This window comes from Phasianus colchicus, chromosome 1 (genome assembly GCF_987193195.1).
Source record: "Phasianus colchicus chromosome 1, bPhaCol1.hap1.1, whole genome shotgun sequence".
NCBI lineage: Eukaryota > Metazoa > Chordata > Aves > Galliformes > Phasianidae > Phasianus > Phasianus colchicus.
Genome location: NC_143436.1, coordinates 114,446,673 through 114,590,851, shown reverse-complemented (window position 1 = coordinate 114,590,851; position 144,179 = coordinate 114,446,673). Strand labels below are relative to the sequence as shown.

Sequence of the window (144,179 nt, the reverse complement as noted above, 5' to 3'; positions counted from 1 at the left end):
TCCTCATAAGGCCTGTGCTCCAGACCCCTCACCAGCTTTGTTGCCCTTCTTTGAACCCTCCTCGATGTCTTTCTTGCAGTGAGGGGCCCAAAACTGGACACAGTACTTGAGGTGCGGCCTCATCAGAGCTGAGTACAGGGGCACAATCACTTCCCTGTTCCTGCTGGCAATACCGTTTCTGATGCAAGCCAGGATGCCATTGGCCTTCTTGGCCACTGGGCACACTGCTGGCTCATGTTCAGCTGAGCATCAGTCAATACCCCCAGGTCCATTTCCTCTACGCAGTCTTCCAGCCACTCTGCCCCAAGCCTGTAGCGTTGCCTGGGGTTGTTGTGGCCCAAGTGCAGGACCCAGCATTTGGCCTTGTTGAACCTCATCCCATTGGCTTCAGCCCAGCTATTTAGTCCCCTACTTGCTTATGAACAGCAGGGTTTACATGGCCACCCCTGACCACGGATATCTGAAAGGGAAAGAAATCCACTTGCAGAGTTTGAGTTTGATCTCCATGAGGTTAAGGTGAAACAGTTTTTACTTTTGTCACATCTGTCTTTGGCTCTCACTACCTTGTACCCATCTCTTTCATTACTGATTTTTTTATAATGTGACCAAATGAATACTTTTACTGTGAATATTTGACAGAGGTACTCACCGGATTTCATTTGCATACTGATAAAAGTTATAAACCATGAAATAAGCTAGTCTTATATCATCCATATTTTCACCTTCCTGCAGGGCTTTGAATATGTCTCCCGCAAAGATATCTGAGGCAGTCTACCCACCTCTAGGCAAGGGCAAAGCATCCCTTCTTGTTCTCCAACCTACATGTGGACCACCAACAGAGAGCATTTCACTCACTGAAGCATCTAAGAGACCAAAAAACGAAAAAGTCAAGGCTGTGAAAAAAGTCCCTGGAACAGAAAAAGAAAAAAGATCATAAATTAAAAACATGAAAAACAATTGCAGTGGATTAAAAGGGCACTTTCCTAGGATACTGCAGAATAGAGCTGTTGTGGCGCTTTCTAGATGGGGTATAGTGTAGTTATCTCAGGCCATACCATACACTGTGCTCCTCCAGACCTGTTCCTGTGATTTGCTGTCTGTCTCATGACTGCACCAAAAGTAGGAGCAGCCAGGAACCAAATATCTCATCCTCGAGAAGCTGCATATCTTCAAAATTTAGTTTCATTCTGACTTATGAATAAGAGCAATTATGACACAATTTTTCAAGGAGAGAAATACAAATGTTGAGGAGAAGATGTTTCCTTTGGACTGACTCATTTAGGTTTCATTTTGTATTTATGTAAAACAGCAGTGTAACGTAAATGCTCTTGTAAAAAGGTAAGAACAGAACATTCAGCATCTTCTGCAAATATTTTAATGAGAGCCATATGTACCAATAGAAAACTTCAGTTTTGTCAAACAAGCATTTTCTGATGGAAAAAAAGAACTGCTCTAAAAAAAACCCTACTCTGCTCTCTCAATACATTCACCTAGTAGTTAAGATTGGGTATTAACCAGTCAACAATACATATTTGTCTTGCTACTTCTTTGATTTCCTTTCTGGCAGAAGGAAGGTCATCTAATGATTTATGGAGGCTTGTGGAGACCAATAAGTTTTTTTTTTCCAGTGGAGACAAGCCTGAAGATTTTTCATATCTGTCTCGTATAGGGCTTAGCCTTGAGGAACAAAGAGGAATGCTGGTAGGAGAGAGAACAGAGAGGAACCACAGAACAGCCATGCGAGTTTGCTGCAGAGCAGCGAAGGCTGAATTCCCTGTTTAAAACCAGGCAAAGCTGAACTTCATGTGTGTGGGCGACATCACTATTTGTCATTATTTCCTGATTAGTGTATTGTGGTACAGGCCTCTATTGCATTCGCATATGAAAGAAGCAATGTCACACACAGCAGCGAGTAAAATAATTCAGAAAAATGAATATTCATCTGTCCCCCTATGGATCAGTCATGCTCTCCTCAGCGGTCTCTTTAGCAATAGGTTAATATAGTAAAATAATGCATAGAGCTCAGTAATTACAAAACTCTAATAACTTGTTCGGGTCAGAAAATGAGCTTGTGTGCTCTTTGACAATATAGCAATTACTAACCATCATGCTAGATTCCTGTGGGAAGAAATAGTGATTACAGAAATACACATTGCATTAACAAAGCATTCAAAATGCTTTTAAGAAGTAGATAATATTGTACACATAGTTCGGGGAAGGAGATTCAAATCAAGACTTAATTTAGGGAACACCTCTTTTGATTAAAAGAGTGTGTTCCCAAGAACAGCTGGAGTCATTTGCTGAGATAAATCAGATGATACTCTCAACTTTTATGGGTTGCTAAACCCATGAATTATATGGTATGTCTAGGATTTGTTGGCTGCATTCTTGTGCTATGAACACCGATATTGTAGTTTGCTAACAAAGAAGAACGTCAGACCCAGCAGGCAGTGGCAAAGCTATGTCTTCTTTTTTTCATTTTTTACTGATTTGAGCTGAGAGAAATCTGCTCTTGCAAACACCCTTGAGCCTTCTGATTTTTCCCATATTAGGTATAGAATGAAAACAACAAGTATTTCCTATTGCCTCCTGCACCTCTCAAAAGGAAAGCGGAGGAAGTATCATTGAGCTCTTTTAAGATAGAACAGAAGACTCCCTAGGTGTCATAAAGGTTTTTAAAGGTGCTGCCTCAAGACATAGTCTTGGGGACCTCTAATCCCCCCATGTCTCTAGCATCTCTGAATTTATAATAAATACACTCTTTTTTTTTTTTTTTTTAATCTACACTAAATTATGTAAGAGGAAAATATAACAACTTATTCTAAAGATGAAAAAAGCTGCAAAAGCAACAAAAGATGAATTGTATTTCATTTTATCTTCTGCTTCCTCCCATCCCATGCAGAATAGACATCTGCAAAAAAAAAAAAAAAAAAAAGATTACTGCAGAAAATTGTGTCTGAAGACTTGGCCAGGGAACCATGGAGACATGATTTGAATCATGCAACAGTGAATTTATTTTGGGTTCTGGAGATAGGGATGATCAAAGATGAGGATGAGGTAAGCCATAAATACAGGTGTAAATGAACAAATACAAAAGGCAGGTCTCAACATACAAGAGGTACAACAAAATATGCGATGAAGCACCACAAAAGACTGAAAAGATGCTTAGTTCCTTTATTGCTGCCTTTTGCAGTGTAAGTTCAGAGCTCACACCTTTTCTAGCAATGCTAGGAAGTAAATGATCTGCCCAGTCCAGATCTTGTTTTACTTTCTTGAACTGCTGTGATTCTTGGGTGTGGTGGCTACAAAGGTAACCAACAGACTGTTGTACTTTAGGGGCTGAGCTGTTTGCCAGTGAGATGCACAATGTTTTCTTATAGATATTTTGCATCTTCTCCTTCTGTTGTTTTTCTTACTCTTTGTTACTATTTATGTTTTGGTGGTACTTCTGTTAATCTGTAAGCTGCTTTGAAATGGAAGCTGAATTCAAACTGTTGCTTTTGTTTGCAGTTAGGAGGGAAATCACAACACTGCATTACAAAAAAGCCTTCAGCTTTCTGTTCCCACTCTTTTCCTTTTTTTTTTTCTTCCTTTTCTTTGGCCTGGATAGGAGGCAATGACAAATATGTTATTAACTTATGAGGACAATATTTCTATTGCAAAGTCTCCAGGAGATATTCTATTCAATTTGTGATTTCAATTCTGAACTTTCAGAATAATTCTTCTAGTCAGAAATTCCTGTAATGTAGTCTCAGGAGGAAGGGAATTTTTTCTGAAAAGCTTTTCAAAAGCCATTTTAGGTGATTGAATTATCATGTGTGTTTGGGGGAGAAGAAAGGGGGGAGAAAGGTATTTCTACCTTTTATCTTTTTATTTTCCATATTTTTTTTCTGTAGTTTCAGCCTTTCGCCAGGCAGAAATATGTAATTTTTGAGTAACTGAGGCAATAGAAAGTACCCCAGGTGAGCTACGACACTCTTGCAGGGAGAACATGCCTTTCTCCCTCTCTGTGCCAAACACAAAAAGTTCCCACTCTAAAGTAATGATGTTTTGAAAACAAATACTATTGGTAAGCTAATTATAATTGATATTAGAAATGGTTTTAAAAATAGCATGGATCAACTCAAAAAAAAAAATAAAAAATGACCCATTTGCAGAGATGAGTTATCCATCTGGTAGCTTGAGTTGAAGCCATTAGTGTAATGAATGTTTCTGGAGACCCTAGCAGTGCAGATGGCACAGTGTAGGGTAAGCGGGTACCCTTGTGGAACTGCGTGTACTACAAAAAGGATAATGAAGCCTAATAAAGACAAATACATACATGTATATTCATGTGATTTTTTTCTCTCATCCACTTGATCCTGCTTTCATAAACCAACATGCACATACATTTTCCTGCTGCTCTTTATGCATTGCACACTGACTTATGCTGATAGCTAAGAAAAGCCAGTGGTTCGAAAGGTCACAGAAGTGGTGTATGCTTTTCCACCAATGGAATGAGGAGGAAACTTGAGAAACACTATAAAATCTAACAATACCAACACACTAACAATAGCAATGAGCACTAAGAATAGGCTGTATTCTCTAAATAAGTCGGGGAAAGGGGTGTATGTGTAGGAAGGAAGAAGAAGAAGATTTTGTAAGCCAGATGATTTCTGTGTATCATTACAGAAGAGATGTTTTTCAGAACTCTCAGAGAGCAAAAAAGGGGAGAGCTCCATACCTTTCCTACAGTTTCTCTTTCTAGACTGGAAAGAAAGCAACATTCAACAAGTTTCTGAGGACGAGCTGTGTGCAGTTGTTCTGACATGGGTACAGCTACGGCATCAAAAAGCCCAGAGCAGATGGCAGGCATGTGGGTGGAGAGCGGATTGCTGAGATTCCAGGAGGAACAAAAGGAGAATCGGTGGTTATTGAGAGAACTGCAAATGTGCATGGGCATGGCTTTGTGCATTTTTAGCCACCATTCCCTGCACAAGCATATGGGGCATGAACATGCTGGAGGGGTATCGGCTAGTGGGAGGAGTGTGGTGGGACAATAATACTCTGAGATGATTAATCAGAGTATGGGGAGAGTTGCTGTTTATATCTAGATATTCTCTCCTGTGTTTTGAATCATCTGATACTCTCAAGACTGAGAACAGATTGCAGTGGAGTATGCAATACTCACGGCTGGGTACTTCCAAGGTGGAAGAGTTAGAAGAGCAGGCAAAGTGTGTCCCTGCTCTTCTCCAGCTGGCTCATCTGGGTTTTGGGAATATGGGATGAGGAGGCAGAAGGCTAGTGCATTTCCAAGTTGTGACTCAACTCTGGGTCTGGAAGTAGGCAGAAGGCTCACACAGATACAGAAGCTGGGAAATACCTCCCAGTAAAGACATGAAACTTCAGTTAGTATTGGATAAATGAACCGGTGATTCAGGCAGTTTTTTGAAAGACTTTGTCAGTGACACCAGTAGTAAATGTTTCCACCAGTACCTTCATCAGAAACAATGCAGTTTGGCATGCTGTACAGACCTTGCTGGTGAAAGATGCATTTGGGGCAAAAATCACCCAGTTCAGCATGAGGGAAAAAAGTCATGTCACTGTTAGTATTTACATCCCTGATTTCAAGAAGTTAGTGCAAGTGTGTAAGTCATAAACATTAGAAAGAGAGCAGAGGGAACTGTAATGTCCCAGTGAGACAACTTAAAAGGAAAAAGGACGGAGGGCTTAATCCTATTTTATACCTTCTGTTCTTTCATCAACACCTAATATACCCTTAGCGGAGCGCCAGCCAGTGTCAGCATTGTTCTGCCACCAGGGACAGCAGGAGGCACTTACACACAACAAAGCAAAGTCTGTGATCACAACTTCACATACAACATGCATTATTGTAGCCGCTCAGAAATCCAGCCCTGAAAATAACACTCAAAGTGAAGTCATTGTGAAAATGATTCATCTGAACATGTGCCAGATGGCAGTGATGGAGGTGAGGGCTGCACACTGTCACAAAGCATGGTAACATCTGCATTGCTGGGCACCAGCCCCACCAGAGCAATGGCCTCAGGGTGGACTCTCCTTATCCTGGAAACCACCATTACATTCTGCAACACGAAACATCCTTTTTTTTCACTTATATTTTTGCTAGAGGAACTCTCACTCCATTCTGTAAATCCATAACACCAGACACCCATCTGTCAGCAGGTATTTGAGAAAGGCATGATAGAGTCCCTGGGGGCACACTGTTGCTGATTATGCTATTTCAGAAGATCCAGGGATACGTACCATATGCAGAATATTATTTCTGGAATGTCAACAGCACTAGGGTCATGAGGTCTCCCAGAGGCACTTAGAATAAAAAAAAAAGCACTTATTTTCTGTTAATAATCATACCTAGTTCATGTAACCTGTTGTGGTCCCTCTTCTTTTTGTCTTTCCTTCCTATTCTCCTACCAGATGGGTCATATTATGTTAATTTGTTTTCTAAGATTTCTAGGCTGGTGAATGCATCTTGCTGTGCTTGCAGTGTATACATCTGGCATTCTCTAACTTCCAAGTGCTTATCTATGCAACCTAAGTAAATATCATTTTGGTATGGCTTTATTTGTATTGCCACATCATATTTATATTAATAATGTATCGTTAAATATTGACAGAAAGTAATTTGTGATGCAAAATGAAGTGAGAGGTGGATATGAAAAAATCATAGTACTATAAACTCTGGAAAAATGCAATATATTCACAAGATGACTGAATTAGGAATTGTAGGGCTGGCTGTAAATACGGCACATTCAATTCTCAAGCATTTGGCTTTGCAACTTGAATCTTGTTTCTTAAAATGAAGCTTTAACTATTTTAATTCTATTACCCATTTTTGTCCATCTCGTGATCAAGAAGAAATTACAGCAAGTTGCTGTGATTGTGAGAAGGACTTTAACCCCAGGCACAAATTATATTGGATGGGCTTCAACTCTGGACCCAGACCTATAAATGTTGTTAGAATAGTTGTGAGCCATTTGATTATCCTCCTATTGTTGTCAGTGGGATCTAGAGAGCTAAAATGGGCACAGCTGCAGAAAACCAATGCTGGCAAAGAAGCAAGTTTTTTCTGAAGCTGAAAACTAAGCAGGATATTTTTTTGCACAATATACTTTTTCACAATTGATCAGCCAAAACCTAACAAGAATTCTACTTTTCCAACCAAGAGGCTTTGCTCCTCCTGAAAACTCAATTTGCACAAAGACTGAATATATGAAATTTTCTCATGAAACGTCACAATCATCTTTTGTAATGGAAAACACTAAGCAATATAAACTGACAGGGCCCTTATCCACTCCTCCAGAAATAATCAGTAGGTGGCATAGGCTTTTAAGAGAGGATAATGAGGATCGAGGTGCTTATCACACATACGATGCCATTATTTAAATGGCCTGAATGGGTGCCTGACAGGCAAATCATCTTGGAAGTTGCTTGTACCATTGTGCCAAGCCCTCATCTTGGCTTGTGTGATGCTCACTGAGTCTAGAATGCAAAATCAGTTGCTCTGACTGAAACTGCAACTCTCTGAGCTATTGTTGGAAGGCATTAATGAAATTTTGCTTTGGGATTATCTGTTCAAAATGGAAGACCCAAAGAAGACAGAAGGCACAATAGGCACAGGCAGGCTGTGTTTGAGAAAACAGGTTCTGCAGTTGCAATAGACTTGTGTTTCTGCTGCAGCAGCCTGGGATATTGGGCACTTTCTCCAAGCTCCTTCAGCATGTCAGTTACACATAGCTTTAGTTTTCTTCATCCATAGCCTCTGCTGGAAAACAATTCAGAGGTATCTGAGAGATGCACTGAACAGCACAGTAGGAATGATCCACTGGTCCCTCTCTGTGCGATGCTGAATTGGAGATGTGGCTGAGGCTGACTAATGAATGAGCCCATGTGGGTTCTGGGACAAGAACAGGTATCTGTGCTTGCACTAGCTGCTCCTGGGAGTTCTTTCTCCAGGCCTAGCCAATGTGTGAATGCACTAATTTAGCCTTTTAAATGCTCTCACCTGATATCTCATCAACTATCCTAATGGACGTCTATCTGTTTCATATCCTGAAGCAATAGTCACTACACATTTCTACTTGTGCTGTAATTAATTCATGTCTGGCTCCTCAGGAACCCTCTGGGAAGGTCCCTGATGTTCTGTTCATTTCTGCTTCACAGTTGCCAAGCTGCAAACTTCAGAAACCAAAGCCCAATTTTAATGGAGCAACTTAACTATACTGCCTATGAGCAAAGATTGTCGTGACCCCTAAAGAAAGATTATTGAAGCGCTACAAGAAATTCAATAGTCTTAGTCATGAAATATGTGTGGGATAAAAATCTGCAGTTCTTTGTTTACATATTGAGTCTTGGGCAGAGCGCAGAGCTGCCCGTAATGTGCTGTTAAAATACAGTTATGCAGAATATTATATACTAGTGGAAAGCCGTAAAAGTGATGGCAGAAGAGCTGCGGTACAGAACCAAAACAAATAGTGCATTTTGTAACAATTCAAATGCATCCTGGCTCTAACTGATTACTAAATTACTGCTGTAGCTGATGCACGGACATGCTGGGAATACAGAGTCTTTCTGACTGCTGCTCAAACCCTTTCTTCTGTGGAATGACAAGTGAACCCATTACTCAGTTCACTCTGTTCAGATGTGTTCAATTTTACAGATACGTTTAATTATTTGTATTACTGGAGCAAAATTCATGCACCAAGATTCAAGAGTACAACTGTCATACCAAGGAAAAAAAAAAAGATGAATGGGTTCTCTTTTCCTTTCCCAGTAGAAAACACTTTTGCTTGATCTCATCCTCCCAGCAAGAAGTAAGCTTTGCTTTCTCAGAAAGTATTGTTTCTGTTCTGTACCTTTCTCTAGTTGGCCCCTGTCCTTTACATGGATTTCTCCTTGCAAGCACAAAGCCGCGCTGTCTGCCATCAGTTTTCCATGTTCATACTCTACCACTCTACCACTATACATCTACCACTATACATCCAATATGAGGACTCCACCCTTCTCATCCAATTATGATATTGGGAATATGCAGTATTCTACTAACAGTTTCCCATTTTCACTCTCCCATTCTCGGCTACCTCAATAATTTCTAAACCTCACCTCTCCTCCTGTGCAGGGCTGCCCCTTTCTGCAGCTGACTCCTCTTTCCTACATGACATCCTGTCCTGAAGCTCTGAGCAAATATAGCCTGCATAGTGGCTTCTCTCCATATACCAAGATTGCCCAGGAGCCCTGGATTTTTAGCTTCCCAAGTCCTGGCCTCCCCATTCTCAGGGATTTTCTCTTACAAGCAAAGACAAGCTTAGGCAAACCTGAGATGAAGCTTCAAAAGTGCATTTGCCTACTGCTGTGAGTCAAGATGGGAACTTTCAACAGCTTCCTCTATTTGCTGCTCATGCCCACTGCTGCTCTGAGGGGCACAGAAACAAGAAACAGGCTCACTGTGTCCTGCTTTTTGGGAACACTTCTGCCTTCTAAAAATCGAAGAGAATCATAGCATCATATTTACTGAGAGCTGGGCACTTCCTGATTTTAACAGAGATCTCTTTACCTGGTGATGTCACACATGGGATGTCTCAAGCTAAATGCTGAGCTTCTCCATTTCTGCTATCACAGAGGAAGAGGTGTAATAGCGACCATCTTCAAATACAGTTTCCTTGCTGATGGTTCCCACAGCACAGACACTGCTTCTTGTTACTGTTCCTGGGGAGGGAGGTCAGCACAGAAAGGATTAAGTGCTATTTTCTCCCTGTTTCCACTATCATGACCACGCATGCATCTCCACACACCGTGCCATGAATTGGCACAGGCAACCACAGACTGAGTAACATCTGTTCAGCTGAGTGGAGAACACAGCCTTAAGAATCACAGGCATTAAGTCTAATATTGCTGCAGTAACCAGCTTTAAGACTTGTATATCTTTTGCCATGAACACATTCTTTTGCAGACTGAAAGAAATAGGTGTTATTTCTGTATGGACAAACCCAAAGCTAAAGGTAGTATATAGAATCAAGTAATTCTACATTTTCAATAATTAAATTAAATACCACTTAGGACTTGCATTAATTTCCAGAGGATCGCTTGAACAATAATTAATAGCCCTCGTAAAAGCAAGAAGAGTATATAAATATTGCATTTTTTTTTAATATGTGAGAAAAAGGAGTGGGAGAATAATAAAATACCCATGGCTACTGAGAAGTTGATAGGAGGAACATGATGAGAAAATGTATCAGTGAACCTGATTTCTCTACGGGTCAGCAAAATGGGTTGCTGCTCCCACCACTGGGAAGCGAGCACGGACTATCAACATTGGAAAAGGAGGAAGTGTTAAGCATACTGCTGCTTGTTTTAAATGGCTGCACACGTTGTTGCCAATTAAAAGTCACGTTTTTCTCCTCCCTGTCCCAAGTTCAGATAATAACATCCCTGAACATCACTTTCGACAAAGGAAGTATGGTTCAGTTACCAGAAACACAGGGCAGACTGGAGGTAATCAACTCTTAGTTAAAGCCTGGAAAAAAAAATCCATGTTAAATATTAATACTGAGATTTAACTATTACACAACAACAGAACATATTATGGAAGGACTTTATACACATGGGCGAGTTTGTGTGCATACAGTAAAATCCATGCCCCACTGAATTCAGCAGGATCCAGACTTTACATGCTTGGCTTTACTGAACTTAGATACTTGTTTGCAGGTTTTCAGTATGAAGATAGTGAGGGGCACCATACAGTTGACAGCTCTCATCGTTAAAAGTCACAGAGGACAAAGAGAAGGGTGGAAGACTTTCATTGGCTAGACCAGGTTAGTAATAATAAAATATTTCCAACATCCTGCAAAGATGTGACGTGAGTGATTCACCAACCATTCCTGCTAATCCACACCATTCTTCAAACTGTTATTACAATATTTATGCTGCTCCAGCATCTCTCTCCTAAAACAAAAAGCGGTTACACAAGCAGAGAACATCAGCAAGATGCAACCGTGATCTCCTCCTCCTCACGTGTCCTCCTAATATTTTGTTTGCTGGAGCTGGCTGCTAAGCATCTCTGGCAGAGTCCTGTTCTCATGTGAACATGCTGCCAGCTCCAATCACAAAGCTGAGAGTCCTGCACTCACACCCTACTGCTAATTGGTCTCTCTAATTTCACAGCCGTGCTAAATTACTATTGGTGCAATTCTGGAGTGCACTGAATTTGATACCAGAGGTAAAAATGCACCCATAGATTCTGCCCGCGTGACCCTGTTTAAATTTGAGCACCACAGAAAAGGCAAAAAATTGTGATTGCTTTTAATCCAGTCTCTACTACAGATATTTTCCAGCCTGGTGTGTTGATAGGAGGGAGAAAAATAATCATTCCTGGCCATCTTAGCTGTATCAGCAGAAGCCTCTGGTGCAGATCCAGCTGTACTGGCAAGAGTTCATGTTTGCTGGGATAGTTTGGTTTGCTCATAAAATACAGCTTAGCTTTCTTTAGCAGTGCAAAGAGCAGAAATGATGACACAGCTACACCTCTGTGCACAAAGTGTTGCCTTCAGGTTAGTGTGCCTTGGTCACTATGCAAGTAAATTACTCATAGGGCTGGCACAGCTTATGACTTCCACACAGGATCTTTGAGAAACTCATGGCTACTGCTTTAATACGTGAGCAGCTCCAGCTGTCGCTCACTTCCAGTTGCAAAGGTTATCCCCTCTTAGCAATGTGAAGAGATGGAAATATCACCTGTTTCTTGGTTGCTCCAAATTATGGTTGGTGGTGTTAGCTGAAGTCATCAGTGTGCTGGAATTGTGAATGGGAGCAGATGTAGCTGGGTGCTGTCCCCTACTACTGACTCCTACAAGGTCATAACTTTGAATGGGGTGGCTGGAGGCAATAACATCTTAAACTGCTACAGCAAAGGTTGCCATCTGGCAAAGCCCTTTGTAATGAAATGGTATGAATTGAATTGAGAAAAATAAATTTTAATATCAGCTACTAAAGCCCCAAGAAATAGGGGAAATATGTGGGAAATTTCCTGTGTGTGTCAGTAGTGCTCCAGGATTCCTGTGTCGTCAGAAACCAGGATCTGACCCTGCTGCTTTCCCTTTTGACTGGGTCTTCAGTGAGAAAGTGGAAATACTTTTCAAACTCCCATGTGCTTGCTAATAAGGAAACCTGCAGACTGGGTCTTTTCTTGTGCCCACACAGGTAGGCAGAGTACAATATATCTCAGGGACCTGTTCTGGTAGACAACTAAACACTTGAAGAGCCTCTCTGCCTACCCTAAAGCCCTGGTTGGAAGGTGAGAGTCACTGAGTAAGAAATAGAAGAGGCAAGAGGAAAATGACTCTATCTGGCCTTCAAGAAGGGGCAGTTGATGTCTTTTCCCCAAAAACACTGGATTCTTCCCAGTGACCATTATTGTTATTACTCATAAACTGCAAGAAGCAGAACCTTCTGCTACTTTCCAGATTCTCTCTTGTCAGTTTTCCTAAACCTCTTCCCTGACTACAGAGATGTCTACTGTCAACAGTACCTCTGGTGGAACAAGTCACCTGTCATTTTCTCACTCATTTCTTAAATAATCAACAGAGAGAGAGGATTCTCAATCTAAGATGCTGAATCAGTATCTGGAAGTTTCTAGGGACTCCTCTTTCCCTTTCTTAACTGTTCAGAGAATTTACTTTGGGGAGGTTGGATTAAACATTTTTATACTGTGTAGCAGAGAGCTAAAATGTAAGCAGGTGATGACCTAAATTGAGTGTTTGTCTGCTTTTGGACAGCAGTAAATCAGGACACACACCTTAGGAGCACATCTGCAGCGCTACAGCCCCTGACTGGAGCTCACCCAAGGGCCAAGACCTGAATCTGAGACTGAAGTAAACCCTATTAACATTTGTGCAGTGATGCTGATGGATGCTTAGCACCAGAGGGCCACTCTCAGTCTCCAAGATCTGCCTCTGCTGCTTCTCCTGACTGACTCATGTGAGCACAGCCTAGCTCAGTAATGCTGCTACACCCTTCCTTTCCAGCCCATCTTATTGCTTGTACCATCACTTTCCTGCTCCCCCTTTTCTCTCAGCAAGCTGTTTGTCTTCCAAAGATAGCTTTGCTCTCCAGGTCACAGAAGCTGATAGAAATGGCTTTCTTTCTTATTAATGTTTGAGAAGTTCCCTCCCTGCCTAGGTCTTCTGCTATGTGTTAAAGACATCTATAACATCCACGCAACTCAAATCTAGTGACACAAACTAGATTTCAAGTGTATTGAACTAACAGCGTATCATAGCAACAAATATATATTTTTAATAACAGCGTTTCTATCCATGTTAAACAAACAACTACTGTAATAGTCAGAATGCCCTTTATCCTGTCCCACGGCCCATTTTCTGTTGACTCATTCTCACTAAAAAGAGTTCTAAAATTAATGCCAGGGTCCCAGAGAGATCATTTTCGATGTCCTCACAACATTTTAGACTGCTATCAGAAATGAAGCAGAGCACTCTGCTCTTACTAGCTACCCACACAGGCTTGCTGTAGGAGTTTCCTCTGACCACCTGCTAGATATTTCTGGTTGTTGTTTATGGTGATCTGCTCTGAGGAGAGATGTTGAACTGCTTTCTTGCACTGCTGTGTAGTGCACATTCAGAGACTGCAACAAGCCAGACACTTCCCTAGCAATGAGAGCCAGGCTGATGCCCGCTGTTTTCAGCCAGACCTTGGTTGGCATCCTCACCGTGAAGCTGTCAGGAAGCAGCATCTCTGCTATCCTGCTTGTTCAGGCTCATTCACTGCACTGGCCCAAATTATCATGAGGCTCTCCATGCATCTCCTTAGAATTTGGGAAGGATTTTTCTTTTAAAAAAATGTTTCTTTTGAAAATTATGTGGAGTGGAAACATTCAAACACTGGGATAATTGCTACCATAACCAGCCCTCTTTGCTGTTCGATTGCCATTGTACATTTTGCAATTAACTTTTTTTCTCCACTGTTAGCAAACCATGAGAATTCCTGTGACATCAAACCATAATTTGCATGGTCACAGGTATAAATATGTGAAAGCAAATAATAGTTTGTCCTATGGAATAAAATAACACAGCATGAAATCATAGTAGCTTATCTTCATATTCCTTGATGTTCTCTGGTTGAAAGTTCTTCCTTTCGATAAAGCCCACTAGCCTTTGAATATTTCTAGTGAGATATTTTAGTAAAAGAAATATCCAGAGACATTCTTCTTAGCATATCTTTACGTGGGATAAATCCAGTCTTTCTCATCCCCTGCACTCATTGGAATTCAGCTTTATTTTGAGAAGGGAATACTATAGTCATCAGAAGGTGCAGCCTCTCCTCTTGGGTATTTTCATGAGTGAGCACTGCATTCTCCATTCCCTCTCTAAGGAAAATCCAGCAGGGCAGATTGTTTCCCATATTGCCTCCTATTTATTTGTGTCACCAGCAGTGAACCAAGAGGAGTCCCGGGGAGTCCAAGCCAGGCCAGACCAGGCCAGTAGTTCTCAGCTGGCTCCCACTGAATAACTCTTTTTCCAAGCTTACTTCAGTCCAATAATTTTCTCTCTTCCTCTCACCACCCTCCTTTCCTGGTACAAATAAGTATTTGTTTATAGCCAAGAGAAAAACGTCCTTCACAGTTTAAAAAAAGTCAGTCTGACACTGTGTTAGTTCTTACAAGGTGGGAAGCTGTTCAAAAGCTGCTGTCATGCATTATTTTGCAAATCTTCCTGCCGTAATCAGGTAGATCTCTTGTCCTACAAAGAGTGTGCCTGGGCAGGAGAGTTGGTAATGACACTACACACCCTGAGACAGCCACAAGACCTGAAGAAATGCTATGGCAAGAGTTATTTGCAACCTATGTTGATAGAGGAGTACTGCTCACCTTTGCCATTCTTGCTTGTTAAGAGTCTTGGCCAAAGTGAAGTCTGTGGTGCAACCCATGTGCCTCCTGAGCCAAAGGAGTGTTCTGGGTGGGACGCCAACATGTCTTGGTCTGAAGGCAAACAACCCTTACTCTGATTCTCACAGCACAACTTCGTTGGCAACAAGGACACTGAGAGACAGCCTCGTCATGGGGTTTGATTGCTTAATTTAATTGTTAATTTGGTACAGAAGCACTTTAAAGGTTTTGATCTATCGATTCATTCTTACATGAGAACACAGTTTGATCACCGTATGTACTGGATTTTTCAAGTGTTGTAAATTATCTAAGTAGCATCTTTGCTTCAAGTTATATTTCATCTATATTGCATTTTGATAAATCCTAGAAGAAAAGGCCACTGAGATGATTTACTCTTTTAGACCACACCACGGGAAGCCTGCTTTGTATGTATGGCAAAGGCAAGCTGAGCTGTGTAAGGCTTCTTCCACACCACCTATATATCACATAAGCAAGCTGTATTCAGTGCCCAGCAGCAGCATTCACTCCCTTAACATACCCTATTGAGAAAGTGAAGCTGACTATGCCAAATGCATCAGAGACCATTATTCTGATTTATGAGTCACGTTTTTTCCAGTTGCATTAACCAACTTCTGCCAGTATCTCTCTAAGCCAAGAACAGCACCCAAATCCACTAGCATCTTTCTCAGTGGAACACTTCTTTCTGTTCACCCAGAGTAACTGAGCATATGTAGGTACATGCACATATACATCCATATCAACTAGGGCAACCTGAATTCATAAAAGCAGACAGGCTGTTGGTGTTCTTGTCTGTTTTCAGTGCTGTTTTACAACTGAAGCAGGAAAAATGATGCAGAATAGCCATTTAGCTTCCTGCTCTCCAAGCTCAAAGCAGATTTCACTACTGCTGAGATGTTCATCTAGCCTCTGATTATAAAGCAATCTGACATCAGCTGTAGGGCTCTTGGGATAAATGAGATTTTGGGGACTCTCAAAAGAGAAAATACCATATAAACATGTGAGTGTTGAGTGCTGCTTTATAAACTAACCTAAATCTACTTGCAGCTAGCACAGGAATGCATTTCAAAGCACTGGTCAGACTATACTAAGGAAATGAAAGATGAAAGATCTGACCTTTAAAAATGTGACTTCCTTGTGTATTGCAAGTACAGCCACCTCCTCTTTCTCCCATCTCTGAAGGCCATTATTCACGCTCAAGGCGTCACCTTCAGTTTAGTCCAAGATACTGAAGCAGAATATCAGAATGTTTCCATCGTAGACGCTGCTACTGGGTGATCAGTTAGGTAAGAAGGTAAGCATACAGCTGGAACATAGCTGAAAAAATGATGGGGAAATGTAGCCTAAAATAGTTGTGCCTAATTAGCCAGATAATCCAGCTCAGCCAGTCTTGCATCTCTCTCCTTTGTTTTTCAGCAAACATTTGAGCTGCACTGTTTGTTTGCAGACATATTTGGAGAGGAGCTCTAGTTCATCAAGGCCTGTATACAGACAAACACACAGTGCAGGAATTGGCATCATCCAGGCTTAACTCTCACTGTGTGAGGAAGCACAGGGAGGAGACCAGGAAACCCAAGCAGCCAACACCCCAACAACTGACCACAGACAGTGGTGGGGAGGAGAAGGAATCCTTGAGGTGTGGCGAAGTCCTTGATCAGAGATGAGGTGTTTGTGGTCCAGCCTTGAGCATGCAGCATCGTCTGTGAGCAGAAGCTGAGTAAAGGGAGTTACAGGACAGTCTGCAACTGAGGACAAAATCCCTGTCTGCACAGTCCCTCTTCAGCTCTGACCTTAAAGATAACTGAAATGGGCTCGTTTGGGTGGAAAAGTGAGAAACTGTCAACTATTTAGTATATGTTCCAAATCTGACTGCACACTTGAATGAAAAGGACAGCCACCAGCTCTGCTGTTAAGGAGTAAGTGTGAAAAGGGAAGTGAGCATCTTGGCAAGATTTCTGCTGGAGGTGAATTCAAGCTGCAAACTGATGCATTGTTCAGCAATGCATCAGTTACTCTCCAGCAACCCGTTACTCTCTTTGCTATATTGAATCAATTTCCTTGTCTTCCTGAAGCTCAGTTTTTCTATTAACTGAGACATTTTATCTGAAGATCAGCTCTCCATTTTAGGGGCAGGCAAGAAATTAACAGAAATATTGGTATAAATCGTCACTTGTAATTTGGAATAGCCGTACAATTATTTTTGCCTGAAAAGCTCAGCTAATATTTCAAATGCTATGAGATTTAATTTACCCTGTACAAGGCCATTTAGTAATCTTAACACAGATATAGAAACATAGATACAGAAACTAATACCTATTAAACCACAATGTTCAGATCCAACTGAGTGGATTTGTCCATGGCTAGATATTGTGGCAACTCCATACTGATGACTTTGGATGACTCTATTTAATTACATGTTTGCTGTTCTCTTACTGTATTTGTTTTCCACTGAGCTACGTGCACCGTAGGCTCCCACGTGTTTTCCAGTTACAAGTAACTAACTAACACTAAGTGTTTTTTTTAGTCATTTTATTGTCATTTCATTGTCTGGACATACTGCCACATCAACGACTGGCCTTATTTTCCATCAATTTGTACTGACTGCTCATCAGTCCAAGAGCTTATGACTGATGCATAAGAAAAGATACCATGAAGATCACTAAAATAATAGTAGGATGTACTCAAAATTATCCTGTATTCAGTTACTTTAATTAAATTGTCCATGATACTACCAACATAACTCCAAGTAGTGTCTTATGTTTATGTGCGTTAGAAATGATGCTGCGCTTTTTTTAAGTTAAGAGTAGCTAGCTGTGTTTTAGGCAGTTTTATCTCTCCAGTAATCTCTTCATTTTATCCTCAGCAGTGGCCATGTTGAACCTGACTTAACTGCAATTCTCTTTTGGTCACACAGCCTTTGATTACAAAACCAGTTAAAACTGCCTTGAGCCAAAAGTAACTTGCCATAAAAAAAATACAAAATACAAAAAAACAAACAAACAAACAAAAAAAACCAACCAATCCTGTCAGTCAAAAAGCAATGAGAAAGCACCCACTGGTTAAAGAGAAGAATATAAATGGAACTGAAGAGCAAAAGTTAGGAGGGGAGGGCACTCAGCCAAGATCTGACATCTTCTGTACCAGATCTCAGTTTTATTTTGCTGTCTTTCTCCAGATAGGAAAAACTGATACACTTCTTGCTCTCACTTGTCTGTTGCAGAAGGAGATAAGATTCTTCAATAAAAGATGAAATGCAAAGCTGTAGGCTTTCATAACTAAGCTTCATTACTTAAACGTAAACTCCTCTCATATTTGGGAAAAATAGCATGCAGTATTTCACCTTCGGACTTATTATTCTTGTGCTTCAAAATAATATTAAGCATGAAAAAAGTGCTACTGGAAGAGAGGAGTAAACACCAGTGTTGAAGAGCCAAACCCTAGATATGTATAGATTCTAGGATGGCTATCAACATTTTGCTCCCCTGTTTCACAGTGCCTAAATAGAGGAAACTCCCAAATGTTCAGATAAGCTCTAGAATTGCCTAGTTATCTATCTTCCAGATTTAATTCTTCTTTGCTCCCCCCTTCCCCCTCACTGCATTTTAGATGAAACCAGGCTAAATAAGTTCTTTTCAATGAGTTAATTACAAAATGTCCTGGTCCCATCCTGCTTTGGTTGGTGAACAGCCCTCTGCTAGACTGTTTTGAACTTGATCCCCATTCTGCATTCAAATTCAATGATACAGCAATTCATCAGCTTGATTTTGGCAGTGTTATACATGCCCTCTGAAACGTTATTTTTGGCAGGCTCCCAAATCCCAAATGACTTTCAGCATACACATCTCTCTGACTTGCTGCATAGTTCTCCTTTATGTTCCTTGATCAGCAATCAGCTGAAGACCTCAGCTGGCCAGCATAAACCCAAAAATAGTTCATTAGGCAACTCAAGTCCAAATAACAATGAATACAGAAGCTTAGTGATAACAGTCACTCAGGAGGTTCATCAGGTGCTCTGTGGATGCCTTGTTCAAGCCCAGTTTGGATGAGCTAGTCACCCAGGGAGAAGGTGCCTAACAGGAGCGTGCAGCTGGTCCTTAAATGAAGCTGGGAGCTCTCCTGTCATGGCCTTCTTGGTTAGAGTAGTATGACTGTATATTTCTGTATGCTTTGGAACATTGTGGAAAACTTTCTGGCTTTTTTAACTGCCGGTGGTTGAGTGTTAGTTGGCCATGATATACCAAAAGGAAAATGGTTGATCTGCAGATCTCATCTCTTTAATCCACAAAGCTTCCACAGAAAAGTACAAGATGTCCCAGGATTTTCATATGCAATCTGTGAACGTCCAAAGAACTGCAAAAGCAGCAGGAAATATTCTACAGTTACAGTTACAGTGCTATAATCTAGCAACTAAATGTCTCTATGAGAAGACATCTTGCTCATCTATACCTGAGGTGTGGTGGGGCTCTGCTCAAGTCCAGCTGGGCATAAACACCACACTCCAAACACAACCTTCAGAAACCCCATGGAGGAGCTGCCTGCACCCTCTGCTCCCTCAGAAGGAGCCTGGAAGTGACTCAGCAGAAGAGGATGCGGTTCTGGATTTGATTTGCATGGCAGCCACCCTGCTTATTGCAATCTGGCTGGCACCGTTGTGCAACACTGCTTTCACTGACAACAAATAAAGTTGAAGCTCTTCCACAAAAGGGAGATACGAAACTTGCTTCAGTTTAGCTTCATTTCCTGAGGACAGCATCCTCATCTAGCAGATAGGACTCGCTCTCCATTGCAGTAATCCTCATGCCCTCTCTTGCAGCCTCCCTGCCCAGGTCTCTGTGTTTCTCACTGCCCAGGAGTTGAGCCCAGCTCTTCCCACAAAGGGCCTTCGTGCCTCAGGGAGACAGAGAAGGCATGTGGGCTGCAAGCCTGATTTTTCAGTCACTGTGTGTATTTCATATCAATAAACAACAGCAGTGAAATCTGTGTTGTTAGTGCCAGTAACAGCTACTTTGTGGTGATGAGGAATCAGGCTCTGTAAAACATAACCAGAAATTAAACAAGTAAAACTGGGGCAGAGCAAACTGCTCTGGCACATCAAGGTAATTTATATCCTGTTAACCAGAGAAGCAGGCACAAGAGACATCTGGAAGTGAAAATTAACTAAAAGCAGACTAATGACATAAACAAGACAGAAATACAACCTCCACATCTGTGTTGCTGAGCCTGACGGGTGTCACAAGTTGACTGATAGGGGGTTTTATTTTTAAAAGAACACAACAAGTGAAGGAGGGAATTTTCCATATACGGCCATAACTATTCAATGCAGAGATTTGTGGGGACATAAAATGCATAAGCACAGAGGAAAAAAAAATCAGTTGTCAGTGAGTTTAGATGCTTGTTGGAACCAGAATTAACTGAATAACAAAACGTTATTAGAGAAACACTTTTGTTGCCAATATTCACAACTATTATTATTCACAAACTGCTGCATGACCACCTGCAGATCTGACTGAATTAAAAAAAAATACGTGCTCAGATATGCATGCAGAAATGGTCATGAATAACTCAAAAAAAAAAAAAAAAGAGAGAAAGAAAGAGAGAAAGAGAGAAAGAGAGAAAGAGAGAAAGAGAGAAAGAGAGAAAGAGAGAAAGAGAGAAAGGAAGGAAGGAAGGAAGGAAGGAAGGAAGGAAGGAAGGAAGGAAGGAAGGAAGGAAGGAAGGAAGGAAGGAAGGAAGGAAGGAAGGAAGGAAGGAAGGAAGGAAGGAAGGAAGAAAAAGATTGAAGAATATGCATTTAAAATGCCATTTAAACAAGCACAGTTTCCTCCTGATGCAACAGTCCTTCCACTGAGAGCATTTGTTAATGATGGTAGAGGTATTTTCTGGGTTTGGTGCACTTCTGTGCTTGGAAGCCTACGTATCCTGCTAGCTGCTGCCTACAGAGTACTTCATTGCCTTTAAATGCATGAAGAAGGCTGTGCATGCAACAATTTTCACCTCATCTGTGACCTTGTAACCAGTTACTATTTTCTTGCATATCTAGCTATGAGGTCTTCTAAACTGCATTAGGATCTGCCACCTGTTTGATTCCCCTATAGGTCCGGGCAGAGCAGTTGTACGATCTGCATTCATGTCTGTAACAGGTGGTGTCTTTATAAAGGCGACAAACACTACCACTTAAACAGAGTCAAGGGGAGTGTTGGTTATTTGCTAACATAATGGTAAACAAAAAAGAATATAGGGAATTGGATTTTGGGCTATATACCATGATATATCTTATCAACAATACTGCTTGCTAAAGTCAGAATCCACATCATTTCTAAACACAAAAGTAGTTTTTAAATCTCAGGCTAAAAGTAAGTTTGTAGTGCTGACATAAAATACTCTCTCCTAACTCAGAAATGGACCCAAACTGATATAAAAATCTCCAAAAGAACATAGACATAAAAGTCTGTATTTTATTTTACCAACTTTACCAATTATAGCAATTCACTGAAGTTTAGTGGTGTTCCCCATGGCTAAAAAACGTCCTGCATCAAAACACGTCCCTGGAAAGCATATCTGCTTTACTCACTTCTTCACAGAAATGGCACCACCCCCACTGTGCATCCCTTTTGTCTTCCTCCTGCACAGTAATGCATTGTAATGCTCAGATTTACACGTTCCCTTTTTTATCATGAGATTCGGTACTGAATCTAAATGACTTTTCAATCATTAAGAATTCTTTCAAAAGAGTCAAAAACCCCTTGATCTCCAAAGAGGTATATTTCTCTTGGTTACCAGTAAAAAAAGAAACTAACAAATATACACCATTCAGGATAAACGTGGAAAAGAACCATATATTCCAAGGGCAATCAATAGTTACAAAGCATTACCAGTTTTGACTATCCTTAGAAAAGGAAAGCTATAGCTGATCCTATGTTAATTAAAAGTCTGAGTATGTACAGTCATAAGACTTGTTTTCATCCGTGTGAATGGCCAGTGATGCAGGTAACTTTTGTGCCTTAAGTGTCAGTGACAGTGGCACCCAGTTTGTATGATGTTCCCTGTGCTGGTGACTGGCACACACAAGAACTCATCTCCTTATCCTGAAGCTTGCTGCTGATACCGCTATCCACCTATTGCCTCATAAGGGGGGACAGGGAAACATGAAGCATCATGTCCTGGTATCTTTCCTGTGCAGCTCCTTGCCCTTCTGCTGTCTACTCACTTTGCCTTGAGCTCATTCTTTCACTCCTGCTGCTTGAGCATATGGTGCTTCGTTTTCAGAGCCAGGACTTTCAGAATAGACTGTGTATGCCTCCTTCATTTTCTGACAGGAGTCCATCAACAGTTGAGGACTAGCATGGAGCAACGGCACTGGTGTGGACATGGCTGCAATTTAGACGGAATGGAGCTCCAGCAGAGTGCACAGGTGCAGTACTCTTCTTAAAAGAATCTCCTGAGGAGTGCAGCCATTGCTACCAAGGCTTCTTGCAGTTTTCTGAAACACCTCTGATTCAAGATGTGACACCTGGAACCAGTATCTCAGCTGGCTTGGAGCCCAAGCAGTCAGGACTCTAGGAAGGGTAGGAGAGTGTGCTAAAGAGCCTGACAGGTTGCTAACACTGCAAACTCACATGGATTGAGTGCCCAGAGTATGCTGCTTCTCTAATTAGAGGATTGGAGCTCTATACACAATGGCTTAGAAAATTGCCATGTGGCTGTGGAAGAAATGAGGCTGCTCCCTGAAGGATTCTGAGAAGGATAAGCAAAGGATGTCTCTGAGATTGATCTTCTGGAAGGAAGGGATGTAAGTGCAGAGTGAAAAATCTTTTGCAAGGGGAGAAGAGTTGCTTTCATCCACCTCTTGGTTCTTATAAGAGACCAGCAGTGTCACACTGAGTGAGGAATGTGCCATTCCCCAGTACCACCATGAAGGAGCATGTTCTAGAAACAACAGCCAGGCCTCTAACATGGAGCTGTGTCTTCTGTCTGTTCAAGTAACAGATACCTGTATGTAACAAGCAACATCCTGTCCTTAAAAATCGAGATCTCCACCCACACTGGCACTGAGGTGGGCACAAAGCATGCTCTTAACGTCACTCTTGTTTTAAGATCTGTTGTCAGTATACTTTATCTGTAATGAATTGTTTTTTAAATGTTATTGCTTTATTTAGTTTAGCTTTATCTGCCAAAACATACTGGCTATATAACTGTGGTAATATTTTCTCTTTTTATTATTTTATGCTGTTGTAAAATAAATGGCTACTTTAAAAATCAATCTTTTTTTGTTTTCTGAATGCATGAAGAAGAAACATTGATTGGAAGAGAAGAAAACCTGGGCCCCACATGAAAACCACTGGCTTAAAATTCATGCAATTGTCTTGGGTTTATATGGCAAGGTTTGGTAGCAGGAGACTGTGAGGATGGCCTCTGTGATCAGATCAGAGCCAGTTCCAGCTGCTTCAAAAGGGACCCACCACTGGCCAAATCAGAACTATGAGAGGCTTCACAGTCTGTGAGCTCTCCTATATAACAAATCCAAACAGTTGTAACTGGTTGGAGTGGTCACTGGCAAGAGGTTTCTGACACAAATATGGTTTACACAAGTATTCTGGTGTCCATGGCTAGGTCAGCTGGCTAGGAGCAGTCTACTGATCTGCCTGCCTCCTGCCCTGCCTACCTGCTGGTGGCTGCTCGGACAGTGCTGGGCAGGTCTTGCAGGTGGCTAGGCCTTTTATCATAGAGAAGTCAGAACAAACTGAGAGAAAACAACTGACAGCTCAGCCAAGGAGGGAGAAGGAAGAAAATGCTAACAATTTTGAATATTGTGGTGTTAAAATTTTAAGGCTTGACAGAAGCTAAATAACAGAACAACCAGGATAAGGGGACCTTAGAGATGCTTCTTAATTCCTCACACTGATATTTCCAGAAGAAACTGTGTAATTCCTTCCATGGTAATTGTACATTACCTACTAAATTTAAGGATATTTCCAGGTATTTGAACGATACTAGAGCAGAATTCATTGCTGGCATTTGGAAGTACAAGAAAGAAAGTAAATTAAAAAAAAAAAGAGAAAATGCAGTGTGTGATAAACCGATCTGAGTAACTTGGCAAGTGTGTGGGGTTAATTGTCACTTTATTGCCAAAGATGGAGATTATAAAACTGAATGGCTCCATTTTTCTTGCTTTGTGTCAAAACTCATGTCATTTGGAGATGTAATAATGCTCCTCCTGAAGTTTCATAGATATGTTCTTTGTGTATTCTTCTGCTTTCTGACCTCTTATCTTTTTCAAGGACCCAAAGTCCTGCATAATTTCTCTCTAAATGCTGGTGATCTTCACTCATCTCATTATGGCATTTATGCTCAGTCAAAAATGTATTTTTGGTCTGCTTGCTTCAGACAGGACATTTTGCATATCTTTGGGGTAATCAGGAAAGCCATCACAAATTGTTAGGAGAGCCTGCCTACAAAAAAGCTAGAATCTTCCCTTTTTAAATCAAGGTACTTGCTGAGCTAGGAAAAGCTGTGAAAAGCATATCTGAACCAACATTACATTTAAATAGCTAGACATTAGATGTCTGCTCTGAAGGGAGAAAAGGTGAAGGACACCCCTCCCACCAAACACTCCATTCTGTGTCGACAAGTGTGTGTGCACAATGGTAGCAATTTGCCCCCCAAAATTGTGTAGCACAGCACTCCTACGAACAAAGGGCATGGCAACATGCAGAGAAAATAAGCAGGGGAAGAATAGGCCACAGTTTCAGCACAGAAAAACATATGTGGCCTTTACAGAATGGACAACCTGGGCAAAACTAATCTAGTGCCTGATTTAATGGTTGGTAATACTGCAGAAAGGAATGGAGGTTAGAAGTATATGATCTTTGACATCCCTTCCAACCCAAGCCATTCTATGATTCTATAATTTTATGACATAAGCACTGAGGGCTGACATCTGAAAAACTTGCTTTAGAGAAACTATTCATACCAAAGGACTCCAAAGGACTTAAAATTTTCCTAAGACTTCACAGTCACAGAACAAAGGGGGAGGGAGGGAAAGAAAATAATATGGTATAAATCAGAAAATTGAATTACACCAAAATTAACAGAAAGACAAGGCTACTTACTACAAAACATGCGTCAGTTCATAGGCATTATATAGCAGCAACTGGTTGCCTTTGGAGACAAACCTGCTTCAGCTTCATAAGCAGAGCTTCTGAGTTTAACCTTTAATACAGATTTGCTAATCTCTGTAACAATTTTGAATTTATAACTGGTTACTCTGTGTTGTGAGAGATGTAAAGTTCACTCCTTTTAGTGCTTTTCTCTCCTAAAACTGCTTCTCTTGATTCTTATTCCCCCAAGATATCTTTTAGGTGCAACATAATGCTTTATTTACAAAGCATCATTCATACATGATGACGTATATTTCTGCAAAGCAACTTTCTTAAAAAGTCCAGGAAAGTTTCAACTTTCTCCATAAGTATATACCACTCACTCAGTTATTTTAGGTGGCATTGTGTCTTGCAGTCACACAATGCCATCCCACAAGCCCCTTTTCCAAAATTGTTGCTCAGTATGTGTTTCATCCTAATTCATACCTGTTGCCAAGCTACTGAAGCGGATGTCTGTATTTGCTCCCTTATCTTTATGCTGCAGGAGGCTGCATCTTCATTTGTTGTTTTTCAAGTGAGGCACCTCAACTGGTTTCATCAACACCACATTTGCTGATTCACAGGGTCTCTTCCAACAGATCTTTCTGAGATTGGCTGCATACCCTTCATGGATTGCTTTGTAACACACAGAGCCTGAGGCTTTCTTATAAGAGACGTTTTGAAGATCAGGCCTGACAGCTTGATCCCACTGATGCACTTGCCAGAATCATGCAGCTACAAGCCATAGAAAGCTACAGCTGCTGTGCAGGAGCTCTGCTTTTTAGAGTCCAAAGTATGGCCCAGAGGTTTCTGTGGGGCCTTCACGGTGCTACCTGAAGTTACTGGAGACGAATGAGCACAACAGCATTATCAGACTTGTGTTTTCTTCCTCTGCTTTCTGCATTCTTCCCAAAAGCTGCTCCTTAATCAGCAGTGGACTGACCTAGGATGTGGGTATGGTTGGCTGAGGGCAACCACAAGTGGGAATGAGAGAAAGAGAAATAACAGAACAAATCGCTGGCATCAGGGGAGGCATAATCAGGTTTGGATTATGAACTCAACTGCCCACTAACAAATGGCAGAGACTGCAGGCAAAGGTTGCAGTCTTTATCTTAAACAGTGCCACAGGGAACCTAGGGAAGGCCAGAGTGGGCAGAGGAGAAAAAACAGAGGTTTCCTGATACCTTTGAGGCTCTAGGCCTTACTACACTTGACAAAATGGCCGCTTACATCTTTGCATCAGTTCCTCCAGTAACCTTCTACTTAACCATCAAATAAACAATGTTAGCCTTGGGTGAGGATGAAAGCATTCATCTTCTCTGTCTATAGCATGATGCTTCCCTGTTGTGGGATGAAGGGGCTCTTTCTGGACAGATGCACTGCAGAAAGACTTATGAAGAAAGAGTATATTCCCTGTGCATTATGAAGAAAAAGGAGCTCACAGGCACCGACTTGTCAGATGAATCCCCTGCAAACCACCGGTGTTTTAAAGAAATATTTTTCAAATGACACAGTTAGACAAAAATGTCCTTTTTAAAATAAATACAAGAATGCTCTCTCTCTACAGGGAGACGTAAGGAGCAATTACATTCCTAACTTTGCAAACACAGACTTCAGTACTGAAAACCTACCTCGCTTTAGAAAGTGTTGCTTGACTTTGTTTAAGAAATGCTTAGCACTCCCAAGTCTGAAAAAATAGGAGAAAATAATTTTAAAAGGTAAACTTGTTTTGAGGGCCAGCACTTGCTCAGTAATTCCATTTAAGCCTAAAATATTTTTGATGGTTTGGTACTTCTGTCACATTTTAATGGTATTTACTGTAACTAGACAGATTTATGCCCAGTTCTGTTCAGATCTTCTCATTTTTAATCCAAAATTTGCATCTACATCCAATAAAGTTTATGCTGTTTCACTGTATATCAAAAAGCAATTCAGTGTTTTTCCAGTCTGAGCAAGAGACTGTAGTTTGGGGTGGAGGGAGCACAGAGCCTCTGCTCCTCACTGCTCAGGACATCTTCACGCCAAGGACAATTCATGAATGAAGGAACAACATTTCCTGAGATGGACTTCTTGCACCTATGCTTTCTTTCTGCTTCCCTGGTGCAAGGGTTTGAATCCTCTGTAGGTTTTAACAAATTGGGAGAGCGAAGTGCTGCAAGCAGCAGAATCCCTGACATATCCTTCTGAGAAAACTCAAGGGCTGATGTTTCTTCTAAAAGCAGCTTGCCCTGCCCCCATTAGACATCAGTGGGAAATCCTTTCCCCAGAGGGCGGTGAGGCACTGGCACAGCTGCCCAGAGAAGCTGTGGTGCCCCATCCCTGGAGGTGCTCAAGGCCAGGTTGGATGGGGCCCTGGGCAGCCTGAGCTGGTGGGGGGAAGGGGTTGGGGGTGGGTGGGCTTTGAGCTCCCTTACAACCTGAACCACTATGTGATTCTATGAAAATGGTGAGCCTATGAAATAATCCACTTCCACTAAGATGACCACATGTGCCTTCTGTTGGCTGGATATTTAAATTCTGGTTGATACTGTGCTTTCTTTGTGCTTTATTAGAAGTACCTCAAGGGGAGGGGAGATACAACCACAGTTGCTGAAATAAACAGTGACTGTCCCTCAGCCTGGAACAGCAGCATTTATCATTTCCAAAGCCCATGTGTGAGTGGCAGGAAGATAAGTTTCTTTTGCTCTTGTTTGGCTATTTTCTGTCAAAAATCTTACAGTAGTTTTTGTACAGTGAATATTTATAACTGTTGTTAGTGTCAATGTAATTTTTTGCAGTTACTGCACTTATTTACATTTTAATGGCCAAGTCAATAAAGATTTATGCATCTGTCATATGAATTTTCCACAAAAGTGGTGAATGCCTCACAAAACAGTAGCTCCCGCAGTATGCTCCCCCTCCGAGCATCCTTTAAACGCTTTCATTGTTTCTGGAAACAGTGGGCTATCCATTAAAATAAGCAACCCTTAAAGTCATAAGTCAAACCCAGCAGAATGTGTTGTGGCATTCTTCCTCACAAAGCTCCTGCATATTGCAAAAGCGCTTGCTCAGGGATCTTTTTTTTTTTTTTTTTTTTTTCTCTTCTGCTTCTAAACATTGTCCCTTGAACGGCAAAGCTTGGTTTATCACCTTGGTACATCAGCTGCATGAACTACATTGATTTTGTAGCCCGAGGACATGCTGCTCAGGTTGCCCTTGATTCGATTTTAGTGCAGTAAAAGGTATAGTTTGGAGCACCACCCTAGCAGGGAGTTCCATTCTTCTCCTCAGCTAACATGGTTGTTTCTCAGCCACCCACTCTTGTTGGGTACTGCAGTGTGCTGATCGCTGCTGTGACAATAACTAGAGGCAGGCTCTCTCCTGAGAGCTCTGCTCTCTCTCTCTGAGATGGAGATGGGCTGTGGATCTCAGAGGCATGCAGAGGGAAATGGCTTCTGGTCAGCTTCAATTGGGGTTCAGTGTCAAGATGAGTTCTTGGATAGAGTTCAGATTTGATGATATGGCAAAGACAAGGTTAGGAATCAGTCTCCAGCAGCATCCCAGAGTCATGACCTGCGCTCCCAAGGTGAAATTCATACATACAACTCATAGAATCACAAAATCATTAAGGTTAGAAAAGGCCACTAAGATGACCTAGCCTAACCAGCAGCCCATCACACCATGCCCACTGCCCGTGTCCCTCAGTGCCACATCCACAGGGATCTTCAACACCTCCAGGGACGGTGACTGCCCCACCTCCCTGGGCAGCCTGTGCCACTGCCTCACTGCTCTTTCTGAGGAAAAATTGTTCCCAGTATCCAACCTGAATCTCCCTAGAACGTGAGGCCATTACTTCACGTTCTATCACTAGTCACCTGGGAGAAAAGGCCGACCCCCCCTCGCCCCAATCTCCGAACGCTACTCGGGACAGCCTCCCTTCAGGCACAGCCGGCACGGGAGTGCCGCCCCCCGCCCGCTCAGTCTCTCCACCGCCGAGCGGGGCCGTGGCGGCCTCCCCGACTCCCCGCGCCCCCTGGCGGCCGCAGTGTGCCGCCGGCGGTCCGGGGGCGGCAGCAGGCGGCGCGGTGAGCCGCGCGGCGGGGCGAGCCGAGCGCTGAGCTCACCTCCCGCTCCCTCCGCCTCCCGCCCGCCTCCCCGCCTCCAGCCCGCCTCCCTCCCGCGCCCAGCCTGCAGCCGGGAGCTCAGTATTATGGCATCGAGGAGAATGGAGACCAAACCCGTGATAACGTGTCTGAAAACCCTTCTCATCATCTACTCCTTCGTCTTCTGGGTGAGTCAGCCGCCCTCCGCGGGTCACCCCCGCGACCCCCACCTGCCCTACAGCGCGGCCGGTGCCGGGAGCCCGGGGCGGGCTGTGCGCGGGGCTCCGCGGGGCTGACATCGCCGTGCGTGGCGGGGGGGCGCGGGTGGGCGTACGTTCGTGTATACAGATGTATACGTGTGTATGCACAGATATATACACACGTATTCTGTATGTATATACACACACACATACATATATATATACATACGCACCGCGCGTATACATACACACATATACGTATACACATGGGCACACGTATATATGCACATATAGATATATATGTATGTGTGTGTGTATTTTTTGGCTCTCCACCGCGGGGGAAAGTTGCCGGCACAGCCCCGGAGCGGGCGGAGGAGGGATGGAGCCGCGCCTGCCGCAGCCCCACCGCCCCCCGGGGAGCCGCGTGCCCCCCCGGCCCGGTGCTGCGGGCACCGCTGAGCGATGCTCGCCCGCTCGCAGGCAGTGGGGGGGTTTCCTGGGCTCTGCTGTCCGCCGGTGTGAAGGGAGCGTTTCGTAACGCGGCTCCCGCAAACCGTTTTTCTGACCCAGATACATTAATTGAGTGGCAGCGATTGAGTGCCGGGGAGCCTGGATTTGCAGGCGGCCCCAGAGGCTGGAGATAGCCGCGTTGTCCTGGCCTGTTACTCAGCAGATCACTGACATCAGCAGCATATTGTGGCAGCAATCTGGAGATTAAAGACCTTTTAATGGTGCGCGGTGACAACACAGGATAATGGCCCCACTGTGTACTATTAAAGACCGTACGCTGGAGCAAATTTGTCACCGGCTACTGAGGAAAGCTGATTGTGTTTGATCGTTGTAATGGCCTTATGCTGGGAGAAGTGTCTGCGAAATAAGAGTAACTGATCTTCATTTTTCTGCTTAAAAATGTATTCTAAACAAAGACTTGCTTATTCATCGCAGTCATACTTTATATCTTTATCATGAACGTGTGACTCTTCCTGTTTGACTTCGTAGGCTTTTTCAAGTGAAAACTTGAAAACAGAACTAAAAGCCATTCTGCTCCCAGCAGGATCATGGCTGTGACCTACACGCATTAAACATGCCCGCCCTCCTTATTTTAACAACAGTGGTTGCACCCACAGCAGGTCTATTTGAGACAGATAAGGAGTCGGTGTCCTCTACTTGTTGACAAGTAACTCCTTAGTGCCAGTCTTGAAGAGGTAGGTTGTGAAGTTCATGCACTTAACTCAGTGGAAGGATTTTCTCCTCCCCGTGCTCTGTTCTCAGCAGATCCATGAGAAACCCTTGCAGGAACTCCGCTGAATTCACGGTGTCTTTTCACACGAGGTCTTTGTGAAAGCGACCGCAGTTATCTGTTCATCCTGACCAAAGAGCTTCCAGAGGGCTTCCATCAGCATGCCCGTTGAGCTAGCACATTTCATGAGTGCTGATCTCATTAAAAAAGAGAGAACTGTGCACCAAGCCAAGCAGCTGGCTGAGGGCTTTGTGCTTCAGGCTGTGCCGATGGCAGGCCAGGTTGGCAGCTGGGACCTCTCAGGGCAAGCAGGACAGCTGAGCTTTGGCCTGAGCCCTTGCAATGGTGGGATGCTCGGATACAAACCCTTTTCCTCCAAACAAGCTGTTCCTGCGTGACCCAGTCTTCTCCAAGGGCACAGCTCCTCTGGGCACCTAAAGCCTAGCAGCTGTTGGTGTTTGTCTGTGTGTCCCCTTCCTTGAGCCTGAAGGAGGAATATAAACAGCTGGAGAGAAGTGATTTTATTTTTCCATAATGCTCTATGTTGCATCTGTTCTCCCAGGGCACCAATCTAGGGAAACCCAGGCTGATCTTAGTGGGGGGAAGTCAGCAGAGGGCTTGGTAAAGGGGCAGGGTGGCTGACAGCAGGCTCTAAATCTTTGTCATTTGTTCCTCCTTTCAGGGTACAAGAACAAAAACTAATTTATGTATTCTGGCCTTTTTCTGGGTTTGAATCAACCCTTTAGTATAAATTGGAGCAAGCTGCAGCTATTGCCATACAGGACGAGGCGAGAAGGGGCTTCTGTGCATCCACTGAGCTGTTTCAGAGCATGGAAAAGGAGCTCTCCCTGTTTACACTGATTATAAAAGAAGAAAACCTGTGTATGCAGATTGTTCCTATAATGAGTGACAGTTTATCGAGGTTACATCTGAATTGTGTTTTCTATCAGTGGGTGAGATGTATGTGGCTGAAGGCTTTTAGTAGAACTATTAAACAAGGCTCCACTGACTACAAAGGAGCGTCAGTGTGGTAATGAAGAGACATGGCTTATTCGCATTTTGTATTGCACAGCTTATTCCTTTCCAGATAGGTTTTATTTAACAGTATTTGTTACTTTGATAGCTTTCTCTTCTCCCCTGCACCCTACTTCTATCCATAAATGTATCAACATGGTAGAAAAATTCCATAAACAGAGATAACAAGCTTTTTATGTGCTCGTATGTATCGTTATTCATGGTGCACATTAATGCCTGGGGTTACCGCTTTTAGTCCTTAAGGGACATAGTAATAAAAATTCAACAGCCGTTTTTTTTTCTAATCAGAATGCTGCACTGAATGCATCTGGTTTGGAACCAGTAGATTAAAAGAGGCAGTAAAAATGCTGCTGGGTTGTTAGCTTTTTTTTTTTTTCTTTTTTTTTTTTTCTTTCCCTTTTGGGTATCATAAATTGCTTACCTGACAATCTGAGATATCACCTGCCTTATTTTTAAGAGAAGGCAAACTTTGGATTAGAATTCAAAGTGCATTTTCTATACGGGGGTGAAATGTTTCAAGCTTTTATTTATCCAGATCTTTTGATATCTTAAGATGTATGTATTCTTAGTTTTTATCACTGTAAGGGCTTTGAAATGTATTCTGTTACCAAGTTAACTGCCTGCCTTGGAGTGTTTTCAGGCAGAGTTTCAGAGGCAAGTCCACTGGTCCTGCAGTCAGAGGGCTGCAGAAAGTGGCTTTCATCTTCTATGCAGATGTTACTGTTGTCCCAAACAGACCCCAGAGCAAAGTTGTTAGCTCTGATTTTAGGTCCTGTGAGACACTTGGCACTAGAATGAGTGCTTTGGTCATACAGTTCTGCTAGTATGGGGGATTCTTGAGGTTAAATAACACAATAACTGCATATTAGTAGAGTTTTGGGTATTTTGCAAGGCATATCACTGACCAAGATTGATGTTTGAGATACTGAATGAGGTTTTTAGAACTTGGTTTGTCCTTTGAAATGTCATAAATTGAGACTTGAGATATTTATAATAGCAGTTGTTTTCCAAGTCTTCACTGATTGGGAAATGACCCTATGCATCCTTGTACATTCCTCTGGAGCTTGGTAGGTAACAGGATTGCTGCAGTGTGTGACAGGAGGGGTAACCAGTGCTGTAATTTTAAAATTACCCATTGGAATCACCTCTTTTTAAATCATCAGCCTTCCTTGCAGGCATTTCCTCTGGTTGCCACAGGGATGCTCGGTCAGAACATGGCCCTGTGACATAAAGCATAGAATCATAGAATCACAAGGTTGGAAACGACCTATAAGATCATCTAGTCCAACTGTCTTCTTATTACCATTGCTACCACAAGCACTAAACCATATCTCACAGCTCCTCATCCAGACACCTCTTAACACTGCCAGGAACGGCAACTGCACCACCTCTCTGGGCAGGCCATTCCAGTGCCTGACCACTCTCTGAGAGAAAAAGTTCTTCCTTATGTCTAACCTAAACCTCCTCTGGCACAACTTGCAGCCATTTCCCCGTGTCCTGTTTGTTGCCTGGGAGAAGAGGCCAAACCCCTCTTCACCACAACCTCCCTTCAGGAAGTTGTAGAGAGCAATAAGGTCTCCCCTGAGCCTCCTCTTCTCCAGACTAAACAATCCCAGCTCCCTCAGCAACTCCTCATAAGATTTGTGCTCCAGACCCCTCACCAATTTTGTTGCTCTTCTCTGAACACGCTCCAGGGCCTCAATGTCTTTCCTGTAGTGAGGGGCCCAAAACTGAACACAATACTCGAGGTAAACATGCTCATCATGAGGACTGGGGTGTGTGGGCTTCTCTTTGGAAGAACAGTCCTGCTTTTCCATCTTCTCACAAGCTTCCAGAAAAGGAGGGCAGCAGCTGGGGGCTGGCAGCAGCAGGGGTCCATACTGCCTACCCCATGTCAGCTTCTGGGGCTTCACTTGGTGTTGCTGTGATGACCTTGGTATGGAGGAGGTGGCATTCGCATCTGGTTTTGGGAGCTTACCATAGCATTTTCTGGGAAATGCCTGAGACAAAGATCAAGTGAGATGGCCTGCCCTGTAATGTGAATTTATGGCTGAATTGCTGGCCCATCTTCAAATACAGCAGTTCAAACTCCTTGTTATAATTTGAGATAAACTTTGTGCGTCTCTTTAAGTTACCAATGGCATTAGTAATCTTCACTATGGATGTCCAACTGGTTTATTGGAATTACTTTTTTTTCTCCCCCGAACTTCTTTTCAGTGCTTCTGAATTGGTTTCTACATACATCTGTTTTTTTAAATCTCCCTCTCCATGCTTGTGGTTTTTTTATGTTTGTTTATTTATTTTTTAATAGCTGTTTCATAGCAGTTAGCAATTGTGAAGGAACTATTCTGGGAAATTTTTTAGCTTTCCCACGTGGTTTGGACTCTTGTGTCATTTGGTGGTTCTGTTGACTGCAAAGTCATAAATGCTGTACTTTTGGAGAGAAATTTCATTGTTCGCACTCGGTTATTTGAAATCCAGAAAGATTTCACTTTCAAAAGTGCACATTATCCCCAGCGTGGTGGATTTGAAGTGCTCCATTGTTTGGGCACAAACCTCAAGCCTTTCCTCCTTAGGTCAGTTGTTTCCCCTTCTGTTCTCATAATGACATACGTGAAAGATAAAAGATAATGGTGATGTGAGCACTGCCTAACGTGCTTTCTGTTGGCTAAATAAATAACTGGATATAAAAAAAGAGGATAGATGGTGTTCAGAAACATAGCTTCAGATTCGGCTTTCTAAATTTCCTGCTGAGGTACTCGCCCAACTGGTCTTCGCTTTGGAAGTGGGATTTTTTTTGTTTTCATTGAAGCTATGATATAAAAAAAACTTAACTGTCTGCAGGCTTCAGATATCGTGCAGACCTAATGCCTTTCTCCTTGGCAGTGAATTGCTTTTCCAGCTTTAGTTGACTTGTATATTTTGGAGCAGACTTGTTGGCAAAACTGTATAGCTTTTGCATTCCTATGTCCATTAATACAATCATACAATAATTAAGGTTGGAAGGACCACTGAGGTCACCTAGCCCAACCAGCAGCCCATCACACCATGCCCACTGCCCACGTCCCTCAGTGCCACATCCACATGGTTCTTGAACACCTCCAGGGATGTGACTCCACCACCTCCCTGGACAGCCTGTGCCACTGCCTCCCTGCTCTTTCTGAGAAGAAAATTTTTCTAATACCCAACTTAAGGCATTTCCCTCTTATCCTACTGCTGTTACCTCAGAGAAGAGGCTGACTTCCACTTCGCCACAGCCTCATTTCAAGCAGTTGTAGAAAAAGATAAGGCCTCCCTTGAGCCTTTTTCAGAGGAGTTATGTTCCATTCCATTCATGTTTTGTTACAATTAGCATTGTAGAAAAGCCTCGTTTAGGGATGTAATTGATTTTACTGTTGACCAAATGCTTCTTCTTACCTTGCTATCCATGTCACTCAGATGATGTTTCAATGATGTCCTTGCTACATCTTGATCTCAGAGTTTGTATCAAGGACACTTCTCTAGCTTGGGGATGGTAATTTTTTGCATAATAAATCACTTTGGACTGATGGAGAGAGACAGTGCTCAGCTTGAAGTGCTTCAATTATATTTGGGATAGTATGGGCTGGATTTGTAAACAAGCCGTGGTAGAAGACCTTGATCTTTCAGAGGTGGTGTGTGGTAACACTGTGTAGTGATCACTGCTGCTTAGTGTTCACTTCTGCTCTAAGCAAACTGCGGCATGGTCTAAATAATGCCAACAAAAATTCTAGGAAGAGTTCTCAGGAGGTCTTGTTAGTACTTTTTGTTCAAGAAAGCAGTCAAATCCTTTTTCTTGGATGCTGGCTCCTGGTAGCCTCTCTTATCAAGGAAATGGAGACAATTACTGTAGATAAACCTAGGGAATTTAAATGCATCCAAGAATCTGATTTGATCTCTCATTATGTGACTATTTGTCAATTCCTTGTGCTGCCAGGAAGGTAAATTAGATTACATGGTACCATTAGTTGTCTATATCTCTGGATTTTTATCATTTCTTCTAGTGTTGCAACTATCCTACAAATTTATGTGCAAATGAGTTAATAGATGAATATCTGGGAAGCTTGTTTGTGCATGCGTATCCTACAAGCTTACACACTTGTAGAAGTATCTCCTTCAATCTTTCACATGCTTTTAAGTCCAATGCAATTTGTAACAGTGATGCTAGCTTAAGCATAATGCTGAATGCGTTCAGCATTCACCACGCCTGCAGGTGAAAATCCTGTTAGCTTCTCTCCAGTGCAGACATCGAATGTTTAGAAGGACGACTACAGAGGTGATGATTATGAATAGGTAACAGTTACAGTAAAACCATTTTTATTTGCATGGCTCCATTTCTTAAGGCTCATCACTATTAATTAGCATGTAATAGTCTCCTAGAGAATAGATCCTTCCTATCTATGGAGGAGCCCTCTTTTCCATTTCAGCTTTCTCTCACTTGAGTGGGCAGATGGCTTGCATGTTCTGCACCGTGCCTTTGTAGCAGTTCTGGGTTACAAGAGGGAAGCATTTATATGTCTTACGTTCTGAAGGGCCTCTGAAGCACACTATGAAGCATGGCATGCTTGTGTCTTGCTGGATTACTGTTATTTCATAGTGTTGAGCTGAGGGAGTAGGCCATGGGACTTTCAGGAACTGTGATAAAGGAATGCAGGTGATGCTGTTAATATGCTGTTAATATTAATTTTGCCATAATTTCCATGTTGCATTTTGCAAGATGTTTTCCAGATGTTCTTTTTTTTTTTTTTTTTTTTTTTTTTAATACATATTGTTTTGGGGAGAGTGCTAGAAACCTTAAAAGGAACAAGTGCACCACAAGAAGCCTGGGCTGGGCAGAAGGCTGCAATTGTGTCTTGTTGTCTTTTGCTTCTGGGAGTTACTCTCTGGGAGCTTTCAGCAAAGCAAGAGTTGGGTTTGAATATGGGTGGATCAGGGTGAATTTTTTGTTTGTTTGATTTTTTATTTGCTAATGAAAAGTGGTGGCATGAATGATGAGGTGGTGGCCTTTATCTACAAAAGCCTGTGCATCTTGGGAGTGGGCCTAAAGCATGAGTGTATGGTGCAGCAGAGGGAGATGAGAGGGGTGGATGGGTTGAAATCCTGTGAACATTAGTGTAAGAGGAATGCTTACATTTCCCTAAAACTTGGAAGTGCAGAGAGCCTCCTGATAACCACCAGGGGCTTGAATATAATTTGGACAGTTTCTTGTGGATTGCTTTGAGTGGCAGTGACTTTGAAGTGTCCAGAAGATCTTTTTCAGCATTTTTTGCAATAGAATGTGATGAAGCAGTCATCTTTGTGTGGCTGTAAAAAAAAGTTAGTAGGAGCTGTATCAAAACTGAAAACTTTGGTGGAGGTCGTCCTCTTAGGGATGGAAACAGTTTGAGGGAAAAAAAAGACCTAAAAACTGCAAAACTTTTTAGAAACAAGAAGTTCTGGAATATGCCAGATAATGTTGATGTTCTGCTTTGGACCTTGATGTTAAACTTAAGCCAGTTTATAGCATCACCTGTTGTCACGGGATGTGTTGAGTCAGTCCAACCAGGCGGAACCAAGGCCCTCCCTTCTGGTGATGTATGGAGTGTGTTGGCTTCAAGTCATGGCTGGGGCTGGGGCCTGAACCAGCACTGAAAGTTGTTGGTTGTGGAGAAACTGAATCCTCTGGACACTTTCTAGACAAGCAGTGACAAAAGAAGATATAGGAACTCAATCCTCTTGTATGCTCTTCACTTCAATAGTACTTAAAATCTAAATTGCTCTAATTAGGCTTGGAATGATAACATAATTAACTATGTGTCATTTCTGTTTTCCTTTGAAAACAAACAAGTAACCAAAATACCAGTAAGTTAGCCTCCATATGTTGTAGCTGGGTTTGATTTCTGCATCTCAGTGCAGTGGTCATTTCTGCTGCTGCAGCTGCTCCAAACTGGTTGAGGTGCCTTCTGCTCTGTGATATGCATTGATTGCAGTGTGGTTACATTTACCCATACCATTTATGATATTATTTTATGTTTAGATTTTTTTTTTAACCTCCTCTCAGTTTACAGTTCATTGATACTCAGGAGTTGGACCCTGATCTTTTATGGGTCCCTTCCAACTTAGGACATTCTGTGATACTATGTTTGGATTTCATCAGAGCATTTTTCTGTTGCTGTGTTTTTAAGTCAGTTGTCATATTCACAATTTGCAGTTGCTAGCTAATGTTGAGATTGCATATTATTTGGGACTAATTTTCTTTTTCAGGTATACTTAAGGGAAAGTTGCTGAGTTTAATTATATGAGCAAAACAACTTAGAAGCTTAAATCCATCTCCCTCATCCCGGAAAAGCTTACAGGCTATCTATGCTTCACCTTCAAACCTCAGTTTTTATTTACAGACAAGTGCAGTTTAAAGACTCTCAAAGAAGGAATCAAGATACTGGGGCATTGGGAGCTGGTTACCAGAGTGGTTTGATATTGTTTCCTGTAACAGAGAGGCCAAGCCCAAGTTTATTCCTTGCTGCCTGTTCTCATAAAGCAGGGAGCAATAGAGAGCGGTTGGATCAGAAAGTACTGGTCACACCTTTCAAGAAGAAAAAATACATGTTTTGCAGGGATGGCATTGTTAGTTTATTTTTGTCGTGGCTGGTGAGATCAAGGCAGCTCATGGCCTCTCTAGGAAGCAGCGAGAGGTGAATGCTTGCTGGGTGTGTGTGGGATCATGGAATCGTGTGAATGGCTTAGATTGGAAGGGACCTTGAAGATCATCCAGGTCCAACCCCAGCCATGGGCAGGGCTGCCCCCCACCAGCTCAGGCTGCCCAGGGCCCCATCCAACCTGGCCTTGAGCGTTTCCAGGGATGGGGCACCACAGCTTCTCTGGGCAGCTGTGCCAGCACCTCACCACCTTCTGGGGAAAGAATTTCCCCCTAACAGCTAACCTAACCTCAGTTAGTTAAAGCCATTCCCCTGTGTTTTATCACTATCAGATAGTGTAAAAAGTATTTGTGCAGCTCAGTGTTTGGGCAGGATGGTACAACTGGCTCCTTTGCCTGCAGGCTTCTATATAAACACATTTTCTTTATGGAAAAATATTCTTGCTTTAATTCTTTTCTCATTGTTCTCTCTGCTTCAAAGCAATGCTTTTGTTGCATGTCTTTCCAGTGTGGAATCACAGAATCACAGAATGGCTTGGGTTGGAAGGGACCTCAAGGATGATGAATCTCCAACCCCACTCTTACATGCTGGGCCCCCAACCTCCTCATTTAATACTAGACCAGGCTGCCCATCCAACCTGGCCTTGAACACTTCCAGGGACGGGGCATCCACAACCTCTCTGGGCAGCTGTGCCAGCACCTCACCACTCTCTGTAAAGAACTTCCCCCTGACATCCAACCTAAATCTTCCCTCCCTGAACTTCAAACCATTTCCCCTTGTCCTGCCATTATCTACCCTTGTAAAGCCGTGTAAAGAGTTGATTCCCCTCCTGTTTGTAGGCTCCCTTCAGGTACTGGAAGGCTGCAATGAAATCACCCCACAACCTTCTCTTCTCCAGGCTGAACAAGCCCAGCTCCCTCATCCTGTCTTCATAAGGGAGGTGCTCCAGCTCTCTAATCATCTTTATGGCCTTCCTCTGGACCCTCTCCAACAGCTCCCTGTCTTTCTTGTACTGGGGGCTCCAGATCTGGTCGCAGTATTCCAGATGGGGCCTCACAAGAGCAGAGTAGAGGGGGACAATCACCTCCCTGTCCCCGCTGGCCACCCCTCTTCTGATGAAATCATCAGCTCTGTGCTTCGGATCCCCATGCATGTGTTCGGCAGTGGGATAAGGGAGTCCATGTCATAGCCCAGGTGCTTGCTGTCCAGAGGAGTGTTGTGATGGAACATGGTCATAAACAGAGTGCTGCATTCCACAGTTGGGGTTTGTTGTTTTTTCTGTTTTTTTTTCCAACTGAAACTAGCAACAAAAATAAAACCTCCCACCTCCAGGAGTTTTGTGTTTTGTAGACAACAGCTCCTTGCTTTCTTCTGTGAAACATAGTTGTCCTTAAAATAGATACATCTGTGGGAGAGAGAATTTCCAGCTGGTGAAATTGTCCAAAAGGGTAGAGAAAAATTGCCTTAGTCTCTGTGAGCTGGCACTATATACCTGCAGTACTTAGAGAGACGTATGCTCTTGAGCTTAAAACAAACTCGGTCCCTGTTTTATCGAAACCTGAGCATGCTGCTCCATAGCTATTTTTTAACAGAAGTATCAGATTTAAAGTATTCCCTCCTCCCTCAGTCACTGACCTCAGATTGCCAGGACCAGAAGGGTTTCACCCCTGAAGGATATTCAGTGTTACAGTAAGGAGCCGGGCTGCTTGCTAGAGCAGTGCAATCCCCAAATGAACAAGGACATAACTGAGCCACAACCGCTGAGCTGATTTATCCTTTTAATTTCATGAAATGCTGAGCTTTGCAGTTTCACACTAGGTGTTAGACCAAAATGTCTTCCTATTTTTCCCAGCACTCTTAAATATTTTGAAGACCTAAGATGGCAGACCTCTCCATCTGAAGGATATCAAGAAGAATTTTAAAATTATATCCTGAATCTTTGCTTTTAGTTACATTCAAGCTAGTAATGCTATTAAAAAAAAAACAAAAACAAACAAAAACAAACCCCAACCATCTCATCGATGAGAAAAAGTTAAACAGTTTTTCTTCTAGCACCATTCCCTGCCAAATCAGTTGTACATTCAAACCAGATTTCACATGGCAGTAATGTTTGCCTTCTGACAGTTTATTTGCTCTATATACTCACGCAGTACTGGTAAGCAAAAGCATATGATGTGAAATGACATTTTAAGTCAGCTGAGGTTGATGACTGCATGTTGGTACACTGAGTCTTGTCCATATGAAATGTATAAAATATCTTGCAGAGTCATCTTTCTTTGCTTAAAACTAGTGAGCGGATTGTCCTATGAAGTTAGTTGATTGTTTTTTAAAACTCTTTCATTCTTAATATTCACGTATGTTAAAACAGAATGTTTCCCTGACTTGTATACTGGAGTTCCCATAGCTCATTCTTGTTCCTTTTTTTTTTCTGCCTCAAAATAAACCTGGTAAATGTCATCTTAAAAATGCAGCGCCATTGGTACCTGGTCTTTTCCTAGCTCAAACTGTTTTGCTGTATCTATGTAGTTTCTGGGGAGTATAGGACTACTTTGTCCTGCTCTTCTGTCCTCTTGAGTATGACTTGGAGGTGACAAAGCCATTGTATACAGGGGAAAACATCCCTCATTTAAAAAAAAGCAGGATAGAAGTAGCAGACAAAAGCGTGCAGTTATTTATCCTTGACCATACTGAGTGGTTTTTCAATTTGCTGGAGCTTGTGATATTAAGGCCCATCTGCCCAATACTGATAAATTGTAGTGGAGAGCCTGTGGCTTGCCATAGTTTTGCTCAAATGTTAATGGCAGAATTAAGATTGAGGTTGGGAGGGTTTATCACTTGTTCTTGTGATGGATGTCACAGCAGGATAAACCGTTTTTTTTTTTTTTTCTTCCTTTAATTGATAAGATGGAAGACTTGTAAAATTCTACCTTGTGTCTTTGGACTTGCCCTTTGATTCTGCAGTGCAGTGTCATTCTGCAAGATGTGAGCTTCTCCAGGGGCTTGAATGGACACCAAAGAAGGTAGAACTGTGTGTAAAATATTGCAGCTTCTATAAGAATAAAGCCTAAACTAAAGAATGCAAGAGCAAAATACTTGATCTGTATATAAGAGATAGTGTGCTGTGAGATCACACACAAGTCAGCCGGTAAACGAATAAATGCTGAGTATTCTGACCAAAATCAGAGGGCATGGCAAAGTGAATGTTCTTTGTATTAAAATTTGGGGAAGAAATGGAACCTGTCTGTTCCTGATGGATTAATAAGGTGGGGACTTTTTTACAGCATTGATGTTATGTCTTACTTTTTTTTTTTTTTTTTTCCTGTTCATAAGAAGCATTGGTTAATTACTAATGGGGAAATAAAATCTTCAGATTTATTTACCAGTGGTAGTATGTAAAAAATAATAATTGTTACACCCATATTTAAGAGGGAGAAAACGATGCAAGTCAAGCAAGATATCTAAGGAACAGTTTGACAGTCAAAGTGGGCACAATTTTGAATCAGTTATTTTAAGCCTCTGACTGTAATCATTACTAAACAGTAGCACTCCCTTTGACATCTTATTTCAATTGCAGGAATAGCAAGTTGAAATAAAAATTGAATTTTCCCTGCTGTTAAGGTAGTTTGTAGACTACAGGAAATATTTCTGGGAAGTCTAATGAATACTACTTGTGGGAAGAAATTGGATGGAGCAGTTGGCTGTTTCTGAACTAGAAATTAGCAGGGTGTAATGCTACTTTATTCTAAAGCTGCAGACACGATGTGCTGCAAAGAGCATATCAAGTTGCTTAGTATCTTGTGAGAGGGAAGAGAGCTGCCAGTGAATGGCACTAGACCCTCAACTCAGTGGGCATCCACTGCTGGGAACAACCTAGGCACCTTTCCTGTCCTCACAGATGTGGCAAGCCCTGTTGTGGGTAACAAAATTGATTTCCCCTCATGTAGAAAATAAGAATGGTTTCCTTTGAGGAATGAAGTGCACAGTTCTGTAAATGGATATCCACCGCTATTTTGAAAGGTGACTTGACTAGTGACTAAGAAGGGTTTGTTGACATGCTTACCTCAAAGGAAGGAAATGGTGTGCTAACTTAAGAATGTCCTTATCCTCTTCGTACCAAATGTCTGTGATCTGTTATCTACATGGTATGTACCAACTGTGGCAAGTGAGATCAAGTTTAAATGTTGACCTCAGAACAAGCTAGTTTGCGTATTTTATCTTCCTGTGGGCATCCGTGGAGAAGGATTTTGTTAAAATGAAGCTGTGCTTAAAGACCAATGTACAAAATTTTGTGATTTGTGTACTCTATCATGGATTTTCTGAGTGAGATTGCCAAGTGCTCCTAGGAATTGGACTGCCTTCTTAACTAATTTGTCTCTAATTTACGTGTGAAATGGATGCTGTGACAGCTGTGAAGACTTCTTGGCAGTTTTCATAGATGAATTTTAATTGGACAGCAACAACGTACAGTCTTCGTGAGGACGGCAGTTCTCTGGAGTCTGCCTTAATGCAGGAAAAGTGCATTAGTTGATATTAATACACAACTTGGGCTCAGGCTGAGTTCTGCTGAAATGGACAGAGTCCCCAGCTGCCGCTGAAAACCAGAGCAGGTTGTGAGATTAAGGCTTTCAGACATTATTGCTCATGGGAAGCATTTAATTTGGGGACTTCTTTAAGAAGAACAGAGTTTGTTTGCACGGAGAGCATATTCTGTAGCCTATGTGATAGATCTTTGCATTTCCCTGCACCCACAGTGAGACCTGTTGGGAAGAAATTAATGCTCGGTGCATTTGATTTTATGTCAGAGTTAAATTAAGGTCTCTCACTATCTACAGTGTAATGTGTATTTTGTTGTTTTGTGCTAGTGGGTGTCAGAGTGACAACTCAGGAAAGAAGAGGTCGTTCATCCTAGTATTCATGTTGAAGCTGAGTGGATTTAGGAGTGTAGCAGGCTATTTCTGTTCTGAAGGCCCCTTCCTCCATCAGTGCAGCTTTATCCTAATGTCGCTTGTGATTACTGTTGCTAAGTTGTTGGACTAAGAGCAAGGCATGATAGTTTAGAGCAGTCACTGTTTTGTTCTTATCTTTATGTACAGGCTGGTGAACAAGAATTCCCCTAAATTACAGGGATTCAGTATTTTGCAAAAGGTCATTAATTCCCATGGCGTTTTTGGATATTACTATATAAACCACAGAACTATTAGGTAAGCCCCAGCGTGATTTCTGTTTCCCACTTCTTCTCCATGAGTGTTACCATATAGAGAGTGAAACTATCCTGTGGCTTAGTTCCTGCTTTGGTATCCTTTATCACTTTATTTGGCATAGTTAAAATTATACTTTTCAAGTATGTAAATTACGAGCAACTCTTATGGTAATTTAGGCAAGGCTTCATAATGGCGTTTTTGTTGGCAGTTTATTTCATTCTTTTCACATAAATGTTACCAATCTACTGTTTAGTAGGACTGTCTACTAAGTAGTAACAGATGGCCCATGTAAGCTAGGACAGAGAGGATCATAATGGTAGGAGCCAGTGATTCCTATGTATGTGTTTTGGGTCTCAGCATGCATGTTTTGCAGGAGGGAACACAGCTAGCACTGGAATTGTGGCAATCTGATTTTTGGTGTTATTTCTTCCAGCACTTGGCATGCTTGAAAATTAATGTTTGTGGTTCGTGTTGGACTATATCAATAATATCGAAATTACATCCCTGCTTGGGTAAAACTGCTGTGCTTGCTGTTTTTACCCTTTCTTGACTTATCCTGTAATCAAAAGTACTTAGTGACAAAGTAAGTATACAGAAGAGAGCAGTCAGTTCCATTATGTAATCTCACTTCCATTTGTGCTGTGCCACACGATAGCCTAAAATGTAGTAACTGACGAAAAGCTGCAGGGGGAAAAACAGAATTAGTCATAGCTGTTTTGGACCAGCTTTCCCCTACTAGCCTCTCTCCTTCACTAAAATGCTTAAATACCATGGTGGGCACAGGGTGAAAGAGGAAATGGAGTGTGTTAAGGGCCAGCTGCCTTAAAGTGTTGTTGTGGGACCTTATCTTCACTGTGGTAGAGGCAGCATTGTCCATGCTCTGACTTGGTTTTCTTGTGTAACAGTAAGTGTATCTGAGGCAGGGAGAAAAGAGTGATCTTAAATACAGTCTGCTGAGGTAAATCTTTGATTTTGCTGAGGTAACTGAGGCTTACCTTGGCCAAATCCACTAGCCTTACGGATAGGTTTGAATATACATGATGATGCTTGCTTATGAAGGAGTGGCATTAGCAGGCAAAGGCTGAGATCCCAGATAACAGAGTTACAGATTTGTAGGTGTTGGAAGAGACTCTGGGAACAAGTCCAACCCCTGCCGAAGCAGGTTCCCTTCTGTAGGTTGCACAGGAAAGCATCCAGGTGGGTCCTGAATATCTCCAAAGAGGGGACTCTGAAGGAGATGTGGCCTTGTGATTATGATTTGGTAGATCAGGCCTTTCTGAGGCCTTGTACAGTATTTTTTCTTCACTGGCATCTGTCTCCTCTTGACATTAAAACAAATCTCTGTGAGGAAAGAGACTGCTTTTTCAAATGAGTAAAACAGACCTTCTTTGGTATGGTGTCAGTCCTCTTAACAATGCTGTCACAAAAATGACATTTTGAATAGTATTTTCCCTATCCTTTTGCTTTAACCTGGTTGGTCTCAGACCAGAAAGGGTGTGAGAAAGGTCATTTCAAGGCTCATTCTGCCTGAGGAAGAATGGCCTTTGTTAAGAACTTTTTCATCCTGGGCATATGCAAGACAAGTGTGTGATCTTTGTGCAGAACATCTACAAAGCACTACTTCTGAGGGTGGTTCTGTGCTGGCCTGTTAGTTTGGCAGAAGCTAACTCTAATATAAAAAAAAGATCCAAATTTGCAAAGAAACCCTTGTTCTTTGTAAAAACAGTTGAGCAACATCTGAGCTAGCCTGTCCTCCTAGCACAGTGTAATATTGTTCGGAGGTACCTAGATCTTGGAAGAAGCACTGTCAGGATTAAAGATGTATTCTTCCTTGCTTCTTCAGAGGATTTGGTTGTATTGTGTGCAGTTGTACAGCTGCTCCACAGTGCTGCATAGTGTACTGTAGATATAAATCTAGATGTGCTCATTCAAACTCTCCAAAATATTTGAACTTCTGGTTTCTGTGCAGTTGCCTCATAGATGATTTGGAATCAGGCTCTGGGGTGTTGAAGTGATACTCAGCTATTTGGAGGGATGTGTTATTCTTATATATATTTATATTCATATACACACTTCTTCTGATGAGCAAATCATTCTATAATTTATCTAATCAGTGTGAGGATTTTTATTTATATATTTATCTGTTTTCAATTTATTCAGAATCCCTCAATGAACATTTGACACGGGAAAGGTGAATTGCTGTTCTCAGTGGGAATTTATTTTTGCTTGCAGATTGAGAACTCAAGTAAGTTTCCCTCTCCTGTGAGACTCTTAAACTCCTGTGCCCTGCATTTTCATCACTGGTCTCATTTGTGCAGATAGAACCGGAATTACATGATTGGTCTTTTAGGGCAAGAAAAGAATAGATTATCCTCACATGCTCCAGGAGCCACTGAATACATGACTGTGCAATATGGTCAGATGCACTTACCCTTGGTGGAGGTTACAGCTGAGCCTTTTCTGGCTCTTTTATTCTCTATTAGCTAGGATAGATATATAGTATACCTTCTGGAGAACAGCAAAGAAGAGAACATCAGCTTTTGTACCTAAGCTCCTGAAGGGATAAAAATATTTAATGATGACTCTCCCTTGCGCTTCCCTTCTTAAGCTCTGCTCTTGAGAAATTGCTCACTAATTTGCTAGTGGCCTTCCAACCCTTCCTTCCAGATGAGAAAGGAGGGAGTGCAAGGCCGTTCACAAATGAATTTGGGCCATATTGGGTGTCTCCTGAGCAGTCAGGAGTGAGTTCTTTCTCTCCTTGCTCCACTGGAGAGATCTGGAGCTGGATGGGGTGGAAAGTGCTTTCTTTTGTGCCACATACTAGCTTGCACACTGTGTGTAAAATCTTTTCTTGATGGACATGAGAAGTTGCCTAAGAAATGATGATAAAGGCTGTATGCTTTACATAAAATTCTAACTTATTCATCACCTTCTTCCCAAAGTTTAACTCCAGAGACTAAATGTAGTACCTTTCCTTTCCTTTTCAACAACCTGTATGTATATTAAGAGTTGACTGTCAGAAAGATCTTTAGAATAATACTCTGACCTCATGTGTCACCTTTTTGGTAGATGGAGTTGGCAAGTTTCTTTTGTGTGGTCTGTCTAACAAGCACTGCTAGAGTAAAATACAGGTCATTACCTGTTTAGGAAAGAGAATATTGGTGTCCTAACACTGCCCACTGGTAAGTGCTAACACTGCTCTCTGCTAAGCGTATTACAATGAAAGCGAGCTCTCTGCTTGACTTTGAAGCTGGCATGAAAACCACAGGAAAACTGTTAAGTGTAAATATTTGCACTTGTTTCCTATTGTGGGAAGATGCTGTGGATTTTGAAATTATTAATGCATTCAAGTTGAAATTAGATGTAATTTTGGGCAGAGGAAGTGCCTGTAAAGAAAGATTTACCGTGCTTTGTATTCCAGCAAACAATACGTGAAAGATGAATTATCTTGAAAAATGAAAAGTATTTTGGTAACTTGATCTATGATGAGATAGAAAGATATTTGTTGGAGGAAAAGCCCCAGCATTGCTTATTTTGAAGTTCTCTTTACAAAGTGCCATAGTTCCTCAGAAGAGTTGTGCTGCTGGAGTTTTAGATATGTTTGTTCCTGATGGACCTTCTCATGTTTCTAAAACACACCTGGGTTGCACCTTTTGAGGCTACTCTTTTCAGGAACACAGGACAAATGGCAAACAGTTTGTGCTGGATAACTTGACAAGAAAATGTTATTCTTATGTACATCTAACCTAAATAATAATAATGAAATCAATAACAATATTGGCAATCCTGAAGGTGATTTTGAAATTGAAAAATCACTCTGAATCTGTGGACGCCTCTAGCTGATGACATGAGAATAAAAATAGAAGAATAGAGAAGAGACTGACCCCCACCTTGCCACAGCCTCCTTTCAGGTAGCTGTAGAGAGCAGTAAGGTCTCCCCTGACCTCCTTTTTTCCAGTCTGAACAATCCCAATTTCCTCAGCTGCTCCCCATGAGACTTGTGCACCAGACCCCTCACCATCTTCATTGCCCTATAGACACACTGTAGGGCCTCAAGATCTTAAATGCTGTGTGTTTGTGCACTTCCTAGTTATCTGGGGGCAAAAAATTCCTTGTAAAATAATCTCTTTTTCTTTTTTTCCCCACTCAGTTTAATGGGTAATCATCTGGTGGTGGGTTGATTTGAATGAGCCTGGTTCCCCTCCCATTGCTCTCCCAGAGTCCCAGCTTTGCTGTGGCTTTCGGGCTGCACGATAGCCCAGGTGTCAGTGCACTCACCGGAGTCTCATTTTGCAGTCTAAGGTTTAAGGAGAGGTACTGGTATGTGTGGTGGTGACCAGCCTTTTGGATACTGCTGCTGGTGGGCTGTGTGCACGGCTGTGCTCAGCTTTGCCAGGCAGTGCGACCGTTAGCAGTGGAGGCTTAGCCACGAGGGAAAAGAGATTTATACAGACACTGAATAGGACAACCACGCTAAATCCATCCTGTGCCAGCTGCATCTTGGATCTGTAATGCTCCCCTAATGAGGCCACAGTTATTTACTGTGCAGACTAAGCACAGCAGCCGATCCTCCTACGCACCTGCAGCAGGGTGCAGAGCTGAGATGCTCTGCAGTGCCAGGCGCCCTGCTCCAGCCTGCATTTTGCCCTTGGGATGCGTAGCCCGCATTTTGCCCTTGGGATGCATAATTTGTCTTTTTTTTTTTTTATTTCCTTCAGCGTTTCATAAAGAAAAAAAAAAAAAAGCTGAAAAGCTGCAGTGCACTAGTAAGATGGAGCTAGAAGGAATGAGATGTGAAACAAATGGAGAATGGTAGCACAAAGGGGAGTTCAAAAGTGTAAACTTTGGAGCGGTGTGTGCGGACACAGGTGGCAATGGCATTAGATGAAGCCACAGCATCCACAGGGATGCTAGGAGTGCAAACTGGACTGCAAGACCCTAAAAGCTTTCGTGTCACCTTATTTACAACGAGCTCCCTAAACAATGTTACCTCTTCACTGTCCTGCACCATGTGATATCAACAGCCTGCTCTGGGGAAGGGACCCTGCCTCCTGCCCTCAATTTCTGGAAGCAAAGGCAGAACAACTCAGGCTATGCCTCCTCCACTCTGGGAGAAGACATGAAGTCCTTGTGGGAGCGTTGCTACAGGTCTTGGAAAAGTGGGTAAACTCCCTCAGCCCTTTTTCCAAATGGCTTTGTCACATAGTGGCTCTCTGTGGTATGGTGGTCCATGGTGCCTCCTCCAAAAAAGAAAGATTTGAGAAGAAGAGGCTCAGGGGAGACCATATCACTCTCTACAACCATGTGAAAGGAGGCTGTGGCAAGGTTGAGGTCAGCCTCTTCTCCCTGATAACAAGGACAGGACAAGAGGTAATGGCCTTCAGTTGTGCCAGAGAAGGTTCAGGTTGAATATTGGGGACAATTTCTTCTCAGAAGGAGTGTTGAGACATTGGCTCAGGCTGCCCAGGGAGTTGATGGAGTCACTGTCCCTGGAGGTGTTCAAGAGCCATGGAGATATGGCACTGACAGCATGGTCAGTGGGCATGGTGGTTGGACTAGGTGATCTTAGCAGTCTTTTCCAGTTGAAACAATTCTATGATTCTAAGTGACATCAGCCATTTGCAGTGTAAATGTGAAGGCTGAATCCTGTGCCAGGCACCTGTGCTGTAAATCAATCCCCATGCCTTTTGGTATGCCCTTGCCACAGCATTTTAAACCTGCATTTTATATCCTGGCTGCACAGGGAAAAGGGGTGCCTATCAAGATACTTAGCAAACATCTCTGTCTGCAAGTACTTGTGTCACCTTCAGAATGACATGTCACAGAGCCACTTACAGCAACATCTTCAGCTGTCAGTCTTGGGACAGTGGGTCATGTTGCCATTAGTGAGTGTGAGCACACAAGCCCAACATGCCAAGCCATTTGCTGGCAGCATGGCATGTGCCTGTTTGATCCATTGCTTCTAAATGTGTTCGTGCTGTGGAAATGGGGCCTTTAATCCAATCCTACAGTCCAAGGATCCCTGGTTTCCAATTAGCTCTACAGGTGTGTAGGCTCCCAGTGTCTTGCTATCTGCTGCACTCTTGTAATAAGTGCTATTTTCCCATACTTCTCAGCCAAGATCAGTAGTAATCTTGTTATTTTTAACTATAAATTTCAGAAATGCATGAGCTGCCTGGGGGTGATGGAGCATTCCTTTTGTTTACAGAGCAAACTGTGAGATTTGTGCCAGAACGTGCTTGATGCAGAGTGGCTGTAAGAGGCTTTTCTGATGACAGCAAGGGACAGAATATGTTAAGACAGCCGCAGCTTCACCATTACTCATGCTTATTGCTTATGGGCGGTGAGTCTGTGCCGACAGCCGAATACTGCTTCAGATCATTTGTGCTAATAAACTTTCTTTGTGCTCCGCTTGTTTATCTGCTTTGTCCCCTGAAATGATGGTGCATTTGTGGATAATTTCCTCCTCTGATGAGCTACCCCCATCCAGTTGAAAGTTGTCTATTTTTAAAATGCCAGCTGCCTCGTGCATAAAAAGCCACCGCTGATGTACTGTTGCTTGCAATGCATTATTCAAAGTCCTTTTTAGACTCCCTCGTATAAAGAGCTTCATTAATATTGCAGCAGTCGCTGTGATTCTCTGCAAGGGGCTCCCTTCCTTTTACTGCTTGACACCCCTATGGGTTTTTGCATGTAGCAAAGATGCTTGGACTTTGAGTTACTTTTGGTGGAGCAAGCTCATCATTTTCGGAATGAACTGGCTCTTAAAAGAAATGCTGATCTTGAGGTTTGTGCTCAGCAAATTGCTGGTGTACCCAGCTTTGTCCAGCAGCTTTGGGAAGTGGAGTGGTGCAGGGTTGGGAAGGGGCTGTATGTGTATCCCTGGAGGTGCTCAAGGCCAGGTTGGATGGGGCCCTGGGCAGCCTGAGCTGGTGGGGGGCCGCTCTGCCCATGGCAGGAGTTGGGGCTGGGTGGGCTTTGAGATTCCTTCTAACCTGAACCATTCTGTGATTCTATATTAGGTAATAAATCTGCAGTAAAGCTGAGCTTTCAAGAATGAACAGATTTATTTCCTCACCTGAGGTCCTGGTAGAAAATAAGTAGCAGGCAGGTCTGGGAAAAAGTGGCTTTGCCTTCAAATAAGAAAGATTGAGACAAAACTGGCTGACCATTCTGAGCTCTCTGTGTGAGAACAGCTCTCTTAATCCATAGGGACCTTACTTATTTCTTTCTGATGCCGAGATAAAAGAGTCTTCTGACTTGATTGTGCGTGACATGTTTGTACGCTGGATGATAGCAGTCTGGTGATACTGAGCTGTGTAATAACTGTACAAGGTAGATCTTCAGTACATCAAGCAATTAAGTGTGTGATAGGAAGACAAGCATTGGAAACTGTTGCTCACCCGTGAAATGGGAGGAAGGGTGGAAATGCGTGCTAACCAGTGAGGAAACAGGGCAGCTGCAGGCTGGCAGTGTCTGCACACTGGTGGAGAACAGGACTGGGGCGTCACCTCCTCATTTGTATGCCAGGGGGTTTCTGTATGGGAAGGATGCAGGGAGTAGTGTGCAGAGCTGGGCTTTGCCTGCAGAATCCTGGAAAGTAGTGATGTGAGCAGTAGTGGCAGATCTTTCAGAAACGTGAACTTGGTCTGTCTGTTTTCTGATGAAGAAAATAGTTGTGAGCAGGTTTAAGAATAACCTAGTATTTCCCTGCTGAGTCAGCAGTGAAGTGAAACTGTGGCAAGAAATACACTTGGCTTTTCCCAGGTCCCTGGAATCATTCATGACTTTCACACGATGTGTGTAGTGTTTAAAAAAGGAGTTTGGTCTACAAGCTGCTCAGAGGGTGCAGGAGAGCGTGTTGTGCAGTGCTTGTGTGACACGGATGCCAACATGTTGCAGGTGTATTTTAACAGAATTGTTGTCTCTCTCTCACTTGGGGAGAGCAGCAGGGAGCCCACAGATGTCCTGCAGGTGCTGGGGACTTGTGACAGCATCCTCTGGGAGGATACCTCAACTTCACATCCCCACATCAACTTTGCATCTCCCCGGTCACTCTGGCACCTCTCTCTTGTCTGGCTGCGTGCGAGTGTGGAGCCAGGGAAAGAGATGGACTGCATTTCTTCCACAGCCTACTTGGCATCTGCGGGAGATTAGCATGTCATGCGCTCACTGGTTGACCTTAATCTTCGTAATATGGGATCACCCTCTGTTAGAGAGACAATAAACAACCCAGATTTTACTGCTGATGGTAATGTGTCGAGTGAAGCTATTGCTTCAGGGCAGAGATGCTCTTAAAGGTCTGCAGTGTGGATGGACAAACTGCCGTGGGGAAAATGGATGGGAGGCGGAATTTCTTCTGACTTGCCTTTCTGTGTGTCCAGCAGGGCTTTGGGGATTAGCAAGTTCCTTCTCCCAAGCTTGCTTTTCCTGGCCAAGCAATCTTCTTCCTATTACGCCAGCTGTCCCTAAGAGCTTCAGCTGGCTTCCGTCTGTTCTTTCAAACCACTGGAGACCTCTGTTACTTACCTTCTATCTCCTCCCCCCAAAAAAAGTGGAAGCCACTGTGTATGTTGCTCTGTGCATGATTTAGTGGCAGGCAGCCCTGCACATGGCAGGGGGGTCGGAACTGGATGAACTTTAAGGTCCTTTCCAACCCAAACCATTCAGTGATTCTATGACTGATTCTGTGCTACTGCGATTCTGGCCCTGCTACATCTGCCATCCATTCAGCAAGCTTAATTAAAATTAAATGTCTGTTACCAGCGAACGCTCCAAGTGTGGAATAGGTAGCTAGCTTGCTTTTACCAGGGCTGTATAAGGGTCCTGGCCCAAGGGACCTCTCCAAAAGCTGTCTGCTGCTTGTTAAGTGTTCCATGCTTGTTATTTAATCCAGATGGAGGCTGCTGGAGAAATTGGTTCCATTGTGTTTGAGGATTGACTGTTGTAAAAACAGATGCTCCAGAAGAAGTTTGGTGCTTGTGTCCGTTGAATTTAGGAATGGCTTAGCTTGGGAAATAGAAGCTAAATTTATTTTAAAAGCTCTTTAAATCTGTTAAATCCGTTTTTCCAATTTAGGAAGCAAAGGCTGTGTGTGGAAGAGGGGGAAAGATAGTGACCAAAAACCGTAACGAGTTCAACTCCTCTGGGCAGATCTTTGACCAAGTGTCTTAATGGAATGGGTGAAAACGTGAAGATTTCTTTTTGTACCTTTAGCCACTTCTTTTCAGAGTGATGTGTTTTCTGACAGTATACTTCAGCAATCAGTGTTGGCACTGGTTAGGGTTTTTTCCCTCAAATTGGGAAGTTTATGCTTTTTGTAAAGGCAAAAAGATGTTAAGACTTACAGTGACTTAGATGTCTCTTTATTCTTTTCTTTTTCCAAGTCAGCTCTGAAAAACACCTCCAAGATTCGGTTGTTAAGTGCCTCTCCTAATGGGAAGAAGGCTTTCAGTACCTAAAGAGACCTTATAAACAGGTGGGAGAGTGACTTTTTGCACAGGCAGATAGTGATAGGAAAAGGGGAAGCAAATTTAAACTAAAAGAGAGGAGATGATTGGAACAATTCTAAACTAAAAGAGAGGAGATTCTTTACCTGGAGGGCCCTGGCCCAGGCTGCCCATAGAAGCTGTGGTGCCCCCTCCCTGCAGGCACTCAAGGCCAGGTTGGATGGGGCCCTTGGCAGCCTGAGCTGGTGGGGGGCAGCCCTGCCCACGGCTGGGGTTGGGGCAGCATTGGCTTTGAGGTCCCCTCCAACCCAAACCATTCTGTGCTTTTGTGATTCTGGGGCTTTTTGCAATCCTTGTCATTCTTGTTTGCTCAGAAAGGGACCAGGAGGTTCAGTCTGTAAAGCTGGTTTGCTTGGAGGCCAGCCAAGCAAACAGGCACTTACACAAATCAGTGGTACCGATAGAGTGAAACTCTGCGTGGAGTGACTCAGAGGAATTGGCTAATATACCCTGCAGCTACAAAGAAGTGTACAAAGCAAAATGTTGCTGTCAGCAGAACATCTGATGATGCAGTAGGTAAACTTGTTTTTAATGGAAAGTGGGAAGTGATGCTTGGAAAAATGTCAGGCATAGCTTGCTAGGTAGAAATTGAATGCAGTATTTTTGGATGTTTGTAAGACCATAATGCTTATTTAAGAGAGCAGAAAGTTAATTTGTTAATTGAATGTTCTGTCAGCATGCTCCTCAGTGCCAGCACATCTAAGTCACCACTGATCAGCCCAGCCTTCCTTCCTACACGTGTCATAGAATCATAGAATCACAGAATGGCTCAGGTTGGAAGGGAATGAATCTCCAGCCCCTCCACCGCATACAGGGCCACCAACCTCCATACTAGACCAGGCTGTGTCATGGGCTTCAGTTTTAAATTTTTACCACCTCCATACTAGCTTGATCTGTGTGTACTGGAAGCTGAACTTCACTCCTTTAAACCCATGCAGATCTAAGTGGTGGCCTAGTTAGTGTGGTTGTGCTTACCTCTTTTGTGGGAAGCATATTAGAATAGTAGGGCTGGCTCACATTTTCTTCTGTGAACAACCACTGCAGTCCTGCTGGTAGTGCAGAAATAACTCACATTTGTACCGATGGACAGGCAGGAAAAGGAGAGCATTGGCAAGGCTCAGTGTGCCTGTCTGAGCTCTCAAGAATCTCACTGCTGTTGTGTGAAGCGGTGGGGGGGCACATAGCAAGTATCTGGTGCAGCATCTACATTGCCTTCTGTTTTTTCCCTACTTGCCGTGACTTGGCTCAGTGCAGCTTCTTCACACCTCCCAGCAGTGGAGGCGAATGGGAGACTCAGAAAGGTAACTCAAAGCAGTGAGAAAATCAATGAGAAGTGCCTGCTGAGCTCTCCAAGCTTTCTGGTACTTTTAGGATGGAGCTTGAAGTGCTCCTTGTTTGTGCAGAGGAGCGCAGGATTTGCCTGAGAGGCTGCCTAAGCCCAGGGACTCTCACAGAAAGATGCTCAGGATTCCCCCCTTCTGCTGGCTACCCACTTCTGGTCCCTCTGTTAGAGGATTCAGCTTTTCTCCAAAATAAAAAAGTGAGCCTTTCCTGCAGGTTTTTTGTTACTTCCTGAAACAGCGCATTTCACTGGTAGGAAAAGAGACAGCTCTTTCTGCTGAGTACATTGACAGCACTAGAAGTACATCCTAAATCAGTTTTTGAGTCTGAAATTAAGCTGTTAGGGCTCCTTATCTTTGCTAACAGCAGTGATTCAAAGCTGTTTTCCTGCTTGCTTTATCTGCTGTTTCCCCCCTCACTTTTCTGTTTTCTGCTTTTAGATCTGAAATAATTTAAAATTGCCACCATGTGGACCTTCTGAGAGAGCATTCAAGATTATCCCAAACTATTTAAACCTGGGCCGCAAGAAGCGTATTTCCTAGTGCTTGGACCAATTCATCGTTTGTGAATTATTAAAGAAAAAGGGAGGAAATTAACAATTCTAGAAGACCTGTTTGTTGAACGAGTGGGAAACCCAATCATACAGCTAGGGAGGAGAAAATAGGGAGAAAAAATGCACTTGCCAACCATACCTCTCTCCTGGTCTGTTTGGTTCACAGCATCCCTCCAGTGTCTCTGCTGTCCCTGGTACCTGGGGTGAGGTGGTAGCAGCACTGCATGATTTGGCTGGCCTTAGGGCTGCATATCCCACTGGATACTGTGCTGAAGCCTGGGGTGCACTGCTGGTCCACATCCTGGCCCAAACAGGATGTTCAGGAGAGGACTCCAAAAACTTGGCACCCCTCTTGGTCATCACTTCCAGCTCCTGTCCATCCTCCCTCATGCTTGTGTCGTGATTTTCCTTCCTTCCTTCCTTCCTTCCTTCCTTCCTTCCTTCCTTGTGGAGATTTTCTGCCACTTTCCCCTTGCTTCCTTTTGCAAAAGCTGCAGTTGCATCCTGCATCACATCCTGCATCATTTGCAAAATGGGCTGCCTTGCTTGTGGTGGCACACACCTGGCTGGGAAGTGCCATTTATCCTCAGTGCACTTTTCTGCAAAGCCATACTTCCTGCCATAATTTGTCCTCATATGACTAGTCCCATTAACTTTAATGGCTTGCATAATCAAGTTCTCACATTATTCCACCCTTCACTGCATTTTACTTTTCTTCTAATTCTCATCCAGGCCCCTGGGGAGCGGCACACAATGCTTTGCCTGGGGACCAGCTTGTGCTGGTTGATGCTGAGGACTGTGTTGCACCTGAGCAGGTTTATCCTCTGCCCTAAGCAACCTCAGGAATCGCACTTTGCATTATAACTGATTTTAGGGTGCATATTTTGATTTTCAGGCACTGTCAATTAAGAATAATAATTTTAAAAATTGTGACCAGTAGAAGATTTGTGCTATGGGCATCCAGCATTGGTAAATAACGGGAATGCTGGCCTTAGTCCAGGAGAAATGTGACCCAGTAAACTTCTTAAAAGACCATTCAATTGTCTTCATTATTATGGAGGAGAAGCAGGCTGTACATAGGATGAATAGCATTTTCTTAACTGCTGCCAAAGGAGACATTTTCTACACCATGTATAATAATTTTCTCTGCTTTGGCATCTTAGCCCACAGCAGAAGAGAGCTGCTGCACACCTTTCCGCAGGGGTAATTTGTAATGGTGCAGCCTGAACTAAAGGGAGGCACACAGGGACCCGTCATGAGTACTTTGCTTCCTGAAAGTCTAATAATGCTTATCTGGGCAGTGCCTTCCAGATGGATTTCAGTAGTAGTAGTGTAGATCAGGAGTGAAATGACATAGGAAAAAGGTATTTTTCATGAAAAAAAACGTTGCCAGGGATGAGGATGGGCAGGTTGGAGATGCAATAATTGATGCTGGGATTGTTCAGTCTGTAGGAGGCTCAGGGGAGACATTATTGCTCCCTACAAGCATCTGAAAAGAGTTGGGTGAGAGATGAGGATCTGCCTCTTCTCCCAGGTAACAGTGATAGAAATGAGAGGGAATGGCCTCACGTTGTGCCATGGGAGGTTCAGGTTGGGTATTAGGAACCATTTATTCTCAGAAAGAGGTGTGAGGCAGTGGCATAGGCTGCCCAGGGATGTGGTGGAGTCACCATTCCTGGAGGTGTTCAAGACCTGTGTGGATGTGGCACTGAGGGACGTGGGCAGTGGGCATGGTGTGATGGGCTGGTGCTCAGACTGGGTGATCTTAGTGGTTTTTTCCAACCTTAATGATTCTGTGCTCATTCCCTCTTTGTCCATCTCTGCTGTGGAAGCATGCTTGGTGGGTGGAGGGCTCTGGCAGGGAATGGAAAGCATCATCAGACTGTGTTTGTGTTGAAGCCAAGTTTGTGTGCTTGCCATCCTCGCATCAGCACATGGCATGAGGATGAGCCTGCAATGCACTGAGCCTTGTGTGGGGCTTGGGACACATGGGACTTGCTCTCCACTGGTACTGGGGGAATTAACCAGTTTTGGCTGCTCTAGGGTGGCCAGGCACTGGAACAGGGACTAGTCACAGCCCCAAGCTGCCAGAGGTCAAGGAGCATTTGGACAACACTCCCAGACACAGGGTTTGATTTTGAGTGGTGCTGTGTGGAGCCAGGAGCTGGACTCAGTGATCATTGTGGGTCTCTTCCAGCTCAGGATATTCCATGAGTCTATGAGTCTGCTGTTGTTGACCGTTTGATGCCTGCATTGATGAGGCAACTCAACAAAAATCCGCAAACATGTTGGGAATAGTGCAGTGTCTTCAGGTGTTTGTTTTTTTAAGGCCTCCAGTCTTGCCCTTCTCAGAGGCTTGTTACTTTCCCTAAATAGCTTTCTTAAGAAAAAAACGTTCCACTAGATTTATTCCCAAGCCAGAGTGACAAACTGTTTATTTATTTAATTGGTTTTATGTCTCAAGAAATAAATTAATCTCTGTGTCTGATTTTTAAGCAAAGAGAAGGGAGAACGCATACCAGAGTTGTGCTTTTAGTTCTTTGGTGGTTTTTATTTCTTCATGCCCTTATCAGCTCTTTATTTAAATAAGAAGCTTAATTAAGCATAGCTTTCTCCTAACAGTCTATATAGAAGTGGAGCCTAAAGAACATGGAGTGGGCTTAAGAGTAGCTTACTGTTCTTATGCAGCCCATCATTTTCTTTACAAAAACAACTCCTGCGTATAATTAATTGGATACTCCAATATATTTATCTTTTGCAACTTAATGCGTGAGTCTTGCAGATTTTCCTGGCGCTCTGACAGCCTGAGCTTCCCTTGCACTCAGACTATATTTTTCCCCCAAGCTTCTAAAATTGCATTAGAGTGGAGTTTTCTCCTTACATTTTTTAATCTAAATTTGTTTTTTTATGCTTCATAGGCCACAATGCTCACACTTGTGTGTACAACCCATCTGCACACAGAACAGGAATGCACAGGGTTCATTAGTCAGATAGGGTGAATGACTCGAAATGTTTAATTAAAGAAAAAACACAGAACACCCAGTGAATCAGATGCCCATACAATAGCAGAAGTGGGGAAAAGACTGCAAATAATTTTGAAATGCAAGGTCTCTTATTTGCACACCGATAATTTCCACCAATATCTTTATGCAAGGAAGATCAGCCAATAAAATACATGACAACTACAACATGATGTATCTTATGGAAATTAATTCTTTTGTATTAATGGCAGACTTATTATTTCAAGTCTGTTCTAAAGTGAGGCATTTCTGGAGTTTACAATGTACCTTTGTTGAAGACTGAAATGTACAGATCTTTCCAAACAACAGCCCTTGTCTGAGAACTGAAGCCTAAGAAAAGTCCATTCCCACTTACTTTTTACAGAGTAGCTTGTACAGTCAGACTTGGGATATCCTTGCTAATTGGTGCTTACAATATTTAAAAAGTACACAGAGAAAGTAAGTGCTCCATTTATCTAGTTGTTGCTCTAAAACTACTGTGTTTTTTTAAACCTGTCCTGATGCACGCTTCTTGTGAGCTTTGCATCAGTAAAGAAGTTGAGCAGAATATAGGTTATTTTAGATAATTACAGGGTGATGTGATAGCTTGAAATGAAAGACAAAGAATGAACAAGCACTGCCGGGTGCTCTGCCCGTATCTCATTTTGTGCAGTCACGTTAGTAGCTGTATCCGTTGGCACATTTTAAGTTTGTGTTAGTCTCAATAGGGGGATGTCTGCCTGTGGGCCTCCCTCTTACTCTCTTTGGGGCCAGTGTGTTCCTGACAATGCATGCACTGTCTCTGTGCCCTGAGCCGGACGGATGGTTGTGAAGGGGCCTGAGATATTACATAGGCATGTCAGTGATGCTTGTCATTTGTATTCTGGTCAGGGGCCACGCTCCTGAAGAAGAGACTTGCCAGCATGCTTAAAGATCCTTTGCTCACTCTAATTTTTGCTTGGCCTGTAGTGAACTTTTCAAGGTATAGCTTTTTCTGCAGCTCACAGTTTGGTTTGGGACAAAAAAGAAGTCCTCCCTTTGTCTAAGATACAATTTGCTGCATCTGTAAATGTGTGGGACTCCTATTTTTCAAGTGCAAAGAGCTGATTCTCCTCGTGGTCTGAAGAGATGCACGTTTTAAGGCTGGATGTGCTAATTCAGGATGTTTTTGCTGAAGTGGTGCAGTGTCATGTCTTGTGGCACTGGCTCTCACTCGTGCTGCTCTGCACACACTGGTGTGATTCTTCTCTCCTCCAGCCTCCCCACAGCTCCCTGTTGCCCTCTGCCCTTAAGGACTCCTATGTAAAGGCCATATCAAACCATCACCCTGGAAGGAAAATGCAGAGTAGAGAAAAGGGAATTTCAGTGAGGCCTACAGGTCATACATCAAGTCAAATCAGTCCCTTGAGGAGACTGAGAAGAAAATTTAACGTTGCAAGAGCACATGCCATTCACTGAGGCTGTTTCTGAAGACTTCGGTGTCACTGCAAACTCTCTCAGCAGTTAAGCTCCTGAGGGCAGTGCTGCAGGGCCTTTGTGCTGAGGAGGACAGTCAGAATGAGGTAGATGGATAGAGGACGGCTGTGTGCATGAGCCTCATTAGAACAGGACAAAGCAGTCCCTGTTGTGGTATGCCAGGGAGTGCCAGGCCTTGGAGTAAGATGTTGTTTCTTGTACTGGACTGATAATTTCCTCTGAGGCTCCCACTGTCTGCTTGCCTGTCCTGCGAGGCAAAGATCTACTTCCAGCATCAGAGAATTACAGGCCTCAGCAAGGCTCATGCAAAATTCCTAAAGGAAGCTGTCTTACGTGTCCTATTTCCCCAGTCCTTTTGCTATGTGTGGAAGCAAAGCTTGAGCTTTGGTACTTTTGGTGTGGATGCTGATGGAAGAAAGAGAGAAGTTTCATCTTGAAGAGCAATTTGGATGAAGGCCTAGTAACCCAAAGAAGGCTCAAACAAGTTCAGAGAATAACATGTCCTGGATTCATGTTAAACAAACACACATGATAGCTGGGAATGTATAAAAGCGGTTCCTAGTTTAAAAACAGGTCAGGAAAGAGAAAAGTAAGTGCTGCTGCAGTCAAAAAGCTGCAGTTATTTGTAGTGTCTATCAGGGATATGTATACCCAGTGCTGGAGCAAACATGCAGTGTTCTCAGCAACCCCCTGCCCAGAAACTTCCACCAGTCCTTGGCATTGTCATAGACTGGTGGAAAGTCCTGGTACCTCTTTTCCTTCATCAGCAATGGATGCTGGGAAGCAGATTGAAAGGAAGGCATGTCACAGTGAGGCAGGAGTGAGTAAATGTAACGGTGGGCCTGCTTGGTTCCTGATTCATTTTGAATTAGGACTCAGAGGGCTTGAAGCACTCTCTTAATGAAGTAGAGTTGTCTGCTGAGGTCCCGAAGCACCATTCTTTCCAGATATTACAGGTTTCTTCTTGTCGTGGCAACCGTCATCTCAGGGGAGTTTTCATATCTTATTAGACAGAATATGATTGCCTTGAACCTTAAGAACAAATTAACAACTGCAGGAGCAGTTCCCATGTAGGGGCACACAGCACACAAAGGGGAAAATGGCTACCATGGACGTGATGCCACTGAGCAGCACAGTGTGCACCTGCAGATGTCACTCACTGCAGAGTAATTCTGTGTGCTGCTGACTGGCCATTTTTTGCTTGGAATGAAATGTCTCTTGGTCATGAAATGCATCTTGGTTTGGGATGATGAACATCCTCACAAATCTGTGCATTGGCATTCCTGTACATTTTCCCTTTCTGCTTCTGATGGCAAGAAGAGACCCTAACTCAAACCATTAATGTTGATCCTTCTGGTTTTCTCTCATATAAGAATTTTCATGTTTCAAAGCTAATCTTTCAACCACAAACATACAAATACAAATTTGATAACAAGACAAAGAAATCACCCCACTGACCACCATTTGTCCAACAGCAGTAATGCATGGTACTGGCTAAGCAAAGTCTGTGAATTAACTGCATTTTAAGGAAGTGAAATGTAGCTTGGGATTGCTCTGAGAGCTGGGCACTATATTCAAGTGTTGGTGTAAAGGATTGGTTCTTTCCTACAACATTTCTAGCAGGCTTAGGAAGCAATCCTGGATTTAAAATATCTTCCTCCAAATGCTCTCCTCACTGCTTTTCTTGTCCCTATAGGATGGTCCTGCCACCTCTGATGCAGATGTCAGCATGATTCCAATTATTGTGGTAATGTCCTTGAATGCAGCCATCTCCGATCAGACAAATCTGTATAGATGAACATAGCAAAGTATTATTTCAGACCCAGTAAGGACTTCTTCCAGCTGACAATGCATTTATTTCTAAAGTCAACTCCAGAACAATTATTTTTTTCTTTCCTTTCTTCCTTTTTTTTTTTTTTTTTCTTTTTTTTTTTCTTTCTCTAATCCTTTCTCCTGGAGACACATAAGGGGCAAGAAGCCACATATCTTATATTGGCATCCAAAAGATACAGCTGAATATGAAATCACAAGATTTCTTATGGTTGTTTTTCAGTTAGTGTCATATGCCATTTTTGGCAGAAATCTTTTCCATGGATGGGTTCATCTGTGGGAGGAGAGGGGCTCTCTGATCACATTTTGTTTGGGTTGTTCACATTAAAAAGTTTGCCTTCCTTCCCATTAGAGTTAGATGCTGAGCTTCCTGCCTGGCTGCAGAAGTCCTGTTGAAATATATCTGTTGGCTTTATTACCCTGAGAAACAAGAAAGTGCCTCTGTGTTTGTCTGAAAATGTTCTTTTGTTAAGAAGAAATTTTGCCAGATTCAGCCCATCTTTTATTGCCATATAAAGTTTCCAAAATAATAATGGACATTGACTTCCAAATATTTAGACTTCTCTGATTAAAAGAAATGGTTGCTGTGTTCTTCAGTAGGGGAATTTTGTGTGTCTTCCTTTCCCTCCCATCTCCAAAGGGGCTGGAATGAATGCTGTAATGTAAGAAAAAAAAGTAATTGCTGGATATTTACGAAATCTAAATTCTGATGAGTATGGCAGGCTGGTGCCTGGTGGATGCTCAGATTCTGCCCAGGGTTTGTCAGCACTGTGAGGGGCTGGTGGGACCAACTCAGTGCTCTTGTTACTCCATGAAATTAAAAGTTGTTTTGAGCATTTCCATTTATCCTGCACTGGTGTGTCCCATAGAATATGGGTTGTAGCATGTAACTAAAAGAGGGCAGATTTAGACTGGATTTGAGGCGGAAATTCTTTCCCCAGAGGGCAGGGAGGCACTGGCACAGCTGCCCAGAGAAGCTGTGGTGCCCCATCCCTGGAGGCGCTCAAGGCCAGGTTGGATGGGGCCCTGGGCAGCCTGAGCTGGTGGGGGGCAGCCCTGCCCATGGCTGGGGTTGGGGTGGGTGGGCTTTGAGCTCCCTACCAACACAAATCATTTTGAGATTCTATCACAGCTCTCCAGTGGAGAATGACTTCATCTAACACTGCAGCATCACCAAGCTGCATTGTCAATTCTGGCAAGAAAGAGGAAGCCCAGTGAACCAAACAGCTGAATTTTAGCATGTGGTCACTTCTCCGGTATTTAAGTCATGTGGACACAAAGGTGGAGGCAGACCCCAGCCCTGAAACGTAATCTGAAAGGTTATGCTTTTCTTTCTTGCGATAAGTTAGATGTGATGATCCAGTGGAGATACAACATGAAGTGTTTTTTTCTGATAGTGTCCTAAACAGTGTTTTGGGAAAAAAAAAAAAAGAAAAAGAAAAAGAAAAAGAAAAAAAAAAGGCTCTAGAGCTAGTGATACAGCTTCCAAGAAGGTCTCCTCTTAAAAATACGCTGACATTCCATACAGACTAACCTCAGTAAGAACCCTGAAGCACACTGTGGTGTTTTCCTTTCATATGTAGTAAAGGATGCAAGCAAAATCCTTTAAGAAGAATATGAAATCAATCTAAGATCTTGTGTGCAGCTGCTACAGAGCTTCTCTTTGTGGTCAGCTGCTTTGATGGGGAAATGGATGGAACTGCACGCACCTGAGCCAGCTGGGCAAAGCCCCCTTTCCAGCCTTCTGGAAAGAAAGCACTTCTCTTGCATAATTTACTGTTTTCCTAAAGCAGACACCAAGCATGGGTGTTATTAGAGCGTATTTCTCTTCATTGACTCTGCTGAGAGATGAAGGTGATACTGCACAGAATTTTCTCTTGTTCTGTAAAATTGATGTCAGTTGAATCTGGTACTCAGTAAAAAGCACTTCCCTGTCATCGCATTGGCCCAGGTAGCATAGACTACTTGACTTAATTTTTAGTGTTAAACAGGTACTTTCTGCATGTACGCTTCATTATGCTTTGTTACAGCTCATGGTTATTGTCTTGTGTTCTTAGTGCTTACATTAAGGTGACATTCACACAGAGCTAGGAAAAATTGGTTTGTACATCAGGAGTTTATCATGTTCTCCCAGAATCCAGGTGTGTTCAGAAGTACTTCAGCCATTCCCTACCAATATTAATCTAGTCCGTGTTTAAAGAACACAGCATGAAATCTATTCCTGTACTTCCGTATCATCAGATGTACTTTTTATGATGTTTAATCTGAGTCTTTTTTGCTCAAATTTCAGCCCATTGTTCCTTATCTACCTGGTCATTGTTCCTTATCCTCATTATGGAGAACAGATTGTACTATTTACTTTTGTAACATGCTTTTATGTACTTAGAAGTCTTTTACCAGCCCACCCATCACATTCTCTTCTCTGGATGAAAACAACATGATTCCTCACAAGTCACATTTTCTAGATCTCCTTGTTGTTCTTTGACTTCTCTTTCTTTGGTTTTCATATTTTTTTTAAGTGCTTAGAGCAGCAGATAATACCTCATCTGGCTCTTCCTAAAGCCAAGCATAGCAGAAGAATGACCTTTATTATAGGTGATATGTGCTCCTTTTTATAGATCGTGGTACATTCTGTTTTCCTAACAGTATGACTTCACTGAACCACTCACCTTATACAGTCTGCTCCACCTCAAACCCTGTGTTTATGTGGTTCGTTATCTCTCTCTCTGTAACAGTGTGCTTCTAGCCGTCCTGAATTTCAAAATGTGTTTTCAAATGCTGAAATAATCTCATATAATCTTGTCTACCAGTATACTTGCATTCCCTCCAGATTTGTGTGCTGCAGATTTTAATAAACATCTCACAGAGTTCATCCTTTCTTTCACTGATATCAGTATGGAAGAGAACCAAGCATAGGAATGTAAATTAATTATAAACCTAAGGATTTTGGAAGCTGTTAAGTAGTATGGTACAGCCATATTCTTGGTTTTAAAAGCTCACGAGTGCACAGCTGTTGAACAGTGGTGTTTGGGAATGTTGGCCTTCGAAGTCCCCATGTTAAATAGCTCCACAGACGTGGAAACTAATGTAGTTCATAGACTGAAGTCAAATGTAGGTTCAAGTACTATAAATATCCCCGATCCTTTGCCAATGTGTGGGATTTACAGTAGGTACTTTTTGTAGCACTTTAGCACTTCTATGTGTGTCTTAGATGCGACATCTGAGGAAAGTGGAGATAGCATGTGTGGCACCGACAAATGCTCAAGTTGAAAAATCCTGAGAGTTGCTGTGAAACTTTGTATTTGGGTTTCTGATGATAATAGCCGTGTCTACAGTGAAGGATGCAAGCTCCTGCTGTGAGAGACTGTAATAATGTGATGCATTTGATGAGCTGACTATTTTGTTCTTACTGATGAGTTGATACTTTTAGAGTACGAGTAACTGCAGCACATTTGATAAAATTAATTAGGTGCAACTGGAATTGATTCCAAGAGATGAGGCTTGCAAGGACTGAAAAGTAAGTAAGATATGATATGGCTGGGTGCGTATCTTGGCTTTGTCAACCTTTCTCCATCTCTTTTTCTCATCTACTTGAAACTCAGTTTATGCTAAGAATCTCCTTAGACTTGTCCTCTTCAGTCTTTAAAGTTGTGTGGCATCATTTTGTTTGCGTGGTTATCAGAAGCAGAGGTAGAGCTGACTTGTCATTACTTATTAGTCTCACCGTGCTTTTTTGCCTGCTGCTGAGTGTACCAGAAGAAACCTGGGGGAGTTGCATGGGATGAGAGATTTCAGTGGCTGAGGCCAGCACTGCACTTCATAGCAGTCATTCCAGGCTGCTGGACTGTAATATTGCTAGTGAAAGGGGACTGATACTGAAGTATCTTCACACATCGCCGCTAATCATGGGAAGGAAAGTGCCTGGGGGAAGGACAAAACTCTGTAAACAACTCTGAGATGGAAATATGCCTGGCAGTACTTGCAGTTGTTTTGACGGAGGGCAGGCCAGCATGAGGTCTGTAGCAAACTGTTGGTTTTTCCAGGTTAAGGAAAACATTTTAGGAGTGTTCTCCCTCTGCTTTATTTTGCTTTCTCTTCTTGCAAAACATTTGGAACTGAAGCATAAATGGCAGCAGTTACTGCTTTGGAACCAGCACCCCAGGGAAGCGTGTGCAAGGGGACTCAGATCTGTAGGGGTTTGAAATAAATATCCCTTTTGCCCTCCATAAGGTTTTGCATTGACTTTGCCTACATGGAGAAGAAGGCTGTTGGCCTTACTCGTGCTGCGTGGTTTTCCCTTGCGCTTTCAGATCTGTGCTTCATTCAGAGGCACCTTCCTGCACACTGCGGGCTCGAAGAGCTGCCTACACAGGAGGGGGAACAGTCAATCGCGATGGCTTTGCCCCTCGCCACTCTCTCTCATCTTGTTAGTGGCTCTCTGCTGTCAGCGGAGTGCAATTACCAAGATGTGAGGCTAAAAGAAAACCAAAATTGGCTGCAGCGCTGGGATGTGTGCGGGGAGAGACGCAGGTCGTTACTCCAATTTATCTTCCATGGTGGCAGTCAGCAATTAAATGGTGGCTGTGAAATTCAGGCAGGCGAAAGCTGGTCATTTTTGGAGCGCGGCTGGTGAATGTGTCACAGAGCTGTCTGCCTTCACACGGCCCTGCCAGCCAGGCTTGATAGCAAAACCAGCTCTATAATTAGTTGGGTGGCAGTCATTAACCGCCTGCTTCTGTCCTAGGGGGTCGGAGGATCTGAAATGGGAAATAGCAGATGTTTGGGGTTATTGCTTTAATGACTGTAAGTTTATTCCCGATGCCAAAACCAATCGGCTTGCTTAATTTGGATTTCAGATTGATTTGTGTTTTTATTTTTGTAATTCAGCAGTAGATTGGTCTTTGCGCTCCCCAAGTAAATTGTAGATGTGTTGAAACATCAAGAGGCCTTATTGATGTTTCTGTGCAATCCCTTCAATTTATAGTGAGCTCCCATCTAATTAAAAAACCTCACTGATCAGAAGATGTGCAGATCTCTTTCTGTAGACTGTCTCAGTGCTTCCCCTTGACCTATCTCCTTACCATGTGTGCAGTCAGCTTTGCCTTTGGGAGTAGAAGAACTCTTCTGAGGCTTGAAGTTCATTGAAGACTCTGTCTTTTTGTGGTAAGACTTAGGACCAATTTTTTGCTAAAACTGACTTCCATGATGGTGGATGGATAAAAAAACATCCCCCACAAAATCTGGCTTGATCTGTGCCTGTCTCCTGGAAAAGAGTGTGATAGTATATGCTGCCAAATGTTGCTTTTTCATGAGCTAAAGCTAGGGGAGGGCATCACATCCTATTTGCTCTGTTTTTCTTTTTATTTACAACACAGTATCATAGAATCATAGAATAGCTTAGGTTGGAAGGGACCTTAAAGATCATTTAGTTCTAGCCCCCAGCTGCAGGCAGGGCTGCCTACTACTGAATCAGGCTTCCCAGGGCCCCAGTATGTCAGTGTATCAGGATTTGTGCTGGTGTTTAATAGTTTTTTGGGGTTACAGTTAGCTTAAGTGATTTGGTACCTGCCTCATCTGTCAAGTTATCCACTCCTCGTTTTTTTCTGAGGTGTTTGGAAGTGGTCTTCAAGATGGGATTCAAGATGGTGCAAACTGCTAGCTTCACTGAAAGTTCTTCGGTAATAAATCTGTGTTCCATTTATTTCTTGCATCTAAAGTTTTCAATTTTTAAAAGCAAAGGAAAGCTATGGGAAGGTCTATCAATTGGGAATGGATATGTTTAATTTTAAAACAGCATGTTTGTGTAGATTTCTTTACTCAAATGAATTATGTATCCTCTATAAGAATTGGTTGCTGTCTTTCTGGATTTTTTAAAGCATTCCTGTAATTTACAATACAGCTTTTGAGAATTACTTTCTCAAAAGATATATGAAAATACTTATCTTCCAAAGATGCAATACTAATTTCTGTACATATATAAGCAGTTGTATATTGCTTGTTCATATTATTGCTTGTTCCAAGAAAAGAGCAGCTTTTCTTTGGAACTGGAAAGCAAAGGTTTGAACTTAGTGTGGAGCAGGATGTCTTGATTCCCCCCTCTCAGTCTTGGCATCTTGTATCTTGACCCCAGCTGTTCTGTTTGTTTTCTTAGGCAGAGCTAGTAGGTTATTTTTTTTGTTTGTTTGTAATGCATAAGCCAAGAACTGGCCTACCTTCCCCTGCCTTCAGTGAAAACATTCACCATATTTCAGGGGCTGTGTTTTCCTGTAACAGGCATGTCATTGCCTGCTACAGCATGCTGCTGTACACATGCTGCTACCGCACTAGCAGGTCTCTGACAAGTTATAACAACGTAATGCAGGGAAAGGAGGATGAGGTCTCCCATCTTCTTGGTGAGCAGGGCAGGATCCAGAAGCCTGCATCATATCAGTCTGAGGAAGGTTGGCTTTGACCTCCTTCCTTCAAACTCAAGTGCTGACAGTAGGAACTTGAAACATGAACTCCCTTTCAGTGTCTGCAATTACAGGGTGTGATCAACCTGCCCTGCATTTGGCTGGAGATTTGGACATTTTCTCGAAGTAGACTGGCTGTGAATGACCTTTATGGTGTTTTTTTTTCAGGGTAGTTTACTTCAGTCTATCAAACGAAGTTTCCAGGGTTGTGTATTATGGAATTTGGATCATGCTCAGATTTGCAGGTGCATTGAACCCTCCGTGAGAGTTAGAACACAGCTCTCCAGGCTTTGCCTTTAACTTGTGAAGTCTCAGCCTGCATCTGAGCACTTGGTACCGCCTCCTGCTCTCTTACGCAAGGGTAAGTGCACAGTGAGCTCAGTGGGTCTGTGCCCGGATCTCTGTGGTGAAGCTTTGAACCATTAATCTCTCCTGTGGCTGCTGATGTGTGTTTGGAAGCATGAAATGACATCACGAGGCTTAATGCCAGCGCTGTCAGATAACTTTGCAGTGTTATCTTCTAAAGTAAAATGTTTTTTCTTCAAATCTGTACATATGTTATAATCCTGAGCACCTCATTTGTCTCTGTCTCTTTCCTTTGTCTGCCCTCTTCCATGAATTATTCACTGTTTCATAAATAAATAAGGATGCAAGTACTTTTTTGGAGATTTTGCAAATGCTGTTTATAGAATAAATTTGAAGAGTATAAAAGATAGCTCTAGAAAGCCTTGGGCATCAGATAACAAAACTATAATCCAAAACACCTGCTTCGCACCCAGGTTACCATAACCCAAGGCACCAGTGGATAGACTGGGAATTTGTAGGAAGAAATACTGCTTGCTGTGTACCATACTGGAAGTGCCTGCTGCCTGACATATTGTGGAACTAATGTAAAGCCTTGGTGGCTGTATTTATAGCATGCAGCAGCAAGATACACCACAAGCAGAGCTGCTCTTCAGCATCATGGGAATTCCCTAGTGCTATATGCTAACAGAAGGATGAAGCCATCTCATTGCTGAGACGTTTGGTGCTCAGCTCCTCTGAAGCAGTTTCCATTAGGCTGTGCCACATGCCCTGTGTACTGAATGTTTCATGTTGAGGCTGCTGCAAACCAATTTGTTGACACTCTGCCATGTGCTCTGTGCTATGCTGCCCTCCCTGCCTGGGAGAGGGATTGAGATGGGAAGATGAGCATCCAGTCTGTGGTGACACACTGGAAGAGGTTGGCCGGGGAGATTCTGGATGCCCCATCTGTGGAGGCATTCAAGGCCAGGCTGGATGTTGCTCTGGGCAGCCTGATCTAGTGGTTGGTGATCCTGCCTGTGGCAAAAGGATTGAAACTAGATGATCATTGTGGTCCTTTTCAACCCATGCCATTCTATGATTCTGTGATCCTTCTGTTGCCCATTGGTCTGCAGCTCACACAACCAATAATCTCCCACATTCAGCACGAAGCATCCAATGCAAGGTGCTGCCCATGCAGTTCTGATGCTATCCTTCTATTTTCCAGTCATGTGCTGATGTCCTGTACATCAGATGTGCTCATGACTGTTGTTCATCTCAGACGTCCCTCAGATACTGGGAATGGGATGGACAAGGAGTTGCCCACTAACTCCATCTAAATACCTCCTCAGATGCAGCTCCTTAGATTTTTTGCACTTGGGTGTAGATGTCTACGCGTATTCATGTAGAGCAATGCATAAAATCATATGTGCAGAATTTCTAAGGAAGTAATTTGTTTGCCATATGCTCTCGACTGCTTTGCCAGGCTTCCCTCTTCTTCTTAGCCGATGTGCACTCTCAGCCTCGTTTGAGTCCTTAAATGCCTCTTTTAGACATGGTTTTCATTTGCTCAACTTGCCACAGAAACACTATTCTGCTGTGGACCTCCAAATTTCTCGTCTTGAAACGATTCAAAGGTGCTGTTTAAACAGCCATAACTTTAGTCATGTTCTTGGACTGCTCTGGACAAGATTTACTCCATACGGGAAGTGGGAATTTTTCCTTTCCAGTGAGACTTGTATCACTTCCATCTTACCTTGGAAAGGACCCAAGAAAGCAATTCTTCAAGTTCTTACTCTCTTTACAAGACAGTTGTAAGCATTCTATATCACATAAAGAGACTTTAGCATCCCCCAAGCTTTGTGTCCATCATATTGAAAGGATACAAAAAAAAATATTAATAAATAAATTAAAAAAAAAAAAATTACTTGCAATAGGATTTGGAAGCTGTCAGGTACATTTCTAGAAAGGTGACATATGGGGGAAAACAGGGCAGTGGAGTGTAAGGGTACTTTTTTTTAACATTTCCACCTTGTAATCCAAACCCAACTGTGGCTTTGCCACCTGTGTGTAATGCACGACTTCAAACTCATGCTGAAATCACCTTGCATGCCCTCCTTCCCCATCGTGTGTTACCCATATTCTGTTACAGAGTGATTTAAAGGAACGCTTTAAATTTGGCAGGAGCACTGTGGCTGCTGACGAGCCCCTAATGCATCCTTCTGTGTTTTATTCATCACTGACAGAGGATTTGGAGGGGGGTGGGGATATGAAAAAAGTGTGGAAGATTTGCTGCCAACAGCGTGATAATTAAAGGAGAGGAGATAACAGTATACGTAATAATATTGTTATACATGCAGAAAGCAGAGGCGATCATCGCGTTGGGAGCAGTGTATTTTGGAGCTGTGTGCCTTTAAGACCTACATACTACGGCTGCATTACCTCGGGGTTTTGCTTTTGAATTTCCAGCTTGAGAAAACCAGGATGGCCTTTTTTTTTTTTTTTTTTTTTTTTTTTTTAATTCTCCTGACGGCACCCTCAAGACCTGGGGGTGTTTATGTGAAAGAAGACAAGAAGACTTCACTGCGTATCAGATGTTACGGTGTGATAAGACACGTTGTAATAAATAGGGCCCTCGCTGTCACAGACATGGATGTTGAGCTGCACTCGTTACCTCCCCTCTACAATGCAGATTGTGACTTAGGGCAGCTACAGCTGATCTTTCTCTATTGCTCTCTGACATCTGGTGGCAGCAGCAAGTAATGCAGTTAGCGTGCTTACAACCGTACTTGCTCAGAGGTTGGGTTTTGAAGCCCAGAATGGCATAAGCCTGATGACAGCAATACTTCAGGATGGTTTCTTGCTCTAACTATTAATGTGCCAAATGAGTTGGAGTTTAGCTCATGTGGTGAGCCCTGAGAAAATGGCCAACTCTGGAAACAAAATTACGCTGTCATTCTCAGCTAAAAAAGAGAATTCTAGCATTTGCTTTTGCTAGAAACCATCGGGCCCTTTCTGTTCCCTTCTCTTTTCTCTTCGTGAGCGCTGAGAAGGAAACTGATAAAGCAGGCAGAATGCCCATGTGTAGCAGGTGCAGCAGTGTATGAACTCTCTGCAGTAAGCACAGGAGGCTGAGCTTTGTGTGCGGCTGCTGAGGAGGTGTGAATAAATCCCTTGTGATAGTCAGGTGCTGTGCTACTGACAGGTACCACGGTTTTTTTTTTGAAGGCCAGCAGCAGGAATTGAAAGTGTGCTGTTAGCAGGAAGGGCAGCTTGCTTTGTACTTGTTTCTTTTCTGTTCTCTGGTTGCCCTTGTAACTCTTGCTGCTGCTTTATCAGTGGGTACTGAGACATCAGTGGGAATGGAAAGCGATGGTGATTAATTTCATGTGGTGTATTGCAGATTGCCACTCTCGTTCCAATTTTAGGCAGCGTGCTGGAAAATCTGTGTTTCTTTTCCTCCCCAGTCTCCAATAATAAAAGAAGAAAGCAGCCAGCTAATACTCAGGAGCATAATCCCCACAGCTTCTTTGCTGTGCAGTGAGATGTGTTGCATTCACAAAGGGGCTTTTCTGCCATGGCTTCTGGTTTTGCACACTGTGCTGTATTGCCTGTTCTTGTATGGAGATGCCACAGTATTATCAAAAGCTTGTTCCATGTTTGTCTAACATAATCAAGTGAGCCGGGGCTATGAGTAACTCCTTGTTTGGTTGGTTTTTTTTCATTCTTTTTCTTTTTGCTTCCTTGCTCCAGAACCCCTTTCTTGCAGAATTTTGTATAAGAGATTGCATGGTTCTTATTTCTCAGGCATAGCTGCTATTTATTCACCACTGTGACTTTTTTGGCTCAGTAGATGGCTGCATATTCCAGCCCTTGTTGTTTGTTGCTGGAGGACCTGGGAGCACGGTAGAGCAGGAACAGCAAAGGCTCTTTGAACAGTCCTACTGGCTGTCCTCAAAGGAAACCTGAGGCAAGATTTATGTCCATCAGCATTGCAGGGATGAACTCTGCATAGAAGATACTTGAGAAAAGGCTGTCTGTGTTTAGTGGATGGGACAGTTTTGTGGCAACCTAAATTCCACCAGAACTCACGTGCCTGTTTATTTCCTACTGAAATGCTCATGGAGTACCAGTGCAAGCTCACAGGAAATGCAAGACAGAGGGACTGAGGTGGACGTAAGGCTGCTCTGAATCTGTTCTTTGTTAACTGGCTGAGGATGCTGCCTCCAGCACACTGAGCACTAACACTCTCTGGCCATGGAGGATGGGTGGGATCACAGAAGGTGCTTTGAAGAGAACAAAATTGCTCCAGTACAGTAGGAGTAAATGGTGATTCTGGACCAAGCATCTTCCATTGTAGGGCAACCCCACATTGTCTTGCTCTGGCAGAGGGAGCCAAGCTGTGACCAAAAGGACTAAGAGTCAGTCAGGTCAGTAAAAGAAAGGAACATCAGGATACCTTGAGCATGTCATATTCATCCTTCATGGTATGCTTTTGAAAGTTGTAACAGAACCAGAAAGCTGTAACCATAGGAAGGTAACAGAATTTGTACTTCCTTGTGCATAATTTCAGTGTTCATATGCTGGAAGGAGGGAATGGTGTAGTCTGGCGTGGCAGGCCTGATGTGTCTGCCAGAGAAGCCCAAAGTACAGCAGTCTTTCAGCCACCTGGCTTCTCTCAGTGCCTTCAGGGGATGTGCCATCCTTATGAAGGGGAGAAACCAATGCCCCATTTCTGATTATCTCCCTTGTTGACACTAACAGTCTTAGAAATGTGTCTGAAGTGTGTACATTATACAAGGAAGCTATGTCCTAGCTTGCTAACTTGACCATTTCCTGTAAGCAGTACTAAAGGCTCCCTCAAAACTGTATGCCTCTGTGGCTTATTCCCTACCTACCTCTCACCTCAGCTTTTACTTTCTTACTATTAAATGACAGAAAAAAGGTGCGTCTTAATTTTGATGAGCCTGCTTTATCCATTCATTGTAAAGACTGTGAGTTTAATCCATTATTTTGGAAGTTCTTCCTGCAGAGACTTCGATAACATGATCTATAGAGCCATTTCTTGCTAGATAGAAGTCAGAGCTATTTCATTCTTGTTCATAGTGGCATCTTATAAACATCTTACTAAACAGGGATGTTTAGTGGTCTGAATTGTGGCTGCCCATCCCTGGAGGCGCTCAAGGCTGGGGCAGCCTGAGTGGGGTGGCATGGGCTTTGAGATCCCCTCCAGCCCAAACCATTCTATGAATTATACCCAAGTCCATTATAGTTTATTGGGTAAATATTTAACAAACATAAAATGTTCAAGACCAACACACACATGGGGCACATGAATCCTGGTGGAAGGATGTGCCTGTAGGGGAGGTGGAAGGATATGATTTTTAGTAGTCCCCTCAAACCCAAAGCATAGTGTGTTTCCATAGTGTGTTTTCCCGCTATGAAGGACAACTAAACATGTTTGGATGTCTAAATGCTAAAATAAGGAGTTGAGAGGAAGCTCTTGATTTGTTGCAGAGGCAGCAGGAAAGAGAATATGACCCTAAGAGCTGCTGCAAGATCTCCCAAGCAATACAACTGCACTATAATCTTTCATGTTCAAGATGACATAACTTACGTAACAACAATTTCCTGCTTACTAGCAATCAGCAGCAAAAGTCTGCTCAGTCCTTTCATGGGGAATGAGCAAATCCATAGATTCTGAGAGCTCTTTGTGGAGTCTTGGTCTGCCTCCTGCCTTGGGGAGCAGCATCCTCTTCACATTAATTACCATCCCTGCCATGTGCCTGAGAAGAGTTTCTGCTCTTCTTTCTGTCTGTGGCCTTTCTCGTGGATGTGAAATAACCTTGGTGTGCTGACAGGTTGGGTTTCATATATATTGCAACGGCTCCAAATTCTTCAAGATCACAGACCACACCTTTGTAGAGACATTGTTTCATGGTTACACCAGTTACTTCTACGGGAAAATACAGATTCAGTGCATTTTAGCTGTATTTATTGCAGTTTACTGATTGGCTCTAAGTAGGGGCAGCACAGCTCTCTCTGCTATTGCTGTACACAATGCACAGCTTGCAAGCAAGTAGCTCAGCGTAGTTGTAAGAAACATCCCAGTGCTGTGTGTTTTTAGCATCACTTGGGGAATCAGGTTTGGGAACCTGCCACCAAAGAGCTAGGAGCTGTTTGCAATTGCAAGTTGTTCCTTATGTGCATAAAATGTCTCTGCATTGGAATAGAAGATTTTTATTTAAAAGCTTCACTTAACACTTGGGAGAGCTTTTTCCTGTTCAGTTAAAATTGTTAAAATAGGTCAGGGTTGAGATCCAGATCATCATAAATCACTCTCCCTGTAAAGACAAATGTTTTCCTATGTGGCTCAAGGGACCAAAATCAAGTCTGACAGGCACATAGGCCTGCATTTTATTCTTGGCTTTTCTGCAATGCCTCTGCCATATTTTCATCCGTCTGGAAAGTGGTGCTTACCTTGCACTGCTGTTGTGGGGATTAATTAATCCCTCTATTTGCACAGTGCTTTGAATGTGCCCAGATGAAATGCTGTTACTTTAATTGCCTTGTGGCTCTGTGCAGCATCCCATGACAACAGGCTCTGAGCCCAAATAGACCAGCACAGCAGGGGCCACCCAACATCCTTCCTTCAGGGGTCTGCCACTGTGTCTCCTTTCTAGTCAGCTCAAATTTAGGGGGACAGGGCCTTATTGGGGCTCGTGTGCTCCATCACCAGGGCAGCCTCCAGCACCCTCCTCCTCTGGAAGATGAGCTGTCTGTGCTGCAGATGCAGCTGCCAAGGGAAGTGTGCAGGTTGCTGTGTGGCATGACATGGCTTTCTAGGGCAATCTAGCACTGGCTGCTAGAAGCTTGGACCTGAATTTAACAGCTGCACAGTTGTAATAAGTTTTCTGATGGCTTTTTGGAGCACAAGAGGACAGCTGGACTTCGCTTAGATGTCAAACCATCATAGGATGATGTTCTACACAATATGAAATGTCTGAGAACAATATGGGGTCCTAGCTGTCTTAAGGGTGGTTATCAATTTCATTTGCAATCTTTGAGGCTCTTAAGACCATTTGCTGCCCAGGGAGGTGGTAGGGTCACCATCCCTGGAGGTTTTCAAGAAACGTGGAGATGTAGCACTGAGGGACATGGTCAGTGGGCATGGTGGCAATGGGCTTGTGGTTGGACTGGATCATCTTAGTGGTCTTTTCCAACCTTAATGATTCTGTGATTCTATAAACCAGATCCCTAGTGCTGTCCTTAGAGGGCAGCAGGGTTTGTGTATTTCTTTAACAGAGAGCAGTCTTACATACTTGTGGTCTCACCTACCCAAATTTTCCTTGTTAAGCAGCTGACCACATTGTATTTGGAGAAGGGAACTAGTTCACAGCAGAACAGGGGCATTTTAGAGGCATGGGAAGAATATTAATCAGTCGTAGTTACAGCAGTAAGTATTTGCATACCAATGACTGCTTTTCTTTACATCTCTTCTTACAAAAGCGTTACACTAGTAAAGCATATAAGACTTTACAGATGGGCTGTAAAATATGAATATAAACATTGTGGAGACATTTGCTGTATCATTTCGTTATGTCTCTTCGTTTGCCGTCTTACTTTATTTCTCTTCCTTTTTTATCTTATCAGTCTGCGTTTCCTCTGTTTCCTCTTGGCAAAGTTATTTCCAAGCGGCACCGGCTGTGAGTGTGCTGGTGCTTATCCAGCACTGTCCCCACCTATTGCCTGCTGCCACTGGAGCATGTCTTGGTGCGGTTGGCTAAGCAGGAGCTGTGGGAAATGCAGCCCATAAATGGACAAGGGCTGGTAAGCCGGAAGACAGAATTTATTTTGCTGTCATCATGACGGTGGATCCTTTTCCAGTAATATATTCAGGACACTTGGATGCCAGTGGGAGGAAGTGCAGCATAAGAGAATGTAGAGAGAAAAGCCCTCCAGGAAAACATTGAAGATACTATTTGTGGGTCAGGAAGCAAATTAAGGATGACAGTGCTGCATGTACAGTGGTGGCTGTGGTCAGCCTGTGGTGTCCTGTTGGACCGATGGTGCAGGCTTTTCCTTGCAGGGAGGAACAAAAGTTTTAGGCATGTTGCTTTTGTTTTTAAAGGGAAGTAATTGCTGCATTGGTGTAGCCCTCAGAAATTTCAGGTCTGTGGGGAAGTTCAGGCTACTCTACTTCTCAGAAGAAAAACAAAACACAATTGTAGCTGCGAAAATCCACCCAGGAACACCATTCTGCATACATACGTTTTTAGTGCAAATGCTAGTCTGGCCATCAGCATCCTTACTGCACATTGTCTGAAAAGACGTATTTTAGGCCTGTGAGAAAGAATTGCATTCCAGCTATCTTTATTTTGTCAATTCTATACTGCGTTAAGCATTCCTACTAAATAGAAGGCATGTTTGTGACTCAGAGCTGTGGCAACTGTGGTGTTAGACCTGTGTGTTTCCTTGAAAACGGGAGCTTGGTGCTGCCAAACTCAGCCAAGATCTCATGCTGGAGTGATACCAGTGTGTGATGAGCTGTGGATTAGTGTCATTTCCATCCTTCTCTTCGTACTTTGCCAGAATGTAAAACCTTTATTTATGCCATTTGACATAAAGAAGCACCTGTAAGAGGATGAAGGATAATGATTGATTAGCAGCACAGCTGACTGTCTTTGTATCTGTTGCTTCAGAATATATTGACCTGCTTGCTTCAGCTGAAGCTGCGTGCTCTTTGCTTTCCTCCTGTCATGGGTTACTTTACACAGAACAATCCAAACCCTTCTCAAGACTCTCCCTTAGTAATCAGGTTGCTCTTGGCCATCCATGGAACAATTTTTTAACTTCTTGACAGTGTCCCCTGTGCTAGCTGCTGTGACTCAAGCTCCTCCAAAATAAATAAATAAAATAAAATAAAATAAAATTAACACAGTAGCCTTGGGTAATGTTCATTCTGCTTACCCATTCTGCTAGTTAGCTTTGCTGTGATAAAAGGAATGACTGTCACTTGAGGTAGCTGGAAAAGGAGATGAGGGATTTATTCAACAGAGTTCAAACTGTAGTGCTTGAGTTTTCGGGGAGCCAGCAGGTACCAGTGACTAGCATGAGTTGGAAGATGACATGGTATCAGAGACATGACTGTGATCCAAGCCACAAAGATTGCTCCTCTTCTCCCTCCTTCCACCAAAAAGATGGAAGCTCTTGGCTCTTGCTCCTTGACTGGTGGAAGATGGTTTCAATGTTCTTCTGCGTTGTGTCTTTGTAAATAAAATGCTATGTGAGGGCCATCCTTCTGCCTCTTCTGCTGAGCCTTGAGCTCTGGGAGGTGGGGGGCTGAACCCATAGAGGACCACAGCTGAGGATCACCATTGTGTGTGGATGCCTGGGGCCAGTGTCAGGGAGGGTGAGGCAGTGTTTAGACCTTGGCTTTCAGGAGGAATGCCTAGGCACTCCCACACAGCTTTACCTGCTGGCTCAGATCGTTCTGTCTTGGAGTCCATCATGTGCTTGTTTGACCCCAGTTTCCAGGATGGTCAGCTTTGCATGGCCTGGAGATATTGTGAAGAAGGTGACACGAGTGTTATATTGAGGCAGTCCTGAAGCTTTCTGCAGCAAAATGCTATCTTCACATGGAACTGGCTGACCAGAGAGGTGGTGGAGTCACCGTCCCTGGAGGTATTCAAGAACTGTGTGGATGTGGCACTGGGGGACATGGGCATTGGGCACGGTGTGATGGGCTGCTGGTTGGATCTTAGCGATCTTCTCCAACCTTAATGACTGGGGACGTGGCATGGAGTCTGCTCAAGGCTCCTCCTTGTCAGAAGCAAAACCATTCAGGCCAAACAGACAGGGCCTATCTAGGATCTTGTGTGAGGTGAATTTTCATCAGGGTGTTTTTAGGGACAGGTTAATTGGCATATTTTGAGTTCTTGTTGTCCTGCTACGTGATGCCATTAGTTATTAGAAGTGTTGCTGTTTTGTTGTCTTCTACTTCTAAGGTGCCTTCCAACCCAAGCCATTCCATGATTCTATGATTCTATGAAATTATTCAGAAATTCTGGTCAGCTATTTACCGTGTTTTCTTGCTATGTTTTAAATGCTTAAAGTTGGTTCAGAACGGAGTATTTGTAATTGCGCTATATTCACTTATTTTTAACTTGACTCGAAGCCCCAAAGCAACCAAGCGGAAAAAGTATTTAATAACAGAGAAACGTAGAGGAACAGTACACACAGCACAGTGTGGTTAGCATCCCTCAGCAAAAAAGATTAAGTGTTACTGTCGTCAGTGAAGCTTTGGGAGGTGGAGGGGGGGGGAAGGGAGAGGGGAAATGTCTGATCCACTTAATGCAAAGTATAAATTGATGTCGCTTTAATTTTCTTCTTGTAAGATTTACTGCTTTACATGTAAATACCAGCCAGTGATGTTCCTATGCTAGATTTCCTATTCATATGGAGAATGTGTTCATCGACTGGAACTTAACTGATCACACAGAGTTAAGGGGAGGATAATAAAAAGCTATGGAGTGAATAATGGAAGGATTTAAAAAATGAGGCATGGGGGGTAGGAGATAGAATGCGGTGTGATTTTGGAGGTAAAACTACAGTTGAGATTAAATGTATATTTGTGGGTATCTGACTGATCTAATGTTTTTCAGAAAATTACCTTGTAATTGTTAAATCTGCCTCCTTTATGGGTAGGATTAGGTTTGTTACATACACATGCAAAGAGGAGAACGCTCACTGGTTCTGTGCAGCATCACTTGTGTGAATCTTAATTTGGAGTGGAATGCTTTTCATTTCTACTTTAGTTCATACATGTATGGTTCATGTTTTGCTTTTTGCAAAAGTATTGTCAAAATACGAGCCTTTGTGAGGAGCTTAATGGTAGGAGAGAGTTTAAGATAAGAAACCGTTGCCATTTTTAGAGGAGCTATTTGAGAAAGAAAGAATGGCCATGCTATTAGGCTAAAAATGCATCTTCTGAACAGCTGTATGGAATTAGCATCTAATAATTCTGCGTCTGCATTTAATCACTTTCACTATCACAGAGTTTTAATTAAAGACTGACTTTGCCTTTTCCCCAATTAGTTTCCTATTTTAACCTTTATGCTTAGTGAGACGTGGTCAAAGGAGCTCTGTTGAACATCCTCAGCGCTGTCTGTAAAGAAAGAAAAAAACATCTAGGAAAAAAACATTAATAGCAGCTCTCTTAGAAACAGTCAAGCATTTCATTAGTAGTTGTAAACCAGAAAAACAATAGGGAGGGCCTTTTAAGAGCAGAGATGGTAAATGGGAAATTGGTAATAGAAAACCAAAGTTTGATAATCCCCCCTAACAACGGCAACATCGTCTTATTATCTGTGCGTTTACATTTCCATCATGTTCTGATCACAGGTTTCTAAGGCCACGCAATAAATAACAAACCAACCTTAACGAGCAAGAAAAACAATACGGTGGCTCAGCGCCAGCAAAAAATGCTGTGCAGCCATCTGCTCAGAATCAGCCCAACACCAGTCTGTGCTTTGTGAGAGGGAAGTACAGATCATTCCTGAAGGCCTGATGGTCAAAATGTCACTGATTTTATGTTCTTTGCAGAGTGTATTTAATGTGACCTTTTCGTTACAGGAACAGTCTCCACTAGTGTTTCTGGATACATATCTATGTTTAAAGTTCATTGTAAGCATATAGCATCTATATTAAAAGGCTAAGGGTAGGGAGTTGAAAGAGTGTTTTGGTACGTTACCCTAAGACAACTTAAATGAAAAAATGAATAAATGACAGTAGATGTGGGAAAAGGGACAGGTTAATACGAGTGGGCCAGAAAAGGTGATGTTTATGTTTATGTAGATTTCTGCAGTTGTTTAGTTACTTAAAGGTGCAGGTGGGTCCTAGGTTTTCAGGCGGCCTGGCAGCTGGACCTCAGTGCAGCAGAAGACAGACTTTGGAAAAAGGGTATCTATTTTAGATTGCTTCATCCTTTCTGAATGCTTGGTGCTTCTCAGAACTTCCCTGTTCACACAGTGGCCTTCTAATGACCTCTGATAATCTGGGTTATAGTTACGTTATAGCTATGAAAGCTGCTGCCCCTGTATTTTATCTGTGAGCTCTGGTGCCCATCCCTGGGCAGTGCCTTCATGGTTCCATCGCTAGTTAATATTGACAGGCAAGTGCCAATACTGGGATTATGGGCTGAGAGAGCAACAAAGTAAATAGAGGTCATCGCTGCTTAGCATTTAGATAACTGAAATCTGATAAAGTGAGTGGGCTGTACTCCACCAAGTGCCTCAGTAGATGGAGACTTGTGAGCTTTTTTTTCAGTATTTCTGTATAGTTGGGCAGTAATTATTATGTGGGTGTGAGTGCTCTTTGTACTCGGATGAGCTAAACACTTGCTTATGTATTAAGAAAGGAATAACGAGATCTGAAAACCATTGAGTAACACTGAATGGAATTACTTAGAAAGCCATACATGCTTGATGATGCTGAGCTAGGGTTTGTAGGTTTAACAGACATTGTTGGGTTGGAATGGAAAACCAGAGAACATGAATGAGATCTTCCTCACAGAAATACTTGTGCTCGTTTTCCAGCCAGTTCTCATTTAACCTGGCCATTACTGATAGTCACCTGGGCCATGTATGCCTGTGAATAAGACTTAGAGTGTGGCTGGGAACTAGCCTTAGACCTTGCATTTGTACAGTTGTGAGGGTGACTCTATAGACAGTAAACAGATATGTTAGATTTGGTGTCCAAATGCATGTCCACTGTGTTGTGGGCATTCAGTGCTGGCAGCTCGAATGCAGTTAGCAGGTGATATGGATTACTTCAAGCTTCTGTCTGCTTCAGGGTTTGGGTTCCTCTCTGTGCTGAGCAAAAGCCAGGAAGAGCAGAAGTTTCTTAGAGGCAGCCTGGTTTTGGGGCAGCCATCCAGGTTAAAAGACTGATTGTATGTTACAGCACTAAAAAATATGACATTAATATGGCTTTCTTTTTTTTTTTTTTTTTGTGCATAGGTGTTTCTAGGATTGTAGAAATGTTTGACGGAAAGCACCTTCAGGAGTGAGCAACCTGACTCCTTGCTGCCACTGCTATCGGTATCACCTGATGCCTTTATATATTGGCCAAGCTCTTCTCCAAGCCAACAGGCTGTTGCCTTCAACAGTTCTGTACAAAATCTATTCAGAAGCTCATTTGTATTGGGTTAAACTCCTAATTTTATCTCAGTTTGATACTGTTGTAGTTTTGAACCCATGCAGTTCCCTAGAAGCAAACAGGATAAGCCAATAGATCTGGAAGACAGTGGGACTTGCTCTTGGGCTGTTGTATTCAGCAGAGCAAGCCACCATCTTCTGGTCTTTCCTTATACGGTGGGTTGACCAGAGATGGAATAGCAGGCCATTTCTTCTCTGGACCTTCCCCACTCTCATTTCATCATATTTCAGCGTAAATATCCAGAACTATTACTCAACTCTATCAATGCTTTCTTGTGTAGCACTCCTATTTCCACGTGCATGCTGGAAATGCATCGTTTGTACAAGATTTTGTCACACCTGCATTGCATCGGTGGCATTTAATATTCACCATCTGATCACCTGGTATGAGTCTTGCATCTGTAACTCCTGACTGCTGAGACCAACGTGTGGCAGATACCTGTGTTCTTGTGCAGAGGACTCCTCTCAGTTCATTGTGTGCCTTCTGTTTTGGTCTCACACTTGTCCATTTCCTCCATTATCCTCTGTGTGACAGTATTTCTCACATTGAAAGTGCTGGCCAAATTGCATCACTGGTAGAATTTCTTTAAGATATTCCTATTATTTTGAAACCTCCTTCTGTAAAAACAGTCAGACTGAATGCCGAACGCCTGATGAATTTCTCCACTGATTCCAACAGTTTTTCCACCAGCAAAAAGCTACAGCAGCTTTCCCCACTTTCCCAGCTCCTTTATCAGACTTCGTACAGCTCTGTCCTGTTTTCTTTGCTCTGTCAGCAGGTTTACTGAAGGGAACTCAGTTCCAGTGGTATTTCTGTTGTCTAAAAAGTGAGTCAGCTTTTCAGGAAGAGTTCTTGGGATTAGCTTGCAATAACTAAGCTTTAGTAGCCTATCTTGTATGGCTTTATACGATTTTGTACTTATCTCCATAGTTTCGTTTAATAGAGCAAGTCAGACAAACTTTTTTTTGTTGTTATTGTTAAGAAAAAAGACATCTGTTTAAATTAATAAGGCTTTTTTCCCCTTTCATTTAGCAGCAGTAGTCCAGGTAATGTTGCTGGAGATGTACACTGGTGACCTTTGTTTGAAAATTAATGCTGGCTTTAAGTTTTGAAAGAAACATGTTCATAATATTTGTGCATTTTAATGGAACATGATCAGTTTAAGAAATAGCGGTGGAAATAATCCCTTGCTGATAGCCTGCTGTTAAGTGCTAACCATTCCAAATGGAGCAGGCAGCAGCTCTTACCCAAAGGTAAGCTAAATTGCAAGTGAAAAAATACATCTTTCTTTTTTTTTTTTCCCCCAATAGGTATCACTTATTTTTCTCTTTCTGTTGACACTTTATCAGTTTGAACAATGAAATGAGCTCACCACTTTCTATTGGGTTTTAATTTCCACTTTATCTTTGCTTTCTTAAACAGTGCCATTCCTATAAAGATGCTGCAATGGGGCATTTCCTTGCACTGAGTTAAAAATATCCATTTGAATGAGAAAATTTTTGATCTGGAACCTGTGTAAATGTGTTTCAGAAGCCCTTCCAGATCAGAACTTTTCAGCAAATTTGTTCAGGTGGTGCCCTTTCATTACATCCACTACTTCTGTCCCTTGTTTTGCATTCTTGGGAGTTGAACTCACTATGTCAGAATAGCACAAAGGGGAATTTGCCTGTGTCTGTGTGGTCCTGTTGGGAAAAAGGACAATGTATGTAGAAAGAACATTTATTCATGACAGTTCAAGCACAGATTGCTTTGAAAGATGCTCTAAGTATTCTTCATATGGTATCAGAAAGTGAATAATATGGTATAGTGGAAAATAAAGTACCTATGTAGGATTGTCCTTGCTTTTACAAGCATGCCCTCTCATGTTTGGGTTCAGAGTCAGGCTGTAACAAACTAAACACGAATATTCATTCTGTGTGTTTGTACTTTTGAAGGATTTGATCTGTGCTTCTGACCTAGGTGTTTGATGCTTAACATAAGGTCAGAGTACTTCACATTGGAGTCCTGCTGGTGTTTTCATGTTTACAAATACTCATTTGCATTTCTTTCCAAAACCAATGTTTCATTTTAATCATGACTAAGTAGATGTTTTGAATCCTCATTTTCTCTGGTAACAGCACTGGTCTAACATCAGAGGTTCTGCGTATTGCCAGATCAAACTTCCCAGGGACTTTGAAGCTGATCAGGTAGTTATTGAGGAAAGAATAGACTGCTGAAGAAAATTATGAGAAGTTCATGTACATGACTGCAAGGCAGAGGAGACAGTTAAGAATAGAGAAAAAAATCCACTCTTTTAGCATAATCTTTGGTGGACAGAGGAGAAAGGGAAGGCTTTTTTTGACAAGCCCATTCTCCCCCTACCACCTACAGGTGCAACTTTGAGCAGCAGTTGAGACTCTGAATACTCTATGATTTTTTAACCCTATAGACAAAATTATTCTGTTCACATTAGGCAACTCCTTTGAAATCAAATGGGAGAGAGAAGAGGTTATCACTTTCCTCCACTGAAATTCGTGTGTTTTATTTAGGCAGTTGAGTGGGAGCAATATTTATTAATTTACTGTTGCCATCTCTAAGACATATAGGAGGACCAATAAAGAAACTTTGGGAACATACCTATGCATTAGGATAGGTAAGGACAAACTTACAGGTGAAAGGGGGAGAACATCTTAAACAGAAACATCTGAGGAAGGCATTACCCTTGCTTCTGTGTAATAATGCTGATGATTTTCCATATGAGACAATTGTCCAAGCTGAACAGGTAGTTGAATTGGCTTTCTCTTGTTAGAAGTTCATGGAGTTGTAAGACAGAGGGACAGTCTGGACGCGTTTGTAATACTTACATGGAGAATGCCTTTCTGGGGTTCATTAGCAGGAGAAAATGCTTGCTGTATGCTGGAGTCATTCTGCTCTACTTTTCTGTACCCAGCAGATGTGGCTTTTGGGTGGACCTCTGTGGAAGGAGGTCTGAAGCCATTGAAGTCTTGGGAAGCTCCTCTTTGTTTTTGTTGTTGTTGTTGTTAGCTTTTGTATGTTTTGGACTGGCATTTAGAAAAGTATGAACCTACCTCTGAGTTGTAGAGTCCAAGTGCCTGTCAGGCATGCCCAGAGGGGATGTCCAGCCACTTCGTAGGAGTAAAACATGGTGATGGATCAAAATAGCACCCCAAGGTGAAGGAGAATGAGGGAAAGGTGGCACAGGCTCCTAAAACAGTTTAATTTTCTTTTTTTTTTTCTTTTTTTTTTTTTTTCTTGAGGAAAACATATTTTTCTTTTGAAAATTTGCTTTGTTGTGTGCTTATCTCTGCTATTTTCTCTATTTCGGTTTTCCCGTTTTCCCTCAGTATTTATCTTCTTTCCATTCCTGCTCTTTAAGTAACTGAATGTACTGCTGTGCTGTCAACTGTAGCACAAAATAGCTACGGTAAAACTTCTTCCAAACATTATGTACTTTAGGGCCAAGCCTTGAACTGTACTGGCAATAATATTTATGTATAATGGGGGAACATGTTGTTATATTGTGGGAACGTTCTTGTGTTCTGATTTCCCAATCTAAATGGACCATTTCAGTAAAAATAAAATTACCTACTGAGAACTTGACATCCTCTTATTATATGTACGGTGTACCCACTGAGTAGGTAGCAATAGCAGACCAAGTACATCATCAATATTCTAGACTTAGCAGGCTTCCTTCAGGTTTGCTTTCAGCCTCAGGATGTAATGCTGAGGTCTAGTTCTTTTTCCCAGTGAGGGGTATGGGGACATCCATGTGTGCAGCAGTGTTAGAAGTACTGAGCAGTGCCTGCTTGTTAGGACTGCCATGCATTAGTCCTCTCTGGTATCACAGGGCTGTGACTCCTGTCCACAGCTGGGGAACTAATAAAGGCAAGTCTTTCAGCATGGATTAGATAAGCTTTCAGCTTCATCATACAGTGGCTTCTCGCGTCCCATGTGAAGTATTCTTGTGGCATGCTCTTATTTCGACACGCATTTACTCATTTGTGCCATTCAGCCATAACCTTTTAATCTTTATGTATGGCATACATCTTCATGTGTAAATAAGTCCAAGTGTGCTCATCTCCACAAGTCAGAAAAAGTATCCAGAGCGCCCCATTATCCATACTGTGCTGCTGGCTTTTCAGCAATACCATTCTGCAGTAGGAAAGCTTCATCAAGCCTCTTTCTAATGTCCTGGTGTTGTGGCTCAGCACCACAGAGTTGTTCACTCACTGCCTCCCTTCTCAATGGGATGGGAGAGAGAATTGGGGAAAAGAAAAGTAGAACTTGCGAGTTGAGATAAAACTATTTATTAAGATAGAAAAAAGGGAAATGATGATAGTTATGGCTATATATATGTATATATGAATGTATTTAACAAGTGGTGCATAGGCAGTTGCTCGCTACCCCCTGACTGAAGTGCAGCTAGTCCCCCCAGCAGCAGAAGAGAGGCAGATGAACTCTCACCCCCTTCAGAACTCCTTCCACAAGAGGTCCTATGGTATGGAATATCCTTTGGCCAGTTTAAGTCAGCTGTCCTGACTGTCTTTCCTCCCAGCTCCTTGGGCCCTTTGCTGTGAATGGCCTTGGCTCTGTACACCACTGCTTAGCAGCAACTATACACATCAGTCTGTTATCAACAGTGTTTTTCTCCTAGAACCGAGACCATCATACCAGGCATTCTGAAAAAAACAGTTATATCCCAGCTGCAAGTAAACACACCGGGGAATGGAAATGACCATTGATTGGTTTCCCTTATAATTTTTCTATTAAGATCTAAACTGAGAACCTGGAACCAGGAATCTAGGAACCTACTGGTCTGAGAGTCGAATCTTGTTGTGTGGTCTGTTGGGATGATAGAAGACAGAAGGGGTTGGTTGTAAGTGATTTGTATCATGCAAAGTCATTTTTTTTTTTTCCTTCTTTATGTATTACAGAATGCCACATTTTCTAATTGGCAAGCCATTCATTTGGTATTTCATTTATGTTATACATTGTGTTGGAGTAACCTGTAGGTCAATGAGTTTCAGCCCATCTGTGTTTAATCTGCAGTGTATCTGAAGCAGCTTTTGAAAGTCTGGCCCTTTTGGCGCAAGCAAAAAGCATTTGTTCATGTTAAATTGTCTAGCACTTCATGTTTTTTGATGGGGCATGTTTTGAGGTGCTTGCTACTGATAGTGAAAGCATCTCTGCAACTGCAGTACAGCAAAATGCAACATTTGCTGTGTCAGGTGTTTGTGGTGTAGAAGCTTATAACAGAATGCCAAGATTGTTCTAAGTATGAATGGAAATGTATATGAAACAGTGGAAAAAAAGAACAGCATGTATTAATTGCTGTGGAACATCCTTTATATTAGTTCATTCAAGGAACCAGACAGCAAGAAGCAGAAGAAAAACCTAACCCAAAAATGGCATAGTCCCATGAAGAACAGGACTGGAGCCGTAGGATGCCTGGATAAAGAAAACAAAACACAGTGACATTCAGAAATATTTCTTACAATTTCTGAGCAGAGTAAAGCAAAATAACAAAGCAGCAGATTCCAGGTGATATTCCCTCCTAAATAGTATGGAGGATGAGCCCCAAATCATTTATTTTCTTCTCATTAAGAAGAACCAAGATGTTGTGAGGACTAGGTGTCCAATGTTTACTGACCTCTGTGGTGCACACTGGAGATCCTGGCCAGACTAACCGAGTGGGCATGAGCATCCTGATGCTTATTTGAACATGAGTGTTCCTAAGAAAAATCAGCATAGGAGTTTTGTAATGAGATAATGAAATTGTGTTGCTTTTCCACAAAGTCTTACTCTGAACTTTATTACACTAATCTCCTACAACTGTAGTATTTATAGGTGGAGAAGTGAGAGATGATGTAGATAGACTCTGTCAGCGAAGTTTCTGTTATTTGTCTTCTCAGCAGGCTGATGTGGGAGCACTTGAATGGAAACAACCTGTTTTTGAAGAACTGAAACATAGGCATACCAAAATCCCAGGGTGTTTGTCAGGGCTACCGTGGAAGGAGGCTTTGTTGTGTGTTTTACACCCTTGAATCCTAGGAAGGTACAGGTTTCCTGAGCTTTGTCGTCAGCAGTGGCCAGGCAGGAATCCCTGACAGCCTGGAATGCTTGGAAGCTATGACATCCATCTGTTAATTAAAACAAACAAACAAACAAAAAGGTCTTTGTATTTTTATATATTAATTAAGCAGGAGGATGTGCACCTTTTCTGTATGCCCGGAATATGGATGTGGATGTGGAAGCACTGCAGCGTCTGTCAGCAACATGATTGGCAACACAAAATTGAAGAGGGACATCTGGACTTCTTCAATAGCTTTTTGTCTAGTTTTTTTCTTTCTCTCTCTCTCTCTCTCTCTCTCTCTTTAATTATATGTGAGAGCAGCAACTTTATTTGCTGTGCCTTTTCTGCTGATAGCACCATTTTGTTTGCAGGCAGCCAGGCTCCAGTATCTTAAGCTTTTCATAGCCCATTTGGTAAGCCACCATGTCAGTGGCGTGTCATCCTAGATTAAGAGTAAGCATCAGCGAGAGCCAGATAGAATGGCAAATTTGGGAGCTACTTCCCTGCCTGCAGCCAGTCACAGCATGGTCTTAGTGACAGCTGCTGGCAATGTGTAGTAAGAGCTGCTGAAGTAAAGTAGGAAAGCTTTGTGAACGTATAGGAGAGAGCAAGGGGCTAGGAACCTATATGGCTCATGCCCAGCCTTTTAATGCCTTCCATTTTCTCTCGTTAGTAGGTGGCTCCCCAAATTGGAACCGTTTAAGATCACAGATGAGGCTTGAGCAAGCATGGCTGGTAACCGTGCAGACATTAATTTTACAACAACCGATCAAATGAAATAAAGCAGAATGATGTGTATAATGATGGGAGCATTAGCTTGTCTTACTGTTAATATAAATGCTAGTAAGATAAATATTGGATTTCTGTAAATAAACTATCATTATGCTAGCATGAGACCTTCCTCCAGACTGTAATTCTTCCTGAAAAAGAGACGATAGTTTTCTTTTCAACGGGAGCCCCGCACTGAATCATTTCCTTTAATTGCTGTTCTAAAATATATAACAGGTTTTTTTTAATGCCTACTTTTTATATTTATGTTTTTACTTTCCATTAATTGCAGTATTTCCATTCAAGCTTGAAAATGAAATTGCTTCCTCAATGTATTTCTTGTCTGCTCTATGTAAACATGGGGTTTTTTTATTAGCCTTGTTCCAGTCAAGCTGAAAGCACACCAGAGCCGAATGCACCGAGAGGCTTCTGTCGGCTGTCCTATTTACAGGCATTTTAAAGGGAATGCAGAAAAGCTGCCATGGAGGGCAAACCCCATCTCTTTCTCGTATGGGGAATTCATCTTTTGTGCTGGGGACTGGTCTGCAAAAGCTTTATCATGTAATTTATCCTTAATTCGGTGCAACTATCTACTAGTTAAACCTCAGGTTTCCTTTTTTTTTTTTTTTTCTGAATGTGCCTCACCACTCTTTCTGAAAAGAAATTGTTCCTAATATCCAACCTTAACCCTGGCACAACTTGAGGCCATTCCCTCTCATCCTATCTCTGTTACCTGGGAAAAGAGGCCAACGACCCGCTCACCACAACCTTCCTTTGGGTAGTTGTAGAGAACGATGAGGTGTCCCCCGAGCCTCCTCTTCTCCAGGCTGAACAACCTCAATTCCCCATAAGACTTGTGCTCCAGATCCTTCACAGCTCTGTTTCCCTTCTCTGGACACGCTCCAGTGCCTCAATGTCTTTCTTGTAGTGAGGGGCCCCAAGCAGAACAAAGCACTCCAGGTGCAGCTTCACCAATGCCCACTTTTGGAAGATGGGGGCAGTGATTACATGAAGCTGTTTCTGCCCTGCTTTTGGCAGGTGGTAGAGAACAGCAGCAGCAGGCGCCACGATGGCTGCTCAGCTCTGCCTTTAGGGTGCCTGCTGCAGGCAGCCCAGCAAAGCTTCCTGGTGCCTTGATTTGTAAGTGTGAGTCTGAATGGTGTGTGCTAAAATGAGGGATTGTGATAAAGTCCTTCTCTTCCTCTTCTTTTAAACAGCCCACCTACTTCATTTATTTGCTTTGATTTTCATTGCATTTGGTTAGTGAGTATGTTAGCGTTATGTTAAAACCTGATTGGAGCTGATGAGATGCTTAGCAAAAGAGTAGACTTAGTTCAAAGTGAATCATCGTTAATAGCAGTAAGATGTGCAAAGCTGGGTACAATTTGGCCCATCTGTCATTAGGTACATCACTGTAGCTTTTTGAAGAAGAGAAGCCTTGAAGGAGAACTGAGCTGCAAGTGCTGCATGTGGTGTGTGAGAGTTTGCTCCATATTTTCAGCAAACCTCTTGCTGCATCTCATACAGAAGGAGTGTTCTTGCTCAGAAGTTTTTAGGTCTGTTGCTGCTTTTGACAAAGGATGTTCTGCAGGCCATCAGTACATCAGAGGTCTGAATGGTCTGCAGGGAGACTGGCAACCATTGCACCAACAGACTTCTCAGGTTCTTCTGAAGGGTTTCAGAGCAGCTCAGCTACAGTATTAGTGCCTGTGTTCCCAAAGATGGTGTGATAAAGCTTCGGGGTGGGGTAAACATGTGTCCCATAGCTTCTGGATCCATATCAAGATGTGAGATGAGTCACAGTAGTGGGAGACCTCTGATTAAAAGCTCTTCTGATGTCCTTACAGTCTTCGTGGATCTGAGCTGCAGATCAGGTTATTCATTTATTGTTGACCATATCAGTATCTCTTGTAACTTACAGTAGCGTTTTGGAGATGTCTGAGTATTTGCATCTAGAAGAGCATTAAATACAAACAGTATAGTTACCTGTGAGTTATCGAGTGCATATACCTGTGTGTTATAATATCCATATCCATATCCATATCCATATCCATATCCATATCCATAGAAATGTAAAACGCAATCCAGTTACTTCTTTTATGTAATGCAGGAACTTTTAGCGATCACTTTGCTTACAGACCATGAACTGTTTTGAAAGCATATTTATCAACTGTGGACTATTTGTCAACTGTGGAGGTGATCATTTTGAATTTTGGTTCTTAGGGATATTTTTCCTTTAAGATAATATACTGCAAGGCCAGTTCACTGCAATCTTGTGCTGGATGCTCTGTAGCAAGGAGCATGCCAGGGAGTTGTTCCTTCTATTCCTCCGCTCTATTGCTCTTGCCCCTTTCAAACAGTCCAGCTTGTGGAGCAGTCGTCTTTTTTCTGCTGAGGATCACTATATTCTGATAGCACAGCTTCACACACACAGCTAAGCATCACCTGCTTGAATGACCAGCTTGCTTGCAGATGAAGAGGTGGTATCCCTGTTAAACCTGTGAAGAAGGGTGTTGATATTCACTCCAGCTGAAATCTGATCTTGCATAGGAGAACCCTGACATCTATGTAGTGTTTCAGAGGTGTGTACATAATTTGTTTGTAGGCAGTTACTGATTTTAAGGACTGTGCATTCTAAAAATGCACAGTAACACACTCTCACAAATGGCTGCTTCTTTAAGTCTTAGAAGTTAAGAATTGTCAATACACGGTGCATTTGCTGTGCAGGCTCTGGAGGAACTGACAAATTGGAATTTCATCAGCCTTCTTCCTCCTCCTTTTTTTGCTGTTAGGAAGATGCGACTGGAAAGAATACCCTTGGTTGTTAAATGCAGAGGAGTGCAGAAAACATCTGCACAACACAGTTTGTGGAATGTCTTCCTTCATTTTGGATTCAAGGCTGATATTTCCTTCCCCTCCCTAAAAAAGTATACAAGTGTTAAAAAGCACTGCTTCTGACGTTGACTTCGGTTTCTTTAGTAGGAATGGCATGCGGAAAACAATTACAAATGACAAACAGAACAGTATGAAAAACTGCTGTGTAGGTGCTAAGAGAGCACTGGACCTTGACTGGGACAAACACAGGTTATTTTGGAGTGGTACAAACCATGATTTGGTCCTTCTTTGCCTTGTTTGGTTATCTTCTTTGCTTTCTTGGATGCACTGCTACCTGTCTTTGGGAGAGGCGGTAGCCAAGGTGTGGGTGAGAGCAAGTGTGGATAGCTATAGAGAACATTGCTTTTGATGAGCTGAATTGGGTATGCTGAAATGAGAATGCTTGCTTTCTTGTGATGATTCATTTGAGCTGAACTGCAACATGGTGAGGGTGCAGTGTGTGTACCTCTTTCTGAAACAGTCCTGTATGCACCAGATGCGTTTTATACAGCACAGTGCCTGAAAGAGCTGGAAAGAAAACATGGGTCGTGCAAAGGGAGAGAAGGAAAGATGAGAAGTCTTCAGTAGGAAAGAAATGAAACCTTTCAGGAAGGAAAGGGTGTACAGAACGAATGACACTTCTCCAACACTTGTAAGAATGATTAGGAGAATGTAAATAACCAGTGGTTTCCAATAAAATGGGATCGGTACGTTAGGGGTTTAGGTGCAATAATAAAATCCTTTTTAAACTTTAAACAAAGCACTTAGCAGATCACCATGCATGCTCCCAAGCTGATTTTTCATGGCTTGAACTGCAATGCAGGCTGCAGCTGACGACTACCTTGGCAGAGGAGCCCTGGCACCGAGCAGATGGAGGCTGCTTTCCCCCCCTTTCTCTCACAGGTTCCAACCAATCTGAGTTTATAGCAGACCCCCTGCTCTCCACTTGCGCCATTGCCCAGCAGCTCCCCTCCAACAAATGAAGGGATGCAAGCTGCCTACCCACCATCTTCTGCAGGCAGTGACCCTAGGACCTGTGCCAGGGCAGGTTCAGGTTGGATATTAGGAAACAATTCTTCAAACAAGGGGTGAGGCAGTGGCACAGGCTGCCCGGGGAGGTGGTGGAATCACCATCTCTGGAAGTGTTCAAGAGCCATGTGGCACTGAGGGACACGGGCAGTGGGCATGGTGTGATGGGCTGCTGGTGCTAGTCTAGTGCTGCTAGACCACTCTAAGGTGGTCTTAGAGGTCTTTTCCAACCTTAACAATTCTGTGACTGTGTGTCTACCTTCTTCACCCTAGTGGAGATTCCCAGACTTTGGAGAAGCATCTCTGGGTTGTGTGTGCCTTCTTTTCATATCTTTGTGCTGTGAGGGGTGCCTCATAAACCTGTGGTCTGCTAGCATGAAAAATCCTTTTCCTGCTCGACTATTTGCAAATTTAGGAGCTTGAAACTTCTGGCCTTGGTCCCAGCAGCATGACCTTGAATTTGCAACTACTGAATTTCATCATACATCTATTATCACCCGTTTCTGTGATGTAGTCTGTTATTTCTGAAGGATATTAGGAATGTAAGTGCCTGTGTAAGTGCCTGAATGCAAAGCGGCTCCAGGAGAGATTCATACCAGTGCTGTTGTATGCTGTGAGCTTGTTAATCAGTTTTTAAGTCAAGTTTTCTTATTGCTAAATTTTAGCTTTGTAAGGACAGTAGATAAACAATCTGATAGATCTGCTTTGCCTCCAGTCTCCTCAGCCAGCAAAGAGAGCAATCACTCTAGTTCTCATGCTGCTGTGGATATCGTTACTGCCTCTCGTTACATTTGGGAGGAAGCTGTGTGGGACTTCTGCAGCCCTAATTACAGATATGCAATTGGCATACAGTCAGCAGCAGACTAGTGCCTGGTTAGGGATGGAATGGGACCTATACTGCCCTACATCTGCCCCAGAGTATCCATAACCCCAGCAGGCCTGGCTGCTGCTGTTGTTCTCTAGGCACGTTGCTGAGGATGGTGCAAATGAGAGGCCCTTTTCCACATACAGACTTTGCACATGTTTGAATGAATGCAGCAAATGAAAAAGAAAAAAGAAAAAAAAGCCAGAATGCTGGATTGTAGTCGTGGCCCCAGCTCTCAAGCTCTGAAGCAATGTTCTCATCCACCCATTGCTGCCTTGGCAAAGAGGGGTGGAAAGTGTTATGGGCACTGCCTGTTAAGAGCAACAGATCTGGACAGAAGTCATCTCTGATTATACAGGCCCAGGGGCTGGTCCGGAGGTGGGATGCTCTGCTTTCCATTCCTACAATACAAGAAATTATTCTGATGGTTTCCCTGTCCATGCTGTACCTTTTGGCGCACACCACAGTCCTGCTCTGTTACATGGAAAACCAGAGGTGCTATGTTGTGGTGGGTTTGGTGACCACTGAAATACTATGAATCTGTTTGTCAGTCATGGATGGTAGGAATGGGCCCTCTTTTGAGAAAAGGATATTCAGAAGAGAAATCAAGGAAGGAGCCGCTTAGCTGCAGATGTGGTTTTAGCCATGCAAAGCAGTACAGCATTTGCAGAGCAACCTGTAGGTGTACTGGCCATAGCCCTGCTGCAGAGATGCTGCCTTACTGTTGCATCAGGCCTAAACCATAAAATACACACACTACACTCTTTGTTAGCACTTTTTAGCACTTCCTGGAACATACCCAGTATTTCATCCCACAGAAAATGGAATTACTCAGATTACCCTCCTCCAGTGAATTAGAGGAGCATTGGCCTCTTCTCTGGGTGTCAAGGAGCACTGGGGGAGTTAGGGATATGGACACACTCTGTTTCCTATAAGGTCAGCGGCGAGCAGTCTGACCAGTTGTACTCTCTGTGATAACCTGGTAGGCACTTCGATGCCTATTTGAGAGCTGCTATTTTACTTCTTTTCCATAGTATGGGTAGCAACCCTGCCCACAGCAGTGAGGTTGGAACTGAATGACCTTTGAGGTCCCTTTGAACCCAAGTCATTCTATGAATATTTTAAAACTAGATCTACGTTTTCAGCTCTGAGGATATGAGTGCTGCAGCAACTCACTTATGGCAAGCATTCGTGTACTTGCAGTAGCATCTCAGCAAGAAAGAGCAGTGAACCTCACAAATGTTTTTGAGAAAGAACTAAGAGTTAAGTCTGCACAGAGGAAGCAGGTTGTTAAGCTTGACGTTAGCATAATCAAAATCTGCTGCACTGTATTTCAGGGCAAACTTGTGGCTGTCTGCTGACCCGGATGCTGTAGCTTGTTCCTGTTGGTATTCCTGACTGTTTCTGCAGGGAGGGTACGGACCAGTAGTTTTAATAAACAGGAATCACAGTTCAATATGGAAACAGCGAGAGCTGTGCTAGGTAATCTGTTTTGTGACAGCAGCTGGTACTAGATGGATGCTCAGGAGTGTGGATCATAATTCAAAGAGATTGCTAGGGCAGAGGGACAAGCCAGGAGCTGCTGGACATCTTGCCCACTAAGCAGCAGGAGGCAACTGGGAGCTCAGAGATCTGGGCAAAACAGGCAGTGGATTGCAGAGAGGGACAAAATGTAAAAAATTCAGGTTGTGGTGTTCTTCTTTGCATCCTTTGGGCTGGATTTCTTTAGAAGGGCATTGTTTAGGGGAAAGCTGTCAGAAAAAAAAAAGGAAGGAGAGGGATGAGCCTGAGTTAGAAAAGGTGGGAGACACTGGATTTAAAAAAAATAGAAGTTCTGACTGAAGCATTTGTTTCATCAAGTTTTTCTTAGCAGCTTCATTTTTTGTGGGAATACTGGGCTAGAACTTTAATAATTGCACCTTTGGTGGTGGTTTTGTGTTGCTGTTTTCTGTCAGTGTGCATCCTTTATTTTTCCCAAAGCAGAGAGAAAGCATGAAAGACTTGCCTTCTTCCAAAGACACAGCTTTCTTTTAGTTCCAGCAGTGGTCAATACTGTGCAAAAGGTAATTGAGGTAGGTCTGTAAGGTGCAGTGAAGATGCCCAAATATGAGGACAGAACATTCAGCTGTGTGGCTGGCTTACATGCATCTCCGCATTGCATCACATCTTCTCTTACTGCTTTGCTCCTGCCTCTGAAGAGCTCACACTGACGCTCCAAGGAAGATTTACGTCTGGTTTAGTCCCCTGATGCCTGATGAGAGCCCAGTGAGGGAAGCAAAGATTCAAAGCCAGCCACTCCTCTTGCTCAGCAGGCTGCAAAGCAAGAACATTTTGAATGTGATCCTTCACTTATTTTGGGAAACTCATAAAATTTTCAGAGGTAGGCCAGTTATTTTTAAGCCTTTCCAGACATGCTTTTAATGCAGGGTATGCTCTGGATGCTGTCAAGGTCGACCATTTCTTTGTGACAGTTTCCCTCCCTTGGGGAAATATCTGGTAGATGTAATTAGCTGTGTGCTTGGTCCTCCCTCATTTCCTCACTGCCCGCTAAACCAATCTCCAGGCCTTTCAGCTTCAGCTAAGATGGATCACATGAGTTCTTGTCTGCCTTGACATGGTTTTGTCCATTTGATGTACAGACATTCTCTAACCTGTTTGAGAAGATTGCATCAGAATAGTACTGAGACAGCACATCTCTACTGAGGTACAAGGAGGCTGGTGTTTGGAAATCAAGCAGCTGACATGGGTATTTTTCCATTAACTTCTTTTCTGCTGCTTTGGATCTCTTTTAAGGTGCACACATTTTCCATTCCTTTAGCAAGGGTGTGAATATGAAATAAAATAAAATTAAAAAAAAATACCAACAATGAGATCTTGATTTATGAAGCTCACCTCCTGTTTCCTGGTTCTGTGGGTAAAGAACTAATCCAGAGAAATGCTGAGCTCTCTCAGCTGCTTTGAAATCAGTAGGGCTTGCTGCGTGCTTGGCATCAATGAGTATTGGGTACCAATTCTTATTTTGCCAGAGCTTAGGAAGCAAAATAGCTGACATCTGTAATGAACAGGAGGACATGAATTATGTAGACAAATAAACTAGCAATTACTGCTGCACATTTATCTTCACCTCTGTAAATGATAAACTTTAATGTTCCATATGGAAGCCCTGTGTATAAATTAGTTTCTCTGCATTTGCGGCTGTTGAAATCTCTGTGGATGTGAGATGGAGTTCCTTTTATATCTCCTATCTCAGTTTGAGGCAGCAGCTCCCTCTATGCCATGCTGCAAATGCTCTGTGAGATTTTGGGTGTAAAGAAAGCAGACTTCATTAGGATCCTGTGTGCATCCAGCTTGAAGGAGTATATAGTGTTTTCCTGAGTAATTCTGATGAAATTAAAGATAGAGCACTTTCAGAAGTTATTCTCTGATTCTCTTCTCTTATTTACGTATTTCTTCCCCGTTACCCAGGAAGAGGGAGTTGATAGTTTAATCTTCATCCTGACACTATTAAAATAAGTAATTCCTAGGTGTTTTTGTATTGTGCCTCATTGAGAAACTGAGTGTGTTAAGTCTTACTTCTGATTTCAGAAATACATAGCATTATCAAATTATCATTCTCTCCCTAGCTTCTATAAAGCTGCAGCATATCCTTGTATAAAAGCTATTGGCTGTGTTTTTGTCTGCATGTCTCCTAAAAGCATAAGGTTTATTGGACAAATGAAGTTACACCTAGCATTTAGTTTGGTTGTATTTCTGCCTAACTGAAGCATGTTAACTTTTTCACCCCATCTAGTCAGCTCCAGGGTTGGAGACAGTAAGGACCACGACACTGAGAATATTCATACTAACTCTGAAGGAAGGCAAACGAACTAGAAAGCTTGCTTTTGACTCTCAGTTTTAAACTAAAATAGAGGAGGTTAGATGTTGAGCAGAAATCCTTTACTTAAATGACAATGAGGCGCTGGCACAGCTGCCCAGAGAAGCTGTGGTGCCCCATCCCTGGAGGTGCTCAAGGCCAGGTTGGACGGGGCCCTGGGCAGCCTGAGCTGGTGGGGGGCAGCCCTGCCCATGGCTGGGGTTGGGGCTGAGTGGGCTGTGAGCTCCATTCCAACCCAAACTGTCCTGTGATTCTATGAAAATCAGTGACTGGTGAAATGTATCAGTGATTATATGCTTAAGAAGAGGCAGGGCTTTGGTGGTCTCTATGTTGTCCTACTGACAAACCCCACTTTATTCAAATGCTGAATAAGAGTAACTATACATAGAGACGTTAACTGTAAAGCAGCAGGAGAGGATCTAGATTGAAACACTCCAAGGGTACTTCATTTCAGTGCAGTTTTTCTTGGAAAATGACCAGGTTGCCTACCTGCTTCATTTCCTGTCATCTAGTCAGTCAAGGGTTTCTGAACTGTTTGCCAAGCCTGAGTTCAGAAGCAATGAAGTGTGAGACTTTCTAGCTCTAAACAATACAATTTTTATTTGTGTGTAGTCTTTATAATCTTTGCCTTGCTTGGATATATGTTTGATTTTTTTTTTTTCTCCTATAAAATGTTTGACTTAATGGTGGGCAGTCCTGGTGATGTTGTACTGAATGCTACATCTCAAGTTTCCATGCTGAAGAAACATGAGTCTTAGGGCTTTTGCAGTAGTGAATTTTTGTAAGGCCCTACAAGGCATAATCTATCTTCAATGAAATCCAGGATGAAATATCTTCTTAATAATGTTTAAGACTGGAGAAATAGCACAGAAAAGAACCAGAAGTTGCATAATGGTTTCTTACTCCTTTTTAGATCCTGAAGCACTGAGGGACATGGTTAGTAGGCATGGTCGTGATGGGTCTATGGTTGGATTAGATGATCTTAGAGATCTTTTCCAACCTTAATGATTCTGTGATTCTATGCAGGTATGGACTGCTATGGTTTAAACCCTGTCACTGTGTCACAACCAGTGCCACATAAGCAAAAGCTGAGGCCTAGTGACACAGCTTGGGCCCTTCATGCCTCCCAGGCCATGGGAGTCCCAGTCTACCTTTCTCTCATAGTTTCCTAATGTTTGGGCAAGATCTTCACTATTGGCTCTTTTTAGAGGCAAATCTTTTTTCTTTTTGTTTTGTTTTGTTTTGTTTTGTTTGTTTGTTTGTTTGCTTGCTTTCCAGTACTTGTTTGGATGGGCTGCTCCAGATTGCTGGTCTGGGGCACTGCAGTTTCTTCTGTGCCTGCTGTAGAGCTCGGGTCTGGTTGTGCTTTGAGACAGACATGGCTTTGTTTGTATTAGCAGGGACACCATGCCATTTCCAGGACAAATCTTAATTCCTAGAAAGGCCACATGAAGGCCAAATTTTGCTCTGCTTTCCTGCCCTACGTGTGCCAACTTTTGCAGATGCTTATTTGTAATGCAGCTGTGGACTGTGATCCGTGGCTCAGGCGGGCTCTAAAAAGCTTGTAGCAACTTTTCTGTGTCTGCTAGGAGAGCTGAAGTATTCTGTATATCTCCAGGGGATGACATGTTAATCATATGCATGCATGTGCTGCCATTTATCTTGGTGATTTGCTGATGTCTGTTCAAAGAAAGAACTATGCACAAACATACATGAGAAAGGCTCAGTATTCCAAATGAAAACATACATTTTTGCCCCATGAAATCCAATGTTTTCTAGCATATATTTCTATAGAAAGTCTGATTTCATAATGAGCAGAGCCTTGGGAAGAGTAAGGATAGCTCTGAGCACCCTCTCAACATTCTGAAGTCTAGTGACTAAAACCTAACATAGCATCCCAATGTGTAATGTTTTTTCTTCAAACAGCGGAGAAGTCCGAAATCTGAATAGCCATTCACCACTGTTGTTTCAGATTTGCTGAGGATAGGCGGCCCTTGGTAGCTTTTGAGTGACAGAAGGAAGCTGCCATCTTTCACCTGGATTTCAAAATGCTTCAGATACCATAACTGTGCAAGATCCTAGTGAAGCAGATGGCGTTACTTGTTTCACTGTGCTTTGATGGAAGCACATTCAACCTTATGCTTCTTCCATTGAAACGTGTGAATGGAAGGGAAAGGAGTGGGGAAGATGAGGGAAATGAGGGAGAGGCTGTGCATTGCAGGAGGTACTTTAAATTTACTTTCAGACCTTCCGTTGTGAACGTCCCCACTGCTTTTAAAGAAAGCAGACCTGAAAACCAAAGAGGCAGCTGGTACATAAGATTATGTGATGGAACAGAGAGGTTGAGATAAAAAGAATATCTCAAAAATAAGGAAATGAGGTTTGCCTTTGGGTCGAAGTGGGCATTAGTCTGCCACTCATGCTCTGTTAAATAAAGGCCATTAAAAGATCTACAGGGAAATCTTCTGTTTTTTCTTCTTTATGAGTGCAGCCTGAGGGGCATCTGCAGTGCTTCTCTATAGAAACCTCCCATCTCTCTGCACAGTAACAGATTTGCTGTGATTTTAGCCCTCACCACCAGCTGCAAGATTTCCTTACACCAGTACTCTATTAAGAAACAAAATGGGGATGGGCCACCTACAGACTTTGCTGTTTCTTCCCCAAGTCTTTCCATGTCATAAACTGGATAGGAACCCTTGAGATACAGGGAAACCAGACTCTTAAAATGCATATTAAAGGGTTATAATTGTTTCAAATAGTAGAGCATAAATGCTTTTTATTGTAAGCCAGAGTTCTCTTTCCAGTGCAAAGCCGCTTGTTTGTTTTGGCAGCAAAGGCCACTTCTATTGCTCCCTGGGGGCTGTGGTAAAACTTTCAGCAGCTCAGATCAGGCACAGAAACCAGCCCTTTGTCCAGCCAGAGGCATGAAAACAAGTTTTGCTCTTTGGATTTCAGAATCCCTTGCAGCTCGCTTCCTGGCTGAGTAAGGACTCAGAGCTTTTCATGATGCTGCACTGAGAGATGAACAGGAGTTGGATTTACTCTTACTCCCCTGTAGGCAGGAGAGCCAAAGTCTTTGCTAATCCTGGTCTGGAGGTGTGGCAGAAACACCAGCACCTGCTTTGGCAGGTCAGGGGCAAAAGGAGATGTTTAGGAAAACTGCAGGAATTGGTGGGTTTCTCCAGCGCTGCACCCTGCTGTGCTCTGGGTAGGTAGCCAGACAGGGACATTTCTTTCCCTACAACTCAGAGGTGAGGTGGGAAGGAAGACAAGGAGCTAGGAAGAGTTAAAATTATCATATGAGATTATTTTGTCTGTGTTATAGAAAGGAGAGTATCTACTTCACACCTCAGGTAAGAGGCTGGCTGTTCCCAGGAACCCATACTTGGGGAAGATTCTGCTCCACTTGGTGTCTCTCTTGCTGAGCAGGGGGAGTGGAAAAAGCTCAGCTTCCAGAGCCACACACTAGAAGGGATGCTGTGTTTCTAGAGCTGGGTGCTTGAACTTTAACAAGGCCAGGTTGAATGGGGCCCTGGGTAGCCTGATCTAGTGAGTGGCATCCCTGCCTGTGGCTGGAGAGTTAGAACTGGGTGGGCTTTGAGGTCCTTTCCAACCCGTACCATTCTGTGGTTCTCTGAAAAAGGGCGGGATTTGTAGAAGCAAATTCGGTGGTTGTTCAGTTTTTGTGTCAAAGCTCAAGTATGGGTAGATGCTGGCTTTTGGTAAGATAGATGGATTTGAGCACCTTTCTTGGCATGCTGTAGAACAGAAAGCCTGTTCCTATCCATAGTGGGGCTACCAGCAAGCTCTCTATTCTCCCTTGGCAATCATCAGCCTTGCAGTGACTAGCCCTAGGTGTCTGACCTCTGTATGTGGCCTTAATATAACATCTCCAGATACTGGAAATCAGTTTTTTTTCTGTCCATCCCTTTGGAGTTGTAAAAGTCTCGAGGTCTCCTATCAACATAACAGCACCGATGAGTCTCTTCAGGATCACTATGTACTGAATTTGGATGTCTTCAGTGATAGCTCCTGACAGCTTTCTCCTCTTGCTTTGCAGATCACAGGTGTTATCCTTCTCGCAGTCGGCGTCTGGGGCAAGCTCACTCTAGGCACGTACATCTCTCTTATCGCGGAGAACTCCACCAATGCCCCCTATGTGCTCATCGGGACGGGTACCACAATCATTGTCTTTGGGCTTTTTGGCTGCTTTGCCACTTGTCGTGGCAGCCCATGGATGCTGAAACTGGTAAGTGTGCTGAAGTGCCAAAGTGCAGAAGAAGGGAAGAGGTTTTGTCAATACGCTATGATTTCTCGCTCCCACCCCAAGCTTCACCAGATGTTAACATGTTTTTTTAGGCACAGAATCTAGATTTTATGGATCTTAATGTTCAACACATGTTTCTTTTGGATAAAGAAGTGAAAAAAAAATAACCTGCCAAAGCTAGTTGATTGAGTATGAATGAATTTTGCTACTGCACAGCATACAGGCTCATGTGTGGCTGAGAGCAAGGCTAAAGTGCCACTGATGAATTACTCCGTGACCAGTTCTATGGCCATTCTGTATTTATGTGAGCCAGACAGGTGTATTTACAGTCTTAAAAATGTTCACAGCACCATAAATGTGAAATGCATTTGAAATATAGATTAAGGGGGTCTTTTTAATACTCTGGTGTGAAATCTATAGAAAAATATTTGATACTTTCTAAATGTGTGCCAGCCTTGCTTTTTTTTCCTAACATTCACTCAAATAAAGTATGTCAACCCCAGAAAACAAAGCTCTGTACTGTATGTTTTTCCACCTTTCAAAAGCACTGTGGAATGGAGCTACTCAAAGCAGAGGTACAGCAGTCATCTCTCAGTCCAGTTTAACCTCTCTCACTATAAGTTTCTCTGTTCTGAGTTTTCCAGTTCACTTTAAAATGCAAATTTACTAGTAGTTAAACAAATCTGTATCATGGACTGTATATTTTAGGAATATTCAGGAGCAAAATCTTACATATGTACATATGTAGCCATTTGTTGGGTAGAAATACCACTTGTGAAGTACTGACACGATGGAAAAGGGCTTGACAGTAAACTCATCTGCTGCTGAAGTATTTTGGGGCCAATTTCCTAAGAAGATGAGCTGATTCTCCCCTTAAAAAGGGCATTGTAAAGAGAGTTAATTTGCTAAGGTGGTGGCACGGTGGGGCACAAGCACGAGCTGCAGACTGACAGCAGGTATATGCTCTTATACCTGATGCTATTGAAGGTGCACTACTGTTTCTGGCTGGTGATGTGTTGTCAGGGTGTGTAGAGGCTTGTCAGAGTTATTGCAGTCCAGATGTGAAAGAAAGAAATAAAGAGTGAAAGAAGATAAAAGTCCATAGGAAATCAAGCTCTGCTGGTTGCTCCATAAGTCATGCAACTTGTTTAAAGGTATGTCCTCTAACTTAGCGTGGCATGTTGCTGTTCCAAGCAGATCATTCTATTTTCATTGAGCACATGAGAAATATTTCAAAACCTTATTTCTTTGCCTGAAAACAGACAGCGATGTGACAGCAGCATTTGTTGTGGAGAGTGATTTTTCTTGTTCTGTCTCCACTTTTGTCCTCCCTTCTTCAGCAACCTTCAATTAAAATTAAATTTCCTTCTTTCCATCAAATCCGTTTAGGACTGAATTTAATTTGTTTCCTTTTTAGAGTAACTGTTGAGTATTTAGAACATGGTGCAAAAAGTCATTTTCCCACAGGAAGATTAAGTCCCAACTTCACATTTTACCACCTCACTTTGCATTTATTTCTTTGCTTTTTTTTTTTTAATATTTTTGGCCTGTATTTTTCATAGTTTGTGAGAGGAGCTACACTGAAAGCTACTGTTCTCAAGGTTTATTTAGCTCTGAATCCAGTTGCTGCTCAAATTCAAACATGGGCTTTGGCTCAGCAAAATGTTAGGGCCATCTGTGTAGTATTCCCATGAGAATGTTTCCAGTGAAGTCAGTCAGTTCATTCATTTGAGAAACTTCAGGAGTCAGGCTGGAAATCCCAATCTAACAGCAAGAGATGGATAAACGTGAGCCAAAACACCTGGAGAAGCCTATTTATCAGAGGGCCACAAATACAAAAGGTCTGTTTGTATTCCTTACTGCAAGATCAAAACCCTAGTGACTTGTGATCCATCTCTGAAATGTGTGTTTTAATTTATATGAAAACACTAAGACATACAGGAACAGAAAGGTCAGAAGACCTAGTAAGTGGAAAGTGCATGTAATTTGTGAGTTGCATAAATACATACTACATATTCATGCTGTAGCCTATGTATTGTTTTCAAATAAACTTTGTTAACATCTTTAAATGGTATCTAGAGCAAAAATTGTAGATTAAACTCTGTGATGAACAGTATTTGTGCTGAAAGAAAAGCCTGTCACACTCTGACTTCTCATGCCTCCTTTCTTTTCAGTATGCCATGTTCTTATCCCTGGTGTTCCTGGCTGAGCTAGTGGCTGGCATTTCAGGGTTTGTGTTTCGCCATGAGGTAGGTGGAAATGTGCTGAGGTTGCATGTGGCAGTGCCTCCCTGGGCACGAGCTGCTAAGAAGTGCTCTGGAGCATGGACAATTTGTAGGTCGCTGAGTTCAGCAGCTCCATATGCATCTCCAGGGATGTGGCTGACGTTCAATAATAACGTGTACAGCTCTTAAAAATGATACGATTCCAAATGAAGGGATTTAGCCAAAGCTCTCGGCCTCAGCTGTCTGGTATTTACTCTGGAGCTATCGGTTTTTGTGTGTCCATCATGTAAGATCATCTTTACTCTTCTGCGTATGCTGAAGACTGCAAAACAGATTAAATACTTTTCTTAAACACAACTTCTTCAGCCAGGCAAGCACTTGTTTATATAAGGCAGAGAGCACTTTTGCATCAGAGCATGTTTGATGTTTCATAAACCTTTTTCTTTTCTCTTTTTTTTTCAGGGAGGAGGTGGAATAGGGTAGTATTTTTATACTGAGAATAGGGAGATTAGAAGTAGCATGAGGTAGGAAACTGGGACAGGAAGAAGCTTTAAAAAACCATGATTTGTAGTAGCACTTCTGCTTCATCCACTGTAATCAGGTCTATCTCTGGTTTTAAGTCCATGAACCTATATGCAGTTAATGCTGAACCAGAACAAAACCCCAGAGACCTTCGTAGTCTCCCCTCTTTGTATTAGCTGTTTTTTTAGTCTCCTCTTTTGACATGAGAATTCCCTTGGTATGGATTTTTCTGATTCCTTACAAGTGGTGGGTGGTTTTTAATTTGATCTTGAAAGACCTGTCCATCTGCTCAAGGTTGCCATTTTATCTGGCCTTGGCAGCCTTGGTGTGACACTGCTGCTCCCCGGTAGCAGAGGCAGTCTCTTGTGAAGGTCACCACAATGTGGGTTGACCAAATCATCTGCTACCTGCTGCCTGTCCTCTTCACAGCTTCCTCTTCACAGCTTCCTACTGTTTCATAAGGGACTTCCCTGGTTAACCACTAACAGTTCTCGTGTGCTTGCAGTGGTCACATTTTTGCACGTTCCTTGGTTGCTGGTTAGCTTGAAAAGGAAAAAAAATCCTCAAAACCAATGATTTTCTCTTGATCTGGGAAAAAAAAAATAAAAGGTTAAAACCTTAACTGGGTAGTCTGAAGCTGTCAGTTTGCAGGTCCATACACAGGATCTCCTCAATCTCATTATGTATGCCAAGGATCTGTGATCCTGAAGCATTTGCTTTCAACTGTGATTTGTGGAGCCATCCTTTTGCCGTCTGCTTTTGCTTCTAGAAAGTCATGGTTCAATTGAACCAGTACATACAAGCCCCAAACATCCCAAAAACCTTCTTAATGCATAACTTTTTTACATTAACACCCAAACCATCAGTATTCTTGTTTTTTAAATCAAAGCAGTTTGCTCAGGTAGTGTTCTTTGAATATGCCCCACTTGGAAAATACCATCAGTAGACTCCTGGCAGTAAAGAAGGACCTCCACCATCTCTGAAAGCATACTTTAAAAAGAGTTTGAAGGGCTACCTTAGTTTGCCTTTTTAGGTTTAAAAATGTGTTTATTTCCTGCAATTACTGCTCAGATGTTATGCCTTTCATTTTTCACTTGTGGTTGTTTTTTCTTCCTCGCCTCTTAGATCAAGGATACCTTCCTTAGGACATACACTGAAGCAATCCAGAATTACAATAAGAATGATGAGCGGAGCCATGCAGTGGATAATGTACAGGAAAGTGTAAGTCTGAAATTGGATATTAAAAATGAATAAAGTGAGACAAAGCATACTTTCACATTTGATCACAGAACATGAAGTGCCAACGTCTCAATCTGCAGGTTGTATTTTGCAAGCAAAATTCAGCCTTTAAGGTTTGGTCTTGCTTCACATCTCTGATTATAGCCCAGCCTATTTATGTGTCTGTTTTTTTACTGTATGAAATTAGGTTCCTGTATGCTTGAGATGACATGCTCTGGCAAAGTTAATGGGAACTTTACCATACGCACCAGTGAAATTAGGTTTTGCCCAGAGCATCTACCAGTTGTAGAATAGTTGTCTCACGAAGCATGCCCTATTTTGTTTAGGAGATTTGCTGGATGCTATGCCAAAGGCATCAGGAGATACTAAATGTCAATATTTCAAAAACAATATTGCAACAGCTCCATACTGGTGTACTCCTAATGCTGTTGTTTTGTCAAATTGATTGCAATTACTTCTAATCTTGTGCCTGGCTGATGTTAGAAAACATATACCAGGGGGGTGGAAACTTTTAACAATTGATTCAGATAAACTGATGTGAGCCCAAATTAGAGACTGGCAAAAATCGAAATAAAAAGTATTGCATCTGACATGCTTGTACAAGATTGCTAAATTTTAATGAGCTCAGTACAAACTGCCCAATAAAGATGAGACCTGTACTGTTTGACCCCAGATCCTGAACTACATTTAGAAGATAGTTTTTTCTTTAAGAGTGGTGGGTAGCCCTTATTCTTCAGGAAATCTGTCATTAGGAATATAAAACGTTGTAGATCTGAGCTAGATCAGACTTTTTTTTTATTATCTAGTATCCTGCATCATTCATCAGCTGCAGCTGTTTTGTTCACAAAGCACAGTGAATGGCTGGCAGAGGAGACCAATGAGTTAAGAGAAGAAACTGAGTGTATTTTTCCCAAAGAAGAAAGCAGATGTAGCTACTTATAGGTACTCATGGGTGACGTGTATAAAGGGTACAAGGCTCTGATTATTCTTGTTTAGCAGCAGAAACCAAGTAAGTATGGACTTGAGGAAATTGGGAGATCATTTTGAAGAAAGTTTGAAGTAAGATTTCAATATCCAATTTGTCGGTTTTTGTTGTTTGTTTGTTAAATCTACCTCTTTTTTCCCACAGCTGAGCTGCTGTGGCATTCAGAGCTATACCAACTGGAGCACCAGCCCTTACTTCTTCAAACATGGCATCCCTACAAGCTGTTGCATGAACTCCAGTGACTGCAATACTCAGGATCTGCGCAATATGACCGTGGCTGCCACTAAAGTAAACCAGAAGGTACTAAAAACGTTGTGCCAGTGGAAAATGTTATGAAAGTATCTAATATATCAGTGGAGCATATGGCTACTTGTAATGGCATTTCATTTCACGTGGTTGTTGATAAGAATGTGTATTGGGGTGGAGTGATGGTAACGATAGGCTTTGCCTCCCTCTTGCTTTCGAATTCCTTAATCTGACCTTTCTCAAATGGCTGGTTGCAGTGACATTTCTGATAAGAAGGAAACTTGTTCCCCTTCCTTGTAACACTGATTCGAGTACTGCACTGCACACAGAAGCAATGCTGACTAGGCCAAGAGTGCATGCAGCATGTGTTTGCCCTTAAGAGCCAGGTCTGTCACTGCTTCTCTGCTGAATGCTGTGTTTTTTTGTAGTGAGGTGGAGGCAAGGATAGGTTTTATTCCTGGTTGTGTTCCAGATATATCAGTCATAGGACATAACTATGGGAAGACAGAACAGTAGTAGGAAAGCAGGTTATGAAAACAGGGAGAAAAGGAATAACTGGGAAATAAAGACACAGGGAAGAGTAAAGGGCAAACAATGCAGCACATGTAGCAGACACAGCACTGGAGAAATACAACTCAAGTTTTCCCCTGAAGTACTGGTGGATTATCAATTCTTTCTATTCAAAATTTGCAAGAGGCAACAGACAGTTTATTGATAAAATGATTTTTTTTGTAGCCTATTTACCAAGCTGAGCTGTGGCGTACCTCACTTTGACTTAAGGATTATTTTCTTTGCTATTTTTGTTTTCAGAGCTGAATACACAAAAGAAGGGAAAAAGAGAAAATACAGGCATGCCTTTCTGTTTCTGTTTCTGTCATTTTCACCTCAATCACCTGTGGATCAGAAAGTTGGAATGGTGGCTGAGCAGAGCCTGCAACATCTTTCTTTGAAAAGCAGTCAAGTAGACAAGATTTTCTAGCATGTATTAACAAAGGGATAGTAGAGGATTATTTCCCAATGACTTTTTCTCTTCTGAACACTTTATTTTCTGTAATAGTTTAGTGAGAGCCACTTGTTGCAGATGTGCTTGGAGCAGTAGCGACCCATCTGTTATGAAACTCACAGTAGTCACCAGCAAAGTAATGCTGCTAGGTTGCATAAGATATATATATATATAGAATATGAAAGATGATCAAGTCCATTCATTTTCACTTTGTGAACCTGTAGTAACTTTATGTTTTCATCGAAGTGGAAAAATGGTGAGAGGCAGGAAAAAGGTGGATCTAGGGGAGCTGCAGTACAGCCAGATCCCCTGCAGGGGATGTGTATATGCACCCTCAGAAACTGTCTTGTCCTCTACCAGGGGGTCCAATTTGGGATGGCCACATGCTTTGACCCTTTCCAGGCTGCATAACTGTACAGGTGCCATTTGCGTTTGCACTGCCAAGCGTAGTGTTGCACAGAGGACTCTGTCTGTGAGTTCTCTTGGTCACCCACAGATTTTATAAGGAGCAGCTGATGAATGAACTTGTGTTAGTCCAGTGCTAGTGAGTCACTTCTAGCCACGCTTACTTCTCAACTTGTGTCTTCTAATGCCCATGTCATTCAATAGAACTGCTGATTCCTCAGTTGGAAAGTCCTGTGACTTCTGAAAAACTGTGTCTAATTTTCTGAGATAGACATTTGTATTCAGAAGTTGTAAAGATTTCTACTTAGCATCTGTCAGATCTTGGAGTTGTCCTTAATGCTCGAACAAGGTGAGATGTGAAAGGGGCACAAAAAATAAGAAGGAAATTGTGAGAAAAGGTTGTGTGGCCTTCTGGTTTCACTTCAGATAAGAATCAAAAGCCATTGCCTCTGGCACTTTGCTCTGTGTGTTTTGAAGAAAAATGAAAATGCATGTTCTCCTCATTGCAGAAGACCCTTGTTACTGTTCCTATGAAAAAGTATATTTAAAATACAGATTTTTGGTGTACGTGCAAAATGATCAGTAGGACATGCTCTATTTGATGAGCTAATCAACTTACTAGTAGTTTATGGGAAATAATGATAAGCTATCCAAGAGGATTAACTAAAGATCGAATTGAAGGACTAAAAGAAAACACTCCCAGATTTTCTTTGCCAACTGACTTGCTTAGTGACCTTGGGTATATCATTTAGTCTGTCAGTTTCTTCATCTAAGGTGGGACTAACACCTAGCTTTAAAAGCTGTAATTAAGATTAACTTCTAGTGCTCTTAATCTTCAGAGTTTCTTACCAACAAATCCCAGTAACTATTTCTCTCTAAAATCTTAATAAAGGAAAAGATGGATGTTGTTGAGAATGATCAGATACTTGCTAGATTATAACTTCTGTCCTCTGAATCAGCATCCAGATGCATGCACACAGCTTCACATGCATTTGTACTGCATATGCATCTCTAGAGTGCTTCTTGCACTCTTCCTTGCATGCACTGTAAGAACTGGGCAATTAGCTGTACTTATGCAATGCACTTCAGGAAATAGAATATTGTGATTTGGAAAAACAGTCTTCAAATGGGGAGAGTGATGACACCTATCTCTCTTGCATGTGTTTTTAAGGAGATCTTCTGTTGCCTTCAAATTACCGTTGCTGTTAGGTGTTGCATCTCTCAAAGGTTGTTGAACAGAAGAGATTTCAGGCAAGCCAGGAGAACGTGAAAGATCTGGTTGAGAAATCTAATCTTGTTTCATAATATGTAGAACACACACAGAGCTATAGCTGCTTGATATGTTAAATATACAAACTTGAATTTAACATATGGTACAGTGTTGTAAGACATAATTAATCTGTATGCATAAACATTTCACAACTGAATAATGGCTGTGCTGGTCCTTGGTTAGTAGTGGTTATTAGGTTTACCACTTCATTACTCCCAGTATTAAATAAAATGTCTTCTGATATTACAGAAGAGGCTAGAGAAATGATATCATTTAGGCCACAAATGGCCTGTCTGCAACAGATGACACTGTCCTTTCCTTCTAGCTGTTATTTCTTTTCAAACAGCATAGAGTTGTATGCTGCTCCATATCTTGCCTGGTCTATTTGACAGATGAAGGCAAGCAGAATGCCTTACTTGACACCTGAAGCATGCTTGTATTAAACATCTGGAATATTAGGAGATCAGCTTTGTTTACTCATTTTTGACACCTCTGAAATAACAGAGAATGTTCCTTGAGTGTTTGCAAAAGTGGTGTGTGGATGGAGGGCAAATGGCAGAGATGCATATCCAGCAGGACTGGAGGCCAAACTGGGAAAGGGAACTCACACTTATTTCTGTCATTTCCATCTTCTGGTAAAGTGGATAAAGTTCTAACATTAAATGCAATGCCTTGGGACCGACTTTATGCTGAGAGTGTTGTTGATCCTGTGGGTAATGGTGGCAGAATGGCTGAGAACTGGCTTTGTGCTGTGTGGGCAGGTGGGTTAGTAATGAAAGAAAAAAAGATTCCTTTAGGGACCACAGACTAGGAAAAATAATTTCATAGTTTTTTGTTTGTTTATTTGTTTTAAGGAAGAGTAGGCAAGTGGAGAAACTCAGATAAAGTTAATGTGATGATGGGGACATCTCAAAATAGCCTGTCCCAGAGAAGGGCAGCTACATGTATGAATTTTCTGGTATGTGCTATGAACTGAGAGGTATGATGAAGCAGGTCAGCTGGTGCAGTCAGGGTCTGAGCCAGAGATATAAAATCGGGTTTGGGGAGTTGGACAGATTATTGTATGTCCTAGAGCAAACAGACAAGGAAGCTTCATACAAATGTTTGATAACTTCATTAGATGGTTTAGAGTTGTATGCTGCTCCATATCTTGCCTGGTGTCTCTGACAGATGATGGCAAGCAGAATGCCTCACTGGACACTTGAAGCATGCTTGTATCAGACATCTGGAACATAGGAGATCAACTTTGTTTACTATTTTGACACCTACATTGTATTATAATATTACTATATGTTGTTATTGCTGTGGTTTCAGATCAAACCTATGTTTATTCAATCAATGCAAACTGCAGTTCTTTTAATAAGACCTATAAAAATGAGTGCAGCATAACATTTAGCTTTTAAAAATATTCCAATGCAATTTTTTGTAAAAAGAGCCATTTTTGTCACATCATTTTGTTCCATCAATCATTCAGAAATCCTATTAAATAAAAAGGCGACTTTGTTGGAAACAACAGCAAAAAATATCATCTAACCTAAGAACATCTGAAATGAGATGTGTGTATGTATGTATGCATGCATGCATGCCAGGGAAGATCTGTACAAGGAATGATGATGTTTGTTTTCCAGGGCTGTTACGATTTGGTGACCAGTTTTATGGAGACAAATATGGGAATTATAGCTGGAGTTGCTTTTGGAATTGCATTCTCACAGGTAAGTGCATAAATGCTTCCTTCCCCCACTTTTTTTTCCCCTCTCTCTCTTTATCCTGACTTCAAGGAAGGAGGGATTATGTAAGGGACTGAACTCAGCATGCTCGTTAGTCCTGAGGTCATCTGTTCATTGATTTTCTTTTTTTCAACTTAAATGAAGTTTCTCCTTGGGAATATCAGTTACGGTAGAGCTAATGACTAACTCAAGGAAAACAACTTGTCCCTTCACTGGGTCAAATAGAGGTTAACCCAATAAAACATTGGCTTAAATGGAGCATAAACAGCAAAGAAGACAAATAGCTTGTCCATTGTTTGGATAAGCTTCTATCTTCTAAGCACTCTTACTGTTTTTTAAAGGAGTTAAGAATACAAATAAGGCACTTCAAGCCTCCCCAGCCTGGAGAAGGGGAAAAAGAGCCTGGAAGGGGCACTGGGTTTGGTGATTGATTTTTTTTCCTTGTAGCTGTGAACTCTCAGAACAGAAATCTGCCAAAACCAGTTTATTAAACCAGCTCCTTGCCTGCACCAAAATGTTTGGCATATGAAGGATAAGAGGAGAGCTAAAGAAGTTTTTGCTTGTCCCCAGTATCCAAACTGCCTTTTCCTTGCCAAGAGTTGGGGAAACTGAAAGGCTGGTCAGAATCATGTAATCAAGAAGTGGCAGGAAAACACCTACATCTTTCAGCAAGTCCTATCCTCCTTTATGCTCATCATTTCGTGTGTGATGACAAAGACTTTCTTGGAGATGAGCAAGATTGAGAGGGGTGGATATACCAGCAGTGAGAAACTGCTTTCAGAACATTGCAGTAAACTGTGTGACACTGTATGTGATGTCCAAGCCAGTTACTTAGGAGAGGAAGGCTGCCTTCTCTTGTGGATATTATTTGGTATGGCTGCAAGTGCCATATTCAAAAATTGTCGTGCAACTTCTACTTGCCTCATTCACACGACATTAATAACCTGTTTCCTGAGGCAACACTGGAAGTGTATCTGTTGAATGACTCAGGTTTAGCCAGTGCATGAAAAAAATGAACTGCTACGACACATTATTTGACTTCTTAAAACTCATGAATTCAGTTTGCAAGATGTAAATTTACACTGTGCTGCACTAAAATAAGTGATTTTCCACTGCTGCTGCAGGTGATGGGCAAGTGAATTAATGCAGGGGACGTAGTTGCTCTCTTGCCCTTGCTGCCCCATATGGTCATCCTGCGCTTGGCTGCACAGTGCTTTAGTCAGAGCTCTCTTGGGCTTAATTTGCTCAGCAGTTACTGTGGTTCTTCAGAGTAAGTGTTCCCAAACCCCGTAGAAAAAGACCACCATGTCCTCTTGGTCAACATATGCACAGCTCTAGATAGCCCTGAAAATGGGTGGGCTCAGACTGTTGCTGGCTCTACCTTGGGCATATGTGGAAACCCGATTCCTTCTTGCTTTGATGTTAGGTGTGAGAGGCCCCACACGTTGCCTTACATCCTGTTTTACGTGAGTGTAAAACTTGGTTTGCCATAGCTCCAGCCAGCCAGAGCGTGTCTGTGGGTGTCACCACTTTGGGGTTCAGAAGCAGAAAAACCACTGGTCTGGAGATGTTGGTGCATGGAGCAGGGGAACATTCCTTAAAAAACAGACTTTTGCAGTTCTTGCTGAGTGGTCACAGTTGTCTTGATACTCTTCTCCTACCTTGATTATGTCTTGCCTGCTAATGTAGAACTCTGAACTCTCTATTTCACTTTGGATTCTAGGCAGCTAGAAGGCTATGTAGCATCTTGTTAATTGTCTCATGTAAAATTCTCCAAAAAAATAGAATAAGTAGAACTTGTTGAGTAATTTGTATGCTGCTGGGGCAAGTTCCTCAATCAGGACTGATGTCACGTGAAACACTTTAATCAGTCTACCATACATAAGATAGACAAATAAACATCTTTTCTTGCCTGAAAGTTGCTTGCAACTGGGAGGGAGATTGTAGGAAGAATTGGGTTGGAACTGTTAGTATTCTGGCATGTGTCGAGATGCTTAGTCTGGGTCGTCAGTTGTCTGTGAATTTGACATGGGAAGGCAATGCTGCTGCAAGGGCAGGCAACGTGTATAAAGTGTGGTCCCCAAAGCAGGAGCCTTTTGGCCTAAGGGAAGATGAGCCCCAGTGCTGCAGGCAGCACAGCAGGGAGTGCTCTTTGCTGCTGTGTCTCCAAGTGAAACCCAAAGTGTGTTTAGATGTGGTGTTGGCAGGTCGCCTTGCCTAATGGCAATGTGAGCCCTGCTACCAGCTGGGATGTCACTCCCTTCCCTAAACACAAGCTCTGGCATGCTGAGGAGATATCCCAGGGTAGGAAAGGTCTGCTCGGGGTGTTTGTGAACGTGTGAAAAGGAGAAGAGAGGTGCTATAGGGGAGAAAAATGCTCTCCTGGTGTGTGAGGAATAGAAGGCAGACAGTTATCATTTACTGACATTTTGCTGGACCCGATTAGGAATGGTGTTTACAAATTGCTTTCAGGTTAACCCTGGCTGGCAGTGATGCCAGGCAGTGTTCCAGCTGTAGGCGGGGTTTCACTCTTCCTATTGAGAATAGTTTTAATCTAAGTAAAAGAGAAATTAGATCGTGTTGCTCTTCTACAGCAAAGCATGCTCCAGGGGCCTTTCCTTCAGATGATTTGTTAGCTGGTGAGGTTGACTAACATGAAGAATGTGCTGATTCTCCAAAACAGGGAAAGCTGATGTAACAGCATTACACATCTTGCAGGCTTGGCACAGATCTCCCAGTCAGAGTCAGAGTTTTAAGAAAATCTGCTGTGTTGCTGACATTGTCTGCGTGCTCAGAAGCAGGCACTGCTTCTTGGGTTTGAAATGATAATAATAAAACACCATTTGATTGTTTTTGCAATCAGATGCCAATGCTTATTCCCAGCTGGAATAATTTCAGGTTAGCAGGTGCTCTTCAGAGCAGCAAAATGATTCTGTTCTGCCCAACAGAGAATAAAAGAATGCAAGCGAGATAGGTGATGAAGAGCTTTTTCCTAGAGAAAACTACAGTGCAGGGTGAAAGAGAGAGGGTTTGTTGGAGGGATTATGGACTGTGTTTGCTTTAGGGTCACTGAGTTGGAAACTCTCAGTGTGTTGTTGGGGCCACATTCTTTCCTTCTCTACTGAAGGTCTGGAATCCAGGTGCTATCCATATGCTCGAAATCAGACACTGAGCGTGTATATACAGCTCCCATTTGTAAATGAGTTCTCATGTGGCTTCAGTCCCTCTATGCAGTGCAGAACCCACCTGCCCTCTTACATGTGGGTATCTCTACTGACTGTGGACACAGTTCTGGCACAGGCATCATCCACCTTGTCTAATTCAACTCCTGACAAATATATGGAAGCTGATACTTGGCTTGGTCTTGGCACAGCCTCCACAGAGGAGTATTGTCCCTTTTGCAAGGGCTGGGGAGCTGAATCTGTATTGGAATCCAATGTGTGACTTGAAATCTGACACAGAACTAAGTCTGCTGCTTCTGAAGACCAACTGCTGTGGATTGAGTGTGGAGATAGGACCTGTGCCAAGGATGTGTCAGTGCACAGGAGGCTGACTTGGGTATGAGGCACATAGCATGGAAAACATCATGTCTTCTAAAACAGAGTTAGGGACCTGGGTTGCTTGAAACTCTGCATATTGAGAATATGGCAAGGTAAATCATTGAACTACACTATTATTCCTGACAGATAAAAGAAGTGATTTTAGGTTACCCAGTTCACTGATGAACTGTGTTCCATTACTTCAACATTTGTATTTGTAGACACTTCAGTGTGGCTCCAGTGAATGAGAAATGGTGAAAATACTGAGAACCAAAATAAAGAAGAAATTCAAATTACACTTCATATTCTCTTCAGTATAATAACATAAAAATATGTCCTGCAGAACAGCTTTCAATGTTAATTCCTGTGAAGGACAGTCTTTGTGTGTGTGAAAAGAAATAGGATTGCTAGGAAGTTGTTGTGGATAGATTTCAGTGATCACATCTAAGGTAAGATTAGTCCTACATACCATGGAGAAATGAAAAATGCATGTACTGCATTGTGCTTCCTAGAATGAACTTTGGACAATAGGACGATTGTAAAGAAGATATGCCTGAGGGGTGTTGGTTTTCCATTGCTCTAGCCCAGAGAATTTGTCCACATTTTCAAGTTTCCTATGGCAAGACCAGAGGTATCAAAGTGAACCCTCTGGTTTTCATTTAGTATTTCAGAAGTCAAAGCAAATCTTAGAAGAGAGGGGAGAAAAAGTGAGAAAGAAGACACACCTTTATGTGTGTGAACACTTTTATGTGTTCAAAGTAATTCTAAGATATTTGTTATAGCTCTGCTGTGTCCTAGCAATAGCTCAAAGTGCCTTATAAAATCAGTGTATGCAATAGCTTGATATGCACCCTATTGTTTTGAAATACAAAAGTTGAATATTATGGTACTATAACCACTTAAGTGCATAAACCAGCATAAATAATTAGGGCCAAGAGTTAAAGAGCAGACCAGAGATCAGAAAAACATTTGTGCATTCATGTGTAACCTGTCATTCATCTTACAAGTCACTTGCTTACACCAAAACATGATTATGTGCTTGCAAGTGCTGTGAAACTTTGCCAGCTACATGTCAGAGAGTTGCATCCTGCATGAAAAAGAAGAATCAGTGATTGAGGTTAGCTGGGAGAGGTCTTCTGCAACAAGCCTTTCAGACTGCAAACATGGGATTGAGTACAACAAAACCACCGCTGGGTCAGTTGCTGGATAATGTTGCAAAGAGTACATATAGGATCTACCATCAGCTTAGTATTATTGATTTCCAACTGAATTTTCTGTCAGTCTGACCACTTTGCCTATTATACTGCTGTCCTTCGGAGGATAGCCAGACCTTCTCTGGCCTTCCCCAAACCTTATGAGTGTAAATGACACCAAGGTCTGTCACCCAAAGGGACACTCTGTGTCACACTGTCTGCAACAACAACAAATTGTTGGCATGACTGGTCACAGGCAAGCCTTGAGCACTCTAGCTACCAAGTTTTCTGCAGAAACATCTGTCTAAAGACATGAAGCAGAAAAGGCAACAATGTGGCTAAAATGTTTTCTTGCTATCAGTGAGATTTTCAAAGCTGTGGAGGGTTTTTGGCACCCACATCTCTCTCAGCATCTGTGAAAATATAGCCCCCAAAACCTAGTAGCTGAGATTTGTATTGGAGGCCGTTCAGGAAGTGTTACTTGTGACCCAAGTCCAGTTATAACCAAGGCAGTATCATCCTTGTTATTTGGTGTCGAAATGGGTGTTTGCGTGTCGGATGGAGCTGGTAGAGATTCAGGCTGATGACTCCATGCCCTTTGGAGGTGCCTCGCATAGTCATGGCGGGATGTGATCTGACACCCAGCACTTGTGCTATGCTGCTCCTGGGGTGGTTGTGCTGGCTGGAAATCAGGCACTCTCTGAAACAGGAGAGGGAGTGGTAGTAGCAAATTTCCAGCTAGTGAAGTATGGCTTGACCAGAGATACGAAGTCTTAGGGGCATAAAGCAGTTTATCTGGATGTATGGTACCCCAGCTTGGCCTTGCTCTGGGCTTATGCCAGCTCAGCTGCGACATGTGTTGAGTCACTCAGCTGCGCAAGGCTCCTGCAGCAGAGTCTGCCTTCTTGAGCACAAGCCAGTCCCAAAAAACCTAGCTGGGAGCTGGAGCAGCTGGGACGCCCCAAGCGTTAGCAAGAGCCACTGCAGCTGGTTGGAGCAAGGTCAAGTTGAGGCTGATACTCTCGCAGAGGCAGCCCCCTCGCCTCACCCTGTGGCTGGTGATGAACTGTGACAATCTGGATATGCTCATGAGTTAATTAATTGACCAGTCCAAATGAGAAAAATGAGGCTGAATTATGTATAGTGCATTAACGCTGTTAGCATATGGAAGAAATGCTAACAAATTGCAATAGGCAAAACGTTAGAATGACTGAGAGTTTATTGAAGGGTGGAGACGAGGGATCTGTTTTCAATAATCTGAGTTATATCCAGGGGAATAATGAAAGGCTTTTTTTTTTTTTTTTTTTTTTTTTTTTAATTTCCAGATTTATAGTGTTCATTTATCAAGTGCTGCATCATTTGTAAAGAAAGCATAAATGCCTGGGGGGTCAGGAATTGAGTGGAGTGGGTGAGTGAAATGCAGCCAGGCAGCAGCCCATTGGGTATCCTGCCTGTGCTGGGCTGGCAGCAGGATGGAAAAGTAGTAAAATATGTGCTATCAAACAAAAAGGCTCTGATAATGATCAAGAGGAAGATCCCATGAGGAAGGACAAGAAATTTTAATGCCATTTCTCTGATCAGAGGATAGGGAATAAGTTCTGTTGTGGGTGATAGCACCAGAACCTGAAGTCTCTGCTTACCACAGCCTCTCCTTTGCTCTGCATTCACTCAACACAACTTCTTCTGTTCTTGTTTGAAACAGTTGATCGGGATGCTGCTGGCGTGCTGCCTGTCCCGGTTTATTACTGCTAACCAGTACGAGATGGTGTAACAAGGTGAGCCTTTCCTTCTTCTATTAAAGGTAATGGACAAGTGACATAATAATCAAGAATTTAGTCTTCCCATGTGATTTCTTGCTTTGTGTTTTTCATTCCAGTGTTCTGTCTCGTTGAAAAAGAAAGGGGGGAAAGGGGGAGAGGGAGAGGGAGAGGGAGAATGTACGATTGACTGTCTTGCCACTTCAGCCTTCTTAGAGAGTGCACAATACCTGCTGCTGGCACCCAAACCGACCCACCTCTTGTCTTTTGTCCCTTCATCCAGTCTTTCGGAAGCGTGAAGCCCAGCGCCTGTCCCAAGATCAGGAACTGCAGCGTTCAAGAAAGACTGACACGAATGTTATAGCACACACTGTCTCTCGCACGCACGCACGCACACCCCCACAAGCAAGCACGTGCGCGTGCGCACACTCGCCCCCTCTCCCTGCCCCCCCAACCTCCCGACCTGCCCCATGCGTAGTGTACCATCCTGTGAAGCACCGCCGTGCGCCCAGAGCCGACCCCCGGGCCAGGACGGCGCGCTCTTGATCACGCTGTAGTTGCATTGTAAGTTAACACAGGTAATTCATTAACAGCATCGATCAGGCTGTGCATGTAGTGACCGGAGGGCACGATTAGCCTTTCACCATGGTTAATAAGTGTTGCACACATTCATATAAACCGGTATATGAAATATGTATTCTTTTGGGTTTATCTTAATTTCTTGGTTTGTTTATGCTTTACTAAGGTTTTCACCCTTTCCCCCTTCCCTGCTCCCCTTCCCCGCAAACAAAGGAATCGGTAACATAACATAAAGATACTTGAAAACGATGTTAAAATGTTGTGCTTGAAGGGAACCGTTCCTCCTGGTGTTCTTCGACATCTTTGATTCTTACTCAGTGTTGTATGCCCAGTGCGTATCCCAGTAGGCTTCGTCTAGTGCATTTTGCCTCTGAACCTGATCCTGTGTAATACTGTTATGAAGCTGTGTTGTCGCTTACTGTGAAGGCAGTAATTTTGCTCCCTTTATTTTTATTAGATAGCTATGAACTAATTGAACCGTGCTGTACCGCGGCCTTCGGACTTTTTTCCTCTTCTTTCTTTTTCTTTCTTCTTTTTGCATTGAGGTTGCAGCCACCAAGTACATCGTTGAATCAAATCAAAATAGAAACAACAAAAAAACTCACAGACACCACCACCAACAGGCATATGGAATATTTTTGGGGGAAAGCAAAAATTTAAAACCTTTTTAAAAAAACAATAGGACTTTTTTAATAATGCCTCTGTCTAGCATGCCAACGAGAATGCATTGATATTGTGAGTATTTGTGATATATGTATTAATAAATGGAACCATTACAGATTTCTTGCTGCTTCCTTTTTGTTCTTTAGTCATAACAAAACTCTTTTGAGGGGGGAAGTGAAAATGAAACACAAGTGCACAGCTTGGAGTGACATGCCTTTATGCATATTTTAACAACCAACTTGTTTTTGACAGAAAAATGTTATTACCCTGGGAAAAAAAAAAAAAAAAAAAAGAAGAGCTGGAATTGTTTCAAAGCTCCGAGAAAAACCTTCCACAGCTGGTTTCGCCATGTGACAAATACATACCCTCTGCTTTGCAAATTCTCTTCTTGTGACTGATACAATCTGCAGCGTTTAATTATCCCGTCCTTTGCGCCGCGCGTGATTGTGGCGCTAAGCATTTCTCTTTGATTTTAGTGAGCGTGTGGGTGGGGGAAGAGGGATGGGGGGGGATCACAGCCATCTCTGCTGCGTTCGTGGAAAAGCCTTTCTTTTCTTTCTCATCGGATGCGCAAAGGCTTGAGTACATCTGTGTGAGAGGAGCACTGCGTGTTGGGGAGCCCACAGTGTGCTTTGTTGCAGGAGCCTCTGGTGGCTGGGGATGCCCTGACTTCCAGCTGAAGGTCCTTTGTGTCTGAGCTGTTCCCTCACCACCATGCAGGCATAGCAAGCAGAGAATGTTGTGGTACGTATCCTGCGGAAGTGCGCTTCCCTACCTCAAACAGATGCACTTACATGCTGATATGAAAGCTGTAGGCTCACCCGTAACTGAAGAGGGGCTGAACTTTCAAGATCTGAACAGCTCGGGCTGAGAGCTGTTGCACACCAAATCCTGCTTATCTCATAGAAGCGTTTCTATCCCTTTTTTCCTACAAACCAAATAAATACCTTTGATCAAATGAAGTGCTCACAAAAGCAATTTTTCCATCTCCCTTCTCTCTCCCCATCTTTCCCACCAATCAAGCTGTCCTTGAGATTTAAATCTAACTCAAAACATTGACTACATGGGGTAGAGTGGAGACCAAGCTTTTGTTCTGCTCTCTCATTAGCCCTTGTTTGTTGCTGCTTGATTTATTTGCCTTTCATTTGTTTTCTCCCATGAACACTAAGCACTGTGGATTGGCGCTGAAGTCACTTATGAGCTGTGTGGATTCAGGCTTAGCGCTTGCACCTGCACCCTTGGATGAAAAAATAATAGTGGCTTGAGCAATTGCTTGGGCCATAGGATGCTAGAGCAATGCCTCTTCCTGCATTTGTCCACACTGGGAAGATCGCACCCGTGAGCTACCCATGTTTTTTTCCTGTTAACCTCCAGGTAGGTGTCCCCCAGGAATAACAACCAGGAGCAGGTCCCAGCATCACTGGCAACCCTCGTGTCAATGAGGATCACACATTCTTCTGAAAATACACACACACACAGAGCCAGGTGCTAGAGCCAAACTACTTTTCCCCTGAAAGCACAACATGGCTCTGGCAAGGATGAAGCAGTATCAGAGAAAGTTACCAGTGTGAGCTGAAAAGGTTTGTATTGGTGAGTATGACTGTGAAGGAGCCCCGTGTCACAGGACCTGGGCCTGATCACGCTGCCCAGGGCCCCATCCAACCTGACCTTGAGTACCAGGGATGGAGCACCACAGCTCTGGGCAGCTGTGCCAGCGCTTCACCATCTCTGGGGAAAAAAATTCTGCCCAACATCTGACCTAAGTCTCCCCTCTTTTAGTTTAAAGACATTTACCCTTGTCTTATCACTATCTGCCTGGATAAAAAATCAGTGATGTTGAGCAAATTGATTTACTAACAACACTCCTGATCTGGATTTATCATGGAATCATGGAATCAATAAGATTGGAAAAGACTGTGACCATTTAGTCCAACCAGCAGCCCATCACACCATGCCCACTGCCCACGTCCCTCAGTGCCACATCCACATGGTTCTCAAACACCTCCAGGAACTCCACCACCTCCTTGGGCAGCCTGTGCCACTGCCTCACCACTCTTTCTGAGGAGAAATTGTTCCCAATAGGCTGTCTAGTAGGGTAGGAAGCCATGCTGTGTGTGCTCTGTCTGCATGAGAGAAACAGAAAACACGGTACAAGAAATGGCTGTTGCCCCATAAGAGAAATTCTGGAGTGGGAGAAAAAAGCAAAAACGTATCCCTCTATTTTTTCAGTCAAAATGGTTTTAAGTGCTGTAGGGATTGCAAGACTGCAAAAAGCCTGTGGTGCACATGCAGTGATGTTCATGGCCAGCTTAAATCCATGGCATGGCCTGAGGCTTTGTGAGAGTGGTTTGTACCCGTGGGCTTGTTGTGCTTATGTGGGATTTACTTTCATCATTGTGTTTGTAGTTTATTACATGTCAAAAGAACCGGTTAATCCTTCTGTTGATTATTCAGTGTCTTCAGGCTGATAGTTATTCGTAATTAAAAGCGAGTAAAAGTCGCCTGGAATTTTCTTCCTCCCAGGATTCACTGTGATGCACATGTTGGGTGTGTTAATTTTTCCTCCAGCTACAGAAGCTGGCCCACTGAGCCCATGGGTTACTGTGCATGCTGCTGCTTTCACCTTCCTACAGTCTCTGGCCCTCAGTGCAGAGGATGGCTTCCCCTCTGCACACGAGAAGAAGCTCAGCCCACAGTTTGTTTGGATTGCGTACTTTATCTGCTACACTATGAAAAAGAAATTAAAAAAAAATAGCTTTATGAGACCAATTCAATAAAAAAGTTATTGGCAATTAGCACGGTCTTTTTTTTTTTTTAAAAAAAAAAGTAATTAGCTCTCCTGCCCTGAGAATTAATGAATGCTTATCATTAGACCCCAAGGAGCAGTCAACCCAATAATAATCCATTTCAGGTTAATGTTGTTCTAAGCTAGCGTTGTTTGAAAATGCAGGCTGTGGGGTGATCACAAACACGAGGCACTCGTACTGCTGGTGAGCACTGGAGCAGAGGCTTCAAAATGAAATGCCATTAAGCATAGATGTGGCACTGACAGACATGGATTCATGTGCAGCATTGGTGGTAGGTGGGCGGTTGGACTAGATGATCTGAGAGGTCTTTTCCAATCTTAACGATTCTGTGATTTTATGATTAATTTGCTTGGCTTAGTGTGACAGAATCAACTTCATCAAGGAGATGAAGTGCAGCACCCAAAAAGATGGGTGTCTCTGGGTGCAAATCTTATGACACTGCTGGAGATGTGCCAGTGCTGGTCACTACCCTTTGATGAATGTGTCCATAGAGCCCAGCAGGGCAGAACGTGAGCCATGTGTGTGACTATCAGGAGGTGGCAGATCCACCATCTAAGGCTGTTTGGCAGCAGGCAGAGTCTGGGGGGAAAGAGCAGCACTTGCTTTGGACCAATGTGAATTTTAATAGCTGGTTCTGCTGAACGTCTGTCTCTGTGTGGCCACATCTCTGCTGCTTCACCATTATGTGCAGCAAGATGAAGCTCCCAGGTGAGCAGAATGTAATGACTGCTCGGCATGCAGTGCTGTACTGCCTGGGGGTGATCGCACAGTATCACAGCACTGCCCTTCTGGATGCATCAGGGATGCACAGGCTGAGTATAAGGGCAGGAAAAAATGGGCAGAAGATAGAAAGGAGAGTATTTGGAAATGCAGACTCCATTGAGGTCATCTCAGTGAGCACAGGGCCACGTTACAGTTGGTTTAGGCAACCTTAGTTTTGGCAATTTGTAGATTATGGATGCCTAGCTGCAGCTGTAAGCAGTTTTCAGCAGACATTTGTTTCGATGTAGTTACTTAGCTTTAAAAAAAATTATTTAAGGGAAACTTATCTTTTTCTTTTTTCAGCCATGTTCTGAGGGAGGCTGAAATCCTTACAGCAACCCCTCAGTTCTTGCTGAACTGGTCACTACATGATGGCAGAGCAGCACTTGGCTGTTCTGTGGAGAAGTGGGGATGAAGGGGTGCTTGCATGGGGGAGGCCAATCCATGTGCTGCACTTTGATTTCAGCATCAAGGGAAAGAAAGCATTCCTCCATTTAACACCAGTAAGTTGTTTACCCCTTCTTCAGCCCTTTTTGCTGGAAGGGTTAGCAGAGCTCTGGGGAAAGTTTTACAAGGGGGAAGAAAAGTCACTTTTTTCTAACTTAAAAGGTTTTTAAAAGGTCAGCCAGCTGGGATTAGTTCATTTGATCATTTAGATCATTTTCTTGCAATATCATGGTGGGTAATCTTTGCAGGAATGGCTGAAGCTGGGAACCACACAATCAAAGAATATCCCGAGTTGGAAAAGATTCACCAGGATCACCTAGTCCAACTCTGGCCTCCACACAAGACCACCAAAGATCAAACCCCATGTCTGAGAGCACTGTCCAGACACCCTCTGAACTCTGGCACTGGGGGGGCCGTGCCCACCGCCCTGTGGTGCAGACCCTTTCCCTGACCCCCATCTGCCCTCCCCTGACACAGCTCCATGCCGTTCCCTCGGGCCCTGTCGCTGTCACACAGAGCAGAGCTCAGCGCTGCCCCTCCGCTCCCTGTGAGGAGCTGCAGCCGCCATCAGGCCTCCCCTCAGCTCCTCTGCTCTGCTCTGACGACACCCAGGGACCTCAGCTGTCCCTCGTATATCTTGTCCCCTGAACCCTTCATCATCATCACAGCCCTTCTTTGGTCACGCTCTAATAGTTTTATGTCCTTCTGTTGTGCCCAAAGCCACACACAGCAACGAAGGTGAGAGGTCTCAGAGCAGAGCAGGTGCAGGAGCAAGGCCACCAGGTCCTGGGGGCTGAGCAGGCAGCACAGGAACGATTGCCAGGCTCTGGGCAGCCTGCCAGGCTAGATATCCAGAAAAACAAAAGCTCATTTCTGAAAGCATCAGTTACAAAGATTGCAGCTCAAAGCCTTGCCTCCTCCTCTCGAATTATTGCTTTCAGGTGGCAGCCTCAGGTGGGGTGACTCCTCTAGCCAGCTCCCAGCAATCAGGATTGCCAGTGTGAGAGGCTAAGGGTGCTGCTGGTGTCATGTCACTGCTGGGCTTCAGAAAGAAGACAAGGAGAGATGCACTGGGTAAATAAGGAAGCCCTTTATCTTGCAGGTCCTTAGAAGTGTATCCTTAGAAGAGGCTGTGTTAATGGTGCCAAAGAACTGTACCCTGCAAGGGCACAGTGTCTCCTCTTGCTCCAGGCTGTGTCCCTCACCCTGGCACTGCATCACCACCCAAAGGATACTTGCAAATGCAGTCCTTCCACACCATGCCTGCCAGAATGACATGATGGGCCCACTTCTTCTTCATGCTGGAATTACCACGGTCCCTCTCCAGCTGGTTAAACCTCAGTCATGCTGTGGAAGAAGCACAGGAACCCCAGGTCCCACTGCAGGAATTCAGGTCAGCCTTGCTCCTCCATCCTAGCAGCCTCTTGGAGCCCTACATCAACGCAGACAGTGCTGTTTTCAACACTGCATTCGAACCCCTGGCATTCAGCTTTTTCTTCCCCAGTTAAGATTCTCAGCGCTTTGGCTTCTTAAGACAAAGGTTAGTGCCCCCAGGGAAGGCAGGAGGTGGGGTCACAGCCCTGAGTCTGAGGCACAGTCCCAAGACAGTCTCACTGCCAGCAGCTGCCTGATGGAACCACGTATGTTGGCAGCAGCCTAATGAGCTGCCCTTAAGATGTGTGCTGTGGAGGGTGAGTACAAAACACCAGCCCCCATGCAACCCTCGTCTCTGTTTTGTGCAGGTTAATGAGCAGAAGAATCCCTAGCCATGAAAAACCCTAAATGGGTTTTCCAGTTTATCAGTACTCTTTATTTTTACCACTTACCTTTCATGGAAGAAATACAGTCTGGTAAACTATACTTTGGTGACATTTTAATATGCTGAATATTTTCTGTAACAAAGAAAATAAGTGCGTGGTGGTACTCATGTCTGGGTATGTGTGTAAAAGGCAGTTATTATGCCATGTATCACAATAACAACAGTAATAATATCACTGTATATAAACCCATATATCAAGGCTGAACTTGAATATGTTTTTTGCCTCATGGAAAAGCAGAGCCCCATCGCAATCCCACTTTGCACCCCCCGTGCACAAGATGGGCAGATCTAATTTCAGGCCCACAAGCACTGCTAGTGTCCCTTCAGTGCTCTTGCAATTGCACCTCTTGCACCACTGCTCCCTTATTCCCACTCAGTGTATTATAGCACACTCAGTGGTGTTGCAACGGCGGCTGACAGCTCCTTTTGCTTCTGTCGGTTGCAGGTACTGCTAATCGGATAACGCTGTTGTTTTGGTTGTGCTCACATTTGCCTCTGCTAAATGACAACCAGTAGTTTGTACTCTGTTTTCTGGTGCTTTCTTTTCGAGTCTCGTAGCTGTAGTTGCTGTCTCACTTCCAGAACGCATCAAAGTTGTTCTCTTTGCTTTGCAGTACAGTGGCTCTCAGTTGCAGGGAGGTGCCTGGCAGCGGGTGAACCTCATTAGCCCATCACTGAGGCAGCTCTGAAACTGATTGCAAGTGAAGGGCAGTCCCCTGAATCTGTTCCCAGCCTGGTTTCTGGTGGTTGATCTGCCAGATGGAAAACAAGTCATGCCGGATGCTGTGTATTTGTGGGTTCCCTCCCTTCGTCCTACGAACGTGTTTAGTAAGGAGCCGAGGAGATAAGCACAGGAGCAGTGGCTGCTTCTGTAAATCTTGTTCTCACTAATGAGCCTTGGGGAGAAGGCTGCCTAATCGAAAGAGGGCGAAATTAATATATCACCCTCATGTCTGAGATCAGAGCAACTAATCTTGCTAATAACACAATCTCCCACTATGGCAATGATAAAGGATGTCTCATTCAGCGCCGGTTGGAGGAGCCTGTGCGATGCAAGGTTCAATCTCTACACACAGAGGTAATCTCCAACGAAGTGTTAAGCCCAGCAGTAAACCTAAAGCTCCTGTGCTTCCTAATTGGTTCTTGTTCAGCACCAAGCTTCCAGCTGACTTTCACAGCGCCTTGAACAGGGAGCTGGGAAGTGGTTCCCAAACAGCGCTGAGCTAGACTACAGTGCCACTGGAGGGCTACTTGGCAAGTTTCCCTTCACTTACTTCAGAAGTGCAACCTACAGATCAAGTACCAGGCTTAAAAGATTAAATGTAGGGAAGGTGGAAGGATACTTTGGAAAAAATCCAAATTAAACCTTGCCTCTTGGCCTGAGGTAGGGTAGGAAAATGGGAAACAGCCTAGTGAGTGGCACTTATTCTCAGCGGTGGTTTCAGCTACAAGGCTGAATGATGGTAAGAAGGGTGAAATGTGACTTCAGAGACAATTTTAAGTGAGTGGCCTAGCAAATTTCAATGTCCTGTATAAGAACTTAGAAAAAAGAACATACATATTTTAAGCAGAGTCAAAAGAAATAATTAGCTTTAATTACCTTTCTTAATCTGGCATATAAAAGAAACTCCACAACTAAAAGGTGATCAGCTCTTGAGACTTTTTCACATAGCATCCCACAAGTGTGCAGAATATCTCCCTGTTGCGCTTCCAAAAATGACAACACATGGCCACCTGGGCATGGACACCAAGACCCTACTGGGCCAAGCAACGTACCCATGCCAAGGCACAATGCAAACACAACACAATGGATTGTGTTGTCTCAAAAGGGTCAAAGAGCATAGGGCTGGAAATGCCAAAGTAAAGCTTAGTGAGCATGGTGGTTGATGGGTTGATGGCTGGACTACAGTCTTACTGGTCTTTTTCAACCTTAATGATCCCATGGTTCTATGAAAGCAGGCAGAGAAAAAACACACACAGAAAGAGGGAAAGTCTTTTCTGCTAGGGATGATAAAAATACAGGTTTGGTGCACATGTAGAATTCTTCCAGCTAGAAGCAATCACCAAAACTTCAGAAAGGAAAAAGTTGGAAAGCTGAAGTAGAGCGTGAGTGATTGTTATAGGAATGATATGAGTAATGTGCAACAAGAAGACACTGTGTAATGTTTAAGGATCTAACTATGAAAATATGCAATGATGGTCACTGCAAAGCTAACCACAGCCACACAAATGAGCAGAAGAGCAGGAAATTTTAAGCAAAGACTAAAACTTGCAACATCAAACTTTCCAACAAGAGATATCGCTAGACTGGCTACTTCCCACTAAGCCTACTAAAGTCAATGGATTTGACAACAGAAAGCAGTAGGTCATGAAACTGCATGTATGTGTGCTGTTGGGCCCAACCAAGAGGGTGTATGTCACCAAAAGCTGGAACAGAAATGGAAGCCTTCCCAGGAGCAAGGGGACATACTGTAGCCTCGTAAAAGACAGCAGGCAATCACCCAGAGACACAAAGGTATGTTATGGTAAAGGTGAGGCTCACTCTTACTACCATCTGTATGGTTTCCCAAACCTGAAATTAAGGGATTAAAAGCAGTATTGCAAAACAGGAGAGCAGATGGCATAGCTTGTAGCACATGGAACTTGAGAAAGAAAGCTTCACACCTGAGGAGGAGAGGACATGGGACAGGAGAGGGACCTGGTTGTGCTGTGACCCTTTGACAACTACACTGAAAGCAGGAGAGGACCAGAATCTTTGGCAGATCAGCTGCTTTGGCAGGGTTTTATCAGCTGCCAGAGGATGAAGGAAAGCTCCAAAGCGGAGCTGCAGCTGGGTGTGAGGGGGCTGGCAGCCCTGGCAAGCTGGGTGGGGACCGGGACCCTGGTACATCACTGTGGTGTGCTGCAGGCTCCAGCATGCAGCTGAGGCTGAGACTTGAAATATCCTTCTGAAGTGCTCTGAGCGCCAGAAATACTTCCCATCCTCATTCCAAGCACTAGGGAATCTGGCAGCATCCATTGATTGTATGCCATGCGGGGGCAGCGTGGGGATCAGAATCCCAAATGAGAGAGGGCGCTGAGGCAGCCAAAAAGATGCCAACCAAACCTCAGCTGAGCCAAATGCCAATCCCAGACAATTTAATTATGTCTGGAGAAAACAGCCATGAGGGGAGTAAAGCCACTGTTATTAGCTACAGAGAACAAGCTGAGAGTGAGAGGGGTAAACAAGGAAATGCAGAAATTGCAAAAGAGGTTGAAATAGGTCGATGTGTTCACACCCAGCAGTGCAACACAAGCCTCTTACTAAAGAAATTGATTCACTTGGATACAAAATAACTTTGGTAGCTAGGGCAGAGAGCAGAAAACAGTGAGAGCAACGATTTGAAGAGTCCAACAGCATCACCATTCAGCATCTCCTCCTCCTTCCCCTTCAAGCACCACCATCAGACTTATGCTACAGGCCAAAACACGGCTGTGACTAAATAACAGAACTTTGCCAAGCTATGGCAATGACTGTAAAATATTACATGTTTGCTGGTTCAAGCCATCACAAGTGTCTATTTCATTAGGATGGACATATTTTTTATTCTTAAACTGTAACCCATCAAAGAGCGTGACATTGGTTGATATGCAGTATGGGTTTAGCATGCTTGGTGAAACTGAGATAATTATCAAGTGTCTCTGCTAAACTGTGGGGAAAAGAAGGTCATCAGAAGAGATCCACTGGGAGAACTGAAGGAAGAAGAGGTTGGTGTCACCCCAGAAATGGTGAGTGCCTTTCACTTTGAAAGTTGGAAAGAAGAATGGTGGGACTTCTGAATAGCTTTCTGTGTGCCACACAGCTTGGTGAGATACAGCCAAATGATCCGGAGGCAGCGGAAACTCCCATGTGAACACGATAAAGCCTAACGTGCTGTCTCTCCAGAGGAAAAAAATGGGAAAATGGCAAAGGAAACAGCCAAAGAGGAAGTGCTGCAACCAGCAGCAAACCCTCAACTTTAAGGTCAGTGTAATTGGCCCTCCCATACAGCATGAGCATGCAGCCATTTCAGGAGCATTCACAAAAACAGTGGACACCGTGGCATTTCCCACGGTGCCAGGAAGGAAAGCACACAAGGGGAGGGTGGGAAAGTACTCTGCAGTCACTTCAATTGCTGACGTGAAAAAGGAGAGAAAATAGCCTGATGTCCAGGGGCGGGCAGTGCAAAGGACCCCTGTTTCCATTCTGAGAGGGTCAAGCACGTGCTGTTGACCTCGAGGAAGCTCATATCAGCTGCGTTACACCCGTGCTGCTCCTTGTCATCCCAAGTGCTCCAGCTGTGCTCTTGCCCAGACTCTCCAGTAATGTGCCCAAGCCCTCTGGGAAATAACTCATGTTTCAAGCACAGGAGGGTTGCGGAGTCAGCTAAAGTATTTATGGACTTTTAATGTCAGGCTGTAACTCCTGGATACCCACTGCTCTTTTAGGTCCAAATCTGCTCTGGGTGATTGGTAGCTGGGATTTTATCATTGCACAACAATCACTGTCCTCTTTAACTAGCGAAATCTGACTTCTGAAAGGGCATCAGTCTGTCCCCCATCTTACTTTAATTTACTAGATTGTGCCATATCCCTTCTGGCAATTGGCTGGAGCTTTGTTTTTTGTTTTCCCCTCGAGTTATTCAAGGAGACGCAGAGCTGGCTGAGTACAGTGGGTCATTATATGCCTTTTAAAGTAGTTGCTGGATTTATTTGAATGGGGATTAAAAAGACTAAGAACGTTTTCTTTAAATGAATATAGTAGCCTGCAATTTTAAAATTGTGGTTTTGGCCCATTATATTGATTTGTAGTTAGAGGACTTTGATGTTTTTACTACAGTGTGAAGAAAGCTGTAAGTATTGATGCTGGGGAAACCCCGCAATTCTAGAATTTTGTTCAAGACTGTGAAACATCAGGTGCACAAATCCCACTGCAATTCAATGAAAATTGGTCTCTCAACCCTCTGAGTTACTTTATAAAGCTCGTTTATAGTGCTTCCAGTAGATTCACATTCAATTAGTATTTCCTACCAAAAACGCTTCATACATATTCACATATTGTTATCTTGGAAAAAAGAAATTGGAATGGCATTCCTGACAGTGTTACATGGAAACGTTTCAGCCCTTTCCTTATCTGTCTTCATCTCTGAAGTCCTACAGCTCAGTTTAGCTCTGTGTGGTGTTGACATCCACACAGTGCAGGAGGAAACCTTTCCACATGAAGCCATGGAGAGCTGAGGAAGTGCTGCTCCTTTCCCCCTGTAATGCCTGTATGGAGCTCATCCAAGTGTTGACCCTTACACCAGCCCATGATACTTTGCTGTTTATGCCTATCCTTAAAGCTTTAGTTGCTCTTGGCTTCGACCCTCTGTCAAAGATCAATTCAGTGAGCAAGTGCCAACTGTGTACAGCTCCTTTCCACACTTGCTGGCATAGCAGTAAGCTAACACAGCTGTTAATGCCTCCTTTCTGCAGCAGTATTATCTGCATGTTTACAGACAAGGCCTAAGCTGGGCTGTAGGAAAGGAATGCTTAATTATTTGGTGCCTGTATCCTGCACAAGGTTCTGCATGAAAACCACGGGATTTCATTTGGTTGCTGAAGGGAATGGGATGGGGAAAAATGAGGAGCACAGAAACCCTTTTCTTTCCTAATCATGCTGTGTCTATCCAAACCATTCAGTCATTCTCTGTGCGCTCGGTGGGAGAACAATAATAACAATAATAACACCAAAAATAATAACAGTATCTTAATGAAACACTGCAAAGAGGAGCTAATTAGTAAGTGTCACACTACCCTCTCTGTGTGTTTGCTAAACTGCAGAGGGAGCACATCTGTGTGCTGATGGCAGGTGAGTAATGAGAGAGCTCAGCCTCTTCTCAATATACAACCACCACCAATTTTAGAATCTGTAAATATTAAAAAACAGCACTCAGTAATTTTTTCTTTCTCTGTTTGTATATATATCCTCATACACATGTGACTCAATAGCTAATATTTCTGTAAGAGCATACATTAAAAAATAGCCATGCTGTCCCAAAAGCTGAACTAAATTGCATCTCAGCAGCAATACTTCTGAAGGGTTTTTGATGGTCATTTCTACCTCTTTGAAGGCATCCTCGGCATCTGGAGACACTCAAGGCCAGGCTGGATGTGGCTCTGGGCAGCCTGGTCTGGTGGTTGGTGACTCTGCATGTAGCAGGGGGGTTGAACCTACATGGTCCTTTTTAACCCAGGCCATTTTACGATTCTATGATTCTATGATCCAAGTCCTTGGAACAGGAGCATTTACCAGTTTGGTTTTGAGGCTGCATCTGGAGCGTGCTGTGGATCTTTTACAGTGTGTGCAATGGCACACCACTGCACAGCTTATGAAATCAACTGCCACGATTAGGCATTCACAGCACAACTCTGACCCTAACTCAGCTCCTTGTATTGACAAGCCATTGGCTTTGGGATGTGTTAGCTACAATAATCCTCACTTTTTGCCTACTCTAGCCAAGAAAACAGTGAGTAAGACATGTACCATTTAGGTCTTGGCTTTCTTGCTTTAGCATTAAAAACATCCTGACTTTTTTTCTTTTTTGGAAAGAGACTCTGTCTGAATGTCTTTGTCTAAGATTTCCTCTTCCTCCACTACTGATGAGCAGTGCATTGCCAGCCATGTGATTGCCTTTGTCCTATCCAAAGGGAGACTATCCTTTAGAAATGCTGCAAAAATATAGGTCGTATTGCATTTGGAGAAAATTACTCTGAAAGCAGAAAAAAAAAAGCTTGAAAAGCTATTTGAGATGTAAGCTATTACGTAAAAGGTCAGCTGTTACTGTCATTACTTTATTAGCCATTATTGTTGATAATAATGAAAATGCTTGCCTGGCTTCAAAAAGGTCATTCTTTCTGCTGCTGTTTGATTCCATTTTGAAGTCTGAAGTTTTCGTCCCTCTAACTTAGTACTGATTAGCTTTGAGTTTGCTAAGGAAGCAGGGCTAATTCCATCACTTTGGTTGATTTTCAGTCGCAGTAACCTCAACAGTTCTTAAATTCACCTGTCAATTTAAGCAACTGTGACAGAGGGCCAAAGATGTCAAAGAGAAAAAGTTTCTATGAATTACAAAAAGGTGGAAATTTGGGTAGAAAAGACCCTGTTACTGTTCCCAGGTGAGGGAAAATGTGCAGTGTGAGTGTAACTGCTGTTAGGCAGTACAAAGTCCTCGTAGGTGCTGAGCCTCAAGCCATAAATCTGTAGAAAACCAGGTCTCACTGGATCTAGTCTTCAAACACTTCTTTGTTGTTCTCTCTTGATAATGAACCCAATAAACTCCTAAGTAAAGATTTGAATTGTAGATGACAGTATATCCTGTGCTAGCATGTGAAGTCGAACATTGGTGTTATTCATAGCTCACCAAGCCTATGGGGTGTGGTATTGCTTTTCTTGAAAGTTGCCAAGTTTTCTGGTTGGTGGTTCAGCTGCTGCCTTGTTTTCCCATGGAAAAAGGTGGTGGAATACAGCTCGTCACCTTACCATCATTTTCTTCACTCGTTTCTCACTACGGCTCATCCCCAGCTCAAATAAGTTTGTTTTACTTTGCCCCATTCCCATCTACTTTTTAACATACTTAGCGTGAGATTTTTGTACTCATCCCTTACTTAAATAATGCTGACACTCATCCACAACAAGCTCCTGTGCCTATGATGTATATGTGAATCCAACTGCAGAAGGAATTTTTTTTTTTATAAAGAAATCAGAGATTATTTCTAAATCAGTTTCTAGCATTTGCTTGCCAACAGTGAGATATATATATATTTTTCTCTAAAGGAAATGAAGTTCAAAGTCCAACCTGTCTCTTTCTCCCTCACTGCCAGCTTCCACTCACGAATCAGGAGGCTTCAGTTCTGCACACCCAGAGCTGACTGCGGGGCAGCCAAAGTCACTTCTCTGCCTTCTTCATTTTGGATGTGACTAAGACGAACTGGAAACAGAACTAAAAGCAAGACGTTCACCAGCAGTTAATTTGTACTTAATAGAAAACTAGGCTAGACCATATCCCCAGCTTTTTTTTTTTTTTTTTCCATATCTAATTATAATCTTAAAAATGTCATGGCACTGAGTTTGCAGACGCAGCATACCCTACACGAGCAGGGAGAATGGATTCTGGAAGTAAATCATAGATCTGTACCTGAGTAGCCCTTGTGTTTCTTGACCAAAGAACACAGCATTACTCTACTTTCAACCCACCAGCTAAAAGCCCATTGATTCTAGGGCTCCCCAAAAAACTCCTCGCTCACACCTTACAGACATCCCTACGTTCACTGGAATTATTCACCAAATACATTCAGAAAAACAAATACATTTGAGGAAATCACGACCTACTCACGGACAATTATCAAAGGAGGGGGAGGACCCACAAAAATTGCTCCGGGTCATTATTCACTGTCGCTGAAAATTATTCACCTGGCTCTGCTCCCAAGCTTCCATATGTAAATCACGTCGGGCACGACTAAGCCGCATTTGCCAAACAAGTTGAGTGCTCGGCTAATGGCTTTGCTCCCTCCGCAGCTTCAGCACTAAATCAGGCGATCCAGTGATTCCGAATGACACTAGATATCTACTTTTAGGAGATATCTAATCAGCTAAAGAAGTTTCCAAATGAGCCACAAATAGCGCGTGTGGCCGCTGGTAATTTATCCCTTTCCCGTTGCTATCGACAATGTGAAATAGAGTCTCTTTGCGCCGGGGTTATCCAGCCATTACGGCACATAAAATATTGATGCAAATGAATGGGAAAGGAAAAAAAAAGAAAGAAAGAAAGAAAGAAAAAGCCGGAGATTCCGTAATTCCGGCTCGCTAAGAAGCCCGATTCCTCGCAGCGAGGCAGGAGCGCGATGCGGGCGGTCGGCACTAGATGGCGGGGCAGCGCCGGCTATCGCGGCTCGGCCCGGCTGCTCCCGGCTCGCCCAACCCGGGTTGATGCGGCTCACAGGGCTGGGCGCCCTGCGTGTCCCCGTGCTCGGAGCACCCCCTGCCATTCACCTTCCCGTGGCGGGGATGGCCCTGAAGCCCAGGCAGGGTTCGATGTTGTTCTTAAACGATCAAAATGGACGTGCGGCTTGCTCTTCTCTCGATTGCTGTTGTTGGCATCGGTTGTCCGCTTTGCAGCTGCCCTCCTGAGCTCCGGACCCAGCGTGAGACGAGCAGCCCTCTCTCCAAAGGAGATTACCCAGCAAATGTGTGTAAAAACTTGTCTGACTCCTCATTGATCTAAAAGGAATTTGCATTTAATAGTCCCACGGGGAAACACCTCTCCTATCAATTTTATGTCAGTCTGCGCGCTGCTGTTTTACTGTGCGAGTGGCTACCAGCTATGCAGTTAAGCTGTGAGGTATTTTTATTAGGAGTCTGTTCTGCTCTTTCTACATGCAGATAAGAGCTGTTTATGTGAAAAGGAGTAACGGGGGAAAAGGTGGAATCTTTGGGATCCCATTCTGGATCAAATAACCAAAATCTAAGCTGAAGAAGGCACTGATCTTTGGGATCCCATTCTGGATGAAATAACCAAAATCTAAGCTGAAAGGCAGGCCAATAACTTCTCATCCTGTTTGTTTTGGGTTGTTTGTTTCTTTTTTTGTAAGGGAGCGATGGTTACGGTCACATCAATAAACTCCTCCTCACAACTGTAACCTTTATCCCGTTTTAGGGGTAGCATCTACCCTTGCACCATATCTAAAAACTAGTCTCAAAAATGTGGTTTAAATTGGAGATAGAATAGGCAATATCCAAATGCTCTGTTCTTTTAACACTTAGAAACACGTAGAGACTCCAAGAGCGATGTTCCTCTCAGTATGGTTGCAATAGAGTTTATATGGCTCTGGGTGCTAATGGAAAAGATGGGACTCCCTTGGACGTGTGCAGTCCTCTTCCTTGGGTGCAGTTGAGCTCAAATGGCCACTCAGTGCTGCAGAATGACTTCCAAAGCAGAGATTTCCCTCAGAAAGTTTTGCAGAAGCTTTGAGCTGTGTCCATCCCTTCAGTTTTTCTCTCCGTCCTTATAATACTCCACCCTCCCTATTCTCCCCTGTTTTCTGGGAGGTGTTGGGCAGGCAGTCCCAGATCACCCTTCCATAGGAAGCTTATCACATCAAGAGGCTGCCCCGATTCCCAAACTTTGGGGATTAAAGCTGCACAAAACAATAACCTAAGGTTATCTTCTCCTTGGACTGGAGAAGGCTTGGCAGTTGCCAGGCCCAGACAATTTCTGCATTTAGGACAGGAAGAGGCTGACTTGAAAAAATCCCGCTTTCTGCTGGTGTGGACTCATGGCAAGTAAGATGTATTGCGCTCATCCTTGGCCATTTAAATAACATGGTCTCACTCCGTATAAACCAACTTATAATATGAATGAAAAAATAACTATGGATCATGAAACAAGTGGGAATGGATAATCAATTTTTATCACTAATATTGTGGGAAAGACCAGTAACTCTGAATGAGTTATGAAAGGCTTTCTCTGCTCTGCGCAGATATGTCTCTTTTTCAAGCAGTCTCCTTTTATCTCCATCTTAATAATAGAGGTTATACATATTATATGTTGAGTTACACACATTAAAACTAGCTTTTTTTTTTTTTTTTCCTTATCCATTGTATTCTTTTTAAAATAAAGGAATATGGAATTCACACAGGTGGGCCGGCTGTAGGAGGCACCACACTGATGGATATAGAGAAGCCTTTCAGCTTTACAAACATGGGTTCAAATCAAGCTTAAGTAAGTGACAAGCGAAATGGGGCTATTGATTTCAATCTAGTCCCATTTGGCTACAGCAAAAACGCGGCACAAGTGTATCAGCGCTTAAAGGGACACTGCCAGCTAAAAGATAGTGCTTCTGCTGGATGGCATCAGTGGCCTTATTTATGCCGGTTGAGATTAGTGGATTGGTTGAGATTACTCAAGCTGAAAGACATTCGAGAGTAAATTCATCTCCCCCTGTGTTGGGAGGTGTGGTTGTGCTTCCTGCCAGATCTATATGCCAATTCTCCTTTCCATTTACACAGCAGAGCACATGCAGAGCATTCAGGAAGGTCAGGCTGGGAAAACATTTTCTTGAGACTTGTCTGTCAAAGAAACCCATTTACATGGAGTCAAAGCTCCTTGGCCATCAGATGAGGCAAGTGTTCAAACGTACCTGATTTTCCTAGCTACTCTGCACCCCTCTGCTCAACATCCCACTTCGAAAAAGCATTGGGGAGCATTGATAGTATTACCCTCCAGTCATGTTTCACGGTGCAGCTTCATTTTCTGGAAGAGTTATAATGCAAGTACTTACAAATTCAGACCTTGGTGGAGAAATCTGCGTGCGAGAAGATAATCTTCTACACTGCTTCTGTGGTTGAAGTCCGGTAGTTGAAGAAGTAAAAAAAACCTGGCTTCTGTTGGTGACAGTCAAAAACAGGTTGCACAATGTACTGGGAAGGAGAGAAAACAGGAGGAGAGCTGTTAGATTGTAAAATGACAAAATTATTTATAACCTCATCTGAAAAAAGAAAAAAAAAAACAACTCAGAAGAACCTGGCACACATCATTAGGGCTTGATTTTTAAACAATTTGTATGTAGCTCCTTTGGATGTGTTAAGTCTCGAGAGCTCAGAACTGAGCTCAGAGAGCCACATCCAAAGTTTGGCTTTCCCTGTGGCTGCTTCACTCCCGAATCCCCAATATGAGGTGACCCATGGAAGCCCACAGAGGCAGTCAAACCTGGGGTTAAAACACAAGGATTTCTTGTTCTCATGGGGCTCTTGTACCTGCCTGATCCCACTCCCCTAGAGCACCTTTCCTGCTGCTGTTCAAAGACACAGCAGGGCTCAGTGGCTGGCTCTTTGGCTGCCCCTCTGCTTCCTTGCACTGGGGGACTTCTGTCAGAAGTTCAGCATTGCTAAATGTCATTTTGAGTGATTCTGTAGTTCTAGGTTAATAAACTGCCTAGCGTCATGGAGGAGCTGAACCATGCATTACTCCAGTTGCTACGGGGAACCCTTTTTCTTAACCATGCATACAAAATATGCAGTTCAGAATGATTCTCAATAGCCCTATATTTCCAGATTCAAATTTTTAGTTAAACAGCATTTTCAGTCTTCTGTTTCTAAATGGGCACACGCCTAACCCAAGTAGCAGGACTTAAATCTCCCCGACCTCCATGACTGGAGCATCTCAAGCTCTACTCTGGCTACAGAGAAAAAAATAGCAAAGAATAATGAAGTATCATAACTTGCAGAAAGCAAGCTCTCTGCAATTATTTTATTATTAAATTACGAAGAAAAAAAAAAAAAGTCTTAGCAATTGAAAGCATCTTCATAGTGATCCAGCTTCAATGCTGTCTAAAGATTACATTCGTCTCTAATTTAGGGAGGCCGTTTCTCAGTTGAGGAGGGAAATAGAATGAGACCTCCGACCCTGGTGAGAATGAGGATCATTAGAAAAAAATTACTGGTGTTTCTGTCTCTAATATGGCATAAACACACATGTAAAAGGGTTGGATTGCTACTGCTGTTGTGAAAATGACTTTAAAACACATGCAATTAGGTGCTTTATACATACATAGGTAGGTATTTTGGGACTTTCCTTGATGCTGTGGGAAGTCGAATGCCTAGGTATCACAGACATCACTTTTTGTGCCGTAGACTGCTGAACTCTGTATGCATGCCCTCCGAAACCACAATTTGGTCTAGATCCAAAACAAAAGACAGCTTTTGTTCCAGGCCCCATTCGGCACTGCACCCCATGGTATCTCTTGGTGGGGTGTCTGCCACGGTGCTTCTGTCCGCTCCCAGTTGTTCCCGCAGGCACTGTGGTCTGTATCCCTCACGAGCCTGGCCGCAGCTTTCAGAAACGTTCAATAAATCAACAGTTAAAAGGGAAGGATAGACACGGGGAGCAGGTGCTTATTATCTGTGCATCTCTGGAGAAGAATAACCCACAGTGTATTTCCATGCCCATTTGAAATGGAATATGGCCATGACCCTGCAAGTGGCTCTGCTTGAATTGTTCTTGGCATCGTGCTTTACTCTTAATATTTTCATTGTCTGCCTCCATCAGTTTTACCTCCTACTGTAGCATTAATTTTGTATGTGAATATGGAGGCTGTGCTTTAAATAATACAGCATATGCTTTTTATTTGCCATGTAGAATAATATTTTTTTGGCTGATTTATGTTCCACCTGGACAAAATTATTTTTTATGATGGGTTTATTTCATTTGTTCCCACTTCCCCAACTGGGGGAGGGAGTTGGAGGGGGGGGAAGGAGAAATCTTGTAAACCACCAATAATGATGAACATAGAAATCTGCTTTGAAATACAAATTTCCTGCAAAAACAGATCCTCTCCAACCATGCAAATGAAAAAATGCTGTTGTAATAATTTCAAGCTAGCAAACGCATGGTACTGCTGAAGAGGGTAATCTTTAGGCTCTTGTCTCGTCCCTTACACAATGGAAGCATGGAGAAATTATTCATATGGATAGAGCATGGATTTCATTTAACTCTTTTCTGAACTTCAGCAAGAAACAAAACCAGGACAAAACCCTGTGGTCTTCAGGTTTGTGGATTTGCTGCACGACTTCACGGGCAAAGCTGCCAAACCCACTTCATTTCCCGTTTTCACAAGGGCTGTAGAAAAAGATGGTACACACCACTGAAACAAGTTAATTCTCCTGGCAAGTGGTTGCACAGGGCTAATTTGGGGGTTAATAACAGCAAAAATAATATATGATGTACCTATAGAAATATTCATATCAACAGATCTATTAAGAGAAAAAATATGCTTTATGTAATGCTTAGCACAGTTTAGTTCTGATTCTGACTTGCAGCTTTAGGTGCTTTTAACAACGAAGCGTTAATCACACAAATCCATAATAGTCGTTGCAGTCAGAGAGCTCTAGTTCTATTTCTGGTTGTAATAGCCATCTTTTACCATAAAACATCCTCCAACCAAAACCACATTTTAACAGGAGTGCCTACAATAAGGACACACAGCATCGTCTCCACGTCAGCTCTGAACTGCCAGGTAAAGTAAGAGATCCTTCAAGAGCAGCTTTCCTTTCAATACTGAACGTAACAAGAGAATACTTCAACAGAAGAATCTCGCTGCTGCTAGTCCTGTCCCATAGCTCCCCAAAAGGTGGTAGAAATCCAAGCTGATGTCAGGCCCTCTGCATCCTCTGGCAGCAACTGGAAGATTTGTTCTTGTGCAGCCCCTCTTCTCTCCAGACAAAGCTCTGTTCCCACCCCTTTTCCTGCCACATCCCAAGTTCTTGTTCCATCAACTAGAACAGAAAGCTTCAGTAAAATCTGGCGCGCATCTTTTCTGCTCCATCTCATCGAGTGCAAAATGTATCAAACAGCAAGACAGGCACTGAAAATTGCATCACTGGTTGAACATAAGGGAAGGTGAACTATGGGACAGGTGTGTATTGGATTTGTTCCACCATTGTTCCCAGCCCTGGGCCTTTCCAAGCCAAACTGAGCTCACGTTCTTCCATCAGCTTCTCGGAATGAAGGCAGCTCCTTCAGGAATCGTAAGCCTGCAATAAAGCTACAGTAGATGGTGCTAGAAAGGTGCAAAAGACACAGCTAGTCATTTGAGGATACCTGCAAGATTTACCCCTAAGCTAAGCGGTTTAGAAAATGTGCAATTTAGATTTATCAGTTCAGGAGGGAGATTCAGATAAAAACAGTTGAGCCGGTGAGATTATTAAATGCAGAACCCTGCGCTGAGACAATGCCTATGTTATCTCCCACACTGACTAAGGGGAAACAGGGAAACGGGCCCCCGCAGCACCCAGGCAAGCAGGCCAAAGGCAAGGTGCGGCAGGGTCTGGGATGGAAGGGCAGGCAGAGGGCTCACCCTCCATCCAGGGACTTCTTCCACGAGCCTCAATGGGGACAGGCAGCAGAAACAGCACACGTGCTGCAGGCGATGCAATTCCTGATGTCAGTCCCACGTCCAAACTGCACACATTACAGAAGGACGGCATTGTGTATTTACTCTGATGGATGCTGCACTCGGTGCATCACTTCTGCGCGGATTTACTCGGTGTTTCAGTGTGTGTGCTGCCTCATCACAGAGATTAAAGGCTCTCTTCAGAGCCCAGCGTATTACACACAGATGTATAAATCAAGGCTTAATATATAATATTTGTCCATAAAAGTACATCATTGTGGCATTTGTTTGGATCTGTGCATATTAAATACTGTTACAGAAAGTCACAGGTTTACTGAGGATTATTTTGTTATGCCAGCGAAGTCCTCTCCCATTTGAAATGGGTATCTTATGTGTCAGAGTATGGACGCAATTGCAAAGGGGAAGGGGCAAGGTTTGTTCCCGACCCTTTGTGTGCTGTCATCTGTGGCTGCCGTACAAAAGACCTGCTATCCCTCACCTTGGCAGTAGGGATATTGAAAGGACCTCGTGGGAAACGCTGATGGGGAGGCGTAATAGGCAGTGCTGAAAGATGATGCCCACCCCGCTGGCAGGTCTGCAAACTCAGGCACATCTGTGCCACATCTGTGCCGTGGTGTGCCTGCGCCTAGGCCAGACCCAGCCAGGCAGGGCAGCGAGATGACACCGCACACCTCTAAAGGAGAAAATTGCATGATGTATTGCCACTCAGGAGCACCCGCTGGAGAGCTGTTCAGAGTGAGATTGCAGTCTCAAAGGAGGCTCTCATGCCTCTCGGTCACAGGGTTACTACGATGATGCAGTTGCAGCTTGTATGCAGGAGGTAGGAGGGATTTAAATGATGGCCGGAAAGAAAAGCTGGATCAAACCTCCACAAACCCTGCTCAGATTAACCCAGATTCCTAAGTCCCCAGCTTTGAGGGTCTTGAAACCAGCCAAATAGATTCTTTTCCCTTAAATAGAAGAAGAAAAATGCAAGGGAGAGGATAAAGTTTATAGCGCAGACAAGAGTTTACAAGCGGCATTTAAGACTGAAGGGAAACAAAGCTCTTTAAAATCAGAGTTTGTGCAGTCCAAAGTCTCAATTCTACTCACACCACTTTGATATCAACACCGCCAGGTGGATTTCTCTGTGTTTGTTTCCTGAGAAGCAAGGGACAGAAAATAAGACTCAGTATTGCAGTCTGACCCCCCTTCATCCTCTTCATATTCAAGGCCTTTTCTTTTTTCCTTGTAACTTCCTATTACTAACAGAGGAGGAAAAAATCCCTCGGATCCCTGGTGCATCCTTGGCGCGGCTGCGGCTGCATGGCAGATGACTAGGCACAACTGCTACCGTGCCACCTAATGAGGAGCATGCATGCTGCACCAGGAGAGACTAATGAGGGAGCTACAGCCCACTTAGCCCTCTCCAGTAAATCCGTGTCTGCAACCCATGTTTTATTTATCAGGCTTATTATGGCAGTGCTAAGGAGCCGTATGAAAGGGATCACCATTGTCCCAGGCACCGCACATCACCGTGCCTACTCTGACGGGCTTACGGTGGGAACAGATGAGACTGGCAGAAGGTGGGAGAGAGGGAGGTAGCACACGAGCAGTGTGAAGCACGCAGCGGGAACATTTATCGCGTCAGCTCCTTTCTGGGGGATTTCAGGCTGTTTTGACCTGCTGGTGGTAGCTGAGCACCACTTGGGAGGGACTCCGGCCCCCAGCTAACAGCTTGAAGCTGAACTTGTGATGATTTCCAGGCACGCTGCTGAGGAAGCCAGGGCTTGGCAGGTTGCCGAGTGCCGGGTGCAAACTGCAGAGCTGGACGGCTCCGGGGGTCTTCCCAGCAGCCCAGCTCCGTGCTCCTGCTTGCAGCAAGGCTCCAGCTGCAGCCCGCTGCTGCTCTGCACCTCGCAGGCAAGATGCTGCTCCGAGCCGTGGGGATGCAGCACCTCGGAACCCTTGCTCTGTCTCATGCAGAGCTGTGCGTCTGCCCAAGGGAAAGGGGATTTACGAGCTCTGATCTGTTCTCCAAGCGTCCTCTTCCTGACCCCTCTTTGCTCCTTCCCAGAGGCTTCTATCAGCACGGGAGTATCGTTCCTCTCACAGAGGACCAAAAGAAACGAGGGCAAAATCAGATGGTAGTAAATCTTTGCAAAAGTCATGCCACAGATCTCAGCAGGACTCAGACAAATTGGTCTGCATTCCTTTAACGTATTAGATTTTTACTCACCCTGTTCATTAGCATGTTAAGCTACGAGTGCTGATTATACAAAGCTCGTGGAGAGACATCAATTAAAATGATAAATTTACATACATTCCTTCCAGATGAGAGATGACGGGTTTCCCCAGTTCGGAGTTCGGGAAATGGAAAGGGTGGGATAGAAGTGCTAGATGCATGCATCTGTCCTGCCATCCGAAATGATGGAAGCATTTCATGAGTTTGGGCAATGTATGCCATTTGGGAACAGAATGAAAGCACTTGCTGTGTCCTGCACTGAGCTATAATTGCCTCGTAAGATCTACAACAAATTGCAAGAGGAAGTGAAATTCCCAAGAGATACTGCTCTTACAAGGCCGACCCAAATGGCGCTCCCAGCCTTCAGAATGTAACACTAAACATTTGCACGTTTTTTATCGCTTCTCACCCACAGACGACCTCGTCTGATTCTGCAAACACCGTGCAGCAGAACAGTTTCCCGGGTGCCAAAATGCAGCCACTGCCAGCCTGCAGTGTGCCCGCTGCTGACAAAGGCACTTTGTTGTCCAGTTGAAACAGTACTACCAGAGCTGCCAGCCTTTTCTAGAGAACTGCTGGGTGCTGGAGGCACTGCTCAGTAACAGCAGCAGTGGCATAACAGCAGCAGCATCAAAGTCCCTGTGACTGTCAGGGAGGCAGCCCTGCTCTGTAAGGCCTGAGCACCCCCAGCTCCCCTTGGCACCACTGGAGGCACCGTGCCAGCAAGGGATCTTGCTAACAGCCACGTGCACGACGCTGCAGCTCCTTAGCCTTGTACCAGGCCACAGGGAGCACGTGAATTTTCTCATTGCTCAGGGCATGAGATAAGGCACTTCCAGCTGATCCCCATTCCGGGTACTGCACGGTCAAAAGACACTAAAGAAGGGATATGTGAAGTGACTGCTGCTTGCATACAAAGCCACAAATGTGAACGTCATTTTGTACCGGGGGGGGGGGGGAGGGGGAGGTGGGGCCAAGTGTTGGGTCCTGCCAACAATTTTGGCCACAGTAACACCAGGCATCCCTACAGACTTGGGGAGGAATGGCTGACTTGGGGAGGAGTGGCTGATGGCAAGGGACCTTGGTATACTGATGGACAGTTGGCTGAATGTGAGCCAGCAGTGTGCCCAGGTGGCCAAGGAGGCCAATGGCATCCTGCCTTGTATCAGGATTGGTGTGGTGAGCAGGACTAGGAAAGTCATCCTGCCTCTGTACTCAGCGCTGGTGAGGCCTCACCTCGAGTACTGTGTTCAGTTTTGGGCACCTCAGTACAGAAAGGACATGGAGGTGCTGGAGCAGGTCCAAAGAAGGGCAACAAGGCTTGTGAAGGGCTTGGAGAATATGGCCTGTGAGGAGAGACTGCAGGAACCGGGGCTGTTCAGTCTGGGGAAAAGGAGGCTGAGGGGAGACATTATTGCTCTATTCAAATACCTGGAAGGTGATTGCAGTGAGAGCGGGGCTCATCTCTTCTCACTGGTGACAGGATGAGGGGAAATGGCCTCAAGTTGCAGCAGGGTAAGTTTAGGTTGGATGTCAGGAAACACTTCTTTACAGAAAGGGTGGTTAAGCACTGGAATAGGCTCCCCAGGGAGGTGGTTGAGTCACCATCCCTGGATGTGTTTAAAAACCTTTTGGATGTGGTGCTCAGGGACATGATGTAGCGGAGGGTTGTTAGAGTTAGGGTAGTATGGTGAGGTTGTGGTTGGACTCGATGATCCTTAAGGTCTTTTCCAACCTGAGCGATCCTATGATTTCTATGCAGCTGCACTGCTCCGGTCGCTCTGCGTTATCAGAGCTGAGCAGAACATGGCGAAGTTGAGCCGAACCCCGCCGACTGCCACACACCGTGAGATGTGAGGCAGCACACAGGCAGGGGGGAGCGACGGCGCGGCTCCCCGGGCCTTGCTCGCGTTGCCCCGAGGCCGCGCACCGAGCCGCCCGCGCCGTCCCTCCACCGCTCCCCCCCCCCGCCCCGCGCGGTTGACTCGTTGCCACGGCAACACGCTCCTCCCTCCCCGTGCTGCTCCGCCCCACGTGACCCGCGGCGGCTGTTACCAAGGACGCGCCAGCCGGAGCGCAGGCCGCACGAAAGAGAGAGGGGGGGAAAGACTCTTTTTTCTCCGATTCTTGCTTTTGATTGGCCGCGGCCCCCCCGCTCGCCGATTGGGCGGGGGGCGGCGGAGCGGGGGCGCCGATTGGCTAGGCTCGGAGGTGAGGCCGTGGGGTGATGCCGGCCGCCCCGGCGCCGCCGCCGGCGGGCGGCCGTGGCGGCCTTCTGGCCGGCAGACAAAGGCTGCGCGGGGAGCGCGGCGCCCCTCCTCCGCTCGCGGCCCGCACGCGGCGAGGGAGCCGGAGGGGGGAGGCGCTGCAGCGAGAGAGGCACGCGGAGCGGGCTGGGCGGGCGGCGCGGGCGTCACGCTGCGCGCGCGGCCGGCAGCCAATGGGCGGGCGGGGAGAACGCAGGCGGCACGCGGGGCCCGCGTGTCCCCGCCGCCCGCCCGTCAGTCAGCCGGCCGGCCGGCCACTCAGTCGGTCGGCGCCGCCCGCCGCGCCGCGAGGAGCGGCGCTATAAATACGGCGCCGGGGATGGGAGCCGGGCTGCGGGCGGTGGCTGCGGGCTGACGGTGGAGGGCGGCTCCGGAACGCGGCTCCGGAGCGCGGTGGGTGCCGGCCGGCCCCGCGGGTTTTTGTTTGTTTTTTTTTTTTTTTTTTTTTTCGTGTGTGTGTCGGAGGGAGGCGGGGCGGGGAGGGGCGGCCCGAAGGGAAGAGGCCGCCGATAAAGCGGCGGGGAGGGAGCGGGGCAGGAAGGCGGGCCGGCCGCAGCGCAGCGCATCACCGCGGCGCCTCCCCGCAGGGATCCCCGGGGCGTCGGCAGCGCGGAGCGGTGCGTGGCGGAGGGCCGGGCGGCCGG

The 144,179-nt window shown here is 43.4% G+C and overlaps 2 protein-coding genes across 2 annotated transcripts in view; both read left to right on the top strand.

Annotated features, from left to right (window-relative positions):
- Nucleotides 1-29,179: 29,179 nt before the first annotated feature.
- On the top strand, nt 29,180-118,369 carry TSPAN7 (tetraspanin 7). The gene is made up of 8 exons (XM_031594572.2): nt 29,180-29,338; nt 100,683-100,871; nt 103,064-103,138; nt 104,762-104,857; nt 106,005-106,160; nt 110,413-110,496; nt 116,946-117,018; nt 117,284-118,369. The coding sequence occupies exons 1-7, from the start codon at nt 29,258-29,260 to the stop codon at nt 117,012-117,014; spliced, it is 750 nt and encodes a 249-aa protein (XP_031450432.1). The 5' UTR covers nt 29,180-29,257; the 3' UTR covers nt 117,015-117,018; nt 117,284-118,369.
- A 25,401-nt stretch (nt 118,370-143,770) lies between these two features.
- The window catches only part of MID1IP1 (MID1 interacting protein 1), a 1,419-nt gene continuing 1,010 nt past the window's right edge, over nt 143,771-144,179 (top strand). The window contains exons 1-2 of the mRNA XM_031594574.2: nt 143,771-143,928; nt 144,123-144,179. The exon at nt 144,123-144,179 is cut by the window's right edge and continues 1,010 nt beyond it. The gene's annotated coding sequence lies outside the window, so the exon portion shown is untranslated. The remainder of the gene's footprint in view (nt 143,929-144,122) is intronic.

What these genes read in the sequence shown, in the direction of transcription:
- TSPAN7 (XM_031594572.2), top strand. Translation starts at nt 29,258, where the DNA reads ATGGCATCGAGGAGAATGGAGACCAAACCCGTGATAACGTGTCTGAAA. An exon ending in GGTTTGTGTTTCGCCATGAG is followed by an intron (nt 103,139 to 104,761) that starts GTAGGTGGAAAT and finishes CTCGCCTCTTAG; the next exon opens with ATCAAGGATACCTTCCTTAG. An exon ending in CCACTAAAGTAAACCAGAAG is followed by an intron (nt 106,161 to 110,412) that starts GTACTAAAAACG and finishes TTTGTTTTCCAG; the next exon opens with GGCTGTTACGATTTGGTGAC.